Here is a 117,856-nt window from a genome sequence, read left to right as displayed (position 1 = left end):
GCAGTTTGTGCGAGTTTCACAAGCCAGCAAAACCAGCGCAGCACTATGCGATCAGAAAATTATTGAAACGCAAAAGCATGTTGTCAATGGCAATTTCTTTTTTTTAAACATGAAATGGAACTGGACACATAGCACTTTATTTCATCTTATAATACAATACGAGGATGTTTTTTGCAACGAGTAGTTGAGTACTAGTGACAGAATTTAACTGAGGAGTGCTTTCGTCATCGGGCAAGTATTTGAATGTCCTGGGGGAGTCTCTAATCATGTCCCTGTATTCACCTCAATTCCTCCATTATTGAGGCTTTATTCGCGATAATATTGACACCTTAGAGATTCTCAAGCACTAATCAATCACTTTAGCTTGACTTAGTATTTGCCTTTAGTGTCCCTTTAATTGTTTGCTCATAGCGAAAATGACTACATTCGAAACTAAGCAAAGATTCGAGCTAGCAACTTGGACCGATATTTTCTCTGCAACAAAGGAACAAACGTGAAAATGCTTTGAAATCTTTGTCAGAGTGCCATTATAGATGCTGTGGCTTAGGCATTGAATTTGCAAAAGGAAGTTTTACTTCCATTTTCTCCACTAACCACTTTCAGTCAGAAAGCATGTTTTGAAAGAACCATCTACAAATCTATTTTATTAGATGTCCTTTTCAGAGTTCCCTTTAATTGAACATTAAATGCCTTAAACCTATTTTAACACCATATCTGTATGCCTCAGTCATGTAAATCATATGAACAGCTAGTCATCATCGTCAGCCTAGTCATAGTCCATTGCATGACAAAGGCCCCTCCCGGCAATCTTCAACTGCCTGTCTTGCACCAGCTGACCCCATTCTATGCCTGCAAATTTCCTAATTTCATTGCACCACCTAGTTCTCAGCCATCCTAGACTTCGCTTTCCAAGAGTTTCCTACTAAAATTCTGAGAGCGAACACTGGTACTGCGATTGTGCAGCTACCATAGAAATGGAGGTTAGTTCATGGATTTGTCTGATTTACGTGCCTGTTAACTCCAGGAGTTCTCATGGCTTTATCCTACACTATACTACGCTTTATCTGCCTTTAATGGCATAAATTTCGAAGCAATCATATTTTTCCACACACAGAAGGCAAGCACACTCTGTGCACATGCACAAGTTTTGAATCATTGCATTTGTAACGCATTATTTTGTTGAAAATGATCAGTTTTGCAAAGTCAAAATTCTGTTTGAAGCCGCAAGGATGAAGTTTCCCATGCTGGCTGAACAATCGTACTAGCACCTCCCGTAGACAATAGCGCCACAGCTCCCTCCAGTAGGTTTTGTAGGAAACCTTTTGGCGCTTCCCTTTCTCCTTGGAAACCATTCTGTAACTCTAAAAGACCGTTGGTTCTCTACCCTAGGCATTACATTGCCTGCCAAACTCCAGTTCTTCCTCTTAATCTCAACTAGAATACCTAGAACTGCTAGCATTTCACAAGAAAGGATGTGCATGAACCAGAGTGCCTTCAACTATCGCCACAGTGACCCATCACACCAAAGTCTATCTGAAGTATAAAAGCAGTCTATCGCTATATCTGCAACAAAGCGACCCACACTTCATTTGGCCTGTATCATCTGCAGAAGCTGCTGCTAGTTTGGTTCAGTTCTCACGACAGTGAGAAAGGGTCGGAGCTCGTCACTGACCGAACTGTGTTCTCCCTGCTGGACCTTCACTCCCAGGATTCGCTCTGAGAGGGCCTTGAGAGACGGCGTTCGGCCGCCAAACATGGTCCGGAATGGGCGATAGGCGCTTGTGTCTCGTATTCGTCGCTTAGGATGGGACAGAAAGAGCACCTGCACAAACACATTGTCAATGACGCGCAAAGATTAGAGGGACGTGAAAGGAGAAAGACAAGTGTACAGCTCCTTCCCAGACTTCGGAATGCCTGGAATCTAACAAACTCTTTTCAGGGCTAAGAAAATCATAAAGGGCCCTCGAAGCAGAATGTTATAGCCGCCTGTTATCCTGTCTGGTGCAGTGGTCCCTGTAGGAATTGTAGTGTTTTACAATAAATATACCACATCGAGAAAAGCCAACAAAGCTATTTTCAGAAACATGATTGTCAGCAATGCTACTTACATTACATGTCAACTCTGTGCCATAGATAATTATGGCTCTCCCTGAAATTTCACAAATGTCCATGTGTTGCATCACATTGACATTAGGCCTCAGTGCTCTATTTTTGGATCCTGCTGCATAATTCAAATAACCTGCTTTGGATGAGAAAAATAATCTTCAAATAATATATAGCCATATTTCAAGCCTTCATGATTGTGAATTAAGAGATCTAGAGAACCACATGCTACTTGCAAACACAGAGCTTTTGGCAGTTCATGAGAAAAACCTTCGATTCATTGTTATAAGCTCCAGTGTGAATTTTTTTCTTGATTTTCCCCTAACTTCTGCCACTTAGATGCACAGAAACTTTTCACTGCATTAAAAAAAAATTCAGAGCAGGCAGGGCTGACAGCTCAAGTCATTTTCCAGCCTGGACTTAGCAGTAAATCATTCTTATGGCTTGCTGCCATGACTTGTTGCTAGAACTACCTCCTTGCTATGATAACCTTATGCATCCTTGCTCAAAGGCCACTGGGGAAATGGTCTCCGCTGCTAACCTGGCACTAAGATTCTGGTTTAGCGATTCTTACTATTCTTCATTTTTATTATTATTATTTTTTTCGAACTACCTTTAAACAATGTATATTTGCGGTATAGTAATGGAATATTCGACTGGTTATCTCAGAGCCCTCTGGAGGTATTACGAAAGTTGTTCGAGACAGCTTTAAAAGTGTTATGAAACACTTTCCAAACTGGCCTCGCTATTAAAGGACGCTGTCTCACAAATCTCATGTCACAAAATTTTTTTCACATCCTTCAACTATAAGTGAAGCTATTGCAGCGATACCTGGCATTCTCTTTCTTTTCCTCTATGCTAGAATGCTGGAAGCTACACGGTGGAGTTCAAGTGTCACGGCATCCTGTGGCGGCCACGGTTGACTACGCTACACGGCACACCAATGCCACCTCTGAGGCCACATGCAGCTAACACAGCTATGCGCAGTTCAAAGGTGAAATGAATTTTCTGCCTTTTTGAGATTGCAGACATATATCTATATATTGTAACGCACAGTTGAGTGACGCTACTTTAATAACATTACATTGGGCGAACTTGTGCCCGACAAACAGCTAAGCGAGAGCCTCGCTAAAACGTCCACAGTCTCTTTCGCCGCAGTCCCGCACTTCTTCTCTCGTGTCCCGCGCTCATAACACCTTGCTCAGATTGCGCGTGCCTTGCAAGCCCGAGTTGCCCGCTTCATTGCTGCTATCTTTCGCAGGTAGCAGTAAACAGCTGGACGGACGCAGGAAGCGGCTGGCGCGCGTAATTTGAAATCATGTTGTGTCAATATATTTCATTTATTTAACTCAATATTGGCAATTATGCAATACTGAGAATGCCCTTGTGATCACGAAATCAGCCAATGGCATTGGGCTAGTTGCTATTGATGATGCTGCATGATGGCATTTCGGAAGTGAGAGCAAACAATTTTTTACTGTTTTTGACGTAGGATTGCAAGTTCCCTGCTGCGTGCAGTGCAGTAATATTTAGCTCGCTTGTTTACTGCAGCCTCCACGACAGATGGGCAACGTTTTCTTACCATGTTTAAAAAGTGTTTCAGAGCCCCTTTAAAGCTGTATTACATAAACAAGTGGGTCTTAGTAATACTAATAACATGCCTTCATCATCATCATCAATAGCCCTTGTTTAAGCTCATAGTAGAACTTAACTGCCGATTCACAGAACCTTTGCAGCACTCACTACCAGAGCAATTAAAAGAGCCATCAATGTGCCCTCTAGTTCACTGTAGTATAGCTGCATTGTTTACGAGATGGACACACGCACTGTTAAGGCTCACGCACACGATTTTCGAGCGACGGCGACAAGCTACAGATTTTGCTGTCGTCGAGAGCAATCCGTCGCTGTCACTTGTCGCGGCCCCGGTTTTAAAGCGAAGCTTTCTTTGCCTCTTCTTTGACTTTCCCACTGCTGCTGCTGCTGTGGTTGCTGCGGTCAGGCACAATGTGATGGAGGAGGTTGGAGGGGTGGTTCAGAGCATGTGTATACATAACAGGGGTGAGTTAGATTGGAAAGGTGAGGCTAGAAACTCGTTTTCACCCCACCGCGCCGAATGTGCACAATGCCCTCTGGAGCTCTCTGGCCATTGCCATTTTAGCCTCTTGACAGCAGTAATTATCAGTGACTCTCCTCAGAAGCATTGCAGAAACTGCAGCGCTTCCCATTCTACTAACGTGCGAGTCCAGAGGGGACGTAGATAGAACTGTAGAGAGGAGGGAGGAGAAGAGGCAGTTACCATACAAGAGGTGGGGGGAGGGGGATGAAGGTGACGTGAGAAGCCAAGGAAACCCTACTACTATATGACAGCGGTTGCGTGGAAACTGGATAAGCTTAACTTCAAGATACGGTACAGTACGTTGCTGCTATTTCTAAAAAATAAACACCGCAAATTTGTCAAGCGGACAAACTATGCAGGGCATGCAGAAGCAGAGCCGCGTTAATTAAAACGCACCGCAGGGTACAGGCGCCACTACGGAAGCGGTTGTTGCGTCAAATCAACACTTCTGTGCCCGCTGCAGTAGCTTTTTGGCTATGGCATTGCTAGAGGGCGTGGATTTGATCCCAACCGTGGCAGTTGCATTTCAATGGGGGCAAAATAGAAAACGGACCTGCACTTAGATTTTGGGACACGTTAAACAACATCGCAGTGTCAAAATTAATCCGGAGTCCGGCACTATGGCATGCCTCATAATCCAATTATGGTTTTGGCACGTGGAGCCCCATAATCCAATTCAAGTTTAATACTTCTGCCACAATGCGATGTGCCATGTCAGGCAATGACTATGCTCAACCCTCTCAGAGGTTATGAAAGATGGCACAAAACAATGCCTCAAGCAAACACCTCTCCCTGCGTGTTCTGTGTACTACACAGACAAACAGCACTGGTGCCTGCAAGGTAACATTTAACAACTCACCACTCTCGTGTTAGACTAAACGTCAAAGAAATTAATTTTAACTGTAAACATCATCGTTAATTATCATCAATCAAAGCATCCAGCACGGAAAGCTTCGCTTACATCGATTCCCACAGTGCGTGGGATCTGCACAATTTTTTTGGCCAACCAGAAAATTTCGCTTGTCACCCTGATGTCTGCAGGGTGACAGCGTGATTGCACAGCAACATTGGGAGCAACCAGTCCGCTTACTTTGATCTAAATTCGCTCTTGCAGTTTGCTTTCTGCCGTCAGAGAAAAAAAAAGTTAAATCAGCCATTGCTTTATCTCATCTCAAGCTGAGAAAAGAAGTATCAGCGTTGTTTTGTAGTTATTAGTGAAAACAGTTGTTGGTTTTGACACTGCTAGGCCTGAGACGCCACCAAAAGCCGCGAAAGTGTTTTGAGTTTTCTTTAACAGATGGCACCACAGCATTTTCCGCTGGCGGCTTGGAACTGATTTTCACTGACGAAGCTAGCACCAATACGCCTTTGTTAAAACATTGATCTCTTAGTATGTTTGCGATTTCTTTATGGGCGCACAGATGTATTTATTCAGACAGCAATGTAAATTTGTGGATACATTTTTCCATAATGTCACGTGCGTGTGGTTGCTCCACGCAGCAATGCAACAGTGCCTGCTTGTCGCATCGCTTATCGCTTGGATATCACATGCATGTGGTAGCCACTTTAGAATAGCTTTTGAGTAACATAACCTAGGAGCCACCTGTTAATGCCCCTTGGCATTACCTTCACTGCAATGACACTGAATACAATGTGGAACCTATCTGAAACCAGCCAAGCTAAGAACAATATAACGTTAAAAGAAATACTTTCAAACTAGAATTCTTTACTGCCACGGTTAGAGCTTTATAACTGCTACAAGGGATTAGAAACATCTAGACAACCTCCAAGCAGTTCACTGAACAAATTACGGAGGTAGCAGCAACTTAGACAGTTCTATGCTATAGCCTATGAATGGCCATATAGACGCATAAAAAGGCAGTGTAGACACAAAGTGTACATTAAACAGTTCAGTTCAGTTTGCATGAAAAGCGCTGCTTGAGCTTCTTATGTACGAACAAACTGCGATGCCCCACCTTTAAGTCATGGTGCACGGCATGGCCAACAAGGATGCGGCCATTCAGTATTTCACTCACTTCCTTCTGGACTTTACTGAAATCCTCAGCTGCAAAGGAACCAAGCAAATCAAACTTCAATTAGACCTGAGCAGAGATGCCTTAAAACTGTTAAGTGCCAGTGAAAACACTGCATCAATATGAAATGGAACACTTGAATCCTTATTCAAACTGCTGGCGAGTCCGCGCGACAGATGCGACGCAAATATTCTTACGTTAACACAACACCTAGGGTGCGATCTTGTATGCGTTGCAAAATAGAACGGAGGCAGTCTGTTCCACCAAGCCGCACACGATTGGTCAATTTGAACTGTGACGAATGCCACGATGTCAACTGTGATGGGATTGCTGCTGTCATTCATTCCGTGCCGTATGCTATCGGACGAATGCAACAAAACGGACCGCCTATTTCATGACGTAAAAAATGGACCGCCTCCGTTCGATTTTGGAACGCGTACAAGATAGCACCCCTAGTCTGCCTCCTGATGCAACATGCTGCACAATACAATGCAACAGTGCTACTACTTTTAAATTTAGCTTTGTCTTCTGCATATTAATCTTCAACCCGACTCTTATAAGCTCTCTGTTAAGGTCCTCAATCATTTGTTGTAACTCATCCCCAGTGTTGCTGAACAGGACAATGCCATCTGCAAATCGAAGGTTGCAAGATATTCGCCATTGATCCTTACTCCTAAGCCTTTCCAGTTTAATAGCTTGAATACTTCTTCCAAGCATGCAGTGAATAGCATTGGCGAGATTGCGTCTCCTTGCCTGGCCCCTTTTTTATAGGTATATTCCTACTTTTCTTGTGGAAAATTACGGTAGCTATGGAATCTCTGTAGATACTTCCTGTACTTCTTGATTACATAGTGCATGCTTTAGGTCTTTCATACAATGTTTTGACACATAGCTGTAACATTGTCTTCATCATTCCAACCCTTTATGTGCCCACACCTTGTGTAATGTCCTATTGGAACCCTTGAGGCACAAAAAAAAGCAAAAAAAAGAACTCATCCTCGCCTATGAATGGCTGTACGAACCCACACCCAGGCCCTTATCATTAGCACAACAATGTGTGTTGCTAGGCCAACTGGTTCATACTTGGAAGAAACAAAGCACAACTTTAGTGATGATGACAGAAGGGACACACAAGACAGACAATGACATCCAACTGGATTTAACTTTACCTGACATTTCTTAGCAAGCACAAAAGTGGACGGGATACCCAAAGAATGAAAGGAAATGGTAGGAGCAGCGTGTTATGGACCTATCCTTCTGCATGCTGCGTATTAAAAAATGTTTCTGCTTCACATGAAGCTTAGTCACAAGTTTACACCCTTTTGTTGCTGTTGTCAGAGCTGCAAACTGCTCTGCTTCCCTTGTTACAAGCAGATTAAAATCGACCTAGTGCCAAGGTGTGACTACACTTTGCAAAACTGAGCAGAATTCAATGCTGCTATGTCTGAACAGCTTGCAGCCATTCCCCATCCTTGCTGGAAGGTGCAATGAACTTGCCTTTCTCCAAATCACTTGGTCGCACCCCACTCACTGCCGTCCGGTAGTCGACCACTTCCTCTGTGGGCTTGACAAACTTGTCATAGATCACATGGCCCATGACATTGACTAGTGAGACACGTGCCAGCACGGAGTCCTTGCCCTCGTGACCAACGCCCACCATCTCACAGTCCATGGCCACCACTCGAGTAGGCCTGTAACAAGGCCAATGTCATCTAAGGTACACCGCTTCAGGAATAGATGTCTTCTTTACAATACCATTTAGCATGTCAACATAATGCTTGTTTCAGCCTAGATAAAACACTTCTTTAACACAATGCAGTAAAGACCTTTGATATGAAAAGAGACCTCATTAGTGGTAGCAGACAACAAGAAAATAAATATAATAGAGTGCTGTTAATATGACTTGGCTAATTTGAATTTTCGGTTAATTTGATCTCGGCCGAAGATCCTGGCCAGTGCCCATGCATTTGTATGGGCCTAAACTTTCGTTATTTAGATTCTAAAACTGCCCTTCACCGGATAATCCAAACTTGACCAGTCAGCCCTAGGAAAATTTTCAAGCAACAACCGTAGCTCACAATGTCTGATTATGGTATTTATCCGGTTCTAATGTGAGCCTTCTTTTTTTCAAGAAAATCGAGCTGAAAATTGCCTGCGCGGTGTTCATATGTGTTACTCAATAACAATAATGTGCTCTGACAAAGCTGACTTTAAAAGACCATGTAGCAAAGCCGACTTTAGGAAACTGGCAGCTATTGTGGAACACATATTAAACCCTTGCTCATTTTTTCTTGCCCATTTTATCACGTGGGAGTCACATTTCTACTACCACGTGAACGCGCTCGTGCCACTGCTCCCACATTCGTTGGTATTAATTAATTAATTACACAAAGATGTAATCAATAATTGAGAAACACTTTAATGAACCGTCGGGATTTACCCAGTGATAAACACCGGGGCCGCACATTTCAGCTTCACTGGTTAACCATCTGTACAAAGTGCTTGGGCTGACAATTTTTTTAATGTTAGTTTTCTGCTTTGGATACATCGAAAGTGGGCACGCATTTGATTTGAGGGCATGTTAGGTTCGGGCAAATACTATCAGTGAATCAGCGGTGTGTTTTGAAGCTTCTTCCGCTTGCTTAATTCCACCAGTTGGATAATTAGATCAATTCGCTGGTCCCATCAAGGTCGAATTAACGGATGTCGACTGTATAGATGGCGAACAAGTGAGAATAATGTGACAATTCAGTGTTATCCATTAAACGAGCCACAGAATGTCAGTAGCGCTCATTTGCCCATTAATAACCCTTCAGCAACAATGTCAAGCCAAAGCCAATCACACTGCAACTAACTCTCGTATCCACAAGCATGCCTTCACTCCAACTAAATACCTTGACTCTGTTGAGCAGAGAACGCTGCTTATTAGACAAAGCTTACTAAGGCAGCAGCGCAGGAAAGACACGGACACAATAAACGTAATACTGATGCCACGAGCACTGATGGCTAGTGGCGTCAGTTTTAAGTTTCTTGTGTCCTTGTTTTTCCTGCACAGCTGCAGGAACGTTGAACCAACGTTACTACATTGAACCAACCAGCCAATCAACTCGTGCTGGACAAAGCGGTTGTTTTGCTTCCAACAGTGCTCCCAACAAATTCCTAAGCTATAATTTTGCAGGCAGGCACTTCCTGTGTCAGCTTGAGGGCGTGGGAGCCCCAGGGGAGTGTTTCTGAAGCAACTTCTGGTTGTAGTAAGTGAACCTGAGGTGACACCTTCGTCAAATACTTAAAATGGAGGTGTCGATGAACAGGAAAACAAATTCAAGGCATGCAGTGGATGTAGGTGTCACAATTGGCCACACTCACTTGTTGTAGGTGCCTTTCTTCTCCAGGCCAATGGCCTGGCCTGCAGTTTGCATGTTTTCAGGATCCAGCAGCAGTGGGTCGACGCCATCGAACCAGACTTCCTCTTTCCTGGAATGAAGTGAATAGATGATTCGGCGAGATAAGAGGTTACGTGGCAACTGGACAACTGGAGACAACTAAGTTCACGTACTTAAGCCTACCCGGGCATTGGGCGACTTGGCGGGACATGCTACACACGAACTACATAGACAATGCACAGAAAGAAATGGGTCGGTGCACTACCTGCAACTGATTTCATTTTGGCAATGCTATACACATACAAGTGCGTGAATAGAAGGGAGGAAAAAAAAATGTGAGAAAGGAACAAAGATAAATAGGCATGAACTCCCTCAACTTCCTAATTGCACTGCCATGCTCAGGAATCTTATCTTGTTTTCATACGAAACAACAATAGGACAGAGTGTAGGCAATCTGGACATTGTACTAATGGAAGAGCTGGAGTGTGCGAAAGGTCATTAAAATCAAACAGATTACACATTCCGATATGAGGCAAGGCCAGTAAATGGGAACAAAGGTCAAAGCAGATCTAGATAATCAGGAAAAGCAACGATGTGATAACGCACAAGTTGCTGGCAGCATGCTTCCACAAAAATGGAGTATGTGCATGAGTGATATGCTTAATGATTTTTTACAAAAATTACACAGGCTGTGGGCGCAGAAAGCACGGTTTCACAAAAGGGAAAGCCATCACTAACTGAAAGACACCTCTAAGTGCAGTGAGAAAAATATTTATTTCGGGGGTTTTGTGTGCTGAAAGCACAATCCAATTTTGAGGCATGCATAGTAGGTGACTCTGGATTGATTTTGACCACCTGAGATTCTTTAGCATGTGCCTAAATCCAAGCACCCCAACTTAAATGCGCCCACTGCATCCAGGATAGAAACTGCAGCCTCAAGCTCAGCAGTAACAGCCACTGGGCTACTGCAGCAAATGCAATAGGGTGAGGTGGTTTGTACGAGTCAGGGCCTTACAGAGACACTAAAACACATTAGGTTTCATTGGTTAATATTAAATATCTGGCGTACCAGAAACCTCAGTCTTGCTGTGAATAGAGTCTTGGCAAGCCAGAAAAGAAGCAACAACTAAAGGCAAGCACGAAGTTTGCAAGTTAGCAGCTCATGACATCACGAGATTTATATAACTCCTTAGGACTAGTTAATTGAGAGTCAAGGAATACACAGCATTCTACAGGAACCGATGATGCATCCTGGTGAGTTTTAAGAATTGCATCTGAATAAAAACTACCTGGAAGTACAAAAATATCTTTAAATTAGTAATGTTGTACTAATGTACCATCCCGGCAGCTTGGGAACCAAATTCAAACAGAGAAACTTTTCTCATTTTCTCTGTGTATAACAACCAACTTTTCTCTCCCAAATAAACGTAAAATACAGCATGAAAAAAAAAAAAACACCACTGCACTAAATTAACTCAAAGGTCTATAAAGGACCTATGGACCTTTATAGTAACTATAAGTAACTATAAGGCTCTGCGATGGAAGTTTTACAAAGTGCATGTACAAGCGCTTACAAGTGTGTGTCTATAGTGCCACAGAACAAAACGAGATCTGTTGAAAGCAATGCACCGCCCCCATTTTTTTTTTTACACTACATGTTTGCTCTACTTGCTCATTCCATCACGAGTTTGCATAGCACTGGCAACAGTAGTGGCAGTAGCAGTAGATGCAGATGAGATAACAGCAGTAGTAATATTAGTAATAGAGGCAGCAAGAGTAGTAAATTCATATGTTACTATGCACAAAGCACTGTGACCACTTACTTGACTGGTGCTGACGTAGAGCAGTTCTTGCCTGCATTTTTCTTTCTGTTAGCTGCCTTCTCGGACACACCATTCTTGTTTTGGGGAGCAACCTGAAGCTTCTACAAGTGCCCCAACACCCCAAAAAAGACATATGAGTACAGTTCACAGACATAAAAGTGAACTGAACAGCATTTCTGAATTGCAAAATAGATGCCACTGCGCTAGCACACACCTAATTAAAAAAAAAAAAAAAGCTACTATGGGAGAAGCTCACCAGCACCTAGGGTGAGAAAGACCCTTTCAAAATTCCTCACTGGTTTTCCTTGCAATGCGCCATTGTCCAAGATGTGGTGGCTAGCACAGTGTTAAAATGACCATAACTGTGCAGTTAGTGCACTCCTTGCCATCATGCTTAATGCACGAAAGCAAGAACATGCGAGCCGCATAGTAATTGCCACTTGAAAGATGTGCTGGTTGCCATATTTTAGGCAATTACGAACTGCGTGAGAACCAGCTTGACCATTTTTTCAAAAGGCTCCTTTAGAATCTCGTTGTTCTTGCAAATCGCAGGACTTCGTCAAACCCGCAAACACCGTTTTCTGAATCGCAGAACACTTCGTCAACAGTGCCGACAGCTAAGGAGGTTCCTATAGCATCAATATGAAAAGTTTTGAGCAGAAAAATTGCAAGAAAAAAAAACTGACCCCTTCTGCACCCGAGCATGAAATTCTGCTTACTATTAAGATAGTGCAAAAGCAATTGACAATTTTTGATAAAGGACACAGCACTCTTTGTTATTTCTTAACTGTGGCAACTTATGTAGTGATGTAATCGGCATTGCTGTTCACATGTTGCTGACAAGCAGATCGTTGAATCCATTGCAGCGAGACGTGAGGCAGCGTGCGTGTGTGTGTGTGTGTGTGTGTGAGAGAGAGAGAGAGAGAGAGAGAGAGAGAGATCATCTAAGCTTTCCACTTTGATACTTATGAACAGCAAGGAAGCATCGCATAGTGCACAATAAGAGATGATTGAATTGTGCCAAGTCCAGGGACTATGGTAGGTGCGTGCATCTGATGCACCGATCCTAGATTAAGATTTCTAGCATATTATTTCTGCAACATGTGATCAAGCACCAACAATGCTCAATCCCATGCAACAATTCCCATTTCTGTACGTTCACCCATTCCTTATGTAGAAATATGCAGAGTTCTATGGTAAACAGTGGTGAATTTCCACTTCTCATGTCGTACAATGAGTGCGAGCTTTAGCACTCACAACTCCTGTTTTGGCTGCAGTTCAGACACAGCTCCTTTTCCATCTTTTGGCACCATTATGTTGTCTACTGGCACATTATGTTTGCAAACTGCTGTGCCTCCTATGTGAATGCACAATTTCAAGCTCAGCAACCTACGTCTATACAGCTGCCTCAAATAGTGCTTAGGGAGCATAACAACATGAAAGTGATGCATGGGCTAAGGGTGCAATTAGCTAGTCCAGAACCATGACATTGTTTAGAAGTGAGCCCAGTTGGTGTGAACCTAGAAGTGTGTGTGTCAGAGATTTACCATAAGCGTAACCTGCCAATGCAAGGAACTTTTGCACATATGCAGTGCGTGTCCCGGAAGAAAATCATCTAAACGTGGTACATCACATTATCGAAACACTCATTTGTATCCTAGTTTTGCACAAATTGTGTTCACTGTCTCTCAACTACTCCATTTTATACTTAGCAGATAAGGCTTCAGAAGCTATGCAAGTAATATAGTCACAGAAGTCGCAATCCACATGTTTCCCAGAGCAGTTGTTTTCTTTACCTGCGACGCTTTCCCTGGAATAACCTTTCATATGCTAGAACTACAACTTGTGGATGTAAGGTTGCGTCAAATTACATGTTATGGGTGTATTTTTGTGCTACCAGTATGCAAAATACCATGTTCTGGTTGCAAGCACAAGCAGTGTGTCATGGCCACTCAGTCACAGAAGCATGATACTCCGCTCGCTAGGCAGTATATAGATCTGCAACACGTACCTTGTGATAATTATGTCACTGTGTTGTGAATGCACGCTTGTATGTGTCCTTTTTCTTTGGGTTTTGTCGTCCCAGCCAATTAGTCCAACTATCTACACTACTATAGAGTACTGCTGCAATATTGCGTGATGCTAGGATGTCACAGATGTCAGGATGCAGTGCTCAGTATTGAAACGTGCACTTATTTGTAGGCTTTTTCAGAGGTGATTCATGTGCACTAATGTAGCTTAATTTCTTTTTCTGTTGAGAAACAAAAGCCTTTTGTGCTTTGCACTTTTCCATGAAAATATGCAGCTGATGTGTTGCATGAAGCAAGAGCACTGAATGTGTCTGCAATACACAAGTAGACAGGCTGTTTCTTGCTTAACGTATACAGTCCTGTTAGAAAGAAGGCAAGGCACAGGCACAATGTTATTTCCTTTTCCTGCCTTTGCCCGCTGTCGGCGTTATAGTACCACCTACATAAGTCTAAACTGGACCCATGTTCTCAGCCGCATTTGTTCATACGCTGCAGAACAAATTAAAGAAAAGTTGACTAAAAGACGACGTGCGACACAGCAAACTACTCACGCGCGCGCGCACGTACACATACACACACACACACACACGCATGCACGCACCCACCTACCTCCTGGAGAGCTTTCCAGTTGCTCGATGCGAACTGCAGTTTGCGTGGAAATGCTGTTTGGGTACGCGACACCGTCGACGATGTGACACTATCAGATTGGTTGCCAGCTCTGGTCTTGCCTTTCTTGGACGGCGAGTAGCCGTGCTTTAGAGCCAGCTCGACGGCGCTATTCTTGCCTTTGGGTTTGCGCTTCTGCTGGCGAGGTGTAGACGACGGTGAAGTCGCCATGACGCGTTTCGGGAAAATCTCGTCTTCGCGTACGGCAGCACGTCGACCACGTTTCCACGTCGCTCCAACGGTTTCGGTACAACCGCTCCCTTCGAGCTTGCGTCGTGACAACACAAGCACGGCACGAGGCGACCGCCAGTCCGCCTGCTGTCGGCGCCGCGAAGTGGGCTTCACGAACGCTCGTGCCACTGACGGACCACTGCGCGGACATGTGGCGACGAGGAGGACATTTTCAAATCAAGGCGAAATTTTAGCGAAGGTATCGCCATTACCATAACGCCGAAATAGAGTGTACTAGAATACGGTTCAGTGGCACGTGCGGCTGGGACGGTGCATGCTTTGCGGTGAGGCGCGCAGCGACGAAAAATACTATGGCGGCGCTGCGATCGAATTGTATGGGGCCGCATCAAGGTCGCGCCGTTGAAAACTGTTGCGATTCTGCTCGGCGGGGTCGTTCGTACTCACGGAGGAAGGAAACTAAGGAGAGGCCCTGACGTCACTCTTTGTGAAGCGAAAGTGAAGCCGGAAGTTGGCGTTGCTCATGGCGATGCTCCGCCTTTTGGGCCACCCTCCTCTCTTGTTTACATCTTTCGCGAAACCACGCCGCGCTGCGCGTGGTTTCGCGCGCGGAGTGCGCGCGCTCGCGCAACATCCGGCAGAGCACGGTGCAGGTAACACAGCGCAACAAGACACGGTGACTAACGCAAACCCGCCCACGCAGCGCCTTTGCCACGGCACGAAACCTACCAGAGCAACACGTGTGAGCGCTCAAAACCATAACAACGCCGCCATTGTGGCCCAAAAGGCGTGGCCATACAGCAAAAAAAAAAAAAAAAATTAAATAAATAAAAAAGCAGCAAAAAAATCAGAACCTACTACGTCATTTTCGCCACATTTTTCTCCTAGCGCGCGGAGGGGGTAGGGCCTCTCCTTAGTTTCCTTCCTCCGTGTTCGTACTGCTTCGCGCGCTACTGTTTGCGATCAGACCGCCCAAATGGTGTTTATAATTGGATATGACATGTATTTATACCTTAGGAATAGATGCCTTTCTTTCTCTTCTTTATTTCATTTTATTGATTTTTAATGCTGCTCGGTGACTTCGCGTGCATTGCGGTCGCAGTGTCGGCTTTCATTATACTATGTTATTGTACGGTTCCCTTTGGAGAACAAATATTTTTTTTGTTCTTCAAGCAGTATGTATTCCTCGTCTGTATTTTTCGCATATAGTTTTTCATCAGTAGGTCTTGCGAAGCGAAGCCGGAAGAAACATATGTAAACGTCCTGCTTGCCGCTTCAAACAAATAAAACATATCGGGCCCATCCGGCGCCCTGTACTCAGTGTTATGGGAAGTACTCCGATAGAGAAAAAAAAAACTACAGTGCAACATACCATTCATGTTTCCGTTTTCCACGCGTAACAGAACGCGGAGTAATTGGCACGGTTTTTTTTTTTTTATTGCGGACAGCACTCGGGAGCCGAAAACAGTTTTAGGTGGCGATTATATATGCTAATCTTTGGCCGGTAAGCCATGTCAAATTTTATGTCCAGTCCATGCTTAACAACGACAACAAAACTCAGTGCCAATGCACTCTGTGAAGGATTACCAGCGAAGCAGTGTATGTGGGTCCCTTAATGGCGAACTGCACCTCCGCCGCGGGTCGGCCCGGTATTGTACTATCTTCGGGATTGGCCCACGTATGCGGTATGCCGCATACGGCCCACGTATTGGCCCACGTATGGCCCATGTATGCCCACGTATACTCCTGCGTCACCTCCGCCTCGGGTCGGCCTGGCATTGTACTATCTTCGGGATTTTTCCTGCACGCGCACGCGATAATGGGGAAATTAGCCCTTAACACCTTCGCTGTTAAGTGGATATGGCGTTGCGCTGCTAAACTCGGGCTCACGGGTCCAAACCAGGTCGCGGAATTCGATTCGTAATTCTGTTTAGGTGCATGTTAAAGGACTTTACTAAATGTTTTACTTGCGTGAATCAAGTTTGCAGATTTACAGGCTGTCCCAAAATGGGGCGTTTATATTGAATGACAGCTAGGAACTTGTTCACCAGAACCGATTAGCACCCGTGCGTTAATTCTCACAGGAACCGGTGCGTCTCGGCGCAACACCCACGACTCTCCAGCAGCACAATCATTCAGACTAAGAGTTCTAACTTACAACGACTCCTCACCTTCGAGGCTTCAAAATTGCTGTTATTCCTTACATTCGAAAGCAAACGGCTATTCAATAATTTTTAATAGTGAATTCTGAAGTCTAATACGATCTGAATAGCAAATACCATTCGATTAGACTATATGTTTCTACTTCATTTCGCCTGCTGGCATGTTGAAGGAGATCGCCAAAGCAGCCACAGAGATTACTTAGGTAAAGACTTCCCGGTCTCCCCGATTGAGTCTGAGTACATAGGCAATATCTGGTCCCTAACACTGTTGTGCATATTAGCGTCCAATAATTGCCTTGATTCCTTTTCTTGGAAAGTCTATTGGTAATTCACCTGTGGCTGGTGCAGCTTTTAAAAGAAACACGCTCATTCCGGACGGGAGTTCTCACTTTTTCAATCACTGTGTTTAGAATATTTATAATTTTTCTCTTGCATATATGTCGTGCAGATATATGTCTATGTACTCTTAGATTTCACAGAAGTACATTGGTAATTTGCATCTCTTCGGGCCGTGCAGTTAATGAACCTAGTTTATTTCACTATGATATTGTTTTCTTTGATCATTGTCCCTGATAAATATTCCACCAACAAGAAACGCGCGTCAAATGACACGATATCAATAACGTTTTTTTACGTAGCTTCATGTTACAGATAGGCGGCCTCTTTGGCAACATACGTGTTACATATAGAAAACAACGTTAAAAACAGCCGCTCCCCTCACTAAAACTACAATTGATACCAGCCGACAAGAGTCGCGGGCGCACCAATGCAAGTAAAACCATAACACAATTTTATTGCACAGACTTTTTGCATGAAAAACTTGGCGTCCGTCAGCGTCCGCGCAACGAACGCGCGCTCGCTAGCAGACGACGCACTAGACAACGACAGCAAAATTGAAGACGTCGTATTCTGTAACACATGACTGAAATATATATACGTGGCAAAAATGTGTTAATAAGAATTAGCAGTGGAAATAAAGCACTATTATAAGAGCGTACGCGCGCAACCGGTCTCAGGGCCCGTAGCGAAATTACGTTGAATATACCGCGAAGCGCGTCTCCACCCCTATCCAGTTCGCTCGCAGCGCCCTCGCAAAATTTTTCCACATGCGGAGCCTCAGCGAGAAAGCGCCGTTCGGTCCACTAAACCGTAGTCTAGTACGAGACGTTCATTTGAGGGATCGCCAGCCGTTTGTGCGCAGGCGCAAGTAAGAGCGGGCGTGAGAGAAATCTGGGGGCTTTTGCTCTGCCTAGGCCAGCCTAGGCATTACGGAGGAAGTTTAAAGGGACACTAAAGCGAAACAATAAATCAGTTTAAACTAATGAAGCATTGTTTGGGAACCCTGCAGACAGCCGTTTAAAAAAAAATGTTTGATTATTAGATGAGAAAATGAAGGTACAAGTATTAGTACTTGAATTTCGCGCGGAAACTTCAGCGCCGGTACATCATCCTCACGTCAGGGCTTCCAAAGTATGTTGTCGCATTTGGGCCGCGTTGGCTGAATAAAGGTTCCCGAAACTTTCCATGCTTATTATTTGGTTCCTTTAGAACACAATGTAATCAACCTGTACTGCTATATACAATTAGTAGGCCTTAGTAGATGCCATCAAAATCCAAGACGTCACAGCCCCCAGGCGCGGGAGCTTAAGTAGGCGTCGCCACCTGTATTTCATTCTTGCGTTTTTTCTGGCTTACCAAACGTCTTATCGTTGTAAGAGTGGTGTTTTTGGTGTTGTACAACGGTAAGTTACTGATGCAGAAGAAATCATTTTTCACTTTAGTGTCCCTTTAAGTCGGCTTTGCGGAGTGTAGTCGAGTTGGTTTACGCTCCGCCGCTGGCTGCCCACGCGGTGAGGCAGTGGTCATGGACGGCCCATTTGGTGATCGCTGTGTCTGAAGGGGCAGTTCTGACTGGTGTTGTATAAGTTGCGGGTTGCTTTTCCGTCGCGACGATAGATTGGATTTTTTTACAAGCACTGCTCCAGGAAAGCACCTGAGGTTATAATAAAGCAGGCGGCGCAGGATCTCCAGGACACCCAATGGTTAGCGGGGGCATCAAAGCTGGAAGCAGGGCGGCCCTTGGGCTGGGGCCGCGGAGGCCGAAGCGTGCCAGGGAGTGTTCGCATGAAAAATTGGCTGTCTGCTGTCGCGGACAGCCGATCTTTTATACACCCCTGGCACGCGCAGGCCTGGGTGAGCCCCAGCCCACGGACTATAGTCCGGTGTCCCCGTTGCCGCTTTAGTGTCCTGGAGGCGCCGCCAATAATGCGACATAGTGACACGTTGTTACAATTATTAAAAAAAACACGATTGAATAATATAGTTACGTCCAGCCGCCAACTTGTGACGCTAATTTCAGCACTTACTTACCACGGGGACACGTCGACTCTGGGCACTTTTGCTTCCTAAGAACGCCATTTGCCTAGGTACTAACATACGAAATGCCCCTAAGTTCATTCGGACCTACGGGCAATCGGACCTAATGCCCCTAGGCTACGCTGTCTGCACAACTTGAAACACGCGCCGCACTTAAGTCGAGTCCGCTGCATTTTGCTGCTCTCCCGTGCTCTGCGGTAATAAATCGTGTTTTCTCTGTCGCGATGAGTGCATATGAAAACTGCAGATGATCGCAAGGTGGGGAGTGAAACGCTTCAAATACACGACGCGCTTTCAGTATTTCTGGATGGCCTTAGTGCCGAAGCATGTGAATTGAATGTATTGTGAATATTGTGAATGTATTGTGAATCGTGAATATTGTAATGTGAATGTATTGTACATCTACAACTGCGAATTTCGCATATAAATGCATTGCGAGATTCTGCGTTTACGAAGTAACCTGCAGTGCAGTTTAATGACCGTAGAGCGTGTACAAGCTGTACAGCAACATGCCGATTTGGCCTACGTGGTACAAATTCATAGCGTTTCTGCGCGAGACGCAAGATAGGATAAACACACGCGCTCAGTGAAGCTACTGAATTGTATAAGTTACGTAGCGCTTCTAGATCAATTAAATTATGGAGTTTTACGTGCCAAACGAAGCGCTTCTAATTAATTAGCTGTAGCGTTTGATAACGTACGTTGGTTTGTAAATAGAGGTAGGTGCGATAGAAATTTGGCATATTTCTTCCGAGGTGGGCTTCCAAGATGCCCTTTTTAACTTCTTGCTACACGAAAAACAACACGCGTAACGTTTTCTTTTGTCTCCGTGCAGCGCAGGAGCCCCCATCGATTTTTTGTGCAACAATTTTACGCGGTTCTCTCGTAATTATTCATAAGTTATGCAAATGGTTCAAGATGGCGTGAACCGTTACCTTCTAGCCAAGGGTTGAGCTTGAAATCACGTGCTCGTGATTCGTTTTTAACCCCTTAGTGCATTAACTTTTGTCCTGTAAAAAAATTAAACAAGTCTTTGTTTAGGCCAGATATGCCTAAAGTGGCCTCGCTTTGCTAAACAAAGGGCTATTTGCATATTTATGAGCAAGAATTGCCGCATATGACTATGCAGTTACGGGTATACTTATTGACCATGCAAAAATACATTTGATTCATAGCAAATAAGCAACAGCGCCCTCAAAACGAAGACGAAGGAAGATGTGGCCACTACATAGAGCCGACTTTCAATAGAAAAATTTATTGAATGAATGAGTTAATATACACTTAAACTGCGCTTGTGCCTGCAAGGCAGTGAACAATTCATGACAAGCATTAGTAGTGAGATCAGATGATACTAAAAATAATTAACAACAATCTAAAGCAGCGTGCCGTACGGCTATCAACGATTTGTGTTCGGGTGCTGCACAATCTGGCTGACTAACATAATCTGTTAGTCGGCCTTCAACAGTGCTCCAGGAAAAAGAAACTTCCTTTATAGACCACGCAAATTGTTTATAGCCGAGCAGTACGCTCTGTACAAAATTGCAGAAAAATTCCAAAAAATATCAGAACCATTGAAATGACTTCACCATTGATTTGCTTTAAGTCATGGAGTGTATTTCTCACAGCTCCAGTCAGTATGCAAGTTTCACTAAAATTTGATGACATCCTTGATTGGCTGATTCATGCCATCGATGTGCTTTATTCAATTATAGGTTTTTACAGACCACTTATAGACCTTGGTTTTATGTTTACTTTTGCTTTGCATAGTCCGAATTTGGCGCAAGCCCCCAAAAAAACTTTTTCTTCTGGGAGACTTTGTTGCTTCTACTATAAGCTTCTGGAACATGGCAGGTCCCAAGCTATCTTCATTGTTAACACTGCTGCCATTTTTATTTTCTTACCTATGCTGCACCAGTAATGGTTCTAATAAAGAGTGTAGTTGATGCAAACGAATAAATTTTGCCGCGAAACTAGTTCTTTCGTGAGAAAACATCTCTACTGTGCTCCACAAAATAACCTGTAACTGCATGCTAACGGGCAGCACAAACAACGAAGACTAAGAAAGAATCACACAGGACGAGGGCTGAACTTCAACTACGTTTTATTCGCAGAAAACTATTGTTCAAATACAAACAAGGTTATGCAAGCCCGCATGTCGCATGACATGATGACAGAGAAAGGAAAAAAAAAACAAACAAACCGCAAAGACGACAAAGACTTAAAAGCATAAAAAAAACGTATATGTTAACACCAGGTATGTATCATGACACACTAGTTCAAAATCACTTGTAAAAGGTTGCACATGTGCCTAGCCTTTCTCTAACAAGGTTACTTCACTTTGTAAAAGTGATACCGACGCCTCGCTGATGCACGCACTTCCTCTTTTCTTTATGTGGTATGACTCAAGCAGCTGGCACGCCCTCTGATTTTTATGCTGGAAAAGCACTTCAGCCTCACTAAATATGGCCGCGCAACTGCAACTTTTGCGGCGAAAGGCCAAGGGGGAATGCACTGCATCTATACATCTCCCATTTCGGTCTACATATGCTCGACCGCAGGAAGTCTACATATGCTCGACCGCAGGAAATTGGTAGACAGTATACAACCCCAATTTTACAAGGCACGAAGTGCATGTGGTGCTTGGCTTTGCTTGTGCCTCATTCGGAAGCACTGGTGCGAGCACGTGCTCTTACTGCTGAACAAATTGTTCCAAGTTTCCGCGTGACAAAAACGCTGCTTCCATGTTATAATCGCTGGAAATCTTCTGAGTCGATATTAGAATCATTACCGCTGACCGTTACCGTGAATAAAGACAACTGTCCCATTGTTTCGTTCTTTCGAGCATCATTTCTAGTACAAAGGGCACTTTTCCATGTGTTCGTGCTGCCAATTCCCACGAATCACCACCAATTCACCCAATTTTCCAGAACTGCATCATATATGATACAGCAATTAATGCTTGCTTCAAAGAACCAGTCAAATTTTTTCTTGATTGAAACATCACAGTAGGCTAATAAAGAGTAAATAGATATGCCGATATATTTTGTGTGTCGATTTCAAGTGTACAAATTGTGCAAATAACCTGTGTATTTACAGACTTTTTGCACATTGTGTGATGAAATGCCAGTATTCATTATATTTTACCGCAAAAAGGCCTTATCTCTAGTGAAAGAAGTCGCTATGTACTTTTTCATTGCTAAAGAGAACATAGGTTCGTAACTGTCTGCTTCCTTTTAGAGAGTTAAATAAGTTAAAATTAATGTATAACATTTCCTCCTGTCATACACAGCATAGCAAAATTAACAGTAACTGCCAATTACTTTGCTGTGGGCCAAAGTTTTGTTATATCTGTATACGAAAAACATTCATGAATGTGTGGTGCAGTTCATTTCGGCATGAAATTATCATATTCAACTTGAGCAGCTTTCAAGTGTTCATAAAAGCAGCCCAAAAATTTTCATGCAATATAAATCAAGCGATAAAATTTTGTTTTGTGCTTAATATTGCCTACACTCTTTATGTTTTCTGTTGCAGTGGAGCTTCATCTATTCCTTTCGGGTGTGGCTTCATGGCAGCGCAACCCCCTTTGTAGGAAAGTCACACTTGAAAGTTTGAAAGTTTATTTATCATAATGAACTTATACAATAGCAAAGTACACACTTTTGGGACCCAACAAATTTGTTAAAGGGTCCCTACCGATTGTTATCAGGAAAAAAACACTTCTATGGCAGCTGTATTTTTATACTGCAAAATCACATAAAACCTAAATAGCTGAATAGGTAAAACAAGAAAATACAGTAGTAGGGAACATTTCACAAATGAGATATATTTTTCTAACAATTTTCTTTGTTACGTCATCGAAAACACCGGCACAGGAAAAGAAAGAAAAAGAAAAGTGAGGGCATGTGCAAGCATGCACAGTGTTACGCATTGTTAATAAGTGAGAGTTTTAATCGTTTAAGAAATGTATGCAATGTTCTTAGAGTGGTTAGGTCACTATCAAGCTTATTCCAAACTGAGGTACCTGTGAACTGTAGTGTAGAGCGACCGTAATTAGTATTTACCTTAGGCAATAAAAAACGACAGCGAGATGTGTTTCCAACATGGCGAAGTGAGGGATGGAGCGAGACTGTTGTCAAGGCCAGTTTTTCATGAACTACTGGATGCATGACGGAGGCGATGTTGTATGTTGTCAAATCGTAAATGTTGAGAATGCTAAGGGTTTTAAATAAATCTTCACTCTTAATATGCATACTGTTGGGTGCTATAATGCGAAGAGCTCTTTTTTGAAGTGTAAACACTGGTGACAGATGAGTTTTGTATGTGCAACCCCAGCTCGCTAAGCAGTAATTAATGTGAGAGTGAACAAATGCGTAGTAAAGATTGATAAGTATGTGGGGAGGGAAATAGTTTCGACATTTCGACAGCACATGCAAGCCATATGAAGCCTTTTGAACTACGGAACGCACATGAAGGCGGAATTTTAAATGGTTATCAATAATAACACCAAGAAATTTTGTCTCACTATAGATTGTTTTGTCGGATGGTTATTGTAAACGACATCTGAATGAATAGCCGTTTTCCTTTGTTCAGAGTGAAATAAAATAAAAACTGTCTTTGTTGGGTTAAGGTGAAGGGCATTCAATGTACACCAACGGTGCAAAATTTGTAATTCAGAGTTAAGTTTATTAATTAGGTTGCATTCTTCATAATCTGCTATAATAAGGTTAGTATCGTCTGCATAGAGTACAGGGGTAGCACACATAAGCTGCGAAGGCAGGTCATTTATATAGAGTAAAAAAAATAAAGGTCCAAGTACGGATCCCTGGGGAACGCCAAGGTTAATTACGGTGCTGTTGGATTGAAAATCACCTAGTTGAACAATTTGTTGACGATTTTCTAAGTAACTGCGAATTAACGTCAAAGGTATTCCATTAATTCCGTGACGAAGCAATTTATCGCTGAATATAAGATGATTGAGGGAATCGAAAGCTTTCGCAAAATCTATGAACAATCCCGCGACCAGATAACCACTGTCTATTGATTTTCTAATTAAGTCTGTAAATGTTGAGACTGCAGTTTGTGTGGAAAGCCCGTTTCTAAAACCAAATTGGTGCCGAGAAAGAATGTTGTGCTTGTGCAGGTAGTCATTAAGGCGCCTCGCGAATATTTTTTCGGGTATTTTGCTGAAGAACGGTAGCACTGAAATTGGACGGTAGTTTTCTATTCTATGCTTGTCCTTTGACTTGTACAGTGGCAGCACCTTGGAAATTTTCATCCGTTCTGGAAACACACCCGTGACGAATATAGTATTGACGATATGCGCGAGAACTGGTGACACGATGTCAGTTACAAGTTTAACGACATGCGCCGAAACATTGTCAATTCCAGAGGCTGTGTTTCGCAAATTAGAAATAACTGAAGCCACCTCAAGCTCATCTGTAGGGTAAAGGTAAAAAGAAGCATTTGTACGTGGAATGTACGTTGCATCAAAATTTTTACCAGTTGAGTTAATGTTGGATGAAAAATAGGCACTGAAAGCATTACAGATACCTTCCGGTGTAGTGTACACAACATCATTGTATATTATTTTTTCTGGGGGGTGTGGTTTTATGTCTCGCCCTAGAAATTGGTTGAGAAGGGACCAGTTTTTTTCGAATCCTTCCCGTTCTGTTCAATGCGATTGCTAAAATAAGCTTTCTTTGCTGCATAAACTGTTCTATTAAGAGTTTGCGAATACGCAGAGTATCTTTCCTTCAAGGAAGTGTTATAAGGTTGCCTTTTTAATTTCCTATACATGTTATATTTCGTTTTAATAGAACGCAAGAGCGCGCCCGTTACCCAAGGATCTCGCGGGATTGCATGTCTTGCGCACACAGTAAGTGGTGGAGGCGGTGGCGATAGCCTCAGTAAACATGTATACAAACATGTCGTAACTATTGTTAGAATTTTTCGAAGAGTATGCACGTGACCAATCAAATGCGCGTACATTATTTGCAAATACGTCAGCGTTAAATAATGTCCGCGTAAAACACTTCTTGCTTGAGTTCAGGCAGTTTGACATTACAAAAAGAACAGGGTAGTGATCAGTAATACTAACATCTAAAACTTCCGCATATTTTCAAACAGGAGTGTTAGACAACACGTGGTCTATAAGTGTACTACTGTGTTCTGTTACACGCGTTGGTTTGCCTACAAGCAATGAGTAACCATAACTAGTAAAACAAGACACATATTCATAACAAGAATAAGAATCAATGTCACTTACATCAATATTGACATCACCCATTATTACCACACGAGCATTAGAACTCAAGAACGCATTAAATATACAGTCAAGATCATCGCAAAAGCCGTGATAAGATGCAGACGGCGACCTATATATAACGCCCACAATAAGGTTCTGTGACGGCTGCAAATGACTTTTATCCACTTCAATCCATACTGATTCACAATGAGGTGTTTTGAATTCAGTATCGTGTCGTCTCCTGTACGTAATGCTATCGTCTATGTACAGGGCAGCACCACCATGGGCGATGCCAGATTGGTTGAAGGTTGCGCGGCAGTTCGCTTCTAGCTTGTAACCAGGTTTATTGTGAAGTCCGACTTCATTTTCCGTCAACCATGTCTCTGATATGCCAATAAAGGAGAACTTCTTGCTAAATAGGCTAATAAATTACGGATTTGGTCCTGTTTTTTCCGTAAACTGTGCGCATTGAAGTGTGCACCCAGCAGCACGTATTCAGAAACTGTCTTTTGATTGAAATCGTCTACTGACATGTACGCCATGATGTCTGTGATTTGCTAGCTAGCTGATACGACTAAGATCAGCCTCACAAGTAACGCGTACAACAGGGCTATCAGTTGCTTTCCGTGCTTTGATTTGACCTTGATCTGTCCAAACAAACATCTACTTCTTTTCCCTTTTTCGCTTCAGTGCCTCAGCCAACAATTTCTTGTTTTCACGTGTGAGATGCTCATTTACGCTCATTTACGTTAGTTCTCCTTTGTGCAATTGAATTGCAAAAGATGGGGGGGGGGGAGGCGATTCTCACCGCATTTTTAGCAGCACATCAAATGCTTTTCTTTGGGGATGTGCGAATAGGGAAATTTTCTAATCTAATACGAATATTCGGAAAAAATGAGCTTCAAATGTCGAATCGAATATCAAATATTTAGAATTTTTACGCAAAAGGAAATATAAAAACTATCTGTAGTCGCTTTGACAACAAAATGCTAATTTACATTATTTGAGGACCTGCAGCGGTGACGTAGCGGCTTTGGTGTTGATCTGCTAAGCCAGTGAAGCAACGCGAGTACTGTACTGTGTGTTCTAGGGTACACCACACAAAGAGAACGTCCGTGCAGAAGGGTATGCATTTGGGCTTGTTGGTTCATGATTACGAGCAGAAAACGGCGCTCAACGAGAGGACGAAGAGAAGGACACAGACCACAGCGCTGAGTAATAACCAAGTGTCTTTATTCCTTCAGTGAGCGTACTTATACTCTACCACTATTGGGAAGAAAAAAAAACAAAGGAACAGAAATTCAGCATGCGCAGGGGCAATAAATTGTAATCAATGAGATATAGGAAGGGGAAGAAGAAGAAGGCGCCGAATAGTACGGTCGTGCCCACATCGGCTCCTGCTTTCTTCGATATTTTCGGTGAGAAATTCATCTCAATCTCGATGATTTCTGCACCAACGGATGCATAAGGACCAGAGGAACCCACGGATACCAACTTTTCAACGGTGGGTGGCCTTTCGTCGGTTTTTCGAGCTGCTTCTCTTCCGTGACGCCGCGCTACCCTCAGTCTGGCGGCAAGGCCTAACCAGCGTTCGCCGGGCAGGGTTTTAGTCCCGCCTCGTCATGACAGAGGGAATGGTTGTTGTAATGGAAGGAGACGACCTTCCTCCGGAAGAATTTGGTGCGGAGCACGGCTGGCGCTCCGCCGCCGTCAAGAAAAACGCCCTGCGCGTCTCTCGTCGCGACAGCGCCCGTGAAGCGGCAAGGAGCGAGGGGCACCGCGAGCGTCTCAATGGCAGCAGGAAGCCCATTAGCCTAAAGAACAAGTTCATCAAGTCATCGCGAATGCCTCAGCTCCCGAAGGAACAGTGGAAGATTATCGCCCGCCCCAGCGGGGTCTCGATGTTCAGAAGACGGGCTCCACTCGGCTTGGTCGGGCCGTCGCCGCCGCGGCAGGACTGATGTCCAAGCAAGCTAGCTACGACATCGTCTTCCCCAACGCAACGCAAAATATTATCGTCCTCAGCACCGCGTCTCGCGATAACGCAGGTGCTTATCTAAAAATGAATTGCATCCAACTGGGAATCAAACAGTACAAATTCGGCACTTACGAAGCCGTGCCGCACGCCACGGGCAAGGATGTCATACGTCAAATTGATGTGTCGGAGAGCCAGGCCGACCTGGAGAGAAGCATTCTCAACGAGAGAAATCCCTTAGCCCTGGGAGCCAAGCGAATCAAGAATAGCGAAACGGTAGTCATTGTTTTCGACGGCTACAAGGTCCCCAACTTCGTTTTCTACGCCCCGGCGCTAGTCAAGTGCTCCTTGTACCTCAGGCAGCACGACTGTTGCTATGCCTGCGGTAGACTAGGCAACAGAGCCGACGTCTGCCCAACACCGGAGGACAAACTATGCAGGGAATGTGGGGCCAACAACCCAGACGAAAACGACACCTGCTCGCCTACATACGGCCTCTGCGGGGGCCCGCACGCCACAGCGGACAAGATTTGTAAGCAAAGGTTCCAACTCCCGTACATCGTTCGACGGAGTGGAAGGGAAAGAAATGCGGAATCCAGGAATCGAGACCCGTCACCAGCCCAGACAAGCGCTAGCAGCGACCCGGCTAGACCTTCGAGGAGGCGCTCCCGCTCGAGAAGCCGCTCGAGGTCCAGGTCCCGGGGCTGCTCCAGATCGGGAGGCCGCTCCCGGGGCCTACAGAACAGGGTCCGGTTCGAGGAGCCAGCCGGTCCTGGTAAACAAGGCGCCACCTGGGCAAACAGGGTGCGGAGTGGAGGGTGACCTGCCGAAAAGGTAACGGGGGGCGTGGCGCCAGAGCATGGTTCGTCTGAAATAACTCAGCTTAGGAAAGAAAATGCCGAGATGAGCAGCATAATCGAGTCAATGCGAGCTGAAATAGCAGAGGTCAGAAAGGCTAATCAACCTCCACCACTTTCCAGTACATAGTTCAACCCCCTCGGGGACGCCCACTCTGGGACCCCCCTCCCCAACCCCCTCGGGGACCTCCACCCCGTTCCAGTTTCTAGTTCAACCCCCTCGGGGACCCCCTCTCCCCAAACCGTAGACGTTCCCATGGTCGTGGAGGTGAGCCACTCGGGCAATCTAGCCAAAAGAAAGACCGTTCCTAGCATGCCCGAAAATGTACAGGCTAAAGCCAAGTCCGAAGTCAGAAAAATGTTGAATTCCATCTGCTTCTAGATCAAGAAGATTAACGAATGATTCTCTGCAGTGGATCAGCGACTCTTGGTCGTGGATCAGAAGTTAGACGCGCACAACGTCAAAGATTTAATGCTTAGAAAACAGAATGCCAGAAATAGAGTCCAAGGTGCGGGAAATGGAGATCAGGACGTCGATACGCGTGCGTCCCGTTTACTTCCCGGATGGCGCGTACTTACTTCCTGGACGCCGCCACCACTGCACATGCCCGGACCAATTAGTAGAACGATCTCCCTCGAGACCCTAATAGCAACGCCGGAAGGCGCTCTATACAGCAAGGATGGGGCCACACACCCGATTTATGATTTGGCAGTGGAACTGCAGGGGACTCCACCATAAAAGATGCACCCTGCAGCAGTTTGTTCGCACTCACAAAGAAAAGCCACATGTTATATTATTGCAAGAAACGATGACTGATCAGGGTTCACTCCAGTGATACAAAGCTCTTGCTCTCCGTGGGGACGGCAGAGGAATCTGCACATTCGCGAGCAGCAAGTTCACTGCATCAAGGTGCAGCGGTGGCGTAGAGGTAGAGTAACCGCCTCGCGTGCAAGAGGACCGTGGTTCGAATCCCGGCGTCGCGCAATTTACCACCAAATTAAAAAAAATACGCGTGCTGATAGAATTGCATAAACAGTCCTGGAGTGCGGCCTGATCCCGGTGACCAGAACCCGTAACGCATTTCCTCACCAGAGCAGGATTGGCCACCCTGGTGCAGTACTTGGCCACAACCTCCTATATGAATACAACAATCAAACCCCGGCCCTCAGTCCCCAGCGGCTGCGAAGCAACTGACCACGGCGGTGGTCAGACCTGTGACGCAGCAGAGTGTGCTAAGAGTACCTCGGTCCGAACAGGCCGCCATTAGAATCTGAGCCTGGCAACGCTTAACGCTAGAACGTTATCTAGTTTTCTTCAACTGCGAGGCTTTTCTTTCGTGGAACCCACATGGGTTTCCTTTGTACAAATTGCTACGAGCGGGTGGATGTCTGATTTTGCCTTTATTAATTACTTATCTCCACCTTGCGGGTTTCCGCAGAACTATTGCGTCAAACTTTTCGAAGCTATTCAGCAAATTTTCATTTGCGTTGTGATGTGCTTACAACACCTCATGCGTGACAAGCAAGACGGTATGAAGCACTTTGACTTCTACCGCTTATTGTAGCGCGGTTACAAGTGGTAATGCGTTCTAGGAGGGTAAAGCAACAATTCAGAAGGATTGCCCCCCTAGCGTCTGTCATATTGTAGCAGTGTTGCATGAGAGCCCTGCCTGTTGTGCTGAATGCTAGTCACAATGCTGCCTGCACATGCCTATATTTGAAAGATAGGCTTTTTTTCTTAAATATAGCTTAGTTTTTTAATAAAAATGTTAAAAACTGCATGAAGTGTAACAAAAGGAAATATTTGTTAAAAGCCTGCTTGGCAACTTAGTGCTGCATTCACCAGGACTTGGAGAAAATTTTTATCAATTGCACAGTGCAAGAATACAACGGACATATTGACTTGGCTGCCACAAGTATGTCAAAGTTTAAATTCAGGGGTTTTATGTGCTAAAACCACAATCTGATTATGAGGCACGCCGTAGTGAGGGGCTCCGGATTATGCCTGACCACCTGGGATTCTTAACATGCACCCACTGCACAGCACATAGGCGAAAAGCGGCTGCCGCACCTACGATTTGATTCCGTGCCCTCAGGCTTAGTAGCGCAACACCATAGCCACTATGCCGCCACAGTGGGTCACAAGTATGTTGACTTGAAAGGAGATGCATCCTCAGTTTTATGATATTCGCCAGTTTAAAAAAAGTACTTTGGTGAATATTGACTAAATTCCGGATGTTAACGAAATCAAGATAAAAACATTGATTAAAAAGCTGGAAAATCTAAAATTAAAATTGTTTTGAAATTTTTAATTTCATTATGGTAAAAACTATGTGCCAGATCAGATGACATTAAAGTAGATCTCAGCTGCTCTGTCAGTGCTACAGCAGAAAATACTGCACATGGAAGGCATGATTGTATCTATTATTGGCTAATCCCATGTTCTGTCATGTTTGCACATATGTAGTACAGCAGCAGAAGGGTGAAGTTATGAAACTTGCAAGGTACACTTTGGCGTTCGAGTGAGATGAAGCGGGGCACTGCAGGGCTTTATATGAACTGTTGGAGTACTAGTACGCGGTAGCAGTTGTAGAGGAGCCTGACAGCGAAACTGAGGGTGGATGCGGAGTGATCAGTCGTGTTGATTGACCCATGGAGATTTTGGTGTAGCCTCGAGGATAGTGGCGTCAAGCGCTCAAGGCAAATCAGTAGGCACAGTGCCACTGGCGGCAAGGACTGTGGCATTGGGTACTATAGGAAATATGCTGCACGGCTGGCAGCTTGTGTCTTAGAGAACAGAAGAAAGGTTGGGAAAGTGGACAAAGAGATTGCGTCTTTTTGTTCCGGAGGGCAGACTGGCAGCCAGCACAAAATCTCAATCAAGTGAACATTGTATAGCAGCAGCAGGAGGTTAAATGCATCGAACTTGCAGAGAAGCACACAGGAGGTGCAGATGTTTGTTGGCAGCATCTGCCGCAGCACATAGCGCTTTAAGGGTCGCTCCATAATGCCATTGAAGTAAACCACTGATATAAAGATGTGGACACCAGGCTAGCTGTGAAAGAAACTAAATTTTCTTGAGCTTTGACATCGAACCTAAAACTGCAGTTGAGACTTGGCATTGCAACCATTTCAGTGGATTCATCAATTTAATGTTAGGAGTTGTCAAGAAATTCCTTTTTCCACAAAACACTTTGCCTAATTTTGATCGCAGGTGTATGTTACAACTTCCAAGCTGCTCCAACAACGTGTCAACACTGCTAGGACAAAACCATGCAAGACGAGAGCTGAAATATGGTCCAGCAAGCCCGCAAAAAACATGGCTGCTGGGAGAGTGTCTGCTGAGTGCTTGTGGAAGGCATAGTTGTTTCAAGTGCGCTTTCAGAATGTCTTGTTGGGGGTCAGGGTCCCCCAACAAATCTTAACACTGCAACTTGTATAACTCTGCAGAACTTGGCTGCAGAGAGAGGTCATTATGTGCAGGAGCCATGACCCATTTAAGGGAGCCATTTGACAACACAAGCGTCCCAGCTTTATGTTGACTTTTGTCTTGGCTAGAGCTGTGTTTCTAGCACAGGGAATGCTTTTCGCATTGTACAGAAGGATATTTGTCTGAAGTGCCCAAGATAACACTGAATATTTGACATATTCAGATGATTTTAATGTGCTAATTGCCTTACTAATATAGAATGTTGATGCAATAGCATTACAGCACGCATTTTGCGCTACAAACTTTACTGATGCCATGCTTCTGCCTTGTTGTGAATGGTAGGTGGAAGAAAAAAGTACAGTAGCTGTTGCATGGTGCACTTGTGGTAAGATTGAACAGCTGAGAGAAGTGGCTACAAAATGGCAGGATTAGCAGTATCCGGCTGGGCACTGAATTGCAAGTAGCAACTTGTACAGCTGGAAGTGTCAGCCATTAAGAGATTATTTGTACCATTAAACATTTTAGAGGTTGGCCTAAACACTTTTAGCATCCAGTTAGCTATTCTAGGCTCAGGAAAGAATGAATGACAGATGAAAATGTGTATAAAACGGCAAGATTACGTCATGAAAGTTTGCTTCCAATTAAAGCACCTTCATCGACCAGAAGCTGCGGTGAGGATGCTGACAAAGTTTCAGATAATCAGAAGAGCAAGGGCAGTAATGTCTTGCAAACATAACACGATCCCACTAGAATCATCTTCAGCAGTCGTACCTCGACTGCAAACGTTCTTTTCTCTCCCATTTTTCTCGTATGCTACATAAGCTGCTAATTGAGACTGAGTTACACTGTTTTTTGCAATATATGTCAATAGTTGGGCTCAAATTAATATGAATCAATATGAATTTGTACAACGTAGTCCGAATGTTTCTGCAGACATTTTACAACACTCTGGCGCCACCAAATTATACAAAAATACGTTTAGTTTTCTACACTTGATACTTTATTTGCACTTGAACATTAAGGTACAGGTCCTGCAGAAGGGCAAGGCCCATACAAAAGAGAATGTGCCCGAGAACCAACCATCTGCACTCAATACATAAACAATTCAGAAGGAAATGATAGGTTAAGGCAGATGGCGGGGTATATATGCGCATTTGTTCAGAAGTTCACAATGTGCACTACACACTCTTAAAAACCTTTGCATTGGGGCTTATCTCGTCACACAACAATAATCGACGTCAGCGCTGGTGGGATTTCCTTTCTTGAAAACTCTGTGCTCGCTATTTTCCTTTCCAGAAGTCACGTTGATGACGCGCGAATGCCGTTCGTGACCTGGAAGTACCGGGCGCGCAGTTTTGAAGAAAGTAAAGGCACGCAAGATGATTATTGTTATGGGACAAGATAAGCCCCAAAAGGTTCAAACTTTTCTTAGAGGGTACGTTCACAAGCGTTCATGCACATATGACGAAGGGCTCCGTACCGTGTGGCATCTGAGGGGAGCGCACAGCACCTAGGCGTGAGTTGAGCTGAGGGCACGTAACATCCACTTATGCGTTTCAGTACATCAAAATGGTAACTCACTAATCGGGAGTATGATGTTTCTTTGCGGTATGCGAAATGGAGCGATCGCGCGCACCGAAAGAAAGCGCCCCGAGTGTTATGCAACGCGTCTGTTTCAGAAAAGCCTGTATTGCGAGCAGCATAAACCCGAGGAGATTCCCTGCGCAGGGTAAGGCAATGCAACCGCTTCATCCTGTTGCAGCGATCGCGCGCATCGAAGAAAGCGCCCGCAGTGTTATGCGACGCGTCTCAGTTTCAGATTCCGCGAAAGCTTCATCCCGTGCGGACCAGCCACAGTGTGCGCCGCGAAGTAAAGCGCTTCGTACTGTCGGAGAACAGAGCCTGCAACCAGCAATCGACTCCAAAGTGCGCGGGTTATGCAGCAACCTTGCGGTGCCATCGGGAGCTGGCAGAGTGCGCGCGTGTTATACTCTTGATCTGGTAATTCTGTGCGCTTCGGAAACTGCATCGTTGCATTCGCTATATTTCACGGTGTTTTCCCCCGTCAAATTTGGCAGGCAGTCTGGCAACATTGACCCGCAATTCTGGCAACAGACTTATACCACACCAGTCAGAAATCTGCCTGAGCTAGATTTACGCTACATTCACATGGTGCAGAATCACAAGCGATGCTTCGGCATCAAAGTCATCCAAAAATATTGACAGCGCATCATTGCGATTATCTGGTTTTCATATGCCTTCATCGCGACAGAGAGAACACTATTTATTACCGCAGAGCACGGCAGGGCATCAAAATGCATAAGGTGTGACTTCAGTGCGGCGGGTGTTTCAAGTTGTGCAGACAGCGTAGCCTAGGGACGAATGGACCTAAGGGCCTTTCCTTGGTTAGTACCTAGGCGAATGACATCGTTAGGGCAAAAGTACGCAGAGGCGAAGCGCCGCCGTGGTTCACGTTTCCCGAGCGGCGGCGCCACAGTCGAGGGCCCTGCTGCCCTGGAAAATGAATTACGCCGCCGGGCACGGGAGGAACGCAGGGGCACTCCGGGACGGTGGCCTGAAGCGAGTAAGCAGACACAGGTGGGTACCGAGGCGAAGAACTGACTTATTGGATTGTAATCGCTTTTATAAGCATGGATGGATGGATTGATGTTATGAGCGTCCCCTTTGGAACGGGGCGATGGGTTGCACCACCAAGCTGTTGTTATTATACTGCCTAATGTCCTACCTAGGTTAATGGCGAAAAAAGAAAAAGAAACACGATGAACTCTAGCAACGAAATTTTCTGACTCCTATTGTGAACTTTGCTTTTGTTCCTCTCCGTTTTTTGTCGTTTCCCTACTTCCACCAATGTTCCAATCATCTCTTACTAATCTCTATTGCGGACATGTTTACTTTTCCCCTGCTCTCGCTGAAGCCAAGGGTTTCAAGGAGGCCAGTGGTGTCTAAATCGACTGCTGGGCAGATGTCTTTACATTCGAATAAAACGTGCTCCATCGTTTCCCTAGCTTTACCGCAGTCAAGCACATGCTTCTTTTTCCTTCTTATATCTTGCTTTATAGGTGCGTGTTCTAAGGCATCCTGATCACGCTTCGTAAAGGAATGAGCTTCCCTTTGCGTTATCATAAATTGTTTCTTGCCTGATTTCGTTTTTTGCTTTTAAGTAGTTACTCATGACAGGTTTCTTTGCCATTGCCGCCACTCAAGAGATTATTTCAGCCTCTCTAACTTTCCGCTTGACGTTCTTTGTTTCTGTGTTGCTCACCCTACAGGCCGCGTACTTGATGACCCACATGACCAGTGAAAACAGCGCCCCCTGCGGGCGAGTAAGCTTGGTTCTGAAACCGTAACCGCTCTATAAAAGAAACGTTGGCTCCCGCTTTTACCTTGTTCTCGTTTTGCTCATCGTCTTGAATTTCCATCTCACGGCTTCCCTGTATTTTCGCTGGACTACTGTATCAGGAAGGAAGGTAAGAGAATATCAGGAAGGAAGGTAAGAGAAAGAGAAAAGCAGAAGGCAGGGAAGTTAGCCAGAATAACGTCCGGTTGGCTACCCTACACCAGGAGAATGGGAAAGGGGAAAACAAAGATGACAGGGAGAGAGAGGAGGTAATGAAAGAAGGAAATTGCGGTGAGTTCGCTGACGCGTGTAGTCTTATAGAAATTGCGTTAATAGTCATAGATGGTTGCACAAACCCGTCGTGCTTAAGAAGCACAAAAGTGCCTTCAACGCTTTATGGGCTCACGAGCGATGGGGACGGTGTTCCAGCAGCACCTGCACAGAAAGCGGCCGATTCTCCAGTTTTTGGAAAGCTTTGGCAAGTTCTTGTCTTTCTGGGGCATATCGTGGACAGTGGCAAAGCAGGTGGTCGATATTTTCTTCGGTGCCGCAGACCTCGCATGCTGCACTGTCAGTCACTTCAATTAATGTAGAGTATGCCTTTACAATATTTAGACTTGAGGGGAAGCTTCGTTAACAAACTATAACACGGCAATGAGCACTCGAATAAGACGAGAGAAATAATTGAGACGTGGAAAATTCCCTTGAAATAAATCTGGTTTGCGAGACAAATGCTTGTATGTATTGAATCTCTTAAAAGATGAGGGGGGAAATATGCGCTCACCGAGAGGGCATCGTCAGCACGAGACCACCACCAGGCTCCTTACGGGGATGTGGAGAGCTTCGCGGCCGGAACGAAGCCTCCCCTCTCCGCCGGCCAGGCGTGGAAAACGCGCTTTCCGATCGCTCAAGGTTGCGTAGGAATAGTATAGTTCTAGCGTCTAGGAAAAGCTTTAACAGGTGCGAGGACGGCACGCATAGCGTGGGAAGCTAGCCGCCGGAATAGCTATCTTCGAGAGCTATTCTATATTATATTATATTATACTTCGAGAGCTATGACTGATGCTTTTCTATATATATGTATTCATCTCATCTATGCGATCGCATGCGCGTGCTGTTTCTTTGTCTCTGCGTGTAGTAGTTAAGAGAGCCAGTTTAAGGGCGGAGAAGAGGGAAGGAAAGGAAAGCAAACTTGCAGCGCCGTGGTTTTAAAGCGCAACCGTGGTAGAGAAACGGAAAGGCGATATAAGCATGCGTGGCCATGATACGCACACGACAAACTGCCTTACAATATTTAGAATTGAGGGGTAGTTTCGTGAACAAACTATAACACGGCAATCAGCACTCGAATATAATTATAACCCTAATAATAATTGTAAATATTCATCTCATCTATAGGATCTAAAGCGCGCGCTGTTTCTTGCCTCTGCGTGTAGTAGTTAAGAGAGCCAGTTTAAGGGCGGAGAAGAGGGAAGGAAAAGAAAGCAAACTTGCAGCGCCGTGGTTTTAAGGCGCAACCGTGGTAGAGAAACGGAAAGGCGATATAAGCATGCGTGGCCATGATACGCACACGACAAACTGCCTTACAATATTTAGACTTGAGGCAGTTGTATTAGTTGTTGTTGTAGACTTGAGGCAATATTGTAAGGCAGTTTGTCGTGTGCGTATCATGGCCACTCATGCTTATATCGCCTTTCCGTTTCTCTACCACGGTTGCGCCCTAAAACCACGGCGCTGCAAGTTTGCTTTCTTTTCCTTCCCTCTTCTCCGCCCTTAAACTGGCTCTCTTAACTACTACACGCAGAGGCAAGAAACAGCGCGCGCTTTAGATCCTATAGATGAGATGAATATTTACAATTATTATTAGGGTTATAATTATATTCGAGTGCTGATTGCCGTGTTATAGTTTGTTCACGAAACTACCCCTCAATTCTAAATATTGTAAGGCAGTCTGTCGTGTGCGTATCATGGCCACGCATGCTTATATCGCCTTTCCGTTTCTCTACCACGGTTGCGCTTTAAAACCACGGCGCTGCAAGTTTGCTTTCCTTTCCTTCCCTCTTCTCCGCCCTTAAACTGGCTCTCTTAACTACTACACGCAGAGACAAAGAAACAGCACGCGCATGCGATCGCATAGATGAGATGAATACATATATATAGAAAAGCATCAGTCATAGCTCTCGAAGTATAATATAATATAATATAGAATAGCTCTCGAAGATAGCTATTCTGGCGGCTAGCTTCCCACGCTATGCGTGCCGTCCTCGCACCTGTTAAAGCTTTTCTTAGACGCTAGAACTATACTATTCCTACGCAACCTTGAGCGATCGGAAAGCGCGTTTTCCACGCCTGGCCGGCGGAGAGGGGAGGCTTCGTTCCGGCCGCGAAGCTCTCCACATCCCCGTAAGGAGCCTGGTGGTGGTCTCGTGCTGACGATGCCCTCTCGATGAGCGCATATTTCCCCCCTCATCTTTTAAGAGATTCAATACATACAAGCATTTGTCTCGCAAACCAGATTTATTTCAAGGGAATTTTCCACGTCTCAATTATTTCTCTCGTCGTATTCGAGTGCTCATTGCCGTGTTATAGTTTGTTAACGAAGCTTCCCCTCAAGTCTACATATTGTAAGGCAGTTTGTCGTGTGCGTATCATGGCCACTCATGCTTATATCGCCTTTCCGTTTCTCTACCACGGTTGCGCCCTAAAACCACGGCGCTGCAAGTTTGCTTTCTTTTCTTTCCCTCTTCTCCGCCCTTAAACTGGCTCTCTTAACTACTACACGCAGAGGCAAGAAACAGCGCGCGCTTTAGATCCTATAGATGAGATGAATATTTACAATTATTATTAGGGTTATAATAATATTCGAGTGCTGATTGCCGTGTTATAGTTTGTTAACGAAGCTTCCCCTTAAGTCTAAATACTTTAAGGCAGTTTTCCTAGTCTCTAAAGCCGCTCGAGTTCACGCTGCTCCTCTGGCGGCCATTTTTCCAAGAAATTATGCCTTCCAACCACTCAGAAAAATCGACTGTCGCGGACAACACCAGCCCCTTTCCACATAAGTATGAGGCTCGGAGCAGGAGCTATAGCGCTTGAAGGTAACCGCTGGCTTGACGAACCAACCGACTGAGCTACCTTTCCGGGCAACATTGAAGGATCACGAGTTCAAATCACAAGTTATGTTCCTTTTTTTTAATGTCTTTTCCTTCATTTTATCACTGTACGGAAACCCTCCTAAAAAAAAATTATATATCATCAATTATGTGTGGCCACACATGTGCAGGTCATAAATACCAGGTTCTCTAGCCGAGTGCCATCCATGCGGTATAACCGAGCTCAGATTGGCCCACCTTGACTGATCAAATTGGGCACGACTGTAGGTTAAATGAGGCGTACAACTCCTGCGGGACCCGCCGTGGTTGCTCAGTGGTCATGGTGTTAGACTGCTGAGCACGAGGTCGCGGGATCGGACCCCGGCCACGGCGGCCGCATTTCGATGGGGGCGAAATGCGAAAACACCCGTGTACTTAGAATTAGGTGCACGTTAAAGAACCCCAGGTGGTAGAAATTTTCGGAGTCCTCCACTACGGCGTGCATAATCAGAAAGTGGTTTTTGTCACGCAAAACACCATAATTCAATTTTTAATTTAACTCCTGCGGGGACGGTAGAGTATCCGTCTCCAGTGCAAGAGGACCGTGATTCAAATCCCGGTGCCGCGCAATTCTCCTCCGGGAAATACAAAAAAAAAAACCGTGTGTTGAGAAAATTGCACAAACAGGCCTGGAGTGCGGCCTGATCCCGGTGACCAGAACCGGTAACGCACTCTCTCACCAGAGCAGGATTGGCCACCCTGGTGCAGTACTTGGCCACAACCTCCTATATGAATACAACAATCAAACCCCGGCCCTCAGTCCCCAGCAGCCGCGAAGCAACTGACCACGGCGGCGGTCAGATCTGTAACGCTGCAGAGGGTGCTAAGAATACCTGGCTCCGGACAGGCCGCCATTGGAATCTGAACCTGGCAACGTTTAACGTTAGAACGCTATCTAGTGAGGCGAGTCTAGCAGTGTTATTGGAGGAATTATAGGGTAGTAAATGGGATATAATAGGGCTCAGTGAGGTTAGGAGGACAAAAGAAGCATATACAGTGCTAAAAAGCGGGCATGTACTGTGTTGCCGGGGCTTAGCGGAGAGACGAGAACTAGGAGTCGGATTCCTGATTAATAAGGAAATAGCTGGTAACATACAGGAATTGTATAGCATTAACGAGAGGGTGGCAGGTCTTGTTGTGAAACTTAATAAGAGGTACAAATTGAAGGTGGTACAAGTCTATGCCCCTACATGCAGTCATGATGACCAGGAAGTCGAAAGCTTTTATGAAGACGTGGAATCGGCGATGGGTAAAGTCAAAACAAAATACACTATACTGATGGGCGACTTCAATGCCAGGGTAGGCAAGAAGCAGGCTGGAGACAAGTCAGTGGGGGAATATGGCATAGGCTCTAGGAATAGCAGAGGAGAATTATTAGTAGAGTTTGCAGAACAGAATAATATGCGGATAATGAACACCTTTTTCCGCAAGCGGGTTAGTCGAAAGTGGACGTGGAGGAGCCCGAATGGTGAGACTAGAAATGAAATCGACTTCATACTCTGCGCGAACCCTGGCATCATACAAGATGTAGACGTACTCGGCAAGGTACGCTGCAGTGACCATAGGATGGTAAGAACTCGAATTAGCCTAGACTTGAGGAGGGAACGGAAGAAACTGGTACACAAGAAGCCAATCAATGAGTTAGCGGTAAGAGGGAAACTAGAGGAATTCCGGATCAAGCTACAGAACAGGTATTCGGCTTTAACTCAGGAAGAGGACCTTAGTGTTGAAGCAATGAACGACTATCTCATGGGAACCATTAAGGAGTGCGCAATAGAAGTCGGTGGTAACTCCGTTAGACAGGAAACCAGTAAGCTATCGCAGGAGACGAAAGATCTGATCAAGAAACGCCAATGTATGAAAGCCTCTAACCCTACAGCTAGAATAGAACTGGCAGAACTTTCTAAGTTAATCAACAAGCGTAAGACAGCGGACATCAGGAACTATAATATGGATAGAATTGAACAGGCTCTCAGGAACGGAGGAAGCCTAAAAACAGTGAAGAAGAAACTAGGAATAGGCAAGAATCAGATGTGTGCGTTAAGAGACAAAGCCGGCAATATCGTTACTAATATGGATGAGATAGTTCAAGTGGCTGAGGAGTTCTATAGAGATTCATACAGTACCAGTGGCACCCACGACGATAGTGGAAGAGAGAATAGCCTCGAGGAATTCGAAATCCCACAGGTAACGCCAGAAGAAGTAAAGAAAGCCTTAGGAGCTATGCAAAGGGGGAAGGCAGCCGGGGAGGATCAGGTGACAGCAGATTTGTTGAAGGATGGTGGTCAGATTGTTCTAGAGAAACTGGCCACCATGTATACGCAATGCCTCATAACCTCGAGCGTACCGGAATCTTGGAAGAACGCTAACATAATCCTAATCCATAAGAAAGGGGACGCCAAAGACTTGAAAAATTATAGACCGATCAGCTTACTGTCCGTTGCCTACAAAGTATTTACTAAGGTAATCGCAAATAGAATCAGGAACACCTTAGACTTCTGTCAACCAAAGGACCAGGCAGGATTCCGTGAAGGCTACTCAACAATAGACCATATTCACACTATCAATCAAGTGATAGAGAAATGTGCAGAATATAACCAACCGTTATATATAGCTTTCATTGATTACGAGAAAGCGTTTGATTCAGTCGAAACCTCAGCAGTCATGGAGGCATTACGGAATCAGGGTGTAGATGAGCCATATGTAAAGATACTGGAAGATATCTATAGCGGCTCCACAGCCACCGTAGTCCTCCACAAAGAAAGCAACAAAATCCCTATAAAGAAAGGCGTCAGACAGGGAGATACGATATCTCCAATGCTATTCACAGCATGTTTACAGGAGGTATTCAGAGGCCTGGAGTGGGAAGAATTGGGGATAAAAGTTGATGGAGAATACCTTAGCAACTTGCGATTCGCTGATGATATTGCCTTGCTTAGTAACTCAGGAGACCAATTGCAATGCATGCTCACTGACCTGGAGAGGCAAAGCAGAAGGGTGGGTCTGAAAATTAATCTGCAGAAAACTAAAGTAATGTTTAACAGGCTCGGAAGAGAACAACAGTTTACGATAGGTAGCGAAGCACTGGAAGGTGTAAGGGACTACATCTTCTTAGGGCAGGTAGTGACCACGGATCCGGATCATGAGACTGAAATAACCAGAAGAATAAGAATGGGCTGGGGTGCGTTTGGCAGGCATTCTCAAATCATGAACAGCAGGTTGCCACTATCCCTCAAAAGGAAAGTGTATAACAGCTGTGTGTTACCAGTACTCACATATGGGGCAGAAACCTGGAGACTTACGAAAAGGGTTCTGCTGAAATTGAGGACGACGCAACGAGCTATGGAAAGAAGAATGATGGGTGTGACGTTAAGGGATAAGAAAAGAGCAGATTGGGTGAGGCAACTAACGCGGGTAAACGACATCTTAGTTGAAATCAAGAAAAAGAAATGGGCATGGGCCGGACATGTAATGAGGAGGGAAGATAACCGATGGTCACTAAGGGTTACGGACTGGATTCCAAGGGAAGGGATGCGTAGCAGGGGGCGGCAGAAAGTTAGGTGGGCGGATGACATTAAGACGTTTGCAGGGACAACATGGCCACAATTAGTACATGACCGGGGTAGTTGGAGAAGTATGGGAGAGGCCTTTGCCCTGCAGTGGGCGTAACTAGGCTGATGATGATGATGATGATGCCTTTGTGAAGGCAACTCCTAACCAAAGGCGACAGAGAAGCGTAGCTTCACGTCGAGAAAGTCTGAGTGGAGGTAGTTGCAGTGAGGGGTTTAATCGATGCAGTCGTGTAAGTCGTAAGGTTGGCGAGTTCCACTCTGTCAGTGAGAGACTGCGTGCCAGGTGTTGAAGCTGCCTTGCGGCGTCTGTCCTCGAAAGCGGAATTGGAACGCTGTGCTCTTCTTGATGTGCTGTGCGAGCAGCGTTATCGGTGGAATCATTGTCACTGATTCCACAATGGCCAGGTTCCCATTCCAAAACAACCTCGTGACCTTTTTGTTGGACGTGATAGTAAAGGTTCACGATTTCGTATGTCAATTGGTCATGACATCCGCGTCAGAGAACTGACTGCGTGCACTGTAATGCCGGTTTCGAATAACAGAACACAGCCCATTTTCTAGGTCTTTCAGAATCAATGAATTCTAGTGCACGACACAGGGCCGTTAGTTCTGCCGCCGTTGAGGTCGTGACAAGCGATGTCTTGAACCGAAGTGTCATTCCTCGCGTTGGTATAACCACCGCACCACCAGAACTGCACGATGTAGTCGATCCATCGGTATAGATGTGCACGTGGTCGCTGTACTTTTCATGCAAAATAAGTAAGCTCAGCTCTTTTAGAGCAGTGGCCGGTAGATCTGTCTTCTTCTATAGTCCTGGAATCATTATATGTACTTGTGGACGGTTCAAACACCACGGAGGAAACACTGGCTTGGCCGCAGGTGCGTACCCTGAATTAAACGATGCACGATGTGCACTGACAGTAGCGCTAAATGTCGAGCAGGGCCTTGCAGCAGTGAGTTTCGCCAGGTGGTGGGAAAGGGTCCAGCACAATGCCTGAGATGCATACGCTCTCAACGGTAATGTGCGTCGTGATTGGGAAAGACTGTATGACGACGATGGCGTGACGGTGACAGCATGACGAGAGTCGAATAACGAGGGCTGAAGTGAGGACGATGGAAGGACCATGACGGCGTCACGAAAACGGTGTGACAACGAATCCCTGACGACTTTATGACGACAATGACGTGAAGCCGCCGCCATGACCAGAGTCGGATGATAAAGCTGGAATGACGACGATGCAACGACCACGACGGTATCCCGAACACTAGCACATATTTAGTAGCCTAAGCTATTAGAACACTTGGACCACTGAATCGGCTTAGAAGGCGTGACTACGATGACATGACGAGAGTCTGACAATGACGCTGGAGTGAAGACAATGGAACGACCATGATGGCGTCATGACCACGAGTACATGTCTAGTCAATCAAGTTGTCTGCCAGTTTGGGCCACAGCGTCAGTGTAACTGGCTAGCTAGCTAGCTAGCTAGATAGATAGGCTCAAAACACCTGAAGTATGCGAAAAATTCGAATCTCGCATTGAAAGAAGAAAACGGATAATTTCAAACTAGCGCCACAATACCTTTGCGTTGCAAAGGAAATTTCACATTGCAAGGTAAACATGATGATGATATGATGATGCCTTATTTAATGGCACAAACCCACTGCGGGGGATAGGCCGCGAACCGGGTGCACGGTAATATCATCTTGGATTGGATTGGATTCTTTTCTACGATGGCGCATGCCCACTGGGGGATTGGCCAAGATTTGGATGGTATTAGAAAGATGCTGTTATTACTGAAATTGGTAAAATTGTCAGGAGTAAATGAATAAAAATAACGTTTGAAGAAAGCTACCACAAGCAAACGTCTTTTGGTAGTTTCCAAGACAGGAGGCTCCTAGAGAAAGAATATTCAGAATGGAACAGTTCAAACCAAGTTGTCTGAACGTTGATTCTAAAATATTTTTCCTTAAAGAAAAAAAGAACGGCGCCAGAATAAGGAAAAATGATCTATGGTCTCATCTCTGTGGCTGCTCTCGCTTCGTCTTCTTCACAAAGATTTACATTCCAGCTAGTCGGCAAGAACACATCCTTGAATGGAAGCGCGCTAAACACGAAGGACAAGGAGTAGCAAACATGCACACGCAGCCCGCTGTTTGCCACTCCCCTGTCCCATCTTCTGCGCTTTTCCCTTTATAGATGTGGCCTTCTTCTCCATATTATTTGTCCTCCACGGACTTCCAAAGACAACATAATTAGTCGAACGACTACCAAAAATAAAATCCATTCAGCACCAGCGAAGGACATGTAATGAACCTATAGAGCTTACCTACACGGTGTCGACGGCGTTCCAGTTGGCAGAACCATAGACGAAAGCACAGTAGTAATTTTCTAATCTCTGGCTATTTTGTTTCGTGTTGAAAGGTGCCGAAAGAAAGACGAAGCAGAAACGCTGCACGTGCAGCAAAATATCTCTATCGTCATCGAATTGCGCGTTCTTCTTTTCGAAGCAGCAGTAGTCGCAGTCAGCTTGTCGCGCTCTCGGGCGTGAGGCCCAGTTTCCAACCGGAGGCGTTGTCTAAACGCCGGATCTGAGGGCACGTGACCGCTGGCAGACCGTAAGCATTCCTATTTTTTCAAGTGGTACGTTACTCACGGGACCGTTTCCTGCTAACGCAGTTGACTTATTTATCAAATGTGCTTTGTTGTACGCTGCCAGTGCTCAAATTACCAGAGCACAGGAGTCGTCTGAGTTGTGAACACTGCAACTTTGGGGATGAGTTATTGTTTAACACAATAGGATCCAAAAGAGCGCTCATTTTGCGTTTGAGTACTTTTGTCAAAGGGGTCAATGCCACATTGCGCCGACTTCAGACCTCGATGAGTGTTGGGAGATGGCCGACGAGTGGATACGGCACACACGTACGTTTGGCTATTTCAAGGTACCATTATTTATTTTTGAGCTCTTCGTTTGCTGCCGCGATTCTCATTCATGCCTCTCTTTTGGCGCTCTTTGGCCATATTCGCTTTGGGCACGCTTTTAGTGCGTTAAGAGCAGGAGCATTCATTGTCCCAAATGAATGGTGTTGTATCGCGACAGGGAGCACACGAAAAGAAACGTCGCGTGACATCAGGACCGGTTGGCTGACAAGCCCCGTCGGCTATATCCACCAAACAAGGCCGTCACAGCAGCGACTTCGGACATTCATGTTGACGTCGGTGTCTAGCAAGTGTAAAAATGGTCTTCTTTGTCTGACGAGACGGCCAGTAGTCGGCGTCTGGGCTTGCTCGATGTTTCGTTGTTCTGTTCTGGTGTGATAGCAACTTAAAGGGTTCGGTAAGGGTGATGAGTTCGGTGAGTCGGTCGTCCACAGTGCCCCTTGTATTCGGGACTGTAAGCGCTAAAGCCCGTTCACTAAACTGTTCGGTTTACGCAGGGCACGGCAGTGTCTATGGTGAACTGTCATATGGGGAGGCGCATCGGGAAGGGGTGCAGGTGCTCACTGATAGCATTTCGTCACGAAAAAATGTGAACACGCCTAGCTGGAAAATTATCCGCCGAAAAGAAATGAAATATTTCATCCTCTCGAAATGGCACTCTTCTAAACATCCGTACTTGCACGGTTCATCATGTTGCCCTTATTGAGGACTTGCGCGGATGTTTTTCCACGCAGGTGGGTCCAAATATACATATTTCAGAAGTTAGTGGACGCATTTATTGGTTATACGCGTTAAGATATACGCGACGGCATCCGTCATCCGTTTACCCAGCGCGTAGCACCCGAGATCGCACCGGTGGAGATACGCCGTTGTGATTCCGGAGGCCACGCCCAGAGGCATGCGCCGGGAAGTGAGTATACTTTCGTGTTCCAATGTACAGCCGAGGACGGGGCAAGCGATGCAAGAATCGCTGGCATTCCGTGTTGCGTTCCCAATGTTGTTTTGTTTCCTTTCGAACAGGAGTCGCCGGCGTTGTACGCTTTTGCGGATATAGAGGATAGTCGCACTGCCATTTGGTTCACGCCGGTACAAGTCTGTAGCGGACATGCCGCGATGAAGTTTTGGCGGTCGCTCTACGAATACCCGTAGCTCTAATCCGTGGTCACCGCTTCTGAGATGTGGTACGCGCAATACGATGAAGCACTTGTGTTTTATGTCGCCTTCTTCGCGTCTCGTCTTTCCAGTGCTATAGGTATTTTTCGAGAGTGCGACATGCATGCGTCAAAGCCAACGCTGTGATTAATGCAGCCTTATCATCAAGCACTGAAAGTGACGAAGCCGTGAGAGAAAAGGAAAATCATGCGCCATTCCACTCTAGTGACACAAGACAAGGACAAAAGAAGGTATAAAACGACGACATTCACATATTGTCGTCGTTTTATACCTTCTTTTGTCCTTGTCCTGTGTTGCGCTGTAAAGGTGACACATAATTTTGAACAAATGTACGAACTCATCTATTGTCTTGATCGGTGGTCATCGTGACAAAAGATACGCACACACACTTATTGTCATTCGCGTGGAAGACGGGATCACCGCCCCGAGGATCCGGAGGAAACTAAGCACGCGTGATGTTCTGACGGGACCGCCACCACAGGAGAGCGGAAGGAAACTAGATGCGCAAGAGCTTGGAACGCCGACAGAGAGAGTGCGGTGCGAGCGTAGACATGGCCGACGCGGGTCGGTCTTTCGGGCTAAGATCCCATGGTAGTATCTGTTTTTATCCTTATACCTGGGAGCTCTTTGGGTCCCAGGTATGACAAGGGTCGTTCAAGGGCACGTTACAGGTCCCGGAGCCCACTACCCTGACACCACAGGGGTAGGTGCCATTGAGCTTGGACCCTAGCTTTCTGCACTATGTTCGAGATCGGCCCGCGGTTTTTCCACACGCACACGAAAAATGCACGAAAGCCTAGCCATAAACAGCTTCGTTGTAAAACAACACGCAGTTGTGTCTACCGATCCGTTCCCAATATCTTTCAGATGTCGACAGCTACTAAGGGAGTTTCTGCCTGCCTTTGTGGGGCCACACTAGTGCGCATGTACAGACCCTTTTATCCGGACTGTGTCCGTGACCCCAGAAGGCTTCCGGTCACCCGTGTCTGGGACACAAGTTTAACAAGAAACATATTTTGTCGTCCCTCAGGGCGGGTACGATTCCTTAATGTGCTCGAATATAACAAAGACGCCTCATGTTTCCAGCTTATGTAGTAGCTTTCTTGTGTGTTTCCGAGTAAAATGTATCAAAAAGCTGTTTAACTGAGTAGCAGATTTGTACCAACTCGAGGTACACTGGAGGGTCCTATATTTTCAAACATCATTGCTACTCATATTCGCTTAGCTACCCGCTAAATTTAGTGGACTATTCCACAGGGTGAGACCAGACGTCTTTTGGGACTTGCGTTTGTGTGCCGCCTGCCCCCTGTCGTGCTGGATATGAAACCCGTAAACCTAGAAAAGAGGGAATTGCAGTTGTTTCACATTGTGACCACACAAACCGATCATGATGGTTTCAGCCAAATGGTCTGCGTCGAGGAGTTGCTGTGCACACTTCCTTTTGTTGTGAGACAGGCTTTCTGTGTAAAAACCGCACAATATTACAAATATGTTATAGGGTCGAACTTGGCTGTGTTAGACCAAAGTGTCGATACGGAACCTCTGCCGCCCGGTCAGGAGATGCAACGTGCTTGCCCCTTTGCATTCTGTGGAGCACATTGCTTTCAAGAGGACTATGTGCGTTTTACAGCGAAGCTGTTATCCTCTAGTTGGCCTGAACATTTAGTGGCGTGCTCCTTGCTCCCCTTCCCCGGAAAAAGAAAGACGGCAGCTGGAAAAGGGGTTTGTGTTGGAGTTTCCTCGGAACAGATTTACGTTTCTCGTATATTCGAATTACAATCTGATGCTATCATGTCTGTAGGTTGTGTATAGATCGTACTTTATGAACTTTCTGACGCATGTTACTTTGAGAAATTAAATTACTCTGAAAACGCACTTCCGCTAGGCGTAGCTAGGGCTTACAAGAATGAGGACATATGCTGTGCTAACGGTACCGCCACCTAGCTGCCGTGACCACTCGGACAGACCTCAAACGGCTGCTGGAAAAGGGCTTTGTCTTTCAGTTCCCGCGTAACAGATTTATATATTTTCGTACATTCGAATAACAATCAGGAACTATCATGTCTGCAACTTGTGTAAGTCCTACTTTGTGCTTTTTCTGACGCAACTTACTTTTCAACATTAATTTAGTTCAATAAGGCCCTTGCACTTGGCGGATAGCCTAGAAGAATGAGGATATATGCTGCGATTCCGCACACATGCGTGTGCGCGTGACGTACATCGCTTGTGGTGACGTGCTTGCGCAACGTCGTCTAGCGTCCGCACCAGCTTCGCTGTACATTTGCTTTCGAAAGGTGGAATGGAAGCGGGTTTAGTATTACTTCACCCAACTTGCCTCTGGCAGCTACAAAGGGCATAGTTTGTCTGTATCAAAGCTTCTCATTAATTTAAAATGGGGATCTATTGATTGATTCATCTATAAACTTAACACAATGTGTTAATGTGACCCTGCAGCACCTTTTACGAAATACAAGTATGTCTTCTGTTATATGGTCGCTGCAACGCTTTTCGAACTCGATAAGAAAACGTTCGTAGTCTAAATACAATGCTGTCATGAAAATGTAAGCGAAATCTTATGCCGCTGCATACAACAGGGATCTTACAATCTCTCATATTAGATTGTTCGCTATCTTCTGCGACTTTCGAAGACCCGTCGCTTTTTCCGCCGTCAATGACGTCATAGTCATCGCGACAGTCCGTACATGATTGTTCACGGCCATGAGTTACTCCCAAACGAAAGCTCGCGCCACATGCGCACACCTCCCAATCTTATTCAAACTGCGAAACGGCAGTATTTGAAGGGTACATCGCGTCCTAGCTGTCGCCGCTCGTTTATCAGTCACCTTTGTCAGACGCTAACTTTGGCGGGTTATCGTAACTCAAGTAAAGAAGAAAAAAAAAGTCGCCGTTTCGTGCGAAGAGCAGTAGCAAGGTTCCGTGTGTGCAACGCACGTTTCGCGGCTGAGAAAAGACGACGGAGGTGGAAGGCACGAGGAGGGCGGGCCGAGGTCGAGTTGCGCGCGCAAGAAAGAACACCGGGCAGGTGAGCCAGGATCGGCCACGACGCGGATATCTCGAGCCATCGACTTCGGAAGGCGACGTTTCCGAAGGTGAAGAACCAGTGCGGACTGGACGTGGTACATGGCGTCGCCGCAGCGACGCTTTACTACCTAAGGCGCCCGTCGCTAGCCATTGTTCCTTCCTGCCGTGCCTTCGCAGCGAGGACCACCCGGAGTTCGAGGGTAGCCTGGGGTCCCAACGGCCTCGGATCCATATCCCGATGCCAGGTAATTAAGTGCTGTCGGCCACGCCACTGCGTGGGAGCCGTCTACCGGAGACGGCCTGTGCGGCGCGCTACCGACGGCTCGGCTCGCCCTGTCCTCCAGCTGGCTTTGATACTCGCCGTGTCCTCAGGCTCGTCTCCCCGCCAGTGCTGGCGTCGGACAGTTGTGAGATGCTCTTTCAACTTTACGTTTTAACGCGATAGGGTTAAGGGCTCTGTGTCTGAAAAAAAATCGTTGCCGGCGTTGGACGTCGTTTCACGAAAAATTATTCCGAACCACAACCACGCAGGCCCTCCGAGTGGCGCAGAGGCGTTACAAAACTAATTGAATTCCTCACAGTAAAAAGCGTCAGAGAAATCGTAATGTCCGACCTAAACACACCCTGCAGACATGATGCCGTCGGAGTTTAATTTGAATATGCCACAAACCATAATTCTGTTACGCGGAAACTCAAACACAAACCCCTTTTCCCAGCGTTTCTACCATTCAAAGAGCGGCGCGGCCCGCTTGGCCCCTTGCAACAACACTATCGCACTCACCTGCGCGCATCCGCAAGCTGCGATTGCCGGGAAGGGTGACAAGCAGTCAGGAATCTTTGAATGCTATCGAGTTCTACTCTCTAATGCGAAGCTTAGCTCGGGCCCAACTCTGACGCGGCCTATTCAAATACTCTTCATGCCGTCATTTCACCGTCGTCATCCCATTGTCGTAATGCTGTTGTCACAACACCATCGTCGATCCACCGACGTTATTCCTTGTTTGTCGTTCTATCGTAATCATGCTGTCGCCATTCAATCATGATTAGGCCGTCGTTGTGATGCAATCATAATCAATGCGTCGTCGTTACACAGACGCTATCATGCATCCACTGCACCCCATGCTCATGGGCGACCTTGACAAGCGAATGCCATTGCAAGGTGGTAGGATATCTGAATATGCAGCATATAGCGGAATCAAAGAGCGTTCCAGAATTATCACTGCACTTGTTAAGTAAACGGGACTTCAGGAATGTGACCTCTCGCTACATTGCTCGATTGCTATTCGCGTTACCGTCGACAGACATCGTGATATGCGTTCTACCGTAATTTTTTCTTTGCGGATTAAAGAAAATTCGTATTTTCTGCTGCGCGAGCTTGCTCGCCGTTTTCTGCGGCGTGCCGGTCTCAAGGCTGGAGCGAGAAATTGTGCATCAAATGTAGAATGATAAATTATGCAATTATTTACTCGTTTAATAATTGCATATATAGTTGATACTACACAACTATATAGTTATTATATAGTTGCCGCCCTAACGGGCGTTACCACAATTAAAAACAGTAATAATATACGTGTTCAGTATCTCGAGCACAAAAATCCCAATAAAAAATAAACGAAAACTGGGCAGACAACTAGTAAATTATGCCATCAACGATAAGCTTTCAGTACACATACAATGGACGGTGTGTGAACGCACACGTGATTTGTTTGGAATAAGTTAATAAACATAGTTATAGACTATAGATATTACAAGATCGATGGATAAGGATATAGAAAAGTACAGAAAAAAATTAGTGGTGCATTGGTCATATGGAGATGATTGGCGACGGTAATGCTATTAAATTCTTTCTCGCGACAGGTGTGTAATCAGTGATTATACGTGATCGATTCTTGTGATTGTGGAATTGCCGAGACAGAGACAACATTTTATGATATATCCAACTGAAGGATGTTTATTTTCGATTAGGAGGCACGCCGCCGTGGGAGACTCCGGAGTAATTATGACCGCCTGGGGTTCCTTAACGTGCACCAAATGCACGGTACTCTAGCCTCTTTGCAATCAGCCCCGATCAAAATGCGGCCGGGAATCGAACCCACCACCTCGTGCTTAGCAGCGCAACGCCAGCCGCCATGCCACCGTGGCTGGTAACTAATTAGTAATTGCTTCGCTGAGCTACCTGCAACATAAACCTTGCTCCAGTATATAAAATTTCCGACCTAGCCCATCCCATTATGAATGTTGACGATGATGCAATTACAATTGAAGGAATGTAGCAAATATTTCCCCGCCCAAACGTGTAATGTATAAGGCGCGTATGCAGCCAGGCTCCTCTCACGCTTCCTTCTAGACATGTGCGCCATCTAACGCCGCCGCCGCGAAGCCTGTGCATAACACGTGGGCGAATACTTATTCAGATAAGACTGCCTGAGTATATACGACGTGTGTTCGATTCCGCCCAGCACCGGATAAATTGTGAGATTTTTTTGTCATTGAAGGGTGGCACATATCCACTGATCCGAGTTGGCGTAACATAGGTTCATTGAAGCGCTTCACATACCTGGTGACCCAAGTTGAAGTGAAAAAGGTGCACTGAAGCACATACCCAGTGTCACACATTCAGTGATCCAAGGTGGCCCGACGGTTGGTTTCAAAACCGGTCCCCCCGGGACAGCAGTCCAAAGCGCTATGCTTATACCATTGGCTGCCTAGTGAGCCAATTTGGCGTGGGTCGGGGGAAGCGGTTAGAGACGGACATAGGTAGGTAGGTAGACAGACAGATGCCGAAAAGTGCGTGAAGTATTCTATGAATGTTAATTGCATAAAGAAACTACTGTGAGCTTTTGCGTTAAGTTCCAAGCTCTTAAACCGTTGTTTGGAGGTGTCAAATTGAGCGTATAAAAAATGACCGCCCTTTCACTACTGTGAAGAGGGGCACGAGTTCCCGGCGGAGTTAATAAAACGCAGCCTGTTCTTCGGTCGAACGAACGACGCGCGGCCACAGAACACCTATACAAACTTAGAGAAGGGAAACTGTACATTCCACAGTGCTACGGAAATAAGCGTAGCGGTGGCGTCGTGAACTAAAGTATGCGACCACAGGTGGCGCTGTACAACAGGAAACGGAAACGGCTTTTGCACAGTATGGCCGTTGGCTTTACCAGGTGTTCTGTGGCTTTACTGGGTTTCTGGCTGCTGCGCTTCGATCCTGCACCCGCCAGTTTAGTTGCTGTGTGGCAGACGTAGCGCCTACATATATATATAGGCGCTACGTTTGCCACACAGCAACCAAACTGGCGGTAGCACGATCGAGGCGCAGCAGAATACATGTAGCGCTGAGTCATATCGAGTTGAGGCACACTCTGAACTGACTTTTAAGGGCATCCCGAGCGGGTTTTCGTTTATTACGCCGCCGTTACCCCGAGTTGTGCCGCCGCGCTCCAGCTGTTGCATTTCGTGTAGGGCTACTGACAGAATGCGGTTTCCAGGTGGCACGATGGCCTCGACTGGAATAAACGCACACGACACCAAAGATTGCGTAAGCCTGAAAATATTTTATTTGCATTTTACAAGTACAACAAAGAGCACACGTCTACGCATCCACACAAACGCAGTTACATAGTCAAGAACATAGTCAAGAAATGGCTCATTAATAAGGGTAGCACAAGCGCACAAGAAAGAAGACCTAAGTTACAAAACGTACGGTCGGCTGCTAAGTATAATAATTTCCCTGTCACCGCGTGTCACTTTTGTACAGCATCTTTACAGCACTACCAGGCCGGGTAGTTTGGCGGAAAGAACGCAACAGCTTACGGCCGTCAGCTGCCTCTTCCTTACGGGTGTCATAATTATCCTAATCTCCGCATCAACGTCGTGCAAGTCCGCAAACAGGCATCTGTATCTGAACCATATGTGCCAGCTTAATACGTGTGTAGTAAAATTATGAGCTGCGTCTTATCAAACGTATTGGTTTTGCAAATGCGCATTACAGCTGACGGAACGACATACTGTAAGTGAAGCACAAGAGAACAAGGACAAAAGGAGGGTACAACACTTGAAGAAGAAATGAAGAATTAGTAGGCGTACAGCAAGCAAGCGATGACGGAGAACACACAATGATGCATCGGGTGTTCTGCGACATCGGTTTGCGTACTTACGGTGTTATGGAGATCAACGGCATAAAAACGTACCTTCAAGCTTACTCCCTCAACCTCCGCCGCATTCATTATGATAATCAACGCCCAAAACAAAATGAGGCACTATATTTTGCGAAGACTAGACCTCTTTACAGCAAGTCTATGTAATGACTCGCAGACGAAACCAGCATGCTTTCGAAAATGTTTTACCGCCGTAGTATTCGAACGCCAACGGCCAGGAAACACATCGATACCAATAGGCTGTCGGCTGTCGGTGGTTAATCAAGTACAAAAACCTTGACGCTATGACTAAAAAGCAGCTTCAATAATTGAATTTAAAAAAAATCAACTGCCTATTTGTCTGAGGTAACAAAACATCCTTAGACACCTCGATTGTTTATGTCAATGGTTTGGGTAAAGTAAAAAATACGGCATGTTCAGCGCCCCTAACAGAGAAAGCACAAATTAAAGTATTCGACCAAATTACAGTAGATGCACTTGCGCGCTTACGCTGAAACGCGCCTCGATTGACTTTTCGCCCTCTGTGACCATTTGTTGAACTTGAGAGTGTGCGGGGCCTGGCGCGGCCCGCACCTGCTGCCGTTCCTTCGACGCAACCTGCTCTTCTGCAGAACAAGCCAAACGCGTCCCCCTTATCTGACTGCCGGGCCTGAACTGGCGGGAAACGGCGGGCGAGATACAAGCAAACGTGCGATTACCGCCTTCCCCTCCTCCGGAGGAAGGGGATGCCTGTGATTGGCTCGCGCCTTGCGCTGCGTCTAATTCTTCATGCAAATGAAACCCTGCTTTAAAGTTCACGTGCGATGAACCAGCCGTGGCTGAATCGGTTAGCGTGGTGGCCTCGCAACTCGGATGTAGGTGGTTCAAATCCACTGCCCGACAAGCAATTTTTATTTTAGCGCGGCTTGGGTTTTTTAGTACGGCAACAGCGACGCCGATACGAGTGAGACAGTACAAGCTTCGCTTGAAAACATAGAGTTAGTAGAACAACTCTATGCTTGAAAATGAAAAGGGGATCTATGTGCGGTTATTGCATCGCAGGGCCGCTTCTGCGCAGAATTGAGTAACCACGTAAGAAAAATGTTTCTGACAAGGCACGTACATACATGGTAACATTTCTATCGGTATTTGGCTGTTGTATAGATAGCTGTGGGTAGGTTTTTCGCCCAGTTATTTGCAAAGCTTTAGTTGTAGATTTTTCCGCAAGACGACGCTCTGCGTTCGCTGCTCTTGAAACGCTTCAGTCAACATTTTTTGTTCGCCTGATAGCGCCTCGGATCATGTGATGATTGGCTTTGCACTACGATGGTTGCCCTCCCAACCTCATGTTAACCGATAAAACGCAGCGGAATGCCTCTCGCCTTCGTGAGTATGTGCCTCTGGCCGCGATTGAGTGTCCCCGCACCACGTATAATTCAGCTTCGCCCGCGAGCTAAGTCTTTTCCTTGACCGTGCTTCTAAGCTCAGAGCCCATGCTAGCATCCATGTTTTTTCAGTGCTTCTGACTGACTCGCATCGGCCAACTCAAATCTTGCAATTGGTGGCAATTTCGGCAGGCAGCCCGGTCTTCCATTCCTCGTTATAGAAACCTGCGAATTTGCCGACAGACGTGACACTTCTGGATACCATCTCTCTCTAGGTCATCTGGACACGACTGCTTCATCTACTGCCTATAGCAGCAAGAATGCATCCGCCCTCATTCTGCACTGACAACAGCAGCGCGCAGCTCAGAATGTATGTCCATGGATGAACAAAACTTCTGATAATTTGCAGAGAAGCCTGGCGATCCTTGACGCTAAATTCCTTACAGTCATCTAACAATGATCACTGCAAGTCTCTGCAGGGCACAAAAGTGTATGCGAGCATCATGAAATGTATGTCGTCAATTTTTTGGCTGCCCAAGAATCGGTCCACCTGTGCTTTTTTTTCCATTCAGCGAAAGCGACGCCGCACAGCCCACGGAATTTTCTATGCGACCTTGCAGGTTAGTGCTTCCTTATTAAGTTTTTGCTATCGAAACGGAGTGCATACTAGAGATTTGCTACTGGCACTATTATCGGTGCGATGAAAATGCTGATGAATGTGATCCCCAAGATGGCTATGCTGCGATTGTTAGATGTGTTTTGAATTGAATTCTAGGGTTTTACTTACCTAAACCACGATTTATTATGGGACACGCCGTAGTGGAAGACTCCGGATTAATTTTGACTACCAGGGGACCTTTAACATGTCCCCAATGCCCGAGACACGGGCGTTTTTGCATTTCGCTCCCATCAAAATGCGGCCGCCGCTGCCGGGATTTGATCCTGTGACCTCGTGCTTAGCAGCGCAACACCATAGCCGCTAAGCCATCGCGGCGGGGAGATGTGTTTTCATGCTTCATAGTGTTCTGTCAGGCTGGAAAGCAAGCAGACATTGAAGCAAAGATCGACGGGAACTAAGTTTGTTTTGCAACCACAAATATGCACACCATCAATTTCAATGTTGGGGCGACCCAGGGACAGTGCACAGATGAAAAATTTCAGTGACGACGTTCGACTCTTTTAAATAGATAAAAGGTAAGATCGCAAACGTTAATGGGATGCGCTGTATGCTCGGCGCTTCCGTTTCGACGGACGCCAGTTCAGGCGCATGAGTCAGTTATATCTGCTCTTTGTGCTTCTTCATTGCAACGCATCGCCCACGCTGCTGATAGTTCTAATGCCTGTGCGATGGCCGCATCGATGAAAGACCGCAAACTATGAACATGGCCTGTCATTTCAAATGGTCTTTCAAATCGAATTACTCGAACGCAAGGATTATCTACGCGTGCTGTCATTTTCGTGCTTATATTGAATGATAAGTTGCTGAATACTTTCCTGTTCTCCCATCATGTCTACTCCTGTCAAAGGCAACAAATAATTATGCGAATAGCATTTTTAGACCATAGCATATATCTATCGTCCAAATATGTTGGATCTAACAGTTTATCTTTTACGCCAACTTTGACCACCCGGTAATCCATGGTCCAATGGGTACAGTATCGCGGTACTGTGCTGAGGGAATATGGTTCTAAACCAAGCATTGCACAAACTCGGGTACTGGGTATGTGGCGCTCTTCGATGAACCTCTTTAACATGAACTTGGGTTACAGGGTATGTGCCACCGGGTAGTGGTATGTTACGTTGTTAATGGAGAGGGAGTTGAACATGGGACCAGCCGAGCGGAGAGTATGTCTTTATTCGGGGTGTACATATTCAGATCGCATAACATAGGTGGCGCGAGCTATTGGTTAAGTCGAAAGACGACTCGCAGGTTACAGGGCAACATGAAGCGACGATACTGTGGTGCGCATAATAGCATGCCCTTATTTTTAACGAGAATTAGCTTTCCAGATAACATAATTTAAGGATTTTGTCGGTATGTTCCTTTACCTCAGCCGATTCGAGGGGTACCGCAGTTAAAGAAGCTTTATACGATATATGCTCTATAGTTACGCGAAATCGCTTCTTAAGCTGCGGAATTGCGCAATAGGCTTGATCCTTCTACAAGAACGCCTAGATTGCAGTGTACCAGGCCATGCTCGAAATTGTTGAGGTATATCTGTTTAATTTATAACCCTTTGATTGCGCTGATGGACTTGGCTCAGCTACGTGGCTCTCTCCACCTTGCGGGTATCCGCAGAACTATTACGTCAAAGTTCTTGTCTTTGCTTCGAGTTGTTGATATTCGACTTCTCCCTGCCATATGTTAGCCACCGGGTTAGCTCAGATGGTAGGGCGGTGGCTCCGGAAAGGCGGTGTTCTTGGAACGAAGTTCTTGGAATCCATACTGGCACTTTTCGGTTTAATGGTCAGGCCTGCCGAGCGGATAGCTTGAAGCACTAAACGCAGCCTCTGCACATGGCGGTCGAATGTTGCGGAAAATATCACCACTTCGTCTAGGTAAATTAAAGGGATACTAAAGAAAAAAATGATTTCTTCTGCATCAGTAAATTACCTGTATGCGACACTAAAAACAACACTCTTACCACAATAATACGCCTGGTAAGCCAGACAAAGCGCAAGAACGAAAGATGGGTGGCGACGCCTCCTCGAAGTTCCCGCACCTTGTCGCTGTGACGTCATGGATTTTGATGGCATATTCTAAGGCCTACTTATATAGCGGTACAGATTGACTACATTGTGTTCTAAAGGAACCAAATATTAAACACGGCAAGTTTCGGGAAGCTTTACTCAGTCAACGCGGCCCAAATGCGAAAATATACTTTGGAATTCCTGATGTCACACTGACGTACGGACGTCGGGGTTTCGGCGCGAAATTCAAATACTGATACTTCGACCTTCAGTTTCTCATTTAATGATCAAACTATTATTTTGAAATGACTGCCTGTAGGGTTCTCAAACAATGCTTTATTAGTCTAAACTGATATATTGTTTCGCCTTATTGTCGCTTTAAGCATGACTTCCATTTGAGACCCGAGATGACACTATCCTTGATGCGCTGGAATGTCCTCGGCGCACAAAAGAGGCCGAATAGAAGCGCTTGGAACGCATACAAGCCGCCTGGAGTTACGAAAGCAGTTTTTCGCGGTCTCTTTTATCCACTTCAATTTATCAATACCCGCTCTTGATATCTAATGAAGAGAAACGTTTTGCACGTCGTAGCCGATCCAAGGTGTCATCAACGCGTGGTCGCGGACATACATCACGCCCGCTTACGCTCTTTATTTTCCGATAATCAACACAGAATCTCAATGTATTGTCCTTTTTTTCTCACAACGACTATGGGTGACGCCCACGGGCAATTTGACGGATGAATGACATCGTCCTCAAGCATTCCTGACTCTTTGATCTCTTGTTCAGTCGGTGATACTCGGTAATGGTCTTGGTGTTCTGGCCTGATTGCTTCGTCTGTTGTTATACGGTGTCTAACGATCGGTGCACGCTATACCTTAGACGAGGTGGAGGAACATTCTGCGAAGTCATTTATGAGGTCTTTCATCATTTATTTCTGGACTGGCGACAGACCTGGGCTGATTGAAACTAATGTTATGGCGTCATGCGTAGTTTGTGCATGACGTGTGCAATAGGCGGCCTTGACGCTAAGCTACATACATCTGTGACTGCAGTAATGCTGTGCAGAAAGGCGATGGCTGTGTTCTTTGCGACATGCAGAAATTCACTTCCGAAATACGTAAGCAATAGATCAGCACACCCGTCGCGCAGCTTAACAATTCCTTGGGCTACGCAAATAGCTTTCTTTAACAGTAGCTCGATGTTGGCATCCGCTATACATTTCGAGTCGACAAAAGCTTCATTTCTTATGCGAACAAGCATGCTGCATCGTGGTGCCACGGTTATGTCATCGTCGGTAACCCGCAAGAAAACGTGCTCTGGTTCCTCTGACCCTTGCATATCTAGAGCCTGTTTCGTCGAAAACGACACACTAGAATTCTGCAAGTTGATTATGGCACCATTTGCTAGAAGAAAGTACATCCCGAGTATTGCATCCTTCGAACATGCCGGTAGCACGACAAAATCAGCGACGTAAGGAAAATCTTGAATGCCGATTGTCGCTATGCATCTACCCAGGGGTGAAATGTGATGCCCACTAGCCGTACGTATCTGAGGTCCATTCCACGGTATTAAAACTTTTTTTTCAGTTCCTTTGCGAGTGCATATATCACGACAGAATGATCAGCACCTGTGTCCACTAAGGCAGTCAATTCACGACCGTCTATGGTAATACGCAATTCTTAACAAATCCTCTGTTTACTTATCTTATTCATCCAGTTCTGTTTATCGTTGCTTCTAGGTAAACTTGATGGAGGATCTTGGCATTTTCAAACGTCATCGGCCTCGCCTCCACAGGTCACGCGCTTTAGATTTCCTGACGTGGGCTCAGTGAACGACGCCTTGGTGAAATCAGGGATGGCCGTGGACTTGGTGATCGGAAGCATGTAGACACTTGTGATCGCAGCTGTCCAATGCTAATATCAAGCAGTAGGGTCCTGTTGTCTGGCCAAGTAGTCCTGAATTTCGATGATTCTTTCACCCTTACGCGGGCAAGGTGCATTTAGTGTAAAGCCGCGAAGACCTGCTTTGCGATATGGGCACATTTGATAAAGGTGTCCAGTTTTTCCGCAGTGGAAACAGAGTGGCGTTCGGTCGGGTGCATGCCACACGTCACTTTTTCATGGTCTAAGCTCTGCTAGAAGCGGTTCACTGCGCGAAATCGGCTGGCGACTACTGGGAGTCGCGAATGGAGCATTATGCACGGTTGGTTGGCATAACATATCAGCGTACGCCTGCTCACGACGTACCGGTGGCGGTTGTTCAAGATACACAGGCGGTGCCTCAAAATCTGTCTGCAATATGGCGTGCCGAACTTCATCTCGAATGATGGCGGCGTGAGTTGCAACTGTCGGCGTGCCTTGCGGTAGCTGCAGCTTTCGAAGCGCATCTTTTACGATAGATCGCACCAGTTCTCTTAGTGCTTTGGTGTAACTGCTTGGGCCTGCTGACAGGAGGTCGGCTGGTGCACTGCTGACATCCCGATTGTAGTGATGGGCACACTGCTGCAGCGCCTTCTCTATGGTCGTTGCTTCGGTGCGAAACTCAGCAACACTGTGTGGTGGGCTGCGAACGAGTCCTGCAAACAGCTCCTGCTTAATGCCATGCATCACATGGCGTAATTTCTTCTTTTCCATCATGTTTGGACCAGCGCACTTAATGAGACGGGTCATATCCTCGACATACATGCCGACACTCTCGTTAGTGTGCTAGAATCTGGCGTGTAGAGCGTTCTCCGCCTTCTCTCTTCGATCGGTGCTGGCATGCATGGCAAGAGACTGTCGCTGAAATTCCTCCATGAAGATAGCACCACTTCGTGGTTCACGTACCATGTCCTCGCTGACTCTGCTAACACGATGTACACGATGCGAAGATTCCGTGCCTCGTCCCAGCCGTTGAAATCTGTGACTCGCTCTAAATCTTCTAACCAGTCTTCTACATCTTCAAACGTATCTCCTTGGGAGGACTCAGGCGTGCGTGGTGGGCACACGACGAACTGGGATGGTGCCACCGGGCTGGTCATGGTTGTGCCATCTGTGGTAACTGTCGCCTGCACTGCTGCAGCGACAGGAAGCGGTTCGAATTCAGGCGGGTCTCCTCGGAGGCGGCGGCTTGTGCGCTGGTCTACTGAAGTCAGTTCTCCGTTTTCCAATCGCTGGAGGTCGGGGCTCCGCTCTCTTGCGTACTGGGGACTTCCAATCATGCCCAGCACGTTCACCAAGGATGTAGCACTCTTCAACAAAGCACACTAAACAGACTGATTTATTCTGGGCGAACTTGTGCCCGCAAACTCGAGACTGAAACGCCTGCCCACAATTTGCTAGTAGAGTTCGCTGGAGCCTATCCCACAGTCAAGCACCTCTCCACACTGAACACACTTTCACGCGTCTCGATGACCAGGAGCCACTCCGTTACTTCTCATAGGACAGGGGGACCCGGGCGCTGTCATGTGCACGAGAGACGAGCTGTCTCGCCATGCTCGGTGCGTCGCTGGCGCTTGTTACGTTTCGCCTACGACGCGCGGTTTAGCCGGCGCGATTGCAACAAAGCGGCAGACATTTTGGCCCGTTCGGCGTCGCCGCTACGCTCCCCGCCAGGCGTTTCCAGGCGTTTCCAGGCGTTTCCAGGCATGTTCCGATGCCACGTGTCTTCATGTGCGTGTGTGAGTGTATGTGCCATTGTGCCCGACCGGCGGCGATGCGACAGCAGGGGGTCACCTTCTCCTCCCAGTCATTGTGCCTGACCAGAGGCGCTACGAGAGCCGAAGTTACCTTCTCCTCCCAGTCTTTGTGCCCGACCGGCGGCGCTACGACAGTGTGCGTCACCTTAGCCCATTGTACAATCACGTGCTCGTCTATTGAGGGGTTCCTTCTTGCCCTCAACTGCGAGAGTATAAAAACAGCTGCCCCCGGACGCCAAAAAGAGGGCTCCGATTTCTTCTGTTGAGTAAAGTGCACTCCCGTCTCTCTACTTCGGTCAACCTGACCGCCAACTCTTTGCGATGTTAAAATAAACAAGTTGTTTTGTTGTTACCAGTCGACTCATGCTTTGCCGGGACCTTCGGATGCTTCCAGTTGTACCCCAGGCCGCCAGGCCAACGCTACCCTTGGGGCTTGCGACCCAGGTACAACCACGGGCGTCAGCGCCGAGTTCCCAACAAATCGTACCAGCGGGTACGACCTCAACAACTCGTACCAGCGGTGCGATCCAAACACGCTCTTCTAATAGCGATGCGATGAGGCGCTTGGAAGCGCACCTCACACGAGAGAAAGAGATGCAAATTAGAGAAAGGCAGGGAGGTTAACCAGAGTTAAAGCCTACGGTTTGCTACCCTGCACGAATGGAAGAGAAAGGGGAAATGAGCATGGAAAGAAGAGCGGGGACAAAAAGACAAGCGTGAAAAAAAGGACGGGATCATTATACTCTTTCTAATAGGCCACTGCCACGTAAAAAGGTCAACAAAGCCTTGACCGACTTTCGGTACGATGACAGTTCATGTCGGGATTCCAGGACTGTCTGATCGAGGGTAGTGGCAAAGTACGGGTTCTATAGTCTCCTCGCCGCTGCAGTGATTGCAAGCCGCGCTCCCGTTCATACCGACTCGGAAGGCAAAATATTGTAACGGATACGAAAGGCAGGTACAAGAAGAAAGAAGACGAAGAGAACGAGGAGTTTGAGAGACCGGGCTGCGCTACGATCACGCTACGATCATCGTCCATCTCCTGTAAATAAAGCCATTTATTCGCAACTCTTCGTAGCAGTTGTGGTGGAAGATGCGGGGTAATCGACACCCGAAGACGGAGGCTGAACCACAAGTTCTTCGACGGAGCCGTCGCCTTGCTGGACTCCCACTGGAGTTGAATATGTCCCACGACGTAGACGAACAACGGCCTATTCCAACTGCTGCGCCGACCAGTTCTGTTCTACAACTGAGAGATGCGCGTCCCTTCGCCGGGAGATCGGACGAAGACGTCGAGGAATGGCTCATCTATTATCACCGGGTGAGTGCCGCCAACAAGAGGAACAGCGCTCCTCATCTTTCGAACGTCGCGTTCTTTCTAACGGATACTGCGTTGTTGTGTTTCGACAATCACGAGGAAACGTTCACAACATGGAGAAGAATTGTTTCGGAAATCAACGAGCGATTCGGTGACTCCGCGACGAAAAAGAAAAGGGCAGAACAGACGCTACTGCAACGCGCGCAAGTTCCAGGCGAAACCTGCACGACCTACATTGAGGCAGTAATAAAACTGTAGGATGGTGGACTCCGGAATGTCTGAGGAAGACGAAGTCGGGCACATCCTAAAAGGAATTGCCGAAGATGTTTACAATTTCCTCATCGCAGAAGACAACCTGGTTTCCGTCGTTGACATCATTCGGCACTGTCGCACTTTCGAGCAATTGAAGACGAGGCGCATCACGCCAAAGTTTGGCAGGCTAGCCAATGTGACGACAGTTGCAAGCGGGGACAGCAACCAGCCCTTCGATGTTGCATCAACGATCCGACAAATAGTTCGGGAAGAGCTCAGCCTGCACGCGCAAATGACACATCCAGGCGTTCATAGCTTCCGCCTACCACCAGATTTCGAGCCAATGTGGCATCCTTCTCCGCGCATCCTGCCGTGAGGGGCACTGAGGATTATGAACTCGCGCCCCGACAGCAGCCACGTCTCTACGACAGAGGCCGTACTTATGACGCTCGGCCACAACGAGAGCAGTCGCGTTTTTACCCCCGAGGCCCTGTGACTTCTGTCAGGCCGCGATAAGAGCAGCACCAACCCTACTACCACGACGCGACTTATGAACGATATAACGGATTTCAGCGAGCAGCAGAGATACGTTATCCACATGACAACAAACTTTCTCGCCTCCCGCACCAGTCTAGCATTCGTTTCGAGGAAGATGCTGTGAACCACGACCCTCCTGTGCGCTACAACTGCACTTCCACAGGCCATATAGCTCGGTATTGTCGCCAAGGCCTTCAATCACGAAGGACACCACCGATGTTCTCGCCACCTGGAACCCATACTTCATATGACATGCGGAGGACCGATTTGCTTCCAATGGACCACTTCTCACACGAGACTAGACGCAGCGATTCGCCAACATCTTAGTGGAGTTTGACGCCACCAAATAACCGTCCCCGTCGTTCTCTGTCCACTCGGCGCCGTTCCTCCTCACCGCCGCCGGGAAACTATCATCCGCGGCCAATGGAGGTGAGGTCGCCGGACGGTCTTTGCAAGAAATACCTCTGCCTGTTGTGATGCCCAAAAACAAAGTGAATGCGTCGATTGACGGAATACCGACCATGGCGTTAGTTGATACTGGGGCGACTGTGCCTGTGATGAGCCTCGCTTTCAAAAGCCGTCTAGGCCACAAAGTTATGTTTTCCTGGAATGACGGTATTACCTTTCTTGGAGTAGGCGGCGAGTGGCTTCATCCCTTTGGTGTTTGTGCTGTGAGTGTTTTGTTGGCTGGGAAAGTGTTTGTGTCGGAATTCCTTGTTCTTGCTCGTTCGCACGATGTTATTCTTGGTATCGATTTTCTTTAACAGTGCGGCACTTCCGTGAACTGTGTTTGTTGCGAAATATAATTGAACACAAGTTATTTATATCAGCACATTCCGAACAAAGCTCGCGTGGCGAAGACAGGGACACAGACACACTCAGTGTTCTTGATGAAGTGATTGCACCAACGTGGTGCCTGACGCTCGTTCGTGTTTCTGCAACTACTGTTGACGCTGATTGTGTTGACCTTGTAGTTAGGCCTCTCCGCATAAACTGTGCTAAAACAGGTATACGTGTGCCCTGCTCTGTCGTGCGCATGACGAAAGGAGTCGCCACATAGTGGGCGCTAAACTGTTCCGCCATGCCGGTTGTCCTTCCTCGCGGTATGAAAATCGCTCTCTTCGATGAAGCCGCAATTAGCTCAATAGCTACGGACGTCTCTATAGCTTGCTCTCCTTGCAATAATCGCCATTCTGAAGAGCTAATGCTTGGCATGATCTGCAAGGCTCCCTGTACATCGGAACGGCAAGCACTGGTGGAGGTCCTTGCCAGACATGAGGCTGCATTCGACTTCACGCATGGAGATGCACCCCTTCATTTACCATCGTCCCGCGCTGGTCACAGAATAGATACCGGCTCAGCACACCCCATCCGCCAGAAGCCCTACCGAGTGTCATCCTCCGAGCGCAAAGTTATTGCAGAGCAAGTAAAGGAGATGATGAGCAAAGGTGTCGTTCAAGAGTCTAGAGTCCATGGGCAGCCCCAGTAATTCTGGTCCGAAAAAAAAGATGGCTCCTGGAGATTCTGCGTGGATTACAGACATCTAAACGCAGCGACGAAGAAGGATGTCTATCCACTACCGCGAATCGATGACGTCATTGATTGCTTACACGCTGCTTCTTACTTCCCAACACTTGATTTGCGATCGAGGTGTTGGCAAATACCTAGGGACCCTGCCGACAAGGAAAAGACCGCTTTCGTAACTCCAGATGACCTATTTGAATTTAATGTTATCCCTTCTTGCCTTTGCAATGCTCCTGCCGCACTCGACAGATTCATGGACACAGTATTACGTGGTCTAAAGTGGCAGATATGCATGTGTTACCTCGATGTTGTAATCTTCGGCCGCACGTTTGAAGAACATAACGAAAGCCTCAGGCTCTTTCTCGACTGCATGGAGAAAGCTGGACTGGTTCTAAACTTTAAAAAATGTCGGTTTGGCAAACGTCAAACACTGGTCCTGGGATACTTAGTCGACAAGGATGGCGTCAGACCCGATCCTCGTAAGATTGAAGTGGTGAGCTTCTTCAAGCCACCGCAGTCAGCATGCGAACTTCGCTCATTCATTGGCCTATGTTCGTATTTTCGTCGTTTTGTTCCCCGGTTTGCCGACATCGTTTACCAGTTGACAAGTATTTTGCGACAAAATGCATCCTTCAATTGGACACCAGAGTGTGACGCATCATTCTCTCAACTGAAGTTTATACTAACGTCAGCACCCCTCTTGCGTCACTTCGATCCATCTTGCCCGACTGAAGTTCACACTGATGCTAGTGGAATCGAGATAGGAGCGGTGCTTGTACAACGTCACAGTGGCGCAGAATATGTCGCATACGCCAGCCGTTGCCTGAGCAAATCTGAACGCAATTATACGGTTAGGGAACAAGAATGCCTGGCAGCTGTTTTTGCCATGCAGAAGTTTCGGTGTTATCTTTACGGTAGACCATTCAAGATTATCACCGACCATCATTCGTTATGCTTGCTGGATGTTTGCGTGATCCCTCTGGTCGCCTCGCATGGTGGGCGCTGCGCCTCCAGGAATACGACTTTGTGGTATCGTACAAGAGTGGCCGTCGTCACGCTGACGCAGACTGCCTCTCTCGGATTCCTCTTGCGACTGCCGACTGCGATGCTGAGAATTTTGACGACTGTCTCGCTGCTGTTACTTCTACGTTCCCTGTCGCGACAGACTTTCAGCGAGAACAACGGAATGAACTTACCCTCGATCCGCTTTTTGTCGCCGCCCGTACTTCTCAAGGCAGCGGTCGCTTTACTGTCAGTGATAAGTTGCTCTACAAAACTAATTACTCCGGGCATGGAGCGCGTTTTCTGCTTGTTGTCCCCGAGAGTCTCCACTCCGACGTTCTACGCGCATTGCATGATGATGTAACATCCGGCCATTTCGGCTTCTTACGAATGCTACACCGCACGCAGGAGCACTTTTACTGGCCCAAGATGTACGAAACAACCAAGTGCTATGTCGCTAGTTGTGAAACGTGCCAACGTCACAAGCGACCGACCACCGCAGCCCCGGGTCCCCTTCGGTCATTGACACCACCCAGTACGCCGTTCGAGCAAGTAGGCATTGACCTTTTGGGTCCATTCCCGTTATCTAACAAGAAGAACCATTGGATAATTGTCTGCGTAGACCATCTTACACGGTATGCAGAAACTGCAGGCATAACTTCTTCCAGCGCTGCTTGCGTGGCGGTCTTCCCGCTGCGTTCCGTGGTCCTTCGTCATGGCCCACCACGTGTCATCATCAGCGACCGTGGTCGCCAGTTCAGTGCTGATGCCATTGAAGAGTTACTTCGTTTGTGCAGTTCACAGTTCCGTCATTCCATGCCGTATCATGCACAGACCAATGGCCTTGTTGAAAGGACAAACAGAATGCTGACCAACATGCTTGCCATGTACGTCTCCTCCAATCATAAGAAATGGGACTGCGTGCTGCCTTTCATAGCTTACGCATACAACACGGCGAAACACGAAACCACGAACTATAGCCCATTTTATCTCCTGTATGCAAGGTTACCGCGAAGCCCTCTGGACAGTTTCCTGCCCTTCGCTCTGCACAGTGACGATTCTGTATCGAAGACTTTGTGTCTCGCCGAAGAAGCCTGTCGAATAGCTCGTCTTCGTACTCTGGCCTCGCAGAGTCGTTCGCAAGAGCGATACGACGACCGTCACGTACAAGTGTCGTTGGAAAAAGGTGACTTGGTCCTTCTTTGGACCCCGCAACGCAAGCGTGGATTGTGCCAAAAGTTCTTGTCACAATATTCAGGCCCATTTGTAGTTGTGGACCGCCTGAGCGAACTCACTTACGTCATAGCTCGCCTCCTGTGCAATGGTCAGCGATCAAGCAGAACTCAGCTGACTCATATTGCTCGCCTGAAGCCTTTCTACCCTGCTTGTCTATCCTGACTCGCCCCGCGGGCTTTTTCTGCTTGCGGGGAAATGTAACGTGTATGAAAGGGAGGTACAAGAAGAAAGAAGACGAAGAGAACTAGGAGTTTGGGAGGCCGGGCTGCGCTACGATCACACTACGATCATCGTCCATCTCCTGTAAATAAAACCATTTCTTCGCAACTCTTCGTAACAATATCTTGGGAAAGCGACACCAAGCCACAGTCGGCAAAGTACTCTTGTCTCGAGTCGAGAGAGGTCGAAGGGACGGGTCCAGTCGGTGCAGACGTGTGTGCTTCAAGCTGGGCGTTTTCTATAAAGATGTTATGGCAATCTGCAAGCACATGAATTTTCGTTGCTGCGCCTGTTTTTGAGGGTGGTGTGGAGTCTTAGAAGCCCTCCTCATGTTCAGATAATGTTGCTGCATCGGCATGTTCATTGCCCATTATGCCACAGTGCCTTTGAATCCACTGGAACGTGATGTCGTGTCCTTGCTCGACGAGGTGGTGAAGCAGCAGTCTTATTTCTAGAACTAGTTGTTCGTGGGGTGAGCCGTGTAAGGCAGAAACCAAACGTTGAAGAGCAGCCTTGGAGTCACTGAACAGGCTCCATTTCTTGGGCAGTTCATCAGAAATTACGCGAAGTGCACAACGAATAGCAGCGAGTTCCGCGGCACTCCATGTAGTCTGGGGAGATAGCCGAATCTTTAGGGTGATGTTTTTGTCAGAAAGATCACCGATCCTGCACACTCACTCACCGTGGTTGAAGCGTCAGTACTGAAGTATTGATGTCAGTATTGAAGTGACAATATATGCTCCATAGTTACGCGAAATCGCTTTTCAAGCTGGGGTATCTAGAGAAGGCTTGATCCTACTGCAAGAACGCCTAGGTTGGGGTGTACCAGGCCATGCTCGAAATTGTTGTGCTATATTTGATTAAGTTATACCCCTTTGATTGATTGACTTAGCTCAGCTACATCATATAATATGGCGAAACTTCGGTAATTGTCTGTTTTGCAGCTCTTGTTAGCAGACGGATGCGGTTTCTAAAGATGCCTCCGGCGTCTGTCTTTTCAGCAGATCTACAAGATTCTGGACTGTAGTTCACCACTGCGACTTTTTACACTTTTGGTTAAGGTGGAGCCATACACTGACCAGCAATTAGTAACTGGAGGTTTCTTGTGTGGCAGTCGCCAAGCTTGTACTGTTGCGTTTACCTTGGCAGAACGAGCGCAGTGTGAAGTGCGGTTGCGAAGCTGGGTTTCAGGACGCTCGGTAGGGAAGGCAGGAATGTGCGCAGCTTTCTCGCCATTATCAGCTGACCTGAGGATCGTTGTTCTATATTTGGCGTCAAGCGATAGCTAAGTTGCACTACTGCCAGGTCCTTGCCTTCCTCTGCTGCCTTTGTCATGATTAATTTGACGGCTTGTATGGTCCTTTCTGAATGACCATAGCTGCAGGGATACAGTACAGATGAGTCGCCGTCATAGTCGTTTTGACGTAGCGATTGCACTATAGTCAACCAATTGTCGTCACACCTTTGATACCTTTGACGTCACGGTGTCGCCGTGATTCCACTTTAGTCATCTCTTCGTTGTGCCGTCGCCGCTATTATCATTGCAAACATTTTAGCATCGCCATCCCATTGTCGTCATGCCATGGCCATCAACCCTACGTCGGTATCACATCGTCATCGAACCGTTGGAGTCACTTAAGTGTCATCTTATGGTCGCCATACAGTCGTCGTAACACCATGGTGGTCATACCATGGTCTTCACGCCTCCGAGGTGACACCATCGTTGCCCCATAGGGGCGTCTGCGTCAGCAGGCGTTTGGTGGGTTGCGACATCACGTACCCGAGCACAGGAGGGTTGGACTCTCCCGCGTGTAGCCGTGCGCGGCTTAGTTTTGTCTAGGGAAAGGGAGAACCTGGGGGTTGAGCCGCTGCTGGGTGCTCGGACCTTTAAGGCTCACCGGCGGAGGCAACAGACGTCTTTGGCTTCTGCTTCACATAGACGGCAAGTCCGGAGTGACCCACCCGGGGGAAATCGGCAGTCGCCTTTTCCTATCCCGCTCTTCAATCTTTTTCTTTCTCTCTCACTTTCAATCTTTCCTGTCTTCTACTCACTTATTCTTACTTCCGAATTTCCGGGCGGCAAGGGTTAAGCGTGTAATATATTCAGCCTTAGGTGTATACATTAGGTTATAGTGGCGGTGCGTAGCTGGCGTCTGTAGGTTCTTTGGAACCTGCATCGTCCCATTGTTGAGCTCGGTGGTGGGTGGCTACCACCGCCGCCGAATATTGAAACCATCCAACGTCAGAAGCGTTCCCATGACTTTCAGATCGGCCTCTGAAAAGAGGCGGCACCGATGCACCTTTTCAATTCACCCTCCGAACCGACCTAGACAACTTCCCACAGTACCACGTCTTGCACAGTAAAGGAACGAGTATGCGACCCGCCGTGGTTGCTCAGTAGCTATAGAGTTAGGCTGCTGAGCACGAGGTCGCGGGATCGAATCCCGGCCACGGCGGCCGCATTTCGATGGGGACGAAATGCGAAAACACCTGCGTACTTAGATTTAGCTGCACGTTAAAGAACCCCAGGTCGTCGGAATTTCCGGAGTCCCCCACTACAGCGTGCCTCATAATGAGAAAGTGGTTTTGGCACGTAAAACCCCATAATATTTTTTGACAAGTATGCGTAAGCTATCCCCTGTCTTGGTGGCGAAATGCCTCGTAGGAAAAATTGGTAAAGAATACAAAGCCTCGAAAATGACCAGCGGAGACCTGATAATAGAACTCAGAAACAAAGCACAAGTGCAAAAGCAGTGCGAACGCGCCAGTACTGGTGAAATCAGTCACGATTTCTCCCCATCGCTCCCTAAATACCTGCAGGGGCGTTATCTCGGAGGAAGATTGTCTCAACTCCAGTGACGAGGAACTCCTTGAGGGGTTCGAAGAACAAGATATTATCAAAGTTTAAAGAATTACAACCCGTAGAAACGATGAACGACTCCCCACTAAACATGGCAAATAGAAGATTTCATTTTTCGAAGCGAGGAAGAAGCTGTCAGTCTTACCTCAAACAACTTATGCCAATTTGGTGCGGCAGGGGGCAGCACCACATCGGTCTCAGTAGTCTACGGGGGTCACAGTCAGTAGTCCCGTAGCAAACGCATCCGCCCCCTTGGTGGCAGCAGCTAGTGCTGCTCCACCATCGACCAAGACGGCCCTGCAGGCAGCTGTTCTGCAGGTCCCAAGACTAAAGGCCGGATTCTGAAATGCTCCTAACCTTAGACCGATTCCCTACCTTCCCCAAGGAGTCCTCCATGCTACCTAAACGTTAGGCGCCCTCGGAAGGCCACCGCGACTGCTAAAAGCTTCCTCTCGCTTTCCCTGTGGAAGGAGCGCCTCACCAAAGGAAGTGTAACGTTAGAGGCTTCTGGTTTCGAGATTACTTACAAAAATGCAAAATATTTGTAATGAATTACCAAGGTAAAGTGCTGGGACTGTTAAAATTGCTTTTCTACTTCTATACCGGGGCATAAAATTCTCTTTCTTTGGTTAATAACGTAAGAATAGTTCGAAAATGATGCATATGGCAGGAAAGAAAACTCAGTCTAGCAACTATGGCAGCATCTGAGTTCGGTTGGTCAGGTGTCGCTTTCCTTTTTTTGCGTGCGTATTGTTTCGTGTGTGTATGTGTGTATGTGTGTCTATTTGCCTAGAATACCCCTTTCCTGTTTCGGAAGACTTCTGCATCGTCTCCACCGGGACTTTTAATGGGTGTACGAGTACAATCGATGGACCCAGTAACCCCAGGGAATCCTCCGATTGAATAGAACCTGGTCATGACTACCCTCGCTTCACGGGCGTTTGGAAGCCGAACGTACTTGGGATACAGACGTAGGCATATCAGCTGTGTCACCTCCCAAATACATCGGCACACAGGGGTTGGGATACACACAGTCAAGGTCGCCTACGACAGTTTGCATGGCACCCGTTCTGTAAAAACGCAGTGCGATGAGAACCTTCAAGCGAGCAGGTAGCGGCTCTCCTCTGTTGTCAGTGCTACAATCCAGTTGCAGGTCTGCCAGTATGGCTGTAACAGCTCGCTTGGAAAAACGTTACCGGGCTAGAAAGTCCACTTCATCGTAGTATTTCAGTGAATGCTGCCTGTCCATCAGACGCCGGGCTGGATTCAAAGGCGGAGGCTTGTACACAGTCCCGTAAAGTTCATTTGCTCGTTGAAGAAACCGTGCATAGCTTTCGAAGCTATCGTCTTCGGATAAATATCGCAATGCCGTAATTCTCGCCGTTCGCTTTTATAAAATCAAAGTAAGAAGATATGGCACGAAACGTGGTCCGCGAAACCAAACTGGACGTCAATGCACGGCGGCTGGCTACCGCGGCCTTGGCGGCACACGGCACCTATTCTAGCCGAGCGCACCACGTACATAGTCGTGCGGAAAAGCACGCGTTCAGTTAGAGGAGCAGGGTTAGGAAGCATGAAGGTAGCATTCCGGCTCCCTAAGCGCAGGGAGGCACCAAGAAGGCCCTAACTTAGTGCCTCTTAGTAAGGTAAGTTCAGAATTGACGGCAGGTGGCCTTACAGCATGTGAGACATCCTTAGTAAGGAAAGGAGTGTTTCAGAATCCGGGCCTGTTTCAGAATCCGAGATTCTGTTTCAGAATCCGGGCCGCCTGGTTCGAAGTGTGCTAGTGGTTGCACGAATGTTCTGGCCATAGTTGCCGTCTGGTAGTGATCTTTCTGACACCATGTTAGGTTCCTTTGTTGTTGGAGAGTTGGATGCGGGACCAGCCGAGTCGAGAGCAGAAGTAGTGGCTCGAGCAGTTGATTTAGTCCAAGGACTACTTACAGATGGCAGGAAAAGAGGAAGCGATGATACAGTTATGTCCTTATACAGCAGGTGTGTGTAGCAGAACCAAACCCGCATCATATATATTCAGACACACGCCAAGCGCGGACTTCGTGGTGGCGCCGCCAGATGGTGCAGAGTGTCGAGAGGAACCTTGAGGAGCCTGGCTGCAGCATACGCCTCGTACATGACGCGTTTCGGCGGGGGCAATACAGTATGTCACTACATTGCTTCAATGCCTAATCGCATCAGCGTCGACAGTCATCCTGAGATGGTTTCTGCTGGAAATCTTTTTCTCCTTATTTAATCTCAGTGACATGCTGATTCATACATGCAAGTTCCAAAAGTGGAGACGATAGTCAAACGCCTTTATAACGGAGTGCTCGAGACCTCCAAAACCCCTTGTCGTGCAGGTCATTTCGTTGTAAAAATCTAGCACCGGTCCATCTCTCGATAGGGTAGACTAATCACGCCCAGCAAAATAAATCCTTTATTTAACACAACGTGATAGTTTGCCCATGAATTATGAATCCCGCTATGGGCATCCCGTCAGCCAACATTGGCCTCAACTTATTAATAAATTGGGAAGACACTTTTCAGTGCATCTGTCAGCAGGTAAGTTTTATAACTTACGGGTTACTTTTATGCAAAATAATATAGCCTATACCATCAAAGTATGTTGAGAGTACATCAGGTACGCGCAATATTATGTTACATCATTGTTCTTATCGAAATTAAGTGCAGTTTACGGTTGCAGTGTTATGTGAAAATTTGTTGCATATAGGATGGATGCGTTGAATTTTTGTTCTCACTACTTAACTTTTCTCTCGGACATTTCTGTGACTGTTCTGTCATAAGCGATGTGTTGCTAGTATAGCTCTCATACATGTGACACTTCTAGGTCACAGTTATTTTGCTTCTTTTTCGAACGAAAGTTGCGTTTTGTAAGCTGTGCAAACGTTCACAGTTGTGTTGTGTGCGGTATATATAGGTAAGGGCAAAATCCTAACACTACGCGTATTTTCACACTGACGTCGTTTGAGATACTCATTCTTAATATTTATGAACCGTTGAGGTCATTTACGCTTGTACGCCGTGTGATGTGTTATGTGCGAATCGGATGTGCAGTACATGACAATTGTCATATTTTCTAGGTTTGTTTCCAAGCAACAGATGTGCCATTTTTGTTAGTCATATTCCCCAGTACCGGCGTTACTGTGATTCTCCAATAGTGCAAGTTCTGTTTCTGAAGGACAATACTTGCCGCTGGGAGCTTCGTGCCTGTTTCAGCGTGTCCCAAAATTGTGAAAGTCGTTTTGTTTATGATGATCGACACCTTCAACACCTGAACGAGGGCGGTATTTTTTTAAGCTACGCTTCTCTTTTAGCTGTTAGATGGAGTACGATTTTCAAGTGCTGTAACAACAATGGCACACCATGCTGTGGAGGAACTTCGACCACATTTGTCCACAGCATCGCAAGCAGGTGCGTTACAGGCTTCTTGCCAATGTGCAATGACGGGTAGTACAAGTATGACACGTGTACTTATCCTTTTCTCTGGGACTGCATATCACCTGCTAACGACTTAAAGTTATCTCTCAGCGCAAGACGCGCCTGCATGATTTGTAACTTATTCGAATGTTATCGTTGATTCTATCTTTTGTGTATGTTCTAGTCGAGCCTTGTATAATCAAATTGTATGCGCGACAAGAATTGTGTAGTACTTTCTGGAAAGCACAGGGGCACCAGCCATTACCCTGGAACCTTCGACGAGTCATGTATGAAAGCCGACGCGCTTGATCCGCAGATCAGATTTTCGACGATCGCCGACTGTGCCGGCCGCCATCGTTTTGTTTTGAATGTCACTCGCTTTTAGGGGCACAAGTTTGACCAGTAGTTAGTTGTGTGATAGTTTTTGTTACTGTGTTCTTCACCGTCACCACTATGTGACATCCTATGTCCTGTAATCTCGGTTTTGTAACGGGTGTTTGTACTACATAGTACAAACATGGGTTACAAAAGCTTATTGATCACCTCCGTATTCCACGTGTTTGGATGCTTAGTGCGCTATGTTTGGGCTGTATGACAATATTGAGCAAGTGACGTCTCTTTGTATGAGCTCCATAACGGACAAGTGAAAACGCAGACGAGAGAGCACTGTAGAACACTGCAAGGTAGTGTCGAAGTCAGGCACTGCATGTCTTTTGCCATGTAACCCAAGAGAATTTTCTTTGTAGTTTGCCTTTAATAAAGAGGAAGAAGAATACAAACTTACTGCTCTACATATTCAAATTTTTTGGTACGCTGTTAATGGGATTTGACATTTGTAACGCTAAAGCTGCGCCCAATATTTGACACTGCTTCACCGTCGCTGGACGGTACAGCCATCAGAATGCTTCAGCATGTGTTATGCATGCCACGTACTATGTCTCTAGGCATTAGCTTTAAAGCGCGCACAGGTACTGATTGTTCCGTCCTGCTGCGCGGCGTGTGCTGCCAATACAATCTAATAACTCTAGTCAATTATCACTTTCGTAGGTTATCGCCAGACACAGGATTCCCGTATCGCCGAATTTGTAAACGTTCAAACACTCTTGAAATACTAAACACGAAACTTGGGATTCTACAGATATATTTTTTGAAACGATGACATTGGTCATCTGCTCGGTATCTAGTGTTACACGCTGGGGTTGTTTGGAACACCACTCTTGTGAATGCATTTTATTGCGACGCCAATTATATGGACACTACAAGTTCATGGCTGCCGTCGCCGCGCGCCGTACGTGCGAGTGAAAGCTTGGGAGGGTCAGTCGACGATCGCGGCTTAATGCTGCGCGCGCGAGGGAGGAAGGCAGGGCGGAAGCGCAGTCTTCTTTTGCACGCGAAGCACGGGCCGGTGGGGGGGAGAGGAGGAGGGGGGGCGTTCTACTCCGACGGCTGGTGCTTACGGCTCGGCCGCGCGGGTGCCGTATATTGAAAGCGGTGTGCGCTGTGGACAAAGTGCGCGCACGCGCGGGCCTCACCATCAACGCAATCTGCGATATTTGCAGAGCGCGCGTAGTGGCGGCAGCTTCGTATGTGCTGTGCATTCGACGTTTAGTTCGCGTTGAAGCGAGAGACAACACGAAGGTCAGTTCGCTCGCTGCTGCTTCCGCGCTTGCTAACTCGGCGTTTTGGCAGGGAGTTTCCGCGGTCATCGAGCGCGGTGTGTCCATGTTTACCTGCGCGCGTGTGATACCCTGCTTGTTAATTCAGTTAGTAAGCGAATGTTTCCAAGTTTATATGGCCGATAAAGCTATTATGGTTACTTCGTATAGGTGCCTACTAATTCGCTATTGCAATCGATGCTTCGCCTTTCGGCGAAACTGCGGCATCTTTAATAACGAATTATCTGTAACTGCACATTTAAGCTCCTCTTTGTTTAGTTGGCGTCTTAATTGATAGGTGAATAAACGTAATTCGAGCTAGCGGACTGAACACTTGAGAAGCTGATGATGAAGCGAACTGAGTGCTTCGCCTATGTATTATTTTCACCCTCAAATATCTGAGGATGCTACGCAACCTTTATTCACAACATTGATTGCCACTATACCATAGCTAAGTAAGGATAAAGTTTAGAGGAACGAGCTCGACTGGTTCACTCCGTACAGTGACGCGCGAACGGTTCTCCCCTGCAGAGTCATTGAAGTAGAGAAATTGCGCTGTGTCTCTTGCCGCATTTCACAGTGTTGCCGTTGTAAGAAATTTCAGAATTTAAGTTGTTGTGTCATCAGTGCCGTTAAAGTCTAGGTGCTTCGGTTAAGTGGTTACTTTCGGGTGATTGTCCCTCTGATAAGGTGTGCTTGGGAAAATTCAGTTTGTCGCGAAATTATTGCATTTCAAATATTAACATCGGCGTTGCCGTGCTGCAGTTGGAATTGGTGCAGTTAGGACATCATTCCCTTGGATGCATGTGCAGCTTTCATCTGAGTATGCTGCAACGATGATGCAGACTACAAAGTCTAAAGCGTATATGGAAAGAAGGGCTGACCACGTTTGGAGCTGTTGCTGCATGACGAATTCATTACATACAAAGTGTTTGCTGTAGCCGATGAGACGCTCCTCACTGCTATACGATACATTTTGTTTCGTTACCTATATGTTGACTAAGAAGTTCCCGTTTCAGTGCTCTGAAAGGTGCCCTCTGTGCACATTATTTGGCGTTTTCCACGAACTGGATAAATTCTTCATATAGCGACCAGTTGACGTCATTTTCTATTGAATATGTTGAAAAAAAAAAAAGGAGCTGGTCCATACTTATGCCCGTTCTGTTGCCTTACGTGTACTGCCTGCACTGGACACTACCATAACGCTGAAATGTATTGACAGCTAACTTTTCAGTTGTCAAGCTGAACATTTAACTATCGCTCTTTTGGCATTGGAGAGACAGGTTGCAGCAAGTATGATTTTCTGTATTTTCTGTATCTTTCCTGTGTCCTTGTTTTTCCTTCCCAAAATTATCGTGCTGTACCTACGTTATTCAAATGTGACTATTTGCGTTTAGTATTTTTATCGTGTAAAAACTTGTTGTATCTGAAAAGTTTTAACCATTCAAATGTTTTGTTGTGCTGTGCGGTGAGTGCAGAAAGTCCACTAATTGTCAAATAATTTTCCACGAACAAAAAATGCATCTGGACTCATCGCCCACAGATCTCTGACGCTATGCCTTCTTTACTGTCCATCACAAATTGCAAATTGTTTCTCTCTCCTAATGTATTTTGTAATTATACTTTCTGAAATTGTGTGGACAGAGCTTCACTATGATTTTATGACTCAGTAAAGCAAGGATTAACGTGACATTTTGTGGGAAATGCCTTTTCTGCACACTCTCACGAAGCTTTCCTCATGAGAAAGCAGTATGGGTATCATTTGTAGCTTCGGGCTACAGTTTGATGGATGACAAATTTTCCATTTCGTAGACTCATTGTATGTTACACATACCAATTCGACATTAACCTATTTGGCAAAGAATGGTTTGAAAGAAGGCCACAGTTCTATTTAAGCTGTTCTTTCTGGAAAACTATCAATGGCAATTCCTCCCCAACCATTATATTATCAGAAATTTCTTCTACCAGACACAATTGCAGTCCTAATAAAAATCTGTTTGTAAAGTGACCGGAATGAGTTAAGTGACGTCTCTATAGATAGCTTTAACAGAGCTCCGGCACATTCCAAATGAAGTTTTCCAGAAGAAATTTCTGTCATAGTATAGGAGGAGGAGGAGAAAAATTTATTTAAAAAAAATAAAGGACAAGCAGGTGTCTTTCTTCTTGTGCGGGAGGTGCCCTTAGTCCAGGGATCCTGCGACACTTGCTGTCTCCCGGGTCCGCCGCACCAGTTGCTGCTGGTTACGAGGGTCCGAACTAGTCAGCACGGCCTCCCACTGCTCGGGTGTGGGGTTGGGTATTTGCGTTGGTATATCACACCACATGGGCGTTCCCTAACTTCACGTCGGGGCACGCCCATGTGGTGTGATATAGGGAGGCGTAATCATTACAAAGGGGACATTTGTATGAATATAGTGTAGGGTGTATTGCTTGTAGTCTGCTTAAATGGGGGTGTGTATTGGTTTGTAATTGTCGCCATGTTACGGCGTCTTCACGTGAGAGGGTCTTGTGTGGAGTTGGGTATTGTCGTCTGTTCAATCTGTGGTGTTGTAGCATGGCGTTGTATTGTGAAGGTACGGGTTCCATGGATGCGGCCGTATCCCTCTCTTGTGGCGCCCGGGAGGCATGAGCTCGGGCTACAGCGTGCGCACGCTGATTTCCACGGAGGGACTCGTGTCCTGGAGTCCACACTATTTCAACGTCCGGGAATTGGGAGGCTTGTTTGAGGAGTCGGTGGGCGATTGAAGATATTCTGCCTCTCCCGTAGCTACGGCAAGCTGCCTGGGAGTCAGTAACAATTGTGGCGTACTCGTTGGTCAGACTAGAAGTGATGGCCAAGGCGATGGCTGTCTCCTCCGCTACGAGGGCGCTGGCAGTGCGGACCGTCAATCGAGACCACCTCTTGTAGGTTATAGTCGACAACGCTGGCCGTCATGGCTGCTTTTTGGGGGTACTGCGCAGCATCTGTGTATAGTGTGGTGGGGAGACTGCCATATTTTGTCTGTAAAGTTTTTGCGCGAGCTTGGCGACGATCGGCATGATGTTCCGGGTGCATGCTTCTGGGAATAGGGGCTACCTTGATGTGCTCCCGGAAGTTGGGGGCCAGATGGTTTGCTTGTTCGTGGCCTTTGCCGTGTGTGGGGTAGCCTAGGCGCGCTAGGACTGTTCTTCCTGTTGGTGTGAGGGCTAGGCGTTCTCGTTGGCTTGCGAGGTGGGCGTCTATAATTTCTCTTATAGTATTATGGACTCCTAGGGCTTCAAGCTTGAGTGTCGCTGTTCCCGGTGGTAGGCCGAGTGCTTGCTTGTAGGCTTTCCGAAGAAGTACGTCTAATTGATCGATCTCCTTGGGAGTAAGGGGCAAGTACGGGGCAGCGTAGGCAATGCGGCTGATTATCAGCGCCTGGACGAGCTGTATTATGTCGTCTTTCAGTCCGTATTGTTTGGTGGAGATGTGGCTGACCATTCGCATGATTTGGAAGATGGTCTGCTTGAGACGTTGGATGGTGTATGCGCCTCCGCCGCCCTGTTGTATGTGGAGGCCGAGAATGCGGCCGCGGTTTACTGTGGGTATTTCTTTGTCGTCGAGGGTGAGTGTGATGTGGGGTAGTTCATTGAGTTTTCTTCGTGATTTCTGTCGGACTTCTAATAGTTCTGACTTCTCGGGGGAGCACCGGAGTCGACTTGTTTTTGCATATTGCTGGACGACGTTGGTCGCTTGTTGAAGGGCGTCTTGTTTCTCTCCTTCGGAACCAGTGGTGGTCCAGAATGTGATGTCATCGGCGTATATTGCATGCTTGATTCCTGGCATTGCGTAGAGTTTGTCAGGTAATTTCATCATAGCAATATTGAAAAGGGTGCGTGATAGAACAGCACCTTGTGGGGTTCTTTTGTTACGGGTAGGTAACGTCGGGGTTCCGAGTGAGCCAATGCCTATTGTGGCCGTGCGGTTGCTTAGAAAGGCGCGTATATAATTGTAAGTATTACGACCACAGTTCGTGAGGCTTAGGTTCGTAAGGATGGTATGGTGAGCCACATTGTCGAAAGCGCCTTTGAGATCGAGTGCTGGAATCGCTTCGGTGTTGTGCGGTGAGATGTGTTTAACGACTTGTTCCTTCAGCTGAAGAAGGATGTAGTGGGTAGAAAGGTGGGGCCGGAATCCGAACATTGTTTCGGGAAAGAGGTCGCTGGATTCTAGGTAAGGTTGAAGCCGGTTCAGAATGGCATGTTCCAGAAGCTTGCTTAGGCATGCAGTCAGTGAGATTGGTCTCATATTTTCTAAGCTGGAGAGTTTGCCTGGCTTCGGAATGAGTATGATGTCCGCGTGCTTCCAGTCTGTTGGTAGCGTACCCGCTTCCCAGTGATAATTAAAGAGGTCAGTAAGAGATTGAATGGTGCCACCATCCTGATTGCGCAGGAGCTTGTTATTTATTTTGTCTTGCCTGGCGTGGTGTTTCGTGTGAGTGCATGGAGTGCTTGTTGCACCTCAGTGATAGTGATCGGCTTGTCGAGGTCGTAACTGTCACTCCCGCTGTAGGTTGGATGTTGTCCTTGTGCGGGTTAGAAATCGCCTATGTACCGCGCCCGCAGCTCCTCCAGGATTTCCTTCATCAGAACCCGGATGGTTGTGGAGGATATGTTGGATTGTTTGCTGGCTAATTGCCCTGCTTTGTGTGGGGTCAAGAAGATGGCGTAGCAGCGATCATGTTTTGGCCGTGCTAAGATTTCCCTGCAACTTGTTGCATAGTTGTCGCCAGTTGTGACGGGTGAGCTCCCCAGCATAAAATTCTGCAGTTGCAGTGAGTTTCGCTATACGTAGTTTCAATTTCCTATTATGTTTTTGCGCTTACATCTCCTAACAAGGCCTCGACGTGCTTCCCAGAGGTGAAGGAGGTGCGGGTCTACGGCCGGTATGTCTGTGGTGAGTGTGATCTGCTTTGAATGTCTGGCTACGTCTTGTTGGAGCTCTCGAACCCACTGCTCGAGATCCGTAATACCCGTTGAGGAGTCATCCGCTCGCTCTTTGCGAAAAGCTGTCCAATATGTGAGTGTTGCCTTTTTTATCGGGTGGCGTGCATGCGTAACGTTCAATGTGGTGGCAAGTATGCAGTGGTCACTGCCCAGAGTTTCCTCCGTGTTGTGCCAGGCAGTTTGTATCCCTTTAGTGAGGGTGAGGTCAGGGCATGTATCTCGGGAGACGCTGTGTCCTAGACGTGTGGGGTATGCGGGGTCTGTGAGGATGGTGAGACTATGCTGCTGTATCGTGTATTGGAGTGCAGTGCCTTTTGATGTGGCTGTCGTGTAGCCCCATGCCTGGTGAGCCGCGTTGAAGTCGGCTAGAATCAGCAGACTAATTTTTGGCTATGCCAATCGCTTTAGTGGTCAAGTGGTCGAACTTGGCCTGCTTCTGCTTGGGTGTATATATTCAGTATGAAAAGGCTCTTTCGGCCTCGTTGGAGCGGCAGGATCTCAATTAGGTTATGATCGACATCATTGCCGTCTATTGTGTGTTGTGTGGTTGTGAGTGTTTTAGCTGTAAGTGTGGCCACGAGGCTTTCAGGCGTGGTGGTATGTGTGTTGTAGCCAGTTTGAGTTGGGTGTGTGCCTGTTTCTTGCAGTGCGATTGCGCTTGGTGTCGTTTTGGCGTTACTTACGTACTGTCTCAGTGATCCTTGCTTGCGTTTGTAACTGCGACAATTCCATTGCCAGATTATGAGTGGGTTTTCGTTCCTGTGGTTGGTTTTACTATTCGTCCTGGCTGTCGGGTGGATCGGCAGGGTGTCCCTGCTCTACATACTGTTGTATCAGTGTTCTCACTTTCTTGCGTCGCTGATTTTTTGCGAGCCGTGTTTCTTCAATAACACTTGCTAGTTGCTGGATGCTTTGTTGCATTGCTAGAAGCTGCGTTGCAGTACATCAACTTTCTCCTCGGATTGTGCGATTTCTGTCGGTTCTGCTGATTCCGCGAGAAACATGGGTTCACAACGTTCCGAAGATGATGGCATTGAGGGTGCGGTTATTGGTGTGGAATGCTGAGTGGCAGTACGAGTGGCGTATAGTTCTGCAATGTGCGTGCGAAGTTTGTTGTTTTCTTCATGAAAGCGTTTGTTTTCTTCTCTGATGGCCTTTAGTTCAGCTAGAATTTGCAATTGAACATCAGTATTGTGTATGGGTGAAGAATTGTGTGGGGTGGTTGCTGTCTGTAGACGTGATGAGAGGGTGTTGTCTTGGTGGCCTGTGTGAGAGGGGAAAAGCCGTGCTGACCAGCTCACCGCTTGTGATCCTGGTACAGCAGGTCCGCTGAGGTTCCGGATCGCTCCTGGTTAGTTCCGCGAGCAGGAGCGAGACCTGGAGCGGGAACGCTTCCGTTGCTGGTCTGTACGTGACCGAGACTTCAACCGTGAGTAGTCCCGGCGGCTGGTCCTTTGGGATGCTGAGGATACCTTCTTCAGTCGATCAGGGCACTTCTTGGAAGCCGTAGGATGAGGCCCCAGGCATAAGGCGCACCGGGGGTGACAGGGATGGTCCTGAGTGGGGTTCCGTGTACCACACTGGGGGCATGCGTTTGCTTCTGGAGTTGGGCATACATCGGTCCGGTGGCCGACTTATAATCCCTGAATTAGTAACAAACTCAAACAGGAACTTTGCGGAAGGCGACGAAACCTTGGAGTTGGCACGATTGCGAACAGCTTGTACCTGCAAAGTTCGCGAGCTTTCCGGACAGACGTCGTGTGTTACCAAAACCATATATGTTTTAATGTCTTATGAGAAAGCTTTAGCTCGAGTGCTCCTATCTAAATACATATAAAAGGAGAATTCGTTTTTCTAGGCAACCACTGCACCAAATTTGACGAGGTTTGTTGCATTTAAAAGAAAAACTTAAAATCTAGTCACTGCTGGTTTCTAATTCTTGAGTTAGGTTGTCAATCTTTATTATAAATCGGCAAAAATAGAAACTTTTCGAAAGATGGAACTATCAAGTTTACAACATTGTAACTCAACAACGAACAAGGATAACACAATTCTCTGAATTGCATCGAATAGTACATCTAAAGCGGACAAAATTGATATGTTGCACATGTGTATAAAAAGTAGTATTATGGAAATACAACTTTTGCAGAATCCTTGTAACCAGCGTAACAAATTCACGTAAGATGTAAAAGGACATATTGAACTTGTCCGCTTTGAATGATCTAATGGATGCCGTTTACAGAACCGCGGTATCTGTTTTTGATGCAGAGCTATCAATTCGTAAACTTCGTACTATTTTTTTCAGACGGCCGTATATTTGAAAATTTTTTTAGCAAAATTGAGGCCTGAATCGAAATTTCGCTACAAATAGTCACTAGAATTTTACTTTCTCTCTAAGATGCAACAAATTTCATTAAAATCGGTCCAGGGGTTATCTCAGAAAAACGTTTTCGCGATTTACATGTATTTGAATAGGCCGCGTCGGAGTTGGGCCCGAGCTAAAGCTTCCTCTTATGCTCTTAAATCTTATGTCATTAAAAAGTGTATCCCTGCAGCGTCACGCTGACGAATGTTTTTCATTGATTTGACAGTGAGTGGCTTTTTTGTCATTCCTCTGTTTTTCAGGAAGAAACGGTACGAGAAGTACAAAGACTGGTATGTTCTAGTCTCAGAGGTGTGACACCCTGTCACAATATACCAACAGTGAACTATAGGAGGTCCTGTGCGTTAGATATAGTAAGACATACCTTTTTGAACAAGCAGGTGAATAATTCAGCAGTACAAGGACTGTGAGTAATTTCCCTCTAGTATGCCCGATTTCCTATGTTGTGTGAGTAGAGGAATTGTTGCAGCAAAAACCGCCATAAGTTCACATTTAGATGCCCACATGCGTGCGGTGTTCTATTTTCCTTACTTGCGCTTAACTTACTTTCCGCCATGCCTTGTGTTCATTTGCAAATTCTGCTACCTTTGCTAACTGCTTGTGTGCTAGTTGGCTATTTCCGTTTGCTCAACTTCATATACTTCCTGCACCTGTGAAAGAAAATTTCAATAGTTTATTATGGTCTTATCATTTCATATGTGGTATACAGCTTCGCTTACTTCTGTTGTTCCTCAAACCGCGGGACACAAGTTACCAAGTCTTGATGCTTTTAACGTCTGGTAAGTGTCTATGATATGCGGTCTGGAATTATCTCTGGACTTTTTGGTGAAAGTGTGTCGTGACACCGGAGGACAGACTGGGCTTTCTCCTGGTTTGAGTACATGTTTGCAAATGGTGTTCGATTCCGCTGTCACGTCGCTGGACCTTATAACAAAGTAACAGTGGGTATGTATGTACACACAAAAACTTGAATACGCCACATTCAATTCAACATAAAAGATGTGTCTATGTGTCATATTTTCTGCCTCCTTCATGTTTGTAATAAGGGAAATACTTCCGGAACACCCTGTATAACGTGAGCAACGCGGAAAGGTACAAATGAAACGGAAAATAGGTAACGACATGCATCAGTGCTCAGACATGGGAAGCAGATGTATGGACGGTGTCAAGAATTATCCAGGAAAGAAGCCTCGTTAGCCTGTGACGCTGAAGGTTGGCTTATGGATGTGCTTCAATGTATAAAAATCTAAAGCGCCTCGAAAATTTCACACGCGCGCTAGTATCTGTGGCTTGCGATTATATCAGTGCCTCCTGGGTGTTTACTATGCACGGTGCTATTTCAGAACACACACCGCTGTATAAAGCTGAAAGGACTTTATGCAGATCTTTGTTCGGGCTTCACCGCCACTTCGAAGCTCTTGTTTCACTAAGGTGCCAGCGACCCTTTGTGTTCGCTTGCTTGTGTACGCTCCTAATAAATCATATGGACATAATCTTGTGGTATAGCTTATCATAAAGGTCATCCAAATATCCTGCTTGAGCACTGGGGCAGAAGTTTTCTCTAAATAAATGAATACAATACTGTGATGCTGCGTGGTTTTTCTATGCATCAATATTTCCACAAGGCCAAAATTTTGACCAGCAGAAGACCACACTTCCCACAAGAAATGCGCGTTTCTGAAAAATCCGAAAATTTGGCTGCCCTGGCAGCCTCATAGACCTTCTTCACCATTTAGAAACAATATTGATTTCTCTGTAGTTCTTGCTGTCGAAGATACAGCTTGTGTACTTGTAAATGCAGAAAGAGAAATGGTCACATATTTAAATTGTGTCTACACTTGCAAAGTGAAGGGAGTTAACTGTGGCTCACTTCGGGAGTTTCACATGCGAAGGTCTGTAGTGAGTCAAGCGTCTCTTTGACATTAGCCCATGGTCGGGCCCAGTTCTCAAACCTGACCTCTGAGGCCGGTACTTTCTTCTGAACGTCTTGATCCCTCCGCATGCCCACACGAGGTGCTGAATACTTGAACTTACCGCCTCTGCGCATGCATAACATTTCATTTACGAAGGTGGTTGCCGGCTTCCTTTATTTGATTCATCTCTGTTTATAGAATGTTGGTATCCCTAGATCTTCAAAATCACTGTGTGAATTTCTTCTTTTACCACTTTCCAGGTTTACACTGGGACCTTGTCTGATCCAGGAGCTTTTCTGTGCTTCACGCTCAGTTGCTTTGGCGGATTCTCTCTCAACTTCCTGTGTGAGTACTAAATTAGGCAACCCGTCCTTCAATATTCGTGCACTCGCAACTGTGGCACTTCTGCAATTTTTTCACTTATCTTGTATTCACCCTTTTCTAGATGTCCCCTCCTATCTGCTCCATTCAGTAACTTTATGTAAAAAAGCGCGCTTTGCCGCATTTCTCAGGCTCATCCTAGAACTTAAATACTTAAATAGCAAAAGGTATAACCACCTTGACCATCCTTTCGCCAAACGCTAGCGAATGGAATGTTCCATAAAGTTATGAATTTTAACTAACTGAATCTAGCTCACAGGGACAGACTACAACTCTGACTTCTCCCTGTCTATGTGCATAGTTAGAATTCATCTTTATGTCATGCAAGGAAGTTACGTGCGTAACAAAGAGCAAGTCTAATATTAGACTCTAACATATCTGAACTATCACACAGTTATATTTAACTTTTAAAAATTATAATAAACTTTTTTCTAATTCTCATTTTGAATAAGTTTTTTTATACGACCACACCCCTCCTCCCTACTAACCGCTCTATAACTGCTGCGTTCTTGTCCAATTCGCCGTATTGGATGGATCCCAATTGCCTGAGGAAGGAGCAGGCAACCGAGAATAAAATTATCTTCATGCTGGTAGAATGCTGTTGTCGAAGTAACTGAGTTCAGAGCAGAAGGAATCGCTGAGGTATGATATCTCTTTTTCTTTACCTTTTCGTTCCACCAACAATTTGCTTTTCAAAGCCATGTGGAATCTTTCGCAAGACTCTTTCTTGCCTTTTTAACATCCTTTGATTTGCTCCTATCCTTGTTCATTGTTCCTACTGGAGTATTAAAGGGAAGCTTTCTTTGCCTCTTCCCATCGCATTGTGGGTGCTGTCTTGCACGATTGGCCGGTACCTGACATAGTGTAAACTTCAAGGCGGCGTTGCCACCCGTACTTTCTTGCTGCGTCTTTTCTGGCAAAAAATATGTATGACATCATACATTTTGTGGCAAGCCAGGCATCTCCTTTTGGCAAGACTGAAAATCAATTATTTTTTAGTGTAATCTAAACATATCGCTTCGTATTTCTGTTTATCGTCTTCCTGCGCCATCTCCAACACAGCCTCCACGCTCCACGATGCTGTTTGTGACGCAGGCAATGGACTCCGATGGACGAGCACAGGTCATGGATGACTCCAGCAGAGAAGCGGAGGTGATGGATGAGTCAAACGGGCAAGCACTAGTGAAGGGAGAGTCAACGGAACAAGCACAAGTGCCGGGCGACTCAAGCAGACAAGGAGAGATGACGGGAGACTCCATCAAAAAAGCGCCTATGGTGAATCACAACTCCTATTCCGGAGGAAGCGAACCTTTCGCGTTCTGGCGCCACATTCCGCCACCGACGCTCTACTTCATGCCGACATTTGGACCGTATGGCTACTACGGTGGCGTAACACCGCCACCGTATGGTGTTTTTCCGCCACTGTGGAATGGGACTCGCTCCGATATTTGGTCAGCGGATACTCGCCAAGCCGCCGTAGACGTTCAGCTCACCCCTCCCACTGAGGAAGTAAATTATCAGAAACAACACATTCACTCTTTTGGAACCGAGGCCCACTACTCCACGCCGATGGAAATCTCGCCGTGTGCGAGTCCCTTAGAACCGTCGATGACTGCACCGACAGAGCGCGAGGCTGCAGCACCTGCTATGAAAGCCGAGGGCGCAACGGGCTTCGCTTGTGAAGTCAACAGGAATCAAGCGGTGAAAACCCCTAGCCTCGAAAAGCGGACACCAATGCCTCGCGCACTGAAGCCAGTTAGGTACCATCACACTGATTCTGGCACAGCCGAGTCGTCGCCGCTGTCGCTGTTGAAAAGGTGCAAGTCTTGCATAAGCAAAATGGCGCGAGCTAATCGTCACGGTGCTACTTACGCAGCGGAAGAATGCACTTGCACGCAGAAATTCGTCCCTGCCAAAGTCCAGGGTGAAAATACTGCAAGTACCGCGAAAACAGAAACATGTCTCGAAGAACTTGGACCACTGACTGCGAATGCAAAATCTAGAGCTGTGCGGCAGTACTCTGTGGTGACTGGTGCAGATAGGCCAGTTGACAGTAGTGAACCTAGCGTTGCTTCTATGAAGTGGAAGCAGAGCGCTGATTGCATTTCCGGGTCTGCTGCCAAGCTTAATGACGAGACGCGATCTTCGAGTGCCCTTTGTACAGACTCCGGATCTGTTCAATCTGCTGTCCATTTCATCCCGGTTGTTGAGGGGCGAAGAAAAGAACAGAACTCCTGGCATCATCAACCAACAACATCGCGTAACGCTCACATTGAGAATTGCCTTGGGGCGAACAATAGTGAAACGTTTTCGCACCACTCGCACCGCCACATTCCTGCCGAGTACTTTGTGAACCGATTTGTTGAAGAAATTCGTGCAGTGAGTGAACAGAAAAGTTGCGCTAGTGATCCTCGGGTAAAAGTCAAAATAGCCGGCGCGTACTTTCCTGGTCCAAAGGTCGACAATTTACAAACAACTGTCATTGATATAAAGATGGACCCTTTGTTGGGCGCCTGTGTAGAGCACGCAGAAGGACCATTCCTGCTTCCGTCAGAACTTGAGGAAGACGGCAAAGGTTGGTTGTGGACCTTCGAGTGACACTCTGTGTAGCGACAAATGTTGTCGTAAAGGACTTTTATCGTGGTTTCAATGGGAAGAACCACGTACGTGTTACGAGAATGTGTTTTGTCTTCGCCGTTTGAGTGATGTTGTTAGTGTTGTAGCCGTGCTAACATGAAAGTTATTGTAGCTCAGGTGAGGTGAGTGTTGAACGCCTTCCTCATTCTTAGCTGTGGCCCTGTGAAAGGTAAGTGCTGTGAAATTCACGCTGACGCCATCTTGACGCCTTGACGAACTATTTCAGGCTTCGCACTGTATTTCGTTCAAAAGCGAAGTTCGAGCCATACAAGTTCCGATACTGACTGTTTTCGAGAAGCAATATAACAGACTTGTCGGTAAGCCTGCAGCGCAGAGATATAACATTGCAATGCTATAGCATAAATGTAGCTAGTTCGGAATTTCAATATCTACAGCTTTCTATTTAAAGTGGTGGCTTGTGGTTGCAATGCCGGCATTCACTTGTGTGTATAACTTCTGTCTGTGTTATTAGGTGCAGTCATCGGAAGCTGTTGGGGGTGAGAACGCGTGACCTTTTTTATGAATTCTACAGCGAATATTTCGTTCCTCTTGAAATGCGTATAAGAATGGAATGGGATAGACCAAACTTATGTATAATGTTAGGCCAATCTTGGTTAATATCGAATTCTTTATCCCGTGTCGTTTCTTTACTGTGGCTACTGCTATCTGTAGTCCAGTTTCGTGAATCAAAGCTCGGGCTATTACTGCATGGTTCACATCTGGGTAAACCGTCAAGCTAATTTAAGAACTGATACATATCCCACAATTGTGCCCGAAAACTTCACGAGAAGACTGAAAAACAGCTAGCATGGTGAATAAGTTTTAAGCAGAGCGGTAAGACTCGTACTTTGACGTAAAAGTTGCGCGATAATAGATTTCATCGTAGGCCTTAGCCTAAATTTTAAGCAATAGAAGTGTTCCCCTATTTAAAAATTGTTCTAAGAGCTTTCCGATAGTAAAGTTATTAAGCTACAAATCGGGTGAATAGAAAACTTGAATAACTTCGTCATTGTAAAAAAACTTCGAGCTTGGCCACATTTTTAACTCATTATGATCATAATGAGTTCAAAATTTGCCAAGTTCTAGAAGTATCTAGACGAAAGCTGAAATTTGTCGAAGTAGCCAGCTTTGAACCTTGTGAAATGAACTAATATTGCTACTCGTAACTAAATAACGTTTATGTTATGTTGGTGAGACCAAAAGTAGTCAGCTGGGTTGGCTCACTGACAGCACTGTGGCTCTTTACGGCATGCCCGGCAAGAAATACATGCACAAGTAAATGTTTTTTATCGATACTTAGGAGTGCTTTACTGTAACAACATAAGTAATAAAATAAATGTTAGAATAATAAAATTTCCGCAGTAATAATGATCCAAGAACATAGTTCTGGAGAGCAACGGCGATAATCGCTGAAAACGACATTTTCGAGCCACAGGCGCCCATATATATTTAGCAGCTATATAGCTGTGTGATGGTACATGTGAATACGCCACACATGTACAGCGCAAGCTTCTGCAATATCGTACACTGAAAATAACGCAAATGAAACTCGCTACGACAAGAACGTACGTAGGCGAAATAGCAACAAATACATGTTGATTGTCAAATTTGAGCTGGAATGCCTAAATTTAGTACATTACCACAAAGCATGCAAAAAAATCTTTATCTCAAACAGCACTTAAAGCTTGAAAACGCATATACCAGACTTCGCGCATACAATTATGCTATCAGGCCCTCTTTAAAATATTCGTCCATAAGTTGACACACCCATCGCACTAATGCTTCTAATCTGCTCGAATCAGTCTAAAATAATGTGGCGCGGTTCACCTTATCTTCATACCCTCGCTATCAAAGTGTGTCCGTCTTAAATAAATTCTCAATCTCCCTTCTCTTGATACACGCAGGAAATTAACCCGGGCGTCGTTCTTCCATAGCCTTTATCATAGTAATATACCATTCATTCGAGACCATACTGTTCCGGCCCCTCACATCTCGACTCGCGCATAGCACGTTCATAAACTAAAGCCTATGTTTGCCAAAACTAACGCATCTAAAATTCGCCTCTAGTTTTGTCTATTGCCGAATGGAACTCTACTTTCCAGCATTGTATCGCTTACGGACTCGTCATTTCAAGCAGCACTATTAACCTTCTTAGAGTGAATCAACGTGTCCTGACCTGCGTATACACTTGTATATTTACTTTAACAGTGTTTTCAATTGCTTAACGCTGTAACATTTTTACCTTGCTATGCTGCTTCATCTGGTTTGTATTTTTGTAGTTTGTCTGTTTTATTCGATTGTACTGTTAAACTTGTGTTCTGCTGGGGATTGGTCGTCACCATCGCGTGAGCGACGTGAGCTACGTTTTCATTTCTTGCTCTACTATAATTTATAAAATCCAGTTCTTTTTTGTGCCTTAATTCCTCTATCTTTATTAACGTTTAGATAATTTGTTATTGTATCTAAAGTCTTCCTATATCATGTATATTGTATACATTGCACTTAGGTTTGACCTTCTTCATCCTGTCATCCCCCTATGTAATGCCCCATCAGGCCCTTAAAGCACAAATAAAAAAAAGAAACGCCAACCCACATTCAAAAGAACAATACCGAAATGAAGCTGCTCTCATGCGGTAAAAACAAGCTATGCCGCTAGTGAAGTAAGGTCGTAGTTCTTTGAAAGTTACGCCCTCTGATTCGAAGTAACATGCCTGAGTAGCAGGGTACCAAATGTTTCAGGTATTGCTTTGTAGTTTCAAATATTTCACAGTTTAAGTTTTCGAGCGGAGTGTTGGAGACCAGCGATTTGGAGATGCGCTAAATACCGCAAAAAGGAAGTGACGTTTTATTACGTTAGCCATTATATGGACACTCCGGGCGCATTTCTGCCATCGGCGTCACCGTGAGGTTCCGTGTAAAGTCCATGGGCGATAAAATCGTCGCCGCGCGCCGTGTTCTGTACGTGCGAGTGAAAGTTTGTGAGGGTGAGCCGGCGATCGCGGCTCGATCTCGTGCACGCAACGGCGGAAAGCGGGGAGGAAGCGCACCGCCTTCCGTCGCGCGCAAGGCTTCAGGGGGAGGGTAAGGAAGGGCACGCGTTCTACTCCGAGCGGCCCTGGTGGCCGCGCGCGCCCGACCGGGCCGCTGTATCTTGAAAGCCATCTGTGACGGGTACAGAGGCCGCCCTGTGCCTGATCTTTCAAGGCGTAGTTCGCCGTTGGTGCGAGCGGCTGCACGAAGGTCCATTCGCTCGCTGCTGCTGCCGCGTTTCCTCACTGCAGCGTATTTTTTTTTTTGACAACGAGTTTCTGCGGTCATCAAGTGAGGTGAGTCAATGTTGGCTTGTGCGCGCGTGTCACCATGCTTATTAGTTTAGTTGTACTCGCTGACGACTTTCTGTTGTTATGAAGGGAAAGCTGCGGAGTCAAAGCGCGCACTAGTGAGAGCCCTTCTAGAAGGAATCCCGCGTTTTAATCCTCGCTAGTTTAGGCTGGGAAGGAGAAACATAAACACATATTAGGAACACTTAAATAAAACAGAACACACCACTGAGCGTAACCATTTACTTATTTTGCGGCTTTTCCCTTCCGCGCCTGGGGACACGCGAAACCGTCGCACGTCGAAGCTGCGTCGATCAGCGTCTGTTCCGAGCAACCAAAAGTACTGTCAAAGGCTGCCGAACTACTTGGCGCGGTAACACATGTGTAGCAGCCACGCGCCCGGCGCTTTCCCTTCATAGCCACAGAAAGTTGTCCGCGAGTGTAGTATGCTTATGTTTACAAGTTTATACGGCTGATTAAACGGCAATCCTTACTTCGCATAGATATCTACTAATTTTGTATCGGAATCGATGCTTCGCCTTTTCGGGTGAAACTGCAAAATTTTTCAAGTTCATGCTTAAAGTTCTTCCAGAATCGCGTGTTGTTTATCGGCAGAACGTTACATTACTGAAATCAAACGCCCAACCGCCTAATTTGTAATTGTAGCCGCCATTGCAAGATTAAGATTACCAGATAGGCTTGTAGCAAGAGCAAGAACGAATATGATAATTGCCTTTTGATAAGAAGGTCCACCGGGGCTTCTATAAAGCAGTCAGAAGCTGTACGAGAGCCGGTAGTATATCTGATGACACATTAAGCTGCATTTTACTTCAAACAGCAGTTCCGATCTAGGAAACCGGTCAGTCGCGTTGTTTCGTTCGACACGCCCTTGTCCAGGCACCGTGCGTAAAACGGAAGACATCCGAGGAAACAACAACGGGACTGAACCAACCAGCTGGTCGATTCAAGCCCGGGCTTACGTCCCCCTTATCCACGACCGGTGTGCGAAAGCCAACCGATAACATTGAAATTGAGCTCTGGCAAACGCTAACGACTTGCTGTCTGGCTCATCTCGTGCCATAGCGTTGAATGAGACTGTAACGTTGGTGCTGCAAGCGCGCTGTAGCGCGCTCTTCCTTTGGGGCACCGGCATAGGCGTTGCGCTGGGCGCGCCTTCTCGGGGGATTGTGTTTGTTTACTCACGCACGCACGCACACACACACAAAAGCGCTTGTCTCCCAGCCACTGCTAAACAAACAAACAAGCAATGGCTTCCGAGATGGCAGTGCACAAACACAAATGTGCCCGCAAATTGCGGCGTTATCAAGTGGCGGCTGTTGCATGCTTCTTCAGCTTTAGGCTGATCACCTACCACTGTCCCGGAGTTTTTCCGAAGTAACTGCGAAGTTCTGTCATACTTTCAATGTACCCTGCAAGGAGTTATCATGGAGTGTAGATGCTATCATTAGTAAATGATAAGTTTATTCTGTTATTTAGCTACGTAAGCGTGAAATAAGCGATGATAGGGATTTGTGCATGCAAGTTTAGCAGAAAAAAACAACAACAAGCGATTCGTTCTGCTTGACTCGACAGTCGGCGACACTGAGTGACTGCACGAAAACATGTCAAGTTCACTTAAATGCATTGAAAGGCCTACCTGCCGAAGCAAAGAAGCTTATTAGCGTTCCGCACAGAATTGTTTTGCAAAATAACAGCAGTCAGAGAAATTATTTTACAAAAAGCAATAGAGACCGTCATTTGTCAGTTACATACTCCGGATAACACCAAGTTGTAGGTTACTATACAAAGTCATTTTCACACTAGTGCTTTTGAACTGGCGGATGTGCAGGTGCCAGTTCGAACTGGTACCACATTGCGCGTCCTTGCCGCCTCCAAATAAGTCAGTCTGTCAAAAGAAAGTGCGGTACTGGAAGACGCACTACCAGATTTTTGCGAATGGAAGAGCGTGCGTTCAAGACAGTATGATGTGCGCTTCCCGACTGGTACGTGTGCAATTACACTACAAATTAGTCCTGAATGAATGTAATCGTTTACAGATTTGAAGATATATTAATCGCGATGAAACTATTACGTATGTATATGTCGGGAGACTGTAGGATATCAATGAGCCAGTTGTTATTTGAATGAATGATGGCACAATTGAGGCACTGCCGTAAACGGAAGCTTAAAATTTATTATGCCAACAGTTTCGAGAGTGGAACTCTCTCGGTCAGGGCAGTTTGAAAGTATCTGTAGCGACCGTCCGTAAGTACGTAGTCCCCGCCTCGCCGTGGGGGTCATTGCCCCTTGCTCCTCCTCGCAATCGAGGTGGCCGCCCCACTGGCACGCCACCGCAGCCACTCGGCAAAGCTGCTTTTACTTTTGAATAAAGCCAGTGGACTCTCCGTTCTCAACCTGTCAAAACGTGTATTCCTTGCCTCAACTAAACCGAGCTCCCAACATATGTGTGGTCTCACGGAAGCTATATGTCTGGAAATAATAATTTAAAAGAAATGCAGCGAATCCAACGAGTTGGAATTCATATATGACGAAGCTTTGTGTGAGTGCATAAAGAGTCGAAACACGAGTTTGTGTTTATTGAAAGTCTACACAAAGTGACACGGTAGGCTTTATTCAGGCATTGTGCAGAGGCTAATGATATGCCGACGCCGCTGTAGTGGATGCGCGAAGGCGAGCATTCTGGTTCTTTATTTTTCTTTCCCCCGCACGACAGGCGTCGTCGCTGCCGCGGTGATGATGATGACAATTTAATGACATCCCTTTTGAAAAGGGGCGGTGACAAATAGTCACCTAGCCTGCTTGATTTAATCAGGTATGCTATACATGTATATTTTTTATCTTGGAAACTTAAGACTTCGGATGCGCAGAGGCGAACGCCATCTGGTGGGGGTGCAAGGAACCCAGCGGCATGTGTGCTTCGCTGTGATTGGACGGCCTATTCCACTAAAGAACAGCTACGTCGAAGCGCTTCACGAAAACCGGCGAGGTTCGCAAAGAAAAATTTCGTTTTTAATAAGTCGCGTACCAACACAATGTAAATGTAGCTTGTTCGGCTCCTCGTAAATTGCCGACAGCGTGTCACCTTCAAAAGAACGGGAAACCCACGCAGTTCGACGCTAATAATCTGACTAAACACACCATATGTAAGGAAATGCTTTGTGTGAGATGCCCCCAGGTTGTGCACGCCTTCATATATAAACCGGCCAGCACATCGACAACAGGGCAAGCCAACATAGTAATGAGTTCCCAAAAGGATACGGCAGCCACTTGGCTGAACAATGCAAAAAGTGTGCAAAAACTGTTCAAAGAAAACATACCACAGGGAGCCATATAGAGTAACTCTACGACCCCTCGGTTTCCAGAGCAGTGGTCATTGTTGTAAAACTTTATTTGACTCTATTTCTAGCAAGCAGGTGTTGCAGAGCGGTGGTGCGGAAAAAGACAACCACGCCCTCTTCCTTGGCTACGCTCTATAAAGCCACGATCAAGGACTTGTGGTTCCAGAACTGATGCTTGCAGTCATTGAGTCAAAAGCATGAAAGTGTCACTGCAGTCGAGATTTTCTCACACAGGTAGCGCTTTATGTACACCCGTGAGCAAAAGTATACGGACCACAGGGTCGCCGAATAAACAGGATTTCTTCGTAATTAAGACGCATAAACGGAAACTGACGAGTGCACCAGAAAATTGGTAATGCCAAATGTGGACTTCAATCTTTCAATGCGAGATGCATGCACAGACAGAGAAGATAATTAGTTTTATCGCGCAATCCCTGGTCCGTATACTTTTGCTCACGAGTGTACATGTGCGAGTTATAAGCAGATTTCGCCGCACCTTAACTAAACCCTTGCGCGTCATTTCATGCCCGTATGTTTATTTGAATAGTAGCAGCAAAGCACACGGCATCTGACCCTTTTCCTGTTTGTCGCGCGCAAGTAAATGGTATGATATTCATACCGCGGTGTTTCTAAGACTTCGGCAGATTGTGTTTTGAAAGTCTTTCTCTCTGGCTCTTTTAGGGCACAGAAGCGCCACGTAGGAGCTTCGGTACTGCCTGTTCATGAGAGCGTACACGACAGGATTTATGCAACATGACATCCAGGAGAGAATGGAAGCCGTCACGTGAATCCACGGAGTTCTGAAAAAGAGATGCAGAATTATACAATCGAAGGGCATCGAAGATGCGCGCTCAAGTTATTCATTGCTTCAAATTCACGAGTGAATAACATCCTCTTCAACATAGGTACACATGTTTACAAAACATTTGCGCCGCAAGAAATTGCCGCTGCGAAGTTTGCGAATATCCAGTGGCACATACTGTTGGGACCGGGGGTCCGAAGATTTGTGATGTCCATTCAACATCGAGGAGTAAGGGAACGCGGGGCTGGGCCCGATATCCAAAATGTTTTAAACACATGTTTATGTTACATTTTTACAAGGGTTTTGCAAGAAGTACAGAAAAATAAGTTCATGAAGTTCCAACAGCCCTCTCTCCAAGCATCTCTCTTTTTATCCTCCACGTTTCCATTGTTCAGTCGCCTTCCCTTCATCCGGCATCAGGAGACAGATGACATCAGGTCCCTCCAATCCGGAGATTTGTTGCCCTTTCCCTCCGAAAGGGAGCTTTGTCCAAGACGCACGCACATCATTGCGCACGAACAGAGTGGGAGAGATAGCAGCCTGACCCCGCCTCCGGCGTGGACGCGCCAGTTTGGGCGGTGTTACGGTTGGCATCTAGCATGCCTTGCAAAAAGGATTTTCGCCCACCATGTCTCGTCGAAACGAAGTGTGACTTCCTAATTCGCCATGGTCATCTCGAGTGTCTGCCGGTCTGGCGGAAACCCCGCAGTGTTTACACGCCTCTTTTTTGTGTGTGTGCGACTTTAGAGGGACCCTTTCCTCGAACTGTCAAACTCTACAGGAGAACTTCCACGAACCAGCAACGTGCAAAAGAGAATGAAAAGTGTCTACAATTCGCGGAGGCTCGGTATAACCGGAGGCTTGCTATAACCAGAGGCGGGGCCCTTTTTCCGCGAATCAGGCTCTGTGCCTGTCACGTGACGTCGACGGAAGCAAGATCCCTCCCACGATTCTAGAGAGCCTATTTAAGGGGCTCCGAAATGTACCTTTTTAACCCTTCATTCTCTTCTCTTCATCTTTTACCAACCTTTGAATAAACCGTGCAAGTTTCGCGCTAGAAATCGCTTCGTCCTTGCTTGGTCGCCATGTTCTACCGGATGCCTGCAGCCCGCCGACAACGCCACGCTACCCAATAATAACGTCGGCCGAGCTTCGATAGGCAAGCGTCGCTACAACGCGGCAGCAGTACGATACGCTACCCTGGCGTACGCAACAGCGGATGACAGGTGAAGGACTGTCGCCTCGCTAGGGGCCCAAACCCTTCCTGGCGGTGTCCAACTATTGGCCTCGTCCTGTCTGCTTCTAGTCCCTTTCTGTGTCGCGCTACAATTCAAGATCATATTGGCCATTAATCATCGTAGTTGGAGCTCTGACGGGGTCATCGGCCAGTTCACCATGCAAGGTCGCGACCTCCGTGAGCAGCAGATCTTGCGGGGTAAACGGCTGATCACAGCAATACCCACTGACCCAAGTTGGCCTCAAAGAGGTTCACTGAAGAGCAGGACATAACCAGCGGCGCATACTAAGCGGAACCGCCCGCTTTTATTAGAATTCGCTATTTTCGGGATCGGCACTAGAGCGACGTGGACGCCACACGCGCCTCAATATGCGTCTCTCAACATCCACACGCGCCTCCATGTGCATCTCTCGAAATCCGCAGTCGCCTATAGGGCCGAGAGAGTGCAATGCGTGTCTCTATAGAGCGTTCTGGGGGGCAATGCGAACAAAGTAGGACATCACTCGAGCACCTTCACGCTATCACAAGTTTAGAAGCTTTTTTTTTCTTTTTCGACGTAAATCATTAATTGCGTGTGCTGAAATTAAAACTCTTCTTTCAGCCGACCAACAGAAGCGATTCCTGTGTACGGGTCATTTAGTCAAGATTTCTTCATAGCTTCGATGTCAGCGTGTAATATTGTAGAACGCCAGCGCTTCCGTCAGCACTTAGTGCTTCGCGTTAGACAAGAGAAAAGAAAACTGGTCTGACTATGCCGAGAATTCTATTCGCATTAATGGGATTCATGACGCAACCTGAAACACCACGATCCAACCACGTTGGCGCTGGTTAACATTTTCAGGGCTAACCTTGTACACATAGAGAAATCCCTGACCAAGCAAGTGAGCGGCAGGATGGTCGCCGCTTAGTTTATGTAGAGCGCCGCATGCGTAATGCGGAAGGTGTGGCGTCGGCTGCCAGCTGCGGTCTTTCGATACACGTCACCCATGGAGTAGCCCTTATATATCTCCCTTAAGTACGAAATCTCTGCCGTTTTTGGTCCTCCCAGGGAAGTGGAGAACCTGGCGTAATAGGAATAAAATTCAGAACGCGGACCAAAATGGGGTTGTCAAAAAACTTTTTAAACGTTTCGGCTTCCACATGGAAGCCTTGTTCACTGAGTTGAGAGGCAAAACACCTTCAGCTTAAATCCGCGTCAATAATAGCTTCAGGCATCTTGCGCAAGTTGGCGGGAGATTGCCATCGTTTAAAACGTTTAAAAACATTTTTTTACAACCCCGTTTTGGTCGGCGTTCTGTATTTTATTCCTATTATGCAGTTACATCTCGACCAGACGAGATTTCACCAAACTCTTAATTTCAAGCAGGGAAACCTATTTAAGCGTTTCATATAACGGCTCTTAACATGCCAAAAACGAGGGTATAGCAATTCTCATTTAACTCATAATTGACACACACGCTTCCAAATTGGCCTGCATATCGCCCCTAACAGTCCCCACATTTATTTATTTATTTATTTGTATATAAACTCCATGAGTCGTGTTCACTTTTTATGAAAACTGGAATATAACGCTTTTGAGTGTTTCTGGTCGCAGTAACAATTTCGCTGTAAAATGTGTCGTTTGGCCCTCAGTGACCGTTTGATATCGTCGTCGTCATCATCATCATCACCATCCTGGTTACGCCCACTGCGGGGCAAAGGCCTCTACCATACTTCTCCAACTACCCCGGTCATGTACAAATTGTGGCCATGTTTTCCCTGCAAATTTCTTAATCTCATCCGCCCACCTAACTTTCTGCCGCCCCCTGCTACGCTTCCCTTCCCTTGGAATGCAGTCTGTAACCCTTAATGACTATCGGTTTCTTTATTGGGATTTTGTTGATTTCTTTATGGAGCACTACGGTGGCTGTGGAGCCGCTATAGATATCTTTCAGTATTTTTACATACGGCTCGTCTACACCCTGTTTCCGCAATGCCTCCATAACTGCTGAGGTTTCGACTGAATCAAACGCTTTCTCGTAATCAATGAAAGCTATATATAAGGGTTGGTTATATTCCGCACATTTCTCTATCACCTGATTGATAGTGTGAATATGGTCTATTGTTGAGTAGCATTTACGGAATCCTGCCTGGTACTTTGGTTGACAGAAGTCTAAGGTGTCCCTGATTCTATTTGCGATTACCTTAGTAACTTTGTAGGCAACGGACAGTAAGCTGATCGGTCTATAATTTTTCAAGTCTTTGGCGTCCCCTTTCTTATGGATTAGGATTATGTTAGCGTTCTTCCAAGAGTCCGGTACGCTTCAGGTCATGAGGCATTGCGTATAAGAGTGGCCAGTTTTTCTACAACAATCTGCTCACCATCCTTCAACAAATCTGCTGTTGCCTGATCCTCCCCAGCTGCATTCCTCCTTTGCATAGCTCCCAAGGCTTTCTTTACTTCTTGCGGCATTACTTGCGGGATTTCATATTCTTCTAGACTATTCTCTCTCCCAATTATGGTCGTGGGTGCCACTGGTACTGTATAAGTCTCTATAGAACTCCTCAGCCACTTGAACTATTTGATCCGTATTAGTAATGACATTGCCGTCTTTGTCTCTTAACGCATACATCTGATTCTTGCCTATACCTAGTTTCTTCTTCAATGCTGTTAGGCTTCCTCCGTTCCTGAGGGCATGTTGAATTCTATCCATATTACACTTCCTTATGTCAGCTGTCTTAAGCTTGTGGATTAACATGGAAAGTTCTACCAGTTCTATTCTAGCTGTAGGGTTAGAGGCTTTCATACATTGGCGTTTCTTGATCAGATCTTTCGTCTCCTGCGATAGCTTACTGGTATCCTGTCTAACGGAGTTACCACCGACCTAATTGTATTGCACACTTCTTAATGATGCTCATAAGATTGTCGCTCATTGCTTCAACACTAAGGTCCTCTTCCTGAGTTAAAGCCGAATACCTGTTCTGTAGCTTGATCCGGAATTCCTCTATTTTCGCTCTTGCCGCTAACTCACTGGTATCTTATATTGTGTCATTTGGTACTGGCATTTTAAATCTTCAGACTACGAAAAACAAAGGGAGGAGTGGGGGGGGGGGGTAGCATCAAAGTGTGGCGCGTTGTCTTGTCGGAGAGTGCGCGTAAAATAGAAAAAAAATTGCGCTGCAATAGCCAAGGCGGCACTTACGTAAGCTGCTTTTCCAGCAGGTTGGCCACGAGCAAGGGCAAGAAGCAGAGAAGGAAGAGCGCAAAGATGACCGCCATCGTACGAGTGACGCGCATCTCTTCCTCCCTGTGATGCGAGCACGGGCCGCGCAACCTGGTCATGCCGCTGTAGGAGGCCAGCCTGCGCGAACTGCGCTGAATCTGCACAGGGAAACGTACCTCGCGATTTACATACTCTACGTCGCGTCCAACCTTGTTTATTTATGCCTATATTTCAATTTCGTTGGAGCTTTTCGAGAGTTACAGGAAGAACTGGCTGTCAGAATGCGCGAACATATTCCTTCAAGCCTGTAAAGTTGTTTCGGGGCACATCTTTGTTGCGGATAAATGCATTGGCGTTCCAGTTACGTGTGTGCTTCGGTGCGTGAAACGACGTTTTGTTAACAAATTAACTGGAGCGCCAATGCATTTCTCCGCAAAGTTCGGGAATTTATATCTCGAAACTGGTGTCATCTTGAAAATTCGTTCCAAGTGGATGCGTCTTGCGAACACCACAGCTAGAATTTGTAAATTGCACTATGGGCCATTATGTAATTAGTGAAGAACTTAATTAGTGAATTTTTATAATTAGTCGATTTTGCATCTCAATTTTATTGCACAAGCATTGTCTGCCGCTTCGAGTAGACCAGCTCATGAACTAGAATTGTAATATCTGCCACAGGCAACTTTTAAAGATTTTTGAGTGTTCGCTGAAACACCCTGTGTATATGACCCGATGACCGATGAGTGATCTTGTATTAGCCTAAGCCAATTCAAAGAAACGTCGCTCTCGCGTTGAATGAACAGTGTCGCGCTTTCTTTTTTTTTTGCCATTTCACCACAAGGAATTCAACGTCAAGTTTGCACTATGACATTAAGCTGGCAGCCCTTAAACAGATCAACAGTAGGCCTGCGCGCCCCGACTTTCACGTCATGCAAATAGAGACCGACGCTTGTATTGTATTGTAACCGTGCTTTTTTAATAATATTGTGCTAAGTGTCCGATCCCTAAGTACAATATGTGAGCTGTCAGCCTGCGCCTGGGACTTCACGGCTCAAAGTGTGCATCCTACATAGTGTTGTCTACAGTCAGCCACAAGCCAAGACGCAGAGCAGACTCGATCCGCAAAAGCTTGTTGCGCCTCCTGTTCGCTCTTGCATTTTACGAGAAATTGCTTCCGTTGCTGCGTCATCGGCATCAATATGGCGTGTCGCATTGGTCCAACAAACAAGCCACAGTGGTGGTCACGCCCAGAACGAGCAGAATGGGCAGGGGTGGCCAGGAACACAGATCCCAGCACAAACAGCAGAGTCATTTTGACGCCATTGAAACAGGACTAGCATAGGGGAATATCAGAGCTCACGAACGTCAAAGGTTGTCTGCACTACAGCCTCTGAGCAACGCAAAGGATAGCAAAGACCAGAAGTAAACGTGTTTAGTTCTCGCACGAACGCAAAGACTCCCTTACACCTGAGTCCCTGGCATGTCATTGACCATAGGATGTGTTGATAAAGCCTGGCGACATCATTGTGACGACTTCATAAGCAACCGAAATCGGCTGCAGAACACCGCTTCACCGGACTCTATTTCACTGAATGTGGCGCTAATGGCAGGGAGAGGGGGGAGGGGGGGGCTAGGGAGTGGCGTTACCTTGTAGTAGATGCGCCCGTAAGACGCTATGATTCCCATGCAGGGTACCAGGAAGGCTAAGGCGAACAGGAATACTTTGGGCGAGTGGCCGTCTTTGCTCAGCACGGTGCACGAGAAGGTCGGCCTATGAAGCCCGAAGCGGCCCCACCAGCCGAGCAGCACGGGCAGCAGCAAGCCGAAACCGAGGAGCCAGCAAGTGATGACCGCCATCACCGTGCGCCACCCGGAAAACAAGCGGTCGTGCCGGCGACGCGAGTTCACCAGCACGCCCCTGAAAGAAAAAAAAAAGAGAGGTATCAAAAGAAACGATAAAGGAGGACTAATGAGAAATATTCAGTTTAACATTCCCAGAGCACTGTGGCGCCGTCCATAGTGCCATTTCAGGCGCTCTACGTTCATTTAGTATTTCCCTGATGACGCTGAGTATTTCTTTTTTTTTTTGAATACAGTGCTACGAGCGAGCGCGTACCAAGGCGAGTGCGTTGGACGACTGGGGTGACACAGGCAGCCGAAAAGCGAGACATGGACGTTGTGCGGCCGCAGAAAGTTACCGCGGACGGGCTTGGGGATGAATAGTGGACTCGACAGGTCGCATGGTTATTCCTGTCACTTAGTTTTCTTATGCTAAGTTGCCTCTATTTAAATAAATGTCCAGCTGTTATTTTGCGTTCTTGAAGCCCACGACCCAGCAACAGTGTCACTGCAAAGGTTAAACTAAACCCGAGGACAATTAATGCTTTTAGAATTGAGCACATAGTATACTCATCGTGAGCAAAATCTTGGTATGCCAGAAAAATATCAATGGCGAATACGGGTGACGGTGGTAGACGATACCAGACTTACGGTACCAGCTCAGTTCCTGCACCATCTCAGATCCCTAGACACTGGCAAAAACTACGTAATCCACATTTTATATGTAGAAAATGCTTGCCAATTGAAGTATAAAATAAATGAAAGGTCAGCCTGGCAACCTTTATAGGGTTTCACTGCACGAAAGGACTCGCGAAAATACTGCCAAATACGCGACGTCATTATGACTGCATCGTCGCAGCGGTACGAGACCGTACTCGAAAAAAATTAGGTTCAGCTTTTCCATGGTTAGCAACTCTACTTGCCAGAGAGTCGCCAAGTTTCAAACGAACAGTCTACTAGTCCATACTCGTTCAGTGTATTTTTATTGAGATAGCAATTATAAGGACACTCCAGGCACGTCTCTGCCGTCGCCGTGATGTTCCTCATAAATTCCAAGGTCACGTGATAACGCCGTCGTCGCGCGCGCTACGCTGTATGTGCGAGTGAAAGCGCGCGAGTGGAGCCGACGAACCAGGCTCAATCTAGCCCGCGCGAAAGGGAGGGAAGCGGGCGAGAGGCGCGTTTTCCGTCGCGCGCCAGGCACCCAACGTTGCGACGCACTGGGGGAGGGGAGTAGGTGGGTGGCGGCGTTCAACTCGGGCTGAAACTGCGCATGTGGCGGCGGCGCGCGGCCATATCTTGAGAGCCATCTGCGTCGGTTAAAGACTCTAGGTGCGTCGGTGGTTAGCAGCTTTGTGCGTGCTCTGCGTTCTCGGTGCTCAGTTTGAGTGGAAGCGATAGATAGCACGAAGGTCACTTCGCTCGCTGCTGCTGCCACGTTTCCTCACGCTAGCGTGTTGACAGCGAGTCCGCTCAAGACCGTATCAATATGACACCCTAAACAGCTAACTTCAGAAGGGAAAAACATTGCCATAATCCCCTGCATCCATCCACACTCGCATAACCTTAATAAAGAAAATCCCTCCGTCATAGCATAAGGGTTGTCTTTTCAGTGTCCAGCAAGCTAGGTAGCCTTTGCAGGAAGAGGGATCCGGCAAAACCACTAAATATGAATGTGCACAAATGCATAGTACTAAGTTCATGTATTGCAGGTCATTTTAACTTACCGCATTCCGTTGTCTTGCAGAAAACACTACATTGGCCAGACCAGCAGATGCATAAACGAGGGTTTAAGACAGCACAACAACATAGCGAAGAACCTGTCATCTGACGGATTTCTTGCACTCCATTCTAAGAATTGCGGTTGCCACCCATTGTTTGATGACACACTCGTTCTAGGTAGATATAGGGACGAGGTTACCCGCCTAATCACAGAGGCTGAACATATCGACGCATATGGTGAATCGTGCGTCCGCAACATATTGATAGCGTTGTCGCCAAAGGAGTTGGATTTCCTGCGCAAGCGCCAGTAATGCTGTCTTCTGGCTACGTTTTATTATTTTCGTTCTTTTCTTTGTAACGTGATTGCTTCCACGTTATCTGTATCGCGGTGCGATTAGGAATGTAGCATGCGTTCTGAGATGGACTTCCCCACTTTGCGTTAATGCTGAGTCGACGCCAAGAACTAGACATCGTTCACTACTGAACTCGTGGCAGTGGGCCTTTTGCATGAGATACTCTGCACGCGGTCGAGTATGGAAACACGAGGTAGCCGGTGTCGCGCGTGCTTTGGAGAAGGAACAGAGGAGTCCACGTCGGCAGGGCCAGACAGTGCTGAGAAGCGGAGCCTATCATGTCTCTCTGTGTCCTCGTCAAAAAGCAAGAAAGAAAGTAGCACTGGATTACTTCCTTGAGATAGAAAAGATACATCACCAACTAGCCCCACAGCGTGGTTTGTTATGCGATGCAAAGATAGTGGTTTTATTATCGGCCGTGTAAACTTGGAAACGTTTTCATACTAACCAAAGTGTGGTGTCACGCGCTCGCAGGCGAACATGAGCACGTCTCACGCCATGACGGCGGTCACTCGATGTCAGAACGCTCGCGTGAGGAAGCGCGGCTGCAGCAGCGAGCGAATTGACCATTGTGTCAACGGTCAATTGACCATTGACCTCTCGCTTGAACGCAAACTAAGCGGCGAGAACACAGCTCACACGAAGCTATCAGCCCTCGGCATACCTACGCTCTGTCCCCATCGCGCATCGATTGCAGGATAGGGGCCGGATGGCTTCGCTCACTCGCACTATATGCAGCAGCAGCAGATGATGATGATGATCTGTGACCGTTCCCTTAGTAACTGGCTGGTAAACGGTTACCCTGGTCTGAATAGGTAAATAAAAGTAATAAAAACTACATAGAAAATAAAGTGCACAAACGCAGCGCGCTCTGTCACGGCACCGAGAGGTACATTATTTTTTCCTCTACCGTCACTTATTTCATATTTTTGCCCCACTTTAACGTATGTGACGGCACCTATCCGCCGCCGGAGTAGAACGCCCCCGAATGCCTCGCACACGATGGAAGACGACGCGCTTTCTCCCCGCCTTCTTCCATTGCGCGCGCGACCTCGTACGCTATCACTCGAACACACACAGCATATGGTGCGCGGCCACAACATTATCGCACTTGGACTTTATAGGTAATATCACGGCGACGCTGATCATGAAAATGCGCCTGGAGTGTCCATATAATTGCTATCGCAATATGCGGATCACGTCTATACGCTTGTGCGTCGTATACAAATATCGGCGCTCAGAAAATAATGGAGCAGTGTGTTTGAAATTCTCGGATAGTATTCTAACTATGCACGGGTTCTACTAACGCGGACGCAATAAAAGCTGTACCACGCCGTCTAAGGCCTGTAAGGACATCGCACAGGCGCCGCTTCGCTGACCGTAAAAAGCCGCGCCAGTAAAATTACATCCCTTTTAGGTTTGAGCATTGATGTCGTTTTGCACTTCTCATGTAAAATAGACAGACGGTTTAAGATGAAGGGCATGTGCTGCGAGTTTTATGTTTCGTCACATTTGTTTGCGCGCTGCCATTTTCAAAGTTCTGAGGAATAATTTAGTCAAGAACGTAGGACCTGGTATGCGCAGTTTTTGTGGTGGAATAGTGTAGCACTATAACCTGCATAGATAGTATGGCATACAGCATGGCATGGCATTGCAAGTGTCCATGCAATTGCTATAAAATGCAAGAAAATGACCATTCCACTCTGTAAAGATGGAATGGCAGCGAAAGCTGACGACAGTCAAAGCTTTCAAAAGAAAAGGAAAGTGCTTTCGCTGCCATTGCATCTTCATAGAGTGGAAGGATTGTAATTTTTTTGCGTTGCGAGCCTGGCGTCGTAGCTCGTTCGGAGGCGCCCGGGCTCGCGATTGTTGTTTTCATTCAGCATCGCGGGAACGTTCTTCGTCAGTGATCGTTTCGCGCCGGCGCCGTTTACATTCTCGTTACTGTTCCCTCCGGCGCTCCTCGTACACATGTTGTTCTTTGGGTGTACGAATTATACGTGTCCGCCCCATCGATAACGCAGCTGTTTTTAGCGCCGATACCTCTCCTTCTTATGTACTGCGATAACCTTGACGTCACGCTATTGTTCACGGCGAGCGTTCTAACCTGTTTGACATCTGCGCCGCCGCACTAGCTGCACCTTTATGGGTTTGTTGAAAATCGCTAAATCTGTTTGTGTTGCCGGACGCCGAAAAAACTACGGAAGGTTAGTCATATACAACTTTCGCTGTAAAACGCTGTGAAAAAAAAGAAAGGTTATGGTACCCGATATTGAGCTCGCACGCAGCCAAGCAAAGCTCTGCTTGCTCTTTACACGTCGCTGATAGCACACCTCGAAAGGGTACAATGGTAAACATTACCGCACGGAAAAGCATCTTGAAGGCGCTTAGGTGGCAGCGACAGAAGCGAAGAAAGCGCACGATGAACCAAATTCCGTGTTTGAGGCTCAGTGCCGCCCAAGTACGCCGCACGAAAGGACGAATCCGATAAGCTGCTGGCGGCGCAGTTCACTGCGTCTCAGCCGCGTCATGCTGGTCCGCTCAATTAGGTCTGTCTCAACTGAACAGCGCGACAATCGCTCTGCGCGGAAACGCTGTCCGCTTTTGCCGCTCCACTCTCTCTCGCTTGGTTGGTTGGTGGGAACGTGCCCTTACTCGTTCTTTCTCTATACTCCTCTTAGTTTTCAATCCATTTCCTTAAATAGCATAAATAGAGTAGCACGCAGACTCATGTGAGTGCCGGCGCAGTTCTTAGCTATTCATCACCTCTCTCAGTCACAAGCGCAGCCCACCTGCTGACGGAGATGCCAGTCATGGAGAATATGGAGGTGGCCACGTTCCCGTAGAAGAAGAAGCCGAAAACGACGCACATGTCGTCGCCGAACATCCAGCAGCGGCGGAAGTAGCGCGTCGCCGTCAGCGGCAGGTTGACGACGCAGAAGAGCAGGTCGGCGCAGCACAGGCTCAGCACGAACGCCGTGGTCGGCCCGCGCAGCCGCCGGCTCCGGCCCAGCGACACCAGCGTGAGCAGGTTGCCGGGCACGCCCAGCAGCACGAACAGCGCGCAGCAGGCGCCCGCGACGTATGACAGGTCGCGGGGGTACTCGAGGGCGTCGTCCACCTGGCACGTCCCCGCTACGGTCGAGGTGACGTTCTCCTCCTTTGGAAGATAAAGAAACAATGCATAAGGCATTTAAAGGGCCACTAAAGAGAAACCGATTCAGTTTTAAACCGAAACTATGGGGTTGGGCGAATACCAATTTTTCTTTCGAATGCGAATCAACTACAAATAGTAAGCATCGTATATCGAATAGTCAAATGCGGACGCTTATATTTACTGCAGGAATATTTATTTCGGTATAGTTAGCTACCACTCCTGTAGTGACCAGTGCAAAAGAGACAGCTGACTATAAAGGACAAGCGATAAGCTTTAAGCGCGAGATCACTAATTTCATTAAAAAAACTGCACTAATAGCCACACAGTCATTTTGGAAGCTACGTATAGTTATTGACAAGCTTTTCAAAAAAGAATAGCTGCTGCAATATGAATATCTTTCAAAAAACGACGAATAAAAGGATGGCGAAAGAAAGATCCAAATTTCGGAAAAAGAAACAAACAAACAAAAAGCTGCTGAAGGACTTGTGCGCCGTAAACGCATGCAAAAAGGCTCGTTGCAAAGAAAACACTTTATACAAGCAGCGTAAAAGATAAAACTACTGCGTGACTACACTCCGTTCCGTACATAGCAGTCAACGCTGTGAAATCTAGAGAGACTTCTTGCGGTGGCTTCATTCGCACTTAGGTATAGTTCGATGTCTTTTTTTTTTTTACCACAATTGTGCGCAAATGTTTTTATGTAGGCTCTGTATTGAATTAAATAAGTTACTGTCCTTAGAAACAAACACACTGTAGCATACGGCTGCTAATGTATTGCTTCAGATCATTTATATTTTTGTTGTTTGTTTCGGGTTCTTTTCATTTGCAACCCATCGCGAGGAGCCTCACACGCATGCTCGCGCGGGCGAACGCTGTTGCTTGACCGAACTTCTTGCCTAGCTTCCACAGCGTTGACTGCTGTGTATTGAACGGAGTATAGACTGCCAAGAACAAAAAAATGAATATCAGCAAAAGAAAAAAAGATAAAAAGAAGGTTGCAAATCTATCGGCTTCCATCACGGAACCGAAAACAAAGCTTGCATTACCCATTTTGTTTTGGCGCTGCTGCGAAAAGTATTGTCGTCTCGCTTTCGGTAATTCACTACACTTGGTTTAGCAGACGGAGAACAGCTGCCACACGTTATCATTCAGCTGTTGCGAAATATTTGGTCAGTCTTTAATATTAGAAAATATCGAATACAATTCCTTTTCGAAAAATTGGCAGTGGCTTAGCTCGGCTATGCCAGGATATACGTAGCGAAAGCTAAGGCATAAGCATCGTTAGCCTTCGTTAATCTTGATTGCAAGTCCAGGTTAGTCTGGTTGTCTAGCTATGTTGCGGCATTTAGCCAGTCGTTCAGCGCGTTGTTCGTCTGTTTGCTGGGCGATTCGTTACCTCTTCATCTCGTTCCGATGTCGATTCCAGGCCTCCTCCTGCTTATCAGAATTGTCGCCGTCCATACTGCTGCCTCAACTGTGGTTGCGGCGCACGCGAGTTCTCTTTTTCAATCCTCCGACATGTTATCAGACATGCGACGCAGCTGGCGAAGCGAGCGGAGGCGAGCGCAACGACGAGGAACGCGGTGTGATGTCATACCAAACGGCGGCGGCGGGAGGAGCGGCGCTGCGCAGCGGCTCGGTGCTACGAGTGGCTCATGCCAACACCCTCTAGAGAACTTAAGGCCTTATGGCTGACCCTCTCCCCTTGAGCTACGTCACGCAGAAGAGGCCAACATAGAATTTCCGTGCAGCGCGCTGCGAAGCTACTAACGGCGTACCTGTGTTGAAAATGAAGCGCGGAAGATATACAATAGTTAACCCCGGCTATTCGGAGAAGACCGAGGCGACGACGGCGTTGACAACAATTCGATTAGTTCCAGGAGCCATGCCGCTCCTCGAATAGTTTCGCGGTTAAACAAGTCCCGGCATGCTCGGCCATGCTGCCGCATGCTTCCGAACGCACATTTTTTTCTAGACGTGGCCAGTGCATGCAGTCTCAACACTTGTGCTCTGCTTGCGATTGTGTGCACCGCGAGTCTTCATTGCCCCGGAATGTGGAGTGCCATGCCAAGATATGCCTAATAAGTGCTGCGTGCCCAATTGCCGGAGCAATTACAAATCGGGGGAGAAAAATCACGTCTTCAAGTTTCCGCAAGATGAAGAAGCCCAGAGTGCCTGGATTAGGGGGATACCACGTGCAGATTTCATTGTATCACCGCACTCCAGGGTAAGATGTTCAGCACTTCTTTAAATAGTTACCTTTGAAAAATACGGGACGGTTAATTGCTCAATTACAGAAAATTCCTTAAAATCAGGAATGTTAGAATAAAATTTAGAACAACTTTTAACTTCCTTCTAGGTTTCTGAACTTCACTTCATTGAGGCCGACATCGTGCGGGAGTTCTCTCACCTCGACAACCTTACTAGGCACACCGTCACTAGCTGCACCACTCTCACGCCTGCGTCTTCGCCCAGGCGCAGTCCCATCAAAGTTTCCTCAATGTCCACCTTATCTTTCGAAGCCAAGCACCTCGAGGGAGGATTCTGATTCCAAGCGCATGCGTCTTGAAGCTGCTTCTTTGAAGAAAGCGTGTGAAGCGTCTGCTGAAGCATTCCGCAAGGAGAAGGAAGCGGATAAGATTCTAAACATAGAACACCTGATGCAATTTATAACAAGCAAAAAGTATACGTTCAGGAAGAGGAATTTACTAATCTGCCAAACTAACGTCGTTTAATCACTGACTTCACGCTTGAACCGCTCGTCAGTGATGATTCCTCAGAGTTCGACGCTTGCAAGGATGGACACAAATATCAATTTGTGTTAAGGCACCTTTTGCGGTGTAGCACGAATATTTTATTGAAGAACTACTGCTGCAAGATGAATGACAAAATATTGGATGCCAATGCTAAGGCAAGGAAGAGAAAAGCTGAAACTGCGCAAATAAGGCAGCTGTTTCCTTGTAAATAGCTGCACGAACGTTTTATATTCCATTTCTATACTTATCTGAGTTGTTGTAAATTAGCGCACTGTGGTAATTAGTGCGTCGACAGCGAAATTATTCATTTAAGCATAATCTAGATTGCAATAAGTACATGTGTCCTCAATAAAATTGTTCATACGCAATTGTGAAGCTAATCGAGTGCGTTACATTCATCATTGCCGCGCCATAAAAGCCATAGGTACAAAAATACGGAAGGAAAAGTTTTTATGGATTCAATTTATTTGAAGTAATAGGTATGAAGTGTGGGGTATATTAAATAATAATAATTGTTATAATGCACAAACAACGTACATTACAAAGACGACAAAGCGCGACGCTATAGAAAGCTGCTGGAATCAATACCTGCACATGTTTTACAAAGCTGTTTTATATCCGTGCCTCTAAATAAATGCTTTGTAAGGTGCCTGCTGCTCATTCAGTAGTTTAGACTGAAGAAAACGTGTGGAGTGGTCAATAAAAGCATACGGCTGCTAGGTGAACCAAGCCGCGATCCCTTCGTTCAACCCGTATCCCCGAGCGTGCCGATGGCCTCTTCTCCGTGACGTCACTCGCCGAGCACTCAGGCCTTCCTGTCTAGGAGGTGTTGCTCATGCGCAGTAGTGACTAGGGAGCGAGAGAGAGAAAGAGAAATACCCGCAGTGAGGCGCGCGTTGTGACGTCATGTGCCTCCTCAGAGCATCGCCACGGCGAAATCGCAAGTTTGTGGCCAGTAAGGCTTTCGCTTTAATAGGAACAGTTAGCGCGCAGTGTTTGATTTGTATTCGAAACGTCGAGCATTCGCCCATTCCTTTAAACAAGAAAGTATTATTTCGAAACCTGAGTGTCCAACCGAAACTCTTTTTTTGTTGCGGTTTTCGTTTCGGTTGACCAAAAACGGTTCAGTTACAGTCCAACTCCCGAGCGAAAACATAACGACTCAAACCGCTTCAAATTCATTTGCTTGAATGATGTATAATTACACGAAAACAGCCCAAATTTATTTTTGAATAAACTCAACGCTGATGCTAAGTTGCACTGAAAGATTGCGCCTGTCATTTGTTCTTCGGGCCGTGCGTAGCTACAAAATAATTATGCAGATTCAACACCAATGCTGGAATGTATGTGAATTAAGGTTTTATTGAAGGGGAGGAGGAGGGGAGAGAGAGAGAGGAGAATATATTGAGGAAACGGAGAGGAAGGAAGGAAGGAAAAAGTGGAGAAGGAAGGCAGGGAGGTTAACCAGTTTTGCCTAACCGGTTTGCTACCCTACACATGGGAGCGGGATGGGGGGATGAAAGATGGGGAGAAGAGATAGAGGGCACATAACACGGCACACACATCGTTGGTTACAGTCTGTCACTCTTGTGCGGTACGTGACATCACTGTCACAGCCGCTTGTCCAAGCCCGTATCCTTCATAAACCGAAGTAGTCCCTTCGTCGCCTTCAGCTGCGATGACTTCAGTCGGCGATATGTGAAAATGGTTGCAACTGACAATGGTCTATTGTCAAGGTGCGCTAGAACGGATGCCATGGACTGTCTCTGAACATTATATTCAGGACAGTCGCACAGAATGTGTTCCAGCGTCTCCTCGCAAAGACAGGCATTGCAGAGAGCGTTGTCGGCCATTCCAATGCGAAACGAGTAAGATTTCGTGAAGGCCACCCCTAGCCATAAGCGATAAAGCAGGGTGGCCTCACTTCGGCGGAGTCCGGTTGGCATACATAGATGCATCAAGGAGGGCAGGTCGTGTTGATGATTGCTGCGGTTGGTGTGCACCATAGAGAGAGCGTGATCTCCCGTGCAAGCACTTGAAGTCTGCTGGCTGCGTCGGACCGTGAAAGTGGTATGGCCTCTTCCTGTGTGTCTTCAAGAGCTGTCCGAGCGGCTTTATCGGCGTCTTCATTTCCGATGACGCCGCAGTGACTTGGCAGCCACTGAAACGTCACGTGATGTCCTTTCTCATGTGATGTATGGAGTAGGCATCTAATATCGAATACGAGCTGTTCGAATGGCCCGCGACGCAGAGCTGATAGTACAGATTGTAGGGCTGCCTTTGAGTCGCTGAAAATTGACCATTGTCGAGGTGGTTCCCGATTGACAAAACAAAGTGCAGCTCGAAGAGCAGCTAGTTCCGCAGATGTAGAAGTCGTTGGGTGGTCAGTCCTAAAGCTGATGGTAATACCTCTTTCTGGGACGACTACAGCACCGGACGAACACTGGATGTTTGTGGAACCGTCAGTATAAATATGTGCACGGTCTGCGTACCGCTCGTGCAGAAGAAGCAGAGACAGTTGTTTCAGCACAGGCGACGGCAGCTCAGACTTTTTCCCGATTCCTGGCACGTTGAGATGGACTGTGGGGCTGACAAGGCACCAAGGGGGCATCGATGGTTTAGATGCAGCGGTGAAGCCCGAGGGAAGTTTGTCGTTGTACTTGACAATAGTTTTTGAGAATGATGCTTGGTGCCTGTCTGAAGGTAGTGTTGCAAGGTGGTGATAGGGGGCCCGTGCCAAATGTCTGAGATGCGTTCTCAGGGTTTCCACCGTGATGTGAGTCTGCATTGGATGGTCCCGAGCAATCGCAATAGTTGCCTCAGTTGACGTGCATCTCGGCAAACCAAGACAAACTCTGAGTGCTTGAGCTTGCGCTGCTTGCAGAACACGAATATTTGTCTTGCAGGTGTTGTTCAGTACAGGTAGACTGTATCTTAAAAAACCGAGAAAGAGAGCTCTGTAGAGTCTCAGCATTGCGTCTACTGACATCCCCCACGTCTTTCCTGTCAGGTATTTAAACAACTGGGAGGTTGCTGTTAGGCGTCGTTTCATGTAAGCTACGTGCGGGCTCCAACAGAGGTCTCGGTCGATATTACGCCAAGAAATCTGTAGGTTCTGACATAGGAAATGGTCCGCCCATTGATTGAGATGACATAAGGCGTCATTGGTTTGCGAGTAAACGCCACTAGGGCGCATTTTTCTGGCGATATGCTGAGACCTTGTTCACACAAGTAGCTCGCTGTCAAAGTAGCCGCTCTCTGAAGCCGTGCACGTATCTGAGGACGTGTGACTGCCGAAGTCCAGAGACAGATGTCGTCTGCGTATACTGAAATTTTGGTGGTAGTTGGCAAGTGTTCAGCAAGCCCAATAAGAGCGAGGTTGAATAGCGTCGGGCTGAGAGCACCGCCTTGAGGAACGCCCTTGCTGGTATAGCGTCGCGTAGTTGGCCCATCGTCAGTTAATACATAGAATGATCTTGCAGATAGGTAACTTGCAATCCATAAAAATACTCGACCACCTAAGCCAACCGTCACAAGAGCGTCGAGAATAGCCTCATGTAATACGTTATTGTATGCCCCTTTCACATCTAGGAATAAAGCTGCAGATAAACGTTTACGGGACCTTTCGTGCTGGACATATGAAACGAGATCAACTACATTGTCGATGGAAGAGCGGTCACGTCGGAAGCCAGCCATGGAACTCGGATAAATCTTGTAGTGTTCAAGGTACCATTCCAGGCGGCCAAGGATCATCCGTTCCATTATCTTTCCTACACAGCTGGCCAACGCTATCGGGCGGTAAGAGGTGAGCTCTAGCGGGGATTTGCCCTGCTTCAAGATTGGCACCAGGCGGCTCACTTTCCATTCGTCAGGAACATTTCCCTCCTGCCATGAGGTGTTGTAGAGACTCAATAGTGCTATCCGTGCGGATTCTCCGAGATAGCACAAGGCTCGGTATGATATACCATCTGGACCCGGAGATGATGAGCGCCTGCAGAGAGCTAGTGCCGCCTCGAGCTCCTCCATTGTAAAAGGAAGGTCCATGCGGCAATCTCGGGAATGGGGGACATCGTCTCGGGCTGGAGGATCTGGACGTGTCGCCTGGTCTGCCATTCGCGCACAAAAGTCTTCTGCGACATCGATGTCTTGCCGCCCTTGGAAAAGCGCGAGTGCCTTGAATGGAAAACGTTGTTCCGGAAGGCAACGCAGACCTTGCACCGTTTTCCAAATGTGAGACAGCGGCTTGCGGGGGTCGAGTGTTTGGCAAAACGTTGCCCAACGTTCCGACGCTAATCTATTCATTCGACGCTGAATCTTCTTTTGTGTCCTCCTGGCTGCCCGAAGGTCATGGATTGATCTTTTACGCCGATATCGACGTTCCGCCCGGCGACGAAGTGCGCGAAGACGCTCTAATTCTATGTCGAAGTCGTTTCGCGTGTGAGAGATCGTCAGTATGCGAGTGGCGTTCCGCATCGTATTTTTAATTGTTTGTTCTAACCCAGAGGGTAGGCCCTCGCTGCAGGCATCTTCCATATCAGATTTGAAGTTGGCCCATTGAATCGTCCGAATGGTATTTCGTGGACCAGATCTAGACGACAAGCCTTTGATGGTCAGATAGGTGGGAATGTGATCACTCCCATGTGTCTCAATATCTGGTAACCACTTCACATATCTGGCGAGAGAGTTGGAGACAAAAGCAAGGTCGAGGCAGCTGCCGTATGTCACGCCTCGAAGAAAGGTGGGGCTACCATCGTTCAAGAGAGTAAGGCCATAGTTGTAGGCGATGCTTGATAATCTTCGTCCTCTTGCATTTGTCTTTGTACTTCCCCATGCTGGATGGTGTGCATTGAAATCTCCTATGATGACCCATGGGGCGGGGCAAACACTCAAAATGTCCGCTAATCTTTTAGTGTCGAAATTGCTGGAAGGCAATATATACACGCCTATGAGAGTAAACAAGAGTTTGTTCTTTTTAACTGTGATGCAAATATACTGATTGTCGTCGTGGGGCGCAATTGGTTGCAAAACATAGGTGAGTTCACGGCGAACAAAAACGATGATCTTGCTGCATGCACTATTTGTTGATGACATGAAACATTCGTACCCTGACAGTCTGATTGGTTTCGACAAGTTGGGCTCACAAATGACGATGAGTGGAAACACATTGGTGTACACATACTGACGGAAATCTGAAATTCGTGATTTTAGCCCTCTGGCGTTCCACTGCATGACAGACGCTGCCTTGACTTCTTTTCGGAAGGATGGGGTATGGGTAGCCATCTTTCTAGTTGAGGGATTCAAGCACTGGGCTTAAGGCGTCCAGCACTTTAAGTGCGCTTCGAGCAGACGGTGTCCCCATCTCAACTAAAATCGTTCGGATGGCCTCCATGAGGGAACGTAGCACCGAGATGACTTGATCTGTTTTAGGTGAATAATCAATGGCCGGAGAAGGCTCCGGTGGCGCCGTGACCTTCTGAGGTTCCTTAGCAAGGGAGCGGCTCGGTAGCGTAGGCCATTCCTCTAAAGAAAGAGTCTTATTTGATGCCCTCGTGGAAGTGGTGGGCCCTTTCGCGTCGCGACTAGATGGTTCCGTAGTGGAGCGGGTACTATCGCTTCGCTCATGCGCCTTCTTTGAAGACGTACGACGGTGCCGACGTAGACGCCGACGCCGGACTACTTCGGCTGCATCCCTGTGGGCCGAATTGTCTCTGGCCATTTGCTTAAGAACCGCGCGCTCCCTCTTGATGCGGGGGCAGTCTTTCGACGAGGCTGCGTGAGGGCCGCTACAGTTGGCGCACTTCAGAACTGTGGCACCGCAGGTCACTTCTGCATGAGGTTCAGCGCAACGGGGACACAGAAGCGAGTTGGGACACACGCCCTTTACGTGTCCTAGCCTGAAGCACTGATGGCATTGAAGCGGCTTCTGGATGAATGGTCGAACTGGATGTCGAAAATGTCCGACTTTAACGTGGGAGGGTATGCAATCCCCCTTGAAGATTACTTTTACGCAGCGCGTGTTCCCAAGACGGCGCACTTGCGTAATGATCGTGCCCTCGTTTGCCGGCTTGATGAGGCTAGGTAAATCTTCATTGGGAATGGCAATGTCAATGTCGTAAATTACACCGGCTATCGATGTGTCGTCGATCGGGATGAAGGGGCGCATTTTGATTCCGCCAAGCTCCGTGATTTCTTGAAGTGTTCCAAGCGCACTCGCGTTGTACACGTCTATGGCGAGTATATTCTTGCGTGGGTTTATTCTGATGTCTTTAATTTGATCCGGCACCGCACGTTCCAGAAAAATGGATAGGGCTTGCCTGTTCAGCAACCGTAGGTTGCTTGACGGTTCTTCCGGCATAAAGATGATGACGTGTGGCCAGCGCGCAGGCCTTGACTTCATAGTCGTAGTGCTCGCAGGAGGTGACGGCGCTGTGTTGGCGATCTTTCTCTTCGCCCTCTTACTCCGGACGGGTATGAAGCCGTCGTCGGATGAGTCGTCTTCCGACATAGAGTACAGCTCGGTGTCCTCGGTGTCGCTGGGGGAGCCAACTCGCTTCCTTGCGGTTGACAGCCGTGATGGCTTCTGGCCAGGCGGGCCTGTGGCATGCTCCGCGTCCATGGTCGCAAGACGGGGAGGTGAGGCACCCCGAAAGGCAAAGAGTTCACCAAAAATGCAGAGAGCACAGAAACAAGCGTTCTGTCAAGAAGACACTTCGTCGTCTTCTCCGGAAACGGAGAGGGTTCTGTAACCTGCTACTCCTCTCAGTAGGAAAGGGAAGGGGAGCAGAATATGGTACGGAGGAGTAATAATAAAGACAAGCAGTAGGATGCCCTTATATGTGCATTCATGTTCAAAGTATTTCCAGTAAGCGCACCTTTATTCTGTTCAATAAAGAAATAAATTCCTACAGAAAACTTGAAAAAACAAACATTTTGCCAACTCATAGGTATCTCCAAAGCACACGGACCTCTTAATGAAATAGATCAATATATTCAATGAATTTACTCTATTTGTTTTGTTTAGCTTTTCGGTATGTGCCAGAAGGTGAGTGCCCGCTATTGGCCAATCCTCCATAATGGCTGTGTGTCACTGTGGCGCAAGAAGTACAGAATCCTTAAATGAAGCTATAGTGTGTCGTAATTCTCTGCGCTGTTTATACCTGTCGTCACCCTTTCTTCCCTTGACGTCATTGCTTATGTCATCGAGGCATCGTTGCGTGAACGTGTCACTCTGTGCATCCGCCTGATTTGGCGTTTGCATTTTGGCATGGTTGGAGAGCAGTGTAGTGCATAAGCATAATAAAAAAAACAACTGCATGCCATTGAAGATGTGACTTTTGTAGTGAATAAACATTGCATGTGATTGCACGCTGCCCTCATACGATGAATGTAAATTCAAATTAATTCACGCCGCTTTACTACATCTTTAAGACGTGTGCGTTGGGTCTGCATTATTTTATTTTTGTAATGTTTGTTTTCTTGCTACGGTCTTTTCGTGGAGTTAAGAATAAAAAAATTCCGGCAGAAACCGTCTCATGATGACGACTGCTGGCGTTATCGCGAACAGCATTGGAACAACGCTGCGACACACCGTATTGTCACCGCTGACATGCTTCATGTGTGAAGGCGTGCATTCTGTGTTTGTCAGATTATATGCGGGGTGTTCCACGTGATTTGTGCCAAAATTAATATATATATATATATATATATATACATATACATATATGTATATATATATATGCGAGTGCCACGTAGCTGGACAGAATTAACCACGGTTATGCTGCTTGCCGTCGCTCGGAGCATGTCGGACTATATGTTGTATTTCGTCTAATTATACATAATTAGTCACCGTTAATTAATTAACTTCTCAAATATTATAGTCAAAGCAATACTGTCAACGAGAAAATTGTAGGCCGTCATGAAAAAAATCCGATCCACCTTTCTGTTGCTGTACAAACCTGCTATACGTGACAGTTTTTTTTTTCCTAGCCTGAAAGAAGGTCTGCGGGAAACAAGGGGTCGCGTGACTAGTCGCGTGACAGTTCTTGATTTATTAAAGTTGATTAAAGCGGTACAAGATAAATCTTAAATGCTTTATTTTTGTCACTGAAAAGCGGCACATGCTCATTGACCCAATTAAGCAGGCGTGAAAGAGGTCCATTGAAGAGTCGCACGCGCCCAGTGTCACATACGCTGTGACCCAAGTTGGCCCGGTGGTTGGTTACGAACTCGGTCCCCGCAGCACAGCGGCCCGATAATCTACCCATTAGACCAGGGGTTCCCAAACTTTCTGGCCTTGGGGAACCCCACCTGCTTTCCCAGAGTGCCGCCGAAACACTCCCCTCCCCCGCCTTCCTTATACTTCTTTGTACCATCGATGTGCTTATCCACGGCCACACAGTGATTGTTGCGACGAATAATCTTGAACCTCTTAGAAATAAGAACAAAAGAAGCTAACAAATTATTGGATCATTCAAAAAGGACAGTCATTGTCTGGGTCAGTGGCACTTACGCCCGAGGTTGCTCGTTGCACAGTCGTCGTGCGTGCATGTGCAGACTGCACGAAGAGATATTTTTTTGCGTAAAACGAAGCTAAAGTGAAAATAATTCCACGCACCCTCGCAACCGTCTTGATGGCTACCAGGTTGTACACGAGCATGTTTTAAGAGATATCACCAGAAATTGAGGCGTTAGCTACAGAAAGACAGCGTCCAAACTTGAATGCCATTTCAGCGAAGCGGGAATAAACAAATCAACGCGGCTTCAGCTTGGAGTTTCCCACGTTTAAGGTTCAGCTCACTATCCTTGATATCGAACGCCATCGTGATTGACCTGCGAACTTACGATTGTCACAATGACATCGGAATTCATTTTTTCCTTGCACTGCTTCGCGCTGCGTAAGGCAGCGCGCGGCGGCAATAGGGCGATTGCTGTTGTTACCGTGTGCCATAAATGGAGTACTGGCTCAAAGAGAGGTATGCGTCGCACTAAAGTTTACTTATTTATTTTGTTTTTGCGCACAAATATTGAAAGTTATTCGCGTGTTTTGCAATGGTCATTAATACATGTACCCATCACAATGGTAAACCTAAAAGTCCGTACCTCCCGGTCCCGTGGGAGCGCCATGCGCGCTGTGCGAGTCGAAGTGGTGGTGGTTCCGCGTACTTTTTTTTCTGGACAAATCAGAAATGGACGCAGTTAGGAATTAAAACAGCCTGTACATAAGAAAACTGCTCCGTGAAGACATCAGCGTTTCTTGACCGCAGAAGCGCCCTGCA

General features: G+C 46.7%; 3 protein-coding genes across 7 annotated transcripts in view; 1 reads left to right on the top strand and 2 right to left on the bottom strand.

Moving 5' to 3' along the window:
• The window catches only part of LOC142585085 (uncharacterized), a 15,742-nt gene extending 1,089 nt beyond the window's left edge, over positions 1–14,653 (bottom strand). The window contains exons 1-6 of one of the 2 annotated variants that reach the window (XM_075695584.1): positions 14,098–14,653; positions 11,459–11,559; positions 9,619–9,726; positions 7,750–7,943; positions 6,196–6,284; positions 1,583–1,822 (exon numbers count right to left, since the gene is read on the bottom strand). In XM_075695584.1, the coding sequence (XP_075551699.1) occupies positions 1,619–1,822; positions 6,196–6,284; positions 7,750–7,943; positions 9,619–9,726; positions 11,459–11,559; positions 14,098–14,325 (924 nt within the window). In that variant the 5' untranslated portion in view covers positions 14,326–14,653 and the 3' untranslated portion in view covers positions 1,583–1,618. The remainder of the gene's footprint in view (positions 1–1,582; positions 1,823–6,195; positions 6,285–7,749; positions 7,944–9,618; positions 9,727–11,458; positions 11,560–14,097) is intronic. The other variant, XM_075695583.1, reaches the window with a different exon arrangement.
• Positions 14,654–43,931: 29,278 nt separating this feature from the next.
• LOC142585084 (uncharacterized) lies at positions 43,932–89,404 on the top strand. Of its 4 annotated transcripts, none has more exons than XR_012829027.1 (3): positions 43,932–44,088; positions 84,076–84,160; positions 85,292–89,404. XR_012829027.1 is itself a non-coding variant. In XM_075695582.1 (3 exons), the coding sequence occupies exons 1-3, from the start codon at positions 54,750–54,752 to the stop codon at positions 86,792–86,794; spliced, it is 1,602 nt and encodes a 533-aa protein (XP_075551697.1). In that variant the 5' UTR covers positions 54,024–54,749; the 3' UTR covers positions 86,795–89,404. The 4 variants fall into 4 exon arrangements, 1 of the variants encoding a protein (XP_075551697.1); XR_012829025.1 differs by lacking the exon at positions 43,932–44,088 and adding an exon at positions 47,971–49,032; XR_012829026.1 differs by lacking the exon at positions 43,932–44,088 and adding an exon at positions 47,972–48,870.
• A 4,148-nt stretch (positions 89,405–93,552) lies between these two features.
• On the bottom strand, positions 93,553–106,025 carry LOC142584339 (protein trapped in endoderm-1-like). The gene is made up of 4 exons (XM_075694493.1): positions 105,461–106,025; positions 100,402–100,672; positions 98,734–98,912; positions 93,553–94,312 (listed from the first exon to the last, which is right to left on the bottom strand). Exons 1-4 carry the CDS (start codon positions 105,859–105,861, stop codon positions 94,126–94,128), a joined length of 1,038 nt encoding a protein of 345 aa, XP_075550608.1. The 5' UTR covers positions 105,862–106,025; the 3' UTR covers positions 93,553–94,125.
• Positions 106,026–117,856: the final 11,831 nt, after the last annotated feature.

This window comes from Dermacentor variabilis, chromosome 6 (genome assembly GCF_050947875.1).
Source record: "Dermacentor variabilis isolate Ectoservices chromosome 6, ASM5094787v1, whole genome shotgun sequence".
NCBI lineage: Eukaryota > Metazoa > Arthropoda > Arachnida > Ixodida > Ixodidae > Dermacentor > Dermacentor variabilis.
This window is presented reverse-complemented; position numbering and strand designations above follow the sequence as displayed.

What these genes read in the sequence shown, in the direction of transcription:
- LOC142585084 (XM_075695582.1), top strand. An exon ending in ATTCTCTCTCAACTTCCTGT is followed by an intron (nt 84,161 to 85,291) that starts GTGAGTACTAAA and finishes TTTGTGACGCAG; the next exon opens with GCAATGGACTCCGATGGACG.
- LOC142584339 (XM_075694493.1), bottom strand. Translation starts at nt 105,861, where the DNA reads ATGCCTTATGCATTGTTTCTTTATCTTCCAAAGGAGGAGAACGTCACC. An exon ending in ACTGGCATCTCCGTCAGCAG is followed by an intron (nt 100,673 to 105,460) that starts GTGGGCTGCGCT and finishes TTTTTCTTTCAG; the next exon opens with GGGCGTGCTGGTGAACTCGC. An exon ending in ACGGGCGCATCTACTACAAG is followed by an intron (nt 98,913 to 100,401) that starts GTAACGCCACTC and finishes TTCCCTGTGCAG; the next exon opens with ATTCAGCGCAGTTCGCGCAG.